This window comes from Aplidium turbinatum, chromosome 17 (assembly GCF_918807975.1).
Source record: "Aplidium turbinatum chromosome 17, kaAplTurb1.1, whole genome shotgun sequence".
Classification (NCBI taxonomy): domain Eukaryota; kingdom Metazoa; phylum Chordata; class Ascidiacea; order Aplousobranchia; family Polyclinidae; genus Aplidium; species Aplidium turbinatum.
Window position 1 is genome coordinate 1,872,759 of NC_137488.1, and position 137,543 is coordinate 2,010,301.

Sequence of the window (137,543 nt, forward strand, 5' to 3'; positions counted from 1 at the left end):
ACTGCCAGGATTAAGCTCTTCAAGAAGCTTTCCCAGTCCGAAGATACAAATTCAATCAATCAATCAATGAACATTGTTAACTTGATTGCCGTTGATATGAACCCTATGAACGCAAAAGAAAACTACTTATACCCTTGCTTACGCCATAGCGGAACGAACACGTAAGACAGAAGTAGGAAGTTCCGAGTGTTAGCATTTTTGCCTCATTCAGGGAAATCCCAACATAGCCTACTTCTTACCTACGGTAGGCTTCAGTAATGTTTAAACGCCACACTTATTTCAATTCTGGACTGCTCTATAAAATAAGAAGCAGCAGTTACTGACAAAATACTTACAACACAGTGTTAGCTTGCATCTTCGCAATGACATTGTTGCTGTGATGGCTTGTTTGTTTAAAACAAATACGAATGCCTGATGAAAACCACAAATAAACAGATTCAGATTGAGGTAGCAGGACACTAAAATTTGCTGATTGGTTGGCGTATCAACAGTAAGCAGACCCACTATAACATTAATAGCTAAAAAAAGAAGGACTTTCGCCATGATATAATAAAAGTAACATTGATATAATACGGTACTACGACAGTTTATTGAACGACAGTTCTTCGAACGACTATTGATCGAAGGACAGGTAATCGAAACTACAGTTTATCGAACGACAATTAATCAAACGACGATTAATCGAAACGACTGTTTATCGAAACGACTGTTTATCGAAACGACTGTTTATCGAAACGACTGTTTATCGAAACGACTGTTTATCGAAACGACTGTTTATCGAAACGACTGTTTATCGAAACGACTGTTTATCGAAACGACTGTTCATCGAACGACTAACCCTAACCCTAACCTTAGATAAAATTTGTTTCGGGAGATTCGTCGTCCGATAAACTGTTGTTTCGATAAACAGTCGGTCGATGAACTGTCGTTTCGATGAATTGTCGTTAGATAATTGTCTTTTGATAAACTGTTTTTCGATAAACTGTCGTTCGATTAACTGTCGTTCGATAAATTGTCTTTCGATAAATTGTCGCGTCACGATATAACACAATAAACTCTATGTTTCTATTGTTTCCGGGCAGTTATCATTTTGTTTGTTTCTAACATTCAGTGATTTCGCTTCGATAGAATCCATTGTTCAGTCATGTATTTCATCGTGGTGCTACTTTCTGATAACCATTACTGAATGGTCGATTGTCAGCAGCCAACAGCTAGCAACGTAGTTGATGTTCATTGCCGAAACTATTTTAATAACTTTTCGAAATGAAGCAGGCAGTGGTATATCTTCCTGCATCTTTCCAGTGGAGAAACGAAACTAGGTGTAACTTTCAAAGGAAAACCTTGATATTTCTCGATGCATCAGCTTTCAGTCTGACATATCCTCTTCCGTTTGCTGGGACGTTGCATGCGCAATCTTGAACCAATGCAAAGGAAGCATTTGGTAATACGTTTGTTGTACGTTTCAATCTTGATCATTTAATGTCAAATAACTGGAGTTGCAATCAAACGACAAATTAATTATTGTCGAGTTATTTTCGGCATGTGACTGCTGTAAGAGTCCAAAGTAAACAACAATGACGCAGCAAAGACTAAGTAGGCTGTCAAATATTTTTGGCTATCAAATAAGTAAATACAACGGCGGCCTGTAGTAACAACATTAAGATTGGCAGTTTTACATCCCGTGGCCCGTGGGCCAGTTGTGAAAGCTGAAACCATTGGAGAATTCTTCTACACCCCCAAAAAAACTTTTTTTTCCTCGGAAAAGATATTGCAAAGCAGACTACACCGTCAAAGAAAAAAGTCAAAATGGGTTTCTACTTTATTTTGCCGTTTTAAAACTTTTAGATATGGCCCGAAAATCAATTTACAAACGATTTGTACAACTCCAACAAAAGCTTAGCTTACCATAGTTTGTGGCTTGGTCTAATACAGGGTCACCAAACTACGGCCCGCGGGCCGGAACTGGCCCGCGAACTGATTTCATCTGGCCACCACGTGCTGCGGAATAACAGCTGCACTACAACTGCTAAGGAAAAAAGTTACCAAACTTTTTGTAAAGGACTGACGTTGCTGTTTATCATTAGGCCACCACAAATGGGGACAACCTAGGCCAAATTTGGAAAGATGTAATGTTTTTTCAAGAGCACGATGCTCTGTAGGCCTAGTATATCACAGCAGGGGATAACTTTTCCAGCAACCTTTCGATTCTCATCACAACTTTGATATTCCAGCGCTGACTTTATTATTTATTGTGCTCAATTCAAGTCAATGGAGATTCTAAATAGTTATGTTATGGTTTTAAATAATAATGTTATGGTTTTATTTATTGTCGCTAAGGTCTTTTAGCGACAAGGCTCATTTTTAATTTGTATCAGGTTTACGATGTTATCACATTATTACCCGACTCATTCTCACTGCGCTAGGCAGGATAGAACACAATCGGTACCGTTTTTAAAGTCTTCGGTTTGACCCGACCTGGAATCGATCTCAGATCTATCAGCACCAGAGCCGAAGGCGAAACCACTCGGCCACTGAGCTGGTCGTCTACTGGATCTCTTTTACTTCAATTACTTATTCTGTGAATGATTACATCTGTGTTCGTTAGTTTACATTGTTGTTACATTACAGAGGTTTGCCCGTTGCCTTTTTTGCTTTGCTGAAACTTCGGTGCTTTGGTGACTACTGAGCTCTAGTGTACAACCATACAATGGTTTATGTGGTAGGCACTTTAACAAGCAGACTTCTAATAAACCACGAACCAATCAGAAGCTACGCTGTTCATGACGTTATCAAGGTTGCGTTTGGGAAAAATAAACGAAAAACGCAAAGTCTAGCTAAATTAAATCAATGCTTTGCCATCGGTTGACTTGGCGCATTGGGTTAGGGCGGTGGTAGTCATTACATTAACGTGGGTTTGATTCCCACCTCTGCTATAGCTCTTGTTTGGTCTGTAATTACCAAACAAAGTTCAAAGTAATAATTACATGTAATTCTCTGGCTGAATGCTGGAATGGTTACAGTTGGACAGATAACGTAGCATCTCATTGGTTCGTGGTTGGATTGGACAGAAGTCCATGGATTGGATATCTGCATGTTAAAGTGCCTTCCGGTTTATGTTCAATGCCACCGGATAATTCTTTTCAATCGCCAAAAAAGTGCAAAAAGTATGCCTCGTGTGCCTGTCTCTGAACACCTGTGCAGTGCCGGTCTTTGGGGTATGCAAACCGTGCGATCGCACAGGGCCCGCAATTTACTCAGAAAATGCAGTAATTTTGTCATTTCCAATGGAAAAATTCAACAAATGAATTAGCAACAAGAAAACATAAAGACTCAACGGGTGCAACCTATTTTGTCCCCTGAACATTTCGTACCCTGAAAAGATCGAGAAAAAAAAACAACAGGGCCGAAGTCGCTGATCGGAATTGCCGCAAACATTTCAAATTTCTCTAGATCCTTTCAGGCGACGAAATAGGTCGAAGTTTGATTTTGTTACTCCGATTTCAGGGTACGAAATCGAGGTACGAATTTTTCAGAGGACGAAATAGGTTGCATCCAGACTCAACATAGAGAGCATGCTGAAGAAAGCATGATCTTTCAACCCTTTTGCTATGCCACCGGACAGCACCATTTTACAGTAATATTCATACCCAAATTTTTGTTGAACATGCTCTCAAAATGCCCCAAATTTAAAGTAATATTTTCAAAATTTTCTGAGAGCCCCCCCAGACCCCCCGCCACTGGGTGTCGCCTTCGGCGATCACGTCGTCAGGCTTCGCATGCCGACCGTCAAACCAGAGGTCAAACCACTCCCCTTTCAAAATACCTAGCTACGCTACTGAATTGAATCATTGTCATTGGGGCCCGCAAAGCATATTTCGCACAGGGCCCGAAATACCCTAAGACCGGCACTGACCTGTGTATTTGAATATGCAATTAGATTTATTGTTATGCGGTGGTGGCTGACTAGATGAATGCTTGTGGCCTTTTGCTCGCATTCAAATTGTTGCTATGATTTAACCTATCAAACTATGATAGACTATTACGCACGGAATTACGCAGCAAGGACGTAGCCACGGGCTTGGGGTAGCGATAACCCTTCAAACATTAAATCTGGACCCCCAAAATGTCTTTTTGCCTCCGTCAGTGTCACGCAGAGTATTTTTTTAAGAGTTTTAGGTAACTTACTCTGTTGAAATAAATAAATTTACTTGTCTTGACCAGACTTGCGTGAATGGTTCAAATATTTTGCAAGTGTCTGATTTAAACTTTGAATCAGGGGCTTTTTTTAAACCGAGGATAAAACTTCCAACAATCAATTAACAACAAAAACTAGTCACACTAATCCAAACAAAATATCAATTGACAGTGGAATATTTAGCTTCAAAATTAGCTCCATATTGCAAGTTAGCAAAGTAGCTCCATATCGCACAAGTTCGCCCCGTTAGCTCAAGATCACGCGGCGCTGGTTCGACTCTCGGGGTATGCGCTTGAGCAACACATTTCAGGACTGCTCTCCAACCAGCGGCACCTAGTGAATGGTATAATTCCCCGGCAACAACACTTCAACAATCGGAAACTTCACTCTGTCAATCTCCGTAACCGTCCCAGCATCAAGAGCCTCTACAAGTATGTGAAACTACCAGGAATAACCAATCAAGGCTTTGTCAGTCCGAGGATAAAGATTCAAAACCAAACCAAGTTTGCATTCTTGTGAGAGGTTTTGAACTGCTTTCATTTTTGGAGTTGGAATTTCATATTTTTGCTAAACTTTTGGAGTGGAAGTGGATTCGGAGTTTGGTTCTACAACTTTGCATTTTTGTTAAATCGAATATTTCTCGTATAGTTCTGTTTGTAGAAGAAAAAAATGTAATACCGTAATAAAAACTGTCCCCACGATTTTTGATCTGGCAGTAAAATGCTTATAAGTGTGCGCCACTGAAAATTAAGGTAGTGGTGCAATCCTGGTTTGACTCCAGACTTAAGCTGGTTGTTGACAAACACCGCTTACCAAGATTGTATTGTTGCTGAAGGAAAGGCGCCCGAGAGAATGAACTGACCCCCTTGGTTGGTTGGTTTTGAATTATTATCCTCGGACTGACAAAGCCTTGATAGGTTATTCCTGGTAGTTTCGCATACTTGCAGAGGCTCTATACTTGCACAATGAAACTTTTCCGATTGTTGAAGTGTTGCTGCCGCAGAATTGTTGGAATTATTCCATTCACTAGGTTCCGCTGAATGGAGAGTAGTCCTGAATGCGTTGCTCAAGCGCACACCCCGAGAGTCGAACCAGCGTCGCGTGATCTTGAGCCCGGCGCGAAACCACTGAGCTAACGGGGCAGATGGTGGCTGTTTCTCGTTAGTGCTAAAGGTTTAGCTTTAGCACAATGAGAATCTCTATGCTTGGATTCAAGTATGGACCTTTATTTTTTACTAACGTTGACAAAGATTTTGCACATTTGAGCCATTTCGTTTAGTACCGGTACGCATTGGCTTGTGTCATGTTAACTCAGAATGAGATTTTGGAATAGACTGAATTCGGAATCTAAAATGATGACATTTTTCGGAGTCGGATTGGAGTCTGGTTTCAAGGAGTAGAAGTGGAGCCGGAGTGTCAAAAATCACACTCCGCTCAATATTGGTGCCTGTAGGTTAACGTACATACGCTATGTAAGAAATAGGCCGTGGTTTGTTTTTATCCCACTTTTCTTTTTTGAACATTAGGTTGTACATTGTTCATCCATCTTATAAATTTTTCTTTGCAGTATTAAAACGGCTTACTTACTATTTTCAAAATCTGAGAATAGTTTACTCTTTGCTAAAACGACGAATATGAATTTCTTCTTTACATTGAGAGTTTGCGGCTATAACCTAACGCTTTCTTGTCCTATTTGTAAGAGCCATCACTAAACATAGGGACCCACTATAGGATTTCGGAGGGGCAAGATGGTGCCCATATCAAACACACAACTTTTATACATATGGAAGCTACGTTTTGGATGCACGCCAAAATTCTTCCATGGTCTCTCAGTAGGGCATGCCACCGTCTACAACAATATTGATATACCGGTTAGGGTCAAGACTTTATGAGTAAAGGGTCTACCTCTGAATCAGCAGGCATGAGTTCCATATCGTGTAGGAACAAACGACTTTTTAAAAGTGGTGCAATCTTATTTTTGCTTCGCAATCAGTAAAAGAGTAAAATTATGGCCAACTCTGTGGAAAATTGTGGTGTTGGTCTATTGTTATTGTTGTATAGTCGTTTTCAGGCCTATTATTACGACGGTCCTGCTTGCCCCACATCCCCCTGAGTGACAGAGCAAGCGGAGACTCGGATAACCAAGGCAGCTCTTCTGGCGACATCCTTGTTCCAACTGCCTGGTAAGCACAGAAGTTTCCGAGATCACCTTCAGTAAGTCAACACATCGACACACAGCAAACATTGTTTATTGTACACGATTAAGACACTAAGGGCTAGGCTGTTAGTAAGGATTAATGGACAGTCAGCACATTGACATGCATGGATATGATGGGTAGTTAACTGATAACCAAATATGGAACTCGGCACTTGTTACGCTACACCGCGCCATGCAATCATGACGAGTTTGGTTCGCTGAGGTGAAAAGCAAGGTTCGACCCGATTACAAAATACAGTGCAACAAATTATAGCAATGAAACATCTTCCGTCAGCAAAAGTGCAACAAATCTTGAATTTTACAGTGGTTCAACACCGCCTCATGTCGGTAGCAATGAGGGTGAAAACAAGTGGATAATATCAGCTGGGCATTGAAGGGCTCTCGTGATGTTGCATAGTCTTGATAGTTCAAAAACTTGGACAAACCATTAAATGACGGGGTGCCAAGCTGAGAAGACAACAACCACCGCGCTTAATAAAATATCGCCATAAAATGTCTAAGTGCAATGAAGATTAAGCAACTAAGACTAATTTTCGCATAAGAATAATGTAAAGTGCAATAAGCAAAAGGTCGTAGTCATCTTCACACAAGTCGCTTGAAGATTTCCTCACTCTGTAGTACAACCTTGTTGAAAATACAAAATACAACGAACCCAGTTTATGCCGTCGCCACGATCATAGGTTTCGTTTTAAAATACCTGGGAATACTGAATCTAAACGTGAACGTGCAACGAAGGTTCAGTCGATGGTAGTAATTCAAGAATGAAGATGGAAGCAGAAGGGCGTAATTCATGCGGACGACCGCAAAAGAGGTGGTGCGATAATAACCGCTGAAAGGGAAACCTTGTGGCGGTCAATGATGAAAATAAAAGTGTGTGGAAGTCGACGTCTAACTCTCGCAATACAGAATACAAAAGACGATAATTGATTGCTAGGAACATAATATGTTACGAATCAATAGCATAGATAGACACCTTGATAAAATGAACAGTAACAGAAGTAATTAAAAAGCAATTTATCTACACAATGTACATTGATTGGATGGCTAGCAAAGACTAATCAATGCATAAACACTAAACAGCAATCACAAAGTAATGCAGATGTATAATATACATTAAAAATCATCGAAGACAAGGAAAGAACTTGACTTTCTTTGCGAGGGTACTGCTGCACTCAGCCATTTGTACCACGACTTGGGTGGTTCTCCTCTCTTCATCCACCACCTCTGCTTCCTCGCTCATCACTGACTGGTTTATCTGAAACAATCGCTCAGCTTGAAAACCGTGCACGCAGAGGAACATCAATACCTGTCAAAGCCGCGGCTGTTGCTTCAAGCCAAATAGTGCGCATCTCTAGCATGACTTGCTTGCGTGAAAGTGTGAAAAGCAGCAGTCGGTGCCTGCCAGACGATCTGCCCATTCCTACAATGCGAAACGTTTCAATGAATCAGTGGCGTAGCTAGGGAATGTGCCGCCCGGGGCGGATTCAGATTTTGCCGCCCCTTCAAGAAAAAGCATGTGAAAATGAAATGCGTTTTCTTATCAGCACTGCAATACGCAACGTGGTATTTTCAATTTGCGGTGTAAAGTCAGACGAACGTACCATTATCAGTAGCGTAGCCAGGAATTGTAAAAGGGAGAGGTTTTATTCCTTGTCTAGGTCTTCGGCGGGCGAAGCCCGACGGCGTACTCGCCGAAGGACACTAATCGGTGGGGGGTCTGGGGGGCCTCCCCCAGAAAATTTTGAAAAATTACTTTGAATTTGGTGCATTCTGAGAGCATTTTCAACAAAAATGTGGGTATGAATATTCCTGTAAAATGGTGCTGTCCGGTGGCATAGCAAAAGAATAAGATCATGTTTTCTTTGGCATTTTTCGAAAATAAAGCTGAAGTCTTTATGTTTTCTTGTTGCTAATTCCTGACTGAGATATTTGAATGTTTGGTATTGGCAAAACTAGCTCTTTTAATGCAGATTCGTTTAAAATTAGGCAAACTTTTTTTTTAGAGACATAGGTTGATTGCTTTTTTTTGCGAAGTTATTACAGTTTTATTATTTATCAATTTTCTCCTTAGTTGATCCAAAAAACGATCTTATTACTTTTATGTTTTAAAGTTAACCCGAAGTTTGAAAAATGTAACGTCATAGACGTCATACATCTTAATGAGTGTCAGACAAAAAGCTTTGAGACAAAGAAGTTACTTTATTTCTGATATATTCAAGTTTTGTATAACGAATCACTGGAATCGGGTATAGGCTGTAAAAGGTTAGTGCAATTTTTCACAGCTGTAGATATTGCGGTGTTTCCATCGACTGCACGAATTAGCTGGATACCATGGATACTGAACAGTTGTAGAGCGGTCACACCCTGCTATATGAATTATGAAAGGTCATTCGAATTATAAAGCATAATATGACACACAAGTTCTTACTCATTTTAAAAGATAAAGCACCAGAATTGCTTTAACATGTCGAATTAGTAGAATCATGCTTACAGCTAACAGCTATGAAAAATTCATCGACACAAGCAATAAGAATGCAAAAAATCATTGATACTGATGAAACTAAAGGGAAAAAGGAAGTCGACGAACCTTTTCACACATCTTGTTAATGACATCCTCAACAGTTGGGACCAATTTTCTATACAGATTAAGCAAAGCCAAACCGTTTAATCGGTTTTCAGAGGTTGAATTTCTTAAATAAGGTTAAGTCTTCGAAGAGCAGAAAAAGATCTTTCATTGGTGCAAGTGGTAGGCTAACTGGAAGAGTAGCCAGAATGCGGAGTAAAATATTAATGTTTGGAAACGTTGACTGCGGGCAAAATGGCAATGCACTTACAGCACTTTTTGGCAAGCTGGTTCGGGAAGAATTGAAAAGACATCGATACCACATATACGCAGTTCAGATATAATAGCAAGGGCGTTTATACACGGCAGATCTGCTTCGTAAAATTCAAAGAGTGATTCAGTTTTCTCCATTTAGTTTTTCTCAAAAGGGGGGGTTGAAACCCCCAACCCTCCCCCCCTTTGGCTACGCCACTGACCACTATAATTTAGTAAAATACTGAATGCAAAAGCACAAAAACTGCTGCAGAATTAAAATAATCAATTTGTAACCTTTTACAAGGCTACCCAAATTTGAAGAGCATGTTTCCGCCTCTGCTTAATAAAGGCTAGTAGGAATTTTGTAACGTATTAAAAATATAACAGCAGAAAAATTCATGAAAATTTGAAACGTTTTTAGATATTTAAGATGTCTTGACAGGGCCGGATTTAGCAGTAGGCAGAGTCAGGGGCGCCGGAACGATTTTTGACTGGGGGGGCAAGATTACGAAAAAAGGGCACTTTTGTTTACTAAAAAGGCAATTTTTTTTTCAAGTTTTAAGATAAAATATAGCGATAATGATAATCCGGTGTACAAAGAAGGGCACCATGCTATGTTATAGTGATGTAACCTACTGTCAAGCCTTAAAGCAGCCTGCGGCCATGGCCGCTAAGTAGTGCTTGATTGAACCGCCGGTGCTACCTCCTCAATCGGCCAAGTTTGGCCGCCGGTCTCTTCTAGCCAATTATTTAATTTCGCAATAGAATGATCGTGGATTAACTGTCGAACATTATGTAGTATCAAAGAGTGATGCAAAATTAGGTCAGCGCGTCATAATCGCCACTGTTGCATTGTGCGGGGAATATTTGTTATTGATGGAATATATCCATCATCCATCTGCGATCGCCAGCGCTGTAAGTCTTGTTTGTAATTCCCGACGTTTATTTTAACAAAGTCTTAATCCGAAGTGCTAATTTACATCGACTGGCAATATTGTCGTTTTTATGTCGATTCGATGTTGTCGGACATTGAACCGTTGTTAAAAAGGAGAACTTCACCCTCGATTTTAAACAATTAGTTCATTATACAATGACATTCATTGATGTATTCAAATAAACAGTGCAAATAACTTTTTTGTAAGGAATTGAAAATATAAATCATAGCGCACCATCGAAAAATTTTTTAGGGGGGGCGGCACTTTTCGTATCTACCTAGGGCAGCGCTTAGGCTAAAGCCGGCCCTGTGTTTTGAACGTTGCCATTCTGTTTGCTTTTATTTTTCGTGTACTTTTGCATTATCAAAAAAAAACGTCCTGTCTGAAAGTGCCGCCCCCCAGACGTGCCGCCCGGGGCGGTCCGCCCCCCCTGCCCCCCCCCCTAGCTACGCCACTGCAATGAATGCACGAAGCTGCAAGAGGCTGATATACCATGCCTCGTCTGCGTTGGCAGTTAATTGGTCATTAGTTTCCTTGGCGCTGTTGTAACTACTACTCGAACAGGTTTGCAAGAGCATGGGATTTGAACAAAGCTAATACCCAGCGTCCAGAGCGGAATCAGTATCATTCCCACAACGTGTTTACTACCTGTTTGTTTGCCAACAGCATTTTTCTAACTGTACATTAAACGAAATCCGATACCACGTTGTGATTCCACCACAACTTACCATTGTCATCATGCTCAACATGTCTTCAGAATTGGCCTTTTCTTGCAAGGTCTTCACCAGCGCCGTCACATACCACGAACCGTCTTTTGTGTCTCGATACGCTTTCGTCCCTAAACATATTATTTTGATTATTATAAACACGAACAACTTAGCCCGAGTTGAAACAATGGTCGGCCAAATGATTATCAATGGCACTTCTTGCGTCATCTCTGTTCAAAGTCAAGAGACTTTCCTGCTTTCAATGAGAGTTGGAACACGTCACATACCTGCAGCTGTGGCGAATGAAACTAGCATGTCTGCTTTATCATGAGGGATCATGGATTCCGCAGACTCGCTGTCTGGCCCAGCATCAGACTGAGTTGATGATAAAAGTGCAGCTGCATGAAAACGCAAGTATTGGTTTGGAAATATTGAAACTAGCAGCGTTTTCAAAGCAGTACGCTTAGCTCCAAATTTACTAGGAATGCAACATCGCTATTGTTACAATGTGAATATTTCTTATCGAACTCACGCTTATGTACAATTAACTAAATTGCCAGTATATAAGTAAAAACTTTCACTGTCTCTTTCACTTTAATACAATCGTCAAGATATGTTTAATCAAAAATAATGTAGAGCTCATTCAAACTTGTGTAGCAGAGAGCAACAATTTACCTTACCTGCAGAACTCGGCTGTTCCGGGATGGAATCAGAACTGATCGTCGGATAATTGTGCTTTTCTGAGAACATTTCGATGTTAAGTAAAGAATAATTGACTAAGCCGTCTAAGAGATACCTCAGCAACCATGAGTCTCAATCATGGGCAGGACAAAGTAGTGGATTGCCAGCTCAGCCAAGCTTAGCTGGCAATTAGCTGAGTCGACCAGACAAAGCGCATCGTGTCAATTCAATGGAGTCATGTTGTAACCAAAGTCAATTCAACAACGATATGTAAACCGGAACTAGCCATAACCTTGAAATGTACTTGTTTATATATAAATAAAAAACTACAGACAGTGGCACACCGTTTCATGAGAACATGTAAATCATGCTATCTGACCAGACGTCCCATGGAAACATATAACATTGCGACAGGCAGTTTCTAATTGACCTGGTACGTCCTACACAGTCAGTGACGTAGTGTGATTGCGTAACATACTAAAGTAACCACAAATCATATCAACTTTACATTTTTTGAGTTAAGAGTGGTACATTTGTAAAGTGAACTACGGGCTCTTAAAAGTAATTCAATCATTTGAGTGGCCAGGTAAACGGCACTGTTCTGTTGTCGGACCTCACTCAGGTTTCGTGGCTACGAAAATAAACAATCAGCGTTAATTAACTAAACTATCTCCTTCACCTTTTCTGCAGAATTGAAAGAAGAAGAGTTTTGGTTTCCCGTTCAAGTTTGGGCAGTTGCGTGCAGTGAAGTTAGAAATGACGTCTTCTGCGGGGATCCTCTGCTTCTCGACGTCGATGAAGTAATCTCGATTGTTCTCTAAATAAAAAAAAAATACCTTCACTTCTGGTCTCTCATTGTTTGTACATATTGTTTAAATTCAAACTAGCAAACTTTTAAAATGAAAATAAATTGTTCTATCGGTCTTTTCCACCCGCCGCATCATTCAGCGCTACATCCGCATGCGTGAGATTTCTAATGTAGTTGGAGGACTCAGTTGATAGACAACACCAGCCGACTAAACAAAAATTGTTTGATGCTTGGAATGTTAGACCTATTTTGGGGTATATTTGCAGCACTGATTGCAACAATCTTTTTTTTTCTATCCGGTCTAGTTTTTGGGACACGATATACTCCCTGTGACACTGTACTTTGCCTGGTTTTCGTATACCTAATCAAGACTAGAATGCGTTTAAACTTGTTCCAGACATGTTGTTGACAAAACGTCAACATAAATGCATATCGATGAAAATGAAAAAACAATTCAAAGCAGTCAAAGACATTATAAGCGCAAGCATAGGCGTAGGGGAAGGTTAGTTTTTGGGGGGTGCAAAAACATTCTTGACAAAATATAATTAAATGAGACCACATGTTTTTTGCGACAAAGCATAGACCGACACCATCTGATTAAAAATTTCACATTGCTCTCAATAGTCTGGTAAATACTTTAAATGTAATTTTTCAACTACCAGTATCACCCAAATAATGTAAAAGCACCATAACAATACAAACAACTCAATACACAAAAAGCATTTCACATCAATAAGATCTTCTTCTTTTGTGTGAGACAGGATTGTTCAGATTTCAGGGCAGGTGATGGAAAGCCAGGTGAGTGTAGCTTCGTCCAACCCTGCTATACCATGCATTCCACTTGGTGCCGTGTAAATGGGGCATTCACGAAATACATGGTCAGCAGTTTGTTCTCCGTGCCGCACTCGCAGGCCAATGAGTAAGCCACACCAGACTCCTGTTCGAATTCTATTGAGCTTGACCTTTTAACTATTGAGATAATAGGCTGACATGTACTTCAAAATACAAATTGTCATAATGATCTAAAATCTTAACCAGTTAAAATTATTTCTAAAACAACTAAAATTTTATAAACTAAACTTGCAGTCTACATTTTCAGCTGAGCAATTGAGCATGTTGTGATTGTAAGTTATACGTTTAAAGCATTATTTCAACATTGGAGCCCATTGGATTGGGATATACTTTTCATAAAATTTGTAAACATCTGAATATTTTCTGCTCAAATTTTTCGAACTCTCAACAAATAACACAGTTATTTCTTCTCTCACAACTCACATTATGCTCAATTTCAGTAGATTTCTTTAATTTTACATGTATTAAATTCAACATAAAAACATAAGTTTGATAGAGCAAAATCATAAATAAGTTCAATCTCAATGAAATTTTTGAAACATGCTGAAAGTTCTTGCCCAAATTTTTATTAAACTTGCCCGAATTTTCAACTAATTGAAAAGTCTGGGGGTCCACTCAGCCACCCACGGTACACCCTTTGCGTGAAACTATCAGTTTTTTAAGGTCTATTTCAGCGCGGTTTAAGACTTAATATCGCGGTCCAAATGACGCGAAAACGAATGACGCCATGCTTAGGCCGCAAGACCTGAATGATGCAAGACTTGCTTATTTCTTACTAAGATTAATTCTTATTTTTTTAATAGTTTTGTTATGACTGTTTTGAGACTATCAATACAAGCCAAGTAAACCATGCGCACAGCTTGGTTTAGTGCAGGAAGAAGTAGATCTGCTAGAAGGTAGAAGTGGGTCTGCTACTATTCAGCTAGTTCGATTCGGCTATTTCCCTTTTCGGCTACAGCCCGATTCGGCTAGTTCACTATTTGGCTATAGTCTTCATCGGTTAGTTCCCTATTTGGCAATTTTTTGAAAATCCAACGATAATCCTTCTGTAATCCACTTCTGTAAATCCAACGACGTCTTCTGTTTATTTAGAGAATTTTGTATTTACAAGAAAAACAAATTGAAATGAAATTTAGCGAAAAATGTTTGAACTATTAAATTGAACTGTTTGCTCACATAAAATCGACAACGCCGCCTTCTGTTTATTTAGAGAATGTTGTATTTTATTTCACAATATCGTTTCTTTTATAGTTGAAATTATCGAAGCTTTAGATGAGTGGGGTTTAGACCTAACCACTCAGATCTTAGATCATATTTATGACACCGGAAACATCCCTAGTGATATGGTACGTTCCATATTCATAACTTTACCAAAAAAAACCGGAGCAACAGAATGCTCACTCCACAGAACAATTAGCCTTGTGAATAATTGAACAAAGATCTTACTCCGAATCATGATGAGATTGAGACCAAAACTAAAATCGGAAATTTCAAAAGCACAGTTTGGATTTGTTCCAGACAAAAGGGACCACAAAAGGAATTTTTACATTAAAAAAGATAACAGAGAGATGTATGTCCGATTCTTCTGTGTATTTAGAGAATTTTGTATTTTATTCTACAATATCGTTTCTTTTGCATTCTTGCATTTTATCCAGTGTTTACCTTTGAGTGCCTTCCCAGACGGAAAATGACGAATTTTGTTGTCTGGGTTCGTTCAAAATAAGTGTTTTACATCAAAACAACATTTTTTATTATTAACAATAGAGGTTAATGAGATAAATAGAAGTGTTTTGTTAGTTGTTCGAGTGTGTTATTGTTCAAAATACATGTAAAAAATTACATACGAGTTATTAATTACGGAGATAGCATAAATTTGATGCTCTAAAACAAAGTCATATATTATCATTATATAGTACAGTCAAACTGGCAAATGCGCGGACAGTTTTTTTACGATAATGCGCGGTCCATCAATTTAGAGTATTAACCGGCGTAAGTATTAACCGGCGATTCAATTCGATAATATCAAACCTCCATCTTTACACTCTGACTACAAAAAAAATTAGGCCTATGTCACGTGAAAGTTACGAGTAATTAAGTATTGATTTCAACGACCTAATTTTCGTGCAAAATCAACTTTACGACCGGTTTTGCGAACTTTGATCTTCTGCTTTGCAAGGCCACTTGATTGTTACTTTAGTCCAACGTAGAGTGGTTTCACTTTAACCTGAATAAAAAAATGTCTACTTTCTGGCTTTCTTTCCCAATTAAAATCATTAATCAGCGCATTCTAAAAGGTTTCCAAGAATTTCGTTATTGCGCGGTGACACACATTTCTGTGGTAAACAACTTTACCTTGCTTCCCACTTTTTTCTCTGCTATTCTCTTTTAAATACCGGCGCGCGTAGTCTTGCTCCTCGGTCGACAGTATTAATTACGCAATTCGTTATTACGCAACCAAACGCAACATGGCTCACCCAGACAGTAAAATCCGCCATTTTTACATTGATTTAACGTCTGCAGACGTTGAATCATTGTAAAAATAACGGATTTTACCGTCTGGGAAGGCACTCAAAGGTAAACACTGGATAAAATGCAAGAATGCAAAAGAAACGATAAATTGTGGAATAAAATACAAAATCTCTAAATAAACAGATAGCGTCGTTGGATTTAGAATTTTGTAATAGTTGAGGATTCTAATATATTCTAAGTTCACATGCAGACCGCGACGCAGGATACATGTCAATTTTATCTGAGCAAACATTAACAGTTCAAAAATGAATTTAATTCGCTTTTTAGTTTTAAGATCTCAATGGTTAGGTCTAAACCCCACTCATCTAAAGCTTCGATAATGCAACTATAAAAGAAACGATATTGTGAAATAAAATACAACATTCTCTAAATAAACAGAAGGCATCGTTGTCAATTTTATGTGAGCAAACAGTTCAATTTAATAGTTCAAACATTTTTCGCTAAATTTCATTTCAATTTGTTTTTCTTGTAAATACAAAATTCTCTAAATTAACAGAAGACGTCGTTGGATTTACAGAAGTGGATTACAGAAGGATTATCGTTGAATTTTCAAAAAATTGCTGAATACGAACTAACCGATAAAGACTGTAGCCAAATAGGGAACTAGCCCAATCGGACTAGCCGAATCGGGCTGTAGCCGAATAGGGTAATAGCCGAATCGGACTAGCCGAAACGGGCCATTCCGAATAGACGTAGTATATCTAAGGTTTGTTTTTGTTGGATGAGTGAGATTTGCACAAACCAAGTACCACTCAATCACATGGCAAAGTTTACATATACAAGTATCCTAAACATCAGCTTACAAATATTAAAAACAGGCCACTTTCTCGTACAAATTCTCTGTTTGTCACGGTAGTAGATTTTTAAAACCGTTTACCGAATTTAGGAAAATCAAGAATCCCTGGCCAAATTGCGCATTATGTCTTCACATTTGTCTGTTATAACTTTTTTTTAATTCATTTTGTGTCTTTTTAACATCTAAGTATTTTAACAAGTATCAGCAACAACAAGACGCTGGGGCTGCCATAGCGCGTTTAAGTTTTTAGGATTGCATAAAAGTTGTTAGTGTTGAGACCGCAAAGTTCTGGCAGCCTTATAATGAAGACTTAAAGAAGACAACTAGTTATCAGACCAAGTAAAACTTTGCATACAAGCAGAGCATGAGTTTGTTCTTGTAGCAAAAGAAAGAAGATAACACGTGCTTATCAAACTATAGGTGGCAGCAATTAAAAAACTTCTACCTGTGTTGAAGTTCAGCACACAAAACCTGACACAATACACAACAAGCCTGATTGTTGTCAGAAGCACTTCCTGCATTTCAATTTTTTATTGGTTGACAATTTCTTTACCTTATTCGGTCAATACCAGATGTTGTCAATAGAAAGTGTTTGTCTCGTCATAGAACTACCACCACACAACGACGCTCTCACCTCGTTCCCCATGCGAGCCAATGAAGACGAGACTGACAGAGCACTCTTTGTTTCTCGAAGTATTAGAAAATGCGTCCAAGATGGCCAAAATTTCCTGAAAAGTAAAAATGCAAAACTTAAACAGCTTCCGGTATCGTCTTTGCAATAGCAAGATTGTTTTGGCCGGTGTCCGATATGCGTATTTGTAATCAGCAGGTCGCTGCAGCATATGAGGATTATTAACCAATCAGAAGGCGACCAATCACAGCTGATTGCAGCAATGCGACTCATGCACGTTAGAAAGTAAAAATACCGGTCAAAATACCTCATCTGCTGCAGCAACCAAAGTGAGTCCCATACTTGATCCAAGCATCAGGGGATGAGAAGATAAGCTTCCCATTGTACTAAGCCATCGGTACTAATGAGATGGCCTGTTCCTTTCTCTCGGCCGCCCTACCTTCAGCAACTACACCCACCAAATTTATTACACCCTGGGTAGAGGTGACCGGTGTTTTTCAACAACCGGCTGAAGCCGGGAGTCGAACCAGGATTGCATAACTGGAAAACAAGCGCCTCATCTGCTGCACCATCCCACCACCACATGCAGTGACCTACAGATTCCAAATACGAGTCCTGGTGGAGATGTTTTAACCGTTGTCGTCATTTGAACATGAAACAAACAAAGGCATCGATTCTATAACCGGACATCCATCGCCTGCATTACAATTCCTGCGGGACTCCAAAGAAAAAGTAAGTTTGCTTGTAATAGTGCATCCATTATACGTTATTTGTAAATGCTGACTACGGACTGAAGCGACGACGCAAGCGAATAAACAATTGTTTTTATCAGCGCGGAAACCAAGAGATATCTTACCGCCTTTTTCTTGTTTTTATGAGACTCAATATCAAATCCAAGCTTTCGCAAAACTGTTTCCAGGTTTGTGGAATCCTTCTCCGCGCCTTCTCGTGTGGGAGCGCATTCTCGTGTGGGAGCGCCGCTGAAAGTGATATTGTTGATGATGAGCGCACGTCCAGAGTCCCGCGGTTTGATCGGGTACACCTGCATAACAAACGATGGACGTGATGTCCAGCGATGAACGCAATTTGAAGAAACCAAATGTAAAAAATTTTACATCTTATTGCGGCAGACATTCCACGCAATATAGGAAAATCAGTAAAAATGTTTCGCATATAAACAGGCCGCTCTCTGTCGAGACATGGCCTGGGAATACTGTGGCCTCTGTTTACGTTGCTTGGAATCAAAACTCGGTTAAATATTCTTGCCGTGTGCGGAAACTAAACACCAGTTTCCAAGTGGATTGTTTTACCCAGTGTGCGAGTAATCACATCAAGCAATGACAAGCAGCAAAAGAATTGACGAGCACACAAATTCTTAGGAGCTGCTTACTCGACAGGACAATCAGCTATCTTAAATTGCTACTGAAGATCATGACCAACTCACACTCTTGTCCTTCAGATGGCGCTGGTACTCCTGCTCAGAAGTGCGTTGAACTTCAACGTCATTAAGCCAAAAGTTTCGCTCACTGATGAAACCCAGTGATGAAGTAGAAACATTTACTCCTGCAGGAAAGAAATGGAAAGTGGAATTGGTGTCTTGTCTGTGCAAGCAAAATATAAAAACCCACTTTCTTTCGCCCCCAAACCAGAGATGGTACAAAAAATACAAGTTGTTTAAAATTAGAGATCTTAAAGCACAACTTAACAGTTTCCATTGTTATTGCAACTGTTTATAAATTTCAACAAAAGATCATTTTCAATAATCCAACGCTACATCAAAAGCGATCATAGCAATCTTCCTAAAGACGAGACCTTCAATGTTGAATGAACTTGGCTCAACTTTCTCCGCGCGCTTCTTAGCCAAAGCTTCATTAGAATCCACATACACTGCAAAGAAATAACAATTTCTTGGAAGCACTGTTTCAAAAATATTGTAGATAACAGACCAAATGACCTCAATGCCAGTTTTCGTGCAGCACATAGGCTAATCCTTCCATGGCTGTATACAAAATATATTCGTTCTCCAGTCCCCACACCATTCGACAGTGAACATTGTGCAGCAGTTGTCATCGACTGCAAGCCTGATTACTGCGCTTAGGGGTGGTTAAAAACTTTTTTTTAAGTCGTTGTTTTTTTAATCGTTTTTTTTTATACTATTGTATTTCTAATCGTTTTATACATATTTTCAAGTAACAACTGTGGTAAAGATATTTATTATAACTTTTATTTACAGGCTGCTTCGATGAGGATAAAACATCTTATTTGGTAGTAGGAGACCATGGGCTACCGTCTGCAATTCATGTCATATACATTTACATTCAAATAATACTACGAGAAGCCGTCCTGGCAGCAGCTCATAACGAATACTGCTGTTTCAACACAAATGAACATGGCTTCTCAAACACAATCGCCTTTGGCAGGCAGCAGAAGCGATTATTAAGAATGGTACGCCTGTCGTCCGCAGGCAGGCCACGTCATAAAGCAAGTTAGTACAATTGCACACCCGAGAGAGCAATCGAGCCTCCGAACAAACTGTTTTCATAAATCATAACAAAGAACTGCAAAAAAAACTGTAAAATTATAGCTGCTGAATAACTTAGTCTAATTGGTTTCTTTCAAGTCTAATTAGTGAATCTGCAGTCTAGTTGAGTGATACAGGTTAACTTATTAATGTCAACCTTATCTATAAAAAAGTAGATATTACCACACATAATTGGCAAATTCAAGCTTTTTTAACTTAAATTGATCGTTTGGCCCCCAAAAAAAAACATTTTTTATTTTATTTTACGAGCGCAAAATAGCGGCTCACATCCCTAGGCCTAATCATGATATAATGGCTTCAATGTATGTACAAATGAACGAAACCACATCAGCATATGTCCGATTATGAGAACTCATAAGTTAGTGAACATCTTACTTGATGAGCTTATGGGCGTGTTGGTGTTGTTGTAGGTCACATTCCCTCCAAAGTTGGCTTGCGGCATATTGCAGCCGGAAAGACTGAGGTTCATAGCGTTGCCGTAATTGACTGTTTGTGGTACACCACCACCCACCATAACCTTGGCATGCTCTGCGACAATTCAAACACAAAATAAAGTGAAATCAAGTTATCAGTTATGAAAAGAATAAACTGACAAATCTCAACGAGCGGATCACGAAATAAGTGAGTCCATTGAAGTATCATCCAGCTTGCAAATCAGTATTTTTTTTACATTGATTTAACGTCTACAGACAAAAGGATTGGTTTAAATGTCTGGGTGATTGTCAGCTGTGTCGGAAAGGCGGGCGTCAGTGCCTGTACAATCGAAACCAGATGTAACACACCACGATCAACCACAACAAAATGCATTTTGATCAAAAAAAGATTAACTGGTGTTTCCATGTCTCGCGACAGACAGCCACCTATTCCAAACGATTATATATTCTCACGTGATACACTATTCTCATTGTGGTGAGAACCTATTCTAATGAGACTAAAGCAGTACCTGTGTTTACTGTGTGAGCGCATTAAATGTGTGCTACCACTAGACTAGGATTATTATAACATTTTCACAACCTCATATTCCTGTATCATAATTCGATAAACTTTTGTCTCAAAACAAAGCAAATAACTTTTATTTTAACCCACTTTTAAAAAAAACATTACCCCCGAATCAAATATTCACTTTGCTGTATGTTGCATTTATGTAAGTAGGTTGCAATGGCGAAAAGAAACACACTTGAGCAAAAATGAACCAGGGATAATGAACATAAACAAAGGCCACAAGATGAAATAGCGTAGATGCATAAATTGCATATAATATCGCAAAAAAAATTACTAAACTTTGCACAATCTTAACATGAATTCACAATTCATAGTTTGTTGCTGAGAATAAACTGAAATTGCAAATTGTCTTTGTTTTGGTAGGGAGTACACAACTACTACATAACGTTTATCGCACGTTCTGCAAATTGATTGCTTCTAGGGATCTTAAGAGCAGATGGCTCCTGCTTCCAATGGTTTTCCAATGACTTTGAAGATTTTTGTATTGGTTAAATATTTTAGCCAAATTCTTAGTTATCTTCATGGTACATCTGATTAATCAGCCGATAATCTTCGCCGCAATGATACGAAATAAATGTGCAGTTTTTTTCCAAAACCTTTTTTCTTGAAAAAATGAGAATAAAAAGAAAGTGAGGCAGTAACATGCCACGGGAGGCTTGGAGGAGCAATCGACTCCAAAACGTTTATTTTGTCTCCCCAAAAAAACGTGTTTTGAAACTGCAACGATTTAATATCATTGTAGTTCATGTTAAATGACGTTTGTTCTCCTAAAATTTTCTTTCTAGCTATGTCACTGATTACTAAGGCAAAAATGATTCTTGAATCACGCCTTGCACGACTTATGTTAGTGACATTTCCTGGTACCATTGTTCCTCGTTTTCTGCGTGTCTGTTGGAACTTTGTTAAGTTGTTGGTCTTAATATCCTTGTTGTTTTTTCACATCCGATATCACTTTTCAGATATGACATATTTCAGTATTTAAGTATATATAGCTTAAAGTAATTTTTTGAAACAAACATGAAGGTGAAATGGCTAATTCAGGACATTTGCCAGGAAGTGGAATTGCAATCCTGTAACATTGGTCTGGCCTTACTTGTAGAATGTCATGTGATACGCGTTGTGTGTGACTCAATAAAGATCACACAATGTGTAACTATGACGTAACAGTTTCCGTACTTAAAGATCAACCATTGCCTTTACTGTAGCACTGTGAATAAATGACGATCGAAGTTTTGATTTGGAGGTGACCTTTTTTGAAATTTGAGAAAAAAATATGTTCCTTTTAATCGTTTTTATACAAAATTTCATCCATTGATGATACAGGAAATGTTTAGTGTGAATAAAGATACCAAATGTTATAACTCTAGTCAGTAGTCTAGTGTGTACGCATTGCTTCGTAATCTGCAAACTTTTTGCAATACAAAAGTATATCGTGGCTCAAAAGGATTGAGACCAATCATACTATCACTGTGTTGCAATGTTCGTAAAGCAACAATGGAGGATTGTTGATGAGAAATCCTATTGTATGTCTTGAAACAAACACCACAGACCAACAACAACTCCAACTCTTCGAAACAAAAGTGCTTGTAAAGTTACACTGAATACATTTGCATGGTTGAGAACAGATATAATAAAGTTGTGAGGAAAGACACAGCAGCCTACGCAATGTTGGGTTTGAGAAGAATGATGCAGAAGATTGTGTTGGGTGGAAACATGAACAAATTCAAATAGTCAGTTATTCGAATTTATTTCACAATACTTAAATCGAATTTAACTTAAATTCCTATTTGGATTACTTTACAAAATGACTATCTATTTATCTATGCGCTTTAAGGTCTCTTGTTCCCCGTATTGCGAGGGGTGGACGCCAACGAATGTCTACTTTGTCTGATGGTATTTCTCTCTTTCACCCGGTCCTGAGGGTCTACCGAAACAAACTTTTTCAGTCGCAGATCTTTCAGAATGTTGTCGAGCCAACGCTTCACAAGACGTACTTGAGGGTTATTCAAGTCAAAGGACTGGATTTTCTTCGGCCACGCGACTTCTATCATGCGTTACAAGTGTCCGTACCAACGCAGCCTTCTGCATCTTATGACATCTTTAAGCTCGTGGATGCCAAACCTGGATCTCAGCTCTTTCATCGTCACTCGGTCAAAAAGGCACTTGGAACAGATCCATCATACCATGGTATTGTCATTGTATGATTTCTAAGAGTGTATATGATTCTAGTGTCAGAAAATAAGCACAAAGTCAGTTCGTTACTTACGATGTTCACCAATGCACGAATCGCACTGTGTGACTACAATGTAACAAAGCAATGTGGCTTTATATTTGGTGGCAATTAGTTTCGCATTAGCAAATGGGTTTTAAAAATAAATCCACTCACTGTTCATTCGGTTGTTGCTTTCCATTTGTGTTCTATTTGTGGAAAAAGAACCATTGCTTAAATTGGAAGGAACTTGGTTGGACGCACGATAGCTGGAAATGAAAGTAACAGAATGAACCATGCTGCACACAGCCGTGTAGCTGTACAACCCCACAGAGTTTAACATCAGTGCAATTTAGAAAAATGTATCTGACGTTTTTAACTTTCATGAAGCAGTGATCAGAAATCCAAGCGCACAACACGGAGCCACGAGACGGGTGTGAAACTTCAAACAAACAAAACAAAAAAACTCCTCAACCACACTGCCACGTCTGGTTTCGTGGAGAGTCAAGAACGCAGCCAAACCGCAACGACTGGGAAGTAATCGTTGCAAGGGTAGAGGTTGCTACTGGCCTGCGATTTAGGCCGAAGAGCACGCCTAGCAACCACTAAGATCTAATCGTATGAGATACAACAAGCATCACCCATACTTTAACAAGTTTTAATAAAATGTAAGGTAGTTTTGGCCATTCTATAGTAAAATAATATTATATTAACCCTTTGAAGGTTGGGGGGGGCTGTCAATTCAACTTTTTTGTATCAACAGTTGTATCTCTAAAACCACTTAGGCTGCGACTACGAGATTTCTTGACTTTTCCTAACTTTTATTCACCTCTATTGAGCTGAAATTTTGAGCGAATAAAGGTTATAAATTGAGAGATATAAGGCATTTCTCAGCACATCCTCTGAAATATTTCATATTCTATTGTACAAAATTTTCCCACCAGCTAGATGAAAGTAATTAATTTGGCCCTCCTAACTGTTTTACAGCGTGAAGAGAATTGGCTGTATGTAAAATTATGTAAAAAAATTTTAATCACAACATTGCAATGCATGTTCTTCATTACTCTACCAAAAAATAATGTGCAAACTCACGCTACAATTACAGTCATAAGTCACCTCAACATTTCAACGTATACGAGCAGTTCTAAAATTCACATAGTTTTAATTTTCGGATATGCTCAGCGTGAATAATTTTACAAAGTGAATCCCAATGGCCAAATTTTGAAACCGTGCCTTAAAAAATAACAGAGATATCACTTCTAAAGCATAAGAAGAATCGACAGCCCACCCCCCAAACTGAGCAAGACTCCAGGAGCCCAACCTTCTAAGGGTAAATACAGATAGTCTATTATTCACCTAAAAATTTAACAACCTGTTTTACCCTTTCTGGAATTATCAAAAAGTTTTTATTCAAATAGAAAATTTCAATACAATATTATTTTATAAGAAATAGAGTTCAGTATTTTTTATTAAAAATGGATGGAAAATCAGCAGAGTCCTATTTATGGCATATGCATTTCGCTCTACTAGTGTAGAGCATCATTAGTGCCTTATTCAAATAGAATCAATCAATACAATTCTATTTGAATAAGGCACTAATGATGCTCTACACTGGTAGAGTGAAATGCATATGCCATAAATCAAAACTTTTGCAAATAAGATGGCCAATAGGCCAATAGGGTGGCTCGTTTTTGAACTTTTTTTTTAAATTCACTCGGGGTAGTGGGGAAATGGTGCCAATGAGTGAGAAAACGCTTATGACAAAATTTGAGATTCGTAAAAAATTGTCTTCAGCCTCTTAATGGGGCCCAAAAATCGAAAAATGGGGCCAAAAACGCATTTTTTTTCAAAAATATTTTTAGTTTGGGTAGATACAATATTGTTTAAATATATCTATTTAGCCTAAGAAAAAAAATTGGAGTCATTTGAACTATTCCTTTAGCTTCCTTACAGCTTCTGAAAATTTCCATTTTGCTGAAAATTTCGCATTTTTGTGGGTGGTTACATGATACATAATTGCGTTAGACATTTTGCCAGCTATAAAACGTCATTGTACTTCTCTTTATAGAACTGCCCTGAGCTGTTGCGTCATTTTTTAATGAAATTGGGTTAATTTGGTAGGAAAAAGTGCAGTCTTTTATTTGAATTTACGTCCCTGACGAAGTTTGTAGTTATGTAACCACAAACAAAAATGCGAAATTTTCAGAAGCTGTGAGGAAGCTGAAGGAATAGTTTAAATGACTTTAAATTTTTTAGGTTAATTAGATATATCTAAACAATATTGTATCTACCCTAACTAAAAATATTTTTGAAAAAAAATGCGTTTTTGACCCCATTTTTCGATTTTTGGGCCCCATGAGGAGGCTGAAGACAATTTGTTACGAATCTCAAATTTTGTCATGATTGTTTTCTCACTCATTGGCACCATTTTCCCACTACCCCGAGAGAATTAAAAAAAAAGTTCAAAAACGAGCCACCCTAATGTACAACATGTACGGTGAAACAAATTAATAAAGTCAATATAATCTTGAAAACAAAAACACTTGTTTCAAATAACTTAAATTTACTCTTAAAATTTCTCTCTGAACTTTCGGCCGTCGGCATATTGTTATAATGCTAACAGGCGGCATAGGTGCAATGGCACTTTCATATATGTTGCATGAAAATTAGCATAGGTATACTTTCTGTATGGTTATTATTGGTTTGAACATTTCAATACACTACTCAGACATAACCTATTATGATTGTTGGCAGTTGCTATGTCTGCCAAGCCAACACACGGAAACAACGTAAAACTAGGAAAAGCTGTTTGGTTTGTGTCCAACCTGTTTGCGACGAACATTCACATGCAAATGCAACACCTGTTATTTATGAAAATGATTAAAAAGCTTTCTAAATTATCTTTGATACTGTAAATAAGGTGTTTTGTATTCTTTTGCAACAAGAAAAATTATTTCTCCAAAATAAAAATTCTGTCTTTATTTTTTGCCCCGAAACAAGTTCGAAAACCAATGCACTAGTAGTGAACAATCTTATTTGAATTCTTAGATGAAAACAATCGAAAGAAACCGACTTTAATCTCCTTGTATTTTAAAGCTTGTTTGTACATTGTAATTTATAACTTACTTTGTACACAACAAATTTATTTAAAGTATTTTCAGTCTGTTTCTACTTCCGTACGTTGCTGGTTATACTACTAAGTTATATTCATGATGTGAGTTGAATATGTTTTTCATTGTATTACCTTGGAAAGACGCAATGGACATATTTTTGTATTGCCCAATTCTAAATCGTCAATGAGTTCCAACGCAACAAGATTAGCCTACAATAGTTTGAAATTAATGTTGAATGTTGAACAATAATTCAAAGAACTACATCAGTGATTTACAAAAGCTGGAAAGTTATCAAAAGTTTCTAAACAATTTGTCATTGTCCAAAGCAATAGAATTCACTAATGAGTTTTACTGCACGCTTTTATGATAAACTGTTTCCTCATTGTTTGAACAACTCTCATTAAAACCAAACAATTCATCACCAAACTCAATAATGCCAGCTTAGCAAACAAGGGTGCCTCAATATTAAGCCTCAAACGAGCCTGACTTGTAAAGCATGAAAGTATCCAAAGTGTTTGTTCATTCTGTGCAAACCACAACACTAATCCCACAGCCTTCGTAAAGCTTCACTTAATGACTTGCAAGTTAAATAAAAAACTTTCCAAAATATTTTTCATTCGAAACTTCTATGAACCAGCTAACTGTCGCAAACATTAAAATCATGGTCGAAATGTTTAATATACAGTAGATTTAAAAGGTTCATCGCAAAAGTTTACTATATTTTGGATGATGACTTTTTGTAGGTGCGCCTCTCCAAAGCTGCGTTGAGACTGTCTGGTTTTTAAAGGGTTGAGGAGCAACGCATATCTAGATAGATACAGCACTACCATATACGAAAACAAACATTACATTATACAACAAATTTTCAAATTTTTTTGTCTATCTTTATATTTTTATTGTTTATATATTTACCTTTAATTTATTTTTACAATTTGCAGTTTTTCTTCATAATGGAAATAAAAATAGCAACTATTGCTTAAACTAAACTGTCACAAGTTTAAATGCTATGTTTGTGATTATTTCAAGATATTGAGACTTTTGTTGGGTCTACAAGGTAGACTACATAGGCCTACTCGTGTTTTCTTTGCTTGTGGAGTAACGGTGCTGATGGAGGGCACTGGGCTTACTAAAAGATCTAATGGGCTCCCACAAAAAAACTGATGCCAAGAAAATACAATGTCATCAAGGAGCCACTTGCAAGCCCGGAGAAAGTTTTATTACCGACTTTTTATATAGGATTACGTTCAGTAAACCAATTTGTTAAAGTTTTGGATTTTCAAGAAATCAAAATAATGCTTCCAAAATTCTGGGAAGCCAAACTTATGAAAAGAATATTTTGTTAGCCCCCAAATACCTGCCATGTTGATGTCAAGCTTTCTGGAGGGAAAAATGTTTGAATAGAAGGAAAGGCATGGCAAGCTTTTCGAGGTGTGGTTGATGATTATTTTTAGAAAACGATAAAGATCCAAATTACAAAGATATAGTGATAACCAGTGTTGTACGTTGACGAGGTCAATTTGACGGCGTCAACTTTTTGTTAACGCTGAGGCTAGCGCCGTCAGTTTATTTTTTAGTTGACGGAAGTGATACCGCCGTCAACTATTTTGCCGATTTTAAGCGTCAAGCGCTATGCGTCATTTTTTGTTTTCATGGAAAATCTTGTTTCACAATCAGAGTTTCACCTATGGTTTCACAATGTATTCTGGCCAGCGCGACTCATCCGAATTACCCACTTTCGCGTTGATTGGAATGGCTCCCTGGAATACAAGCGGAAGAAGTTCGCCAAATGGTGATCACTCATATCGTGAGCAGTATCGAGAACGAGGGATCAGAGAGAGAAAGCGAAAAATCAATGAATGTCATCGCGGAGGTTAAAAAACTTTATTTCAAGAGCTATCAATTTATTTCATTGACGGGTACAACACTGGTAATAACACTGATCACAAGTTCCCAGAGGATGGGATACCGCGTGTCTAAACTTGATTTTCTATTTTTTCAACAAAAAAATAATAATAATAATAATAATAAACTTTTTAGGAACTTTAGCGAGAAACATAGTGAGAGATTTCAACACAATGTCAAGCCGCTTTTAAGTCAAGCCAATGTCAAGACGATATCAGAGATGCTGGGGCAGTGCCAGGGATGGAGGAACCACGTGGGCCTGGGCCCACCTACTTTATTTTCTGGGTGAGCCTGGCCCACGTACTTTTGAAAGCCAAATTTCTTTGATAAGGTAGCGAAAACGGAAAAATGAGAGAGGGAGTTCCAAAAAAAGGTCTTCACTTATTTGATACACAGTAGTTTGATTATCTTTGATAGCTCAATGATGAAATCCAATCTTCAAACTTTTCTGTTGAGCCCACTATTGATGGACAGCACGTGTGGGTGTGGTTGCGTGTGACTGGTGGAGCAATCTATCAATCAATATAATTATTCTCTGTGCTCTCTATGGTTAGAACAGTGATATCATTACATATGCACGTGAGCTACTGTATAATGCTGCATATTATTACTCCCAGGTGGTATTATAACTGTGTGTGTATTGTTGCCTGTTTATTTGTGTATACATTGCCACATTTTGTACAGCGCTATAGAGCATTGTGTTCTTTCTTGCATAACGCAGTGAAGATAAATCGGGTAATAATCTGGTGACATATCACCCTCTTCCAACCTGCCTTGAGCCAGCATGGAAGCAGTACGCTCATAAAATCACATGGAACCCTGTCAAGTAACCCATGTTGATGCGCAATCTGCTGCAAGCGGAGATAGTGAATGATTATTATAGAGCAATTCAACAATTTTGTAATTTTTTTGACCAAATCCAGCCCAAAAACGGAAAATCTTGCCTGTTGGTAAGAAAGGCAATTATGAAAACGCAATGTGTAAACCAGGGGTCGGCTTTACATGGTCTTGGTGGGCCGTAGCCTATTAATACCAGTTTTGATAGATTCAGAGGCATGATTTCAAGGCGTTGACGTAGCCTAATGCCTTCAGAATATCGGCTAGTAATATCCTTGACGGGAATCAGCAAAACAAATTCTTAAACATCAAAATCTTAGTTTAATGCACGCACAAATACTGCCAGCTCAGCATCTGTAGGCTTATCTGTCGTGTCTTTGCTCTCATCTAGTGCCATTGCGAAGAACTGTAGATATACAATAACTTTTTGCTAGATGTTACGTTCTCCAATATTAGGCTACGGTTCTTGTTGAAAGACTTAGGCCTATATCTGAAAAGTAGTTTGTTTTTTTTTCCTCTGGACATATGTTTTCAATAACATCCATCTTACACCTTTTCCCAAATTCTCCATCACTATACGATTTCTTGTCTTTTGCTATTCATTGTAGCTATTCCTTGTAGCTAGCAAAATAATTTTCTGATTCATTGGTTTTCCTTTCCTTTGTAATAGAGAAATTTGCTGTTTTAAAGCTATTTTTGAGTAGATTAACTTTGCCGTTCCTTGTTTGACCCATTAACTTGAAAAAAATAATACGTTTTGTATCATAATGGCGCTTTATGTTGAGTTCTTTGTTTATACAAACAGAAACGCAGCAAATCAAAGACGTGGGCCTACTAAAATGATTAATGAAAAGTACTTGTTCTTCCATTCGATTATAATGTAATAAACCACTGGCCTGGCCACACATTATTATAATTTGTAAAGGAGCGGCGGGCCGGATGATTTTTGTTGGCGGGCCGTAGGTTTGCCGACTCCTGGTGTAAACTATAGCAAATATTAAGAATGCAACAATGTTATGGGGGGGTCTGGGGAGCGAAACCCCCCAGAAGTCGGATTGACTTTGACTGCTGCGCCTCTGGGCCCACCTACTTTTAAAATGGTTCCTCCATCCCTGGGAAGTGCAATCATGAGCGGTTACACGTGGTGTTTGATAAGAAAAGATGCTTTTGGTCAAGAAAAGCTACTACAACAAAAGCCTATATTTTTAAAGTTTTAAAGTGTATTTTGTTTGTTTTAGAACTTGTGATAACAAATTGCTGATTAATCGTGATTCTCGTGTTCAAATAGATCTAACAGAAGATCACTAAAAGTTAAATCTATTATTTAAGCAACACACAAGTATAGACATACAAACAATACAGATAGTCACAAATAGCAAAAAGTGTGATTACATCAAAAAGCATCAATGATAGAAAACACTAACATGATTTTCAAACTCAGAGCCCTAAAATCATTAAGGAGCATCAAAAAAAATGACTTAAACAAAAATAATGTTACGTAGTGTTATTGTCAGGGCTGGATTTCAGCCGGAACGGTCCGGAGCGCCGCTCCGGAAGCTCAAGCAAAAAGTTGGCTTGTCCATAACGGCGTTCCGAAAGCTCGAATATTTTATACTCTTATTATGCTTTGCCCTGTTCAATAAAAGTATATCTATAATTCTTGATGAGTCGACCACGTTAAATCGCGTATCCACTTTGACAGTAGATCTTCGTACCAGTCTTGACGGAAGCGAACCTGTGAGTGTATTTGTAGATCTTGTAGAGCTCGCTAGTCTTACGGCGAATGGCATCTTTGATTCCCTGAAGAGCTGCCTAAAATCGTATGGCATGTCATCAACATTTTTATCTTCTTGTTTGATTGGTGTTGTATGTGATGGCACGGCTGTGATGTTAGGTCGCAAAAATGGTGTGGCAAAATTGCTTCATGATGAATTTCCAGACATTGTGGTGTGGTATTGTGCAAATCATAGATTGGAACTATCGGTTCGTGATGTTGTAAAGTCAGTCAGTAGCCTAATGTGAATAGATTTTGATTTTTTATGGACAAGCGCTATTGCCTTTACCACGCTTCTCCTAACTATAGCAGGGAATTGGGTGAATGTGCAGTGCGCTGTTGAAGTGCAGTTGTTGAAAATCGGAGGGGTACTGGACACACGTTGGGTAGCCTCCAGTTTCCGCACAGTTAATGCCGTCTGGAATGATTTTCCAGAACTTGTCGAACATTGCAAAAAGGAAGCTAGTAGCGACACAAGAGATTTTCGAGAACGTGCGAAATATCGAGGACTCTTGCCGAAGATAACATCCACGGATTTCTTGTTGCACTTGGCTTTGATGTGCGAATCCTCGCAAGAATTATCCGAAGTAGCCTAAGCCTCGAAATGCAAAACAGATTTTTGTACTATCTGGTGCTGTAGGCTAAGGAAATTTCCTTGTAGGCTAAACCCCAGAGGGTTCGCAAACCCCAGGTTAAGAACCCTTGCTGCAAGTTATCTGCTGTTCCATGAGAAATTAAAGCATCCACCAACCTTGCAAAACAAAGCTGTGTTTGGGGATGTGAGCATTTTTTTATGCTCATTTTTTTTTCAAATAAAACATTTTTTTACCATTATATAATATTATACATTAGATTATTTTTTCATGTTTTAGATCAGGGGTCACCAACTGGCGGCCCACCACGCTGTTATGTGCGGCCCGCGCAAGGTATCAGCGCACAAATATAACCAAAAATACTTTTCCTGAGGAGTTAAAGAGCATGAAGGCAAAAAATAATTTCCGGGAAGCATTTTCGCTTTGCATACGATTCCACCGGCCGACCAATCAGATTGCCATTCTAGGTGGGGGTCGCTTAAAGTTATTCCAATGCGATGTCCAGCCACGCTGTCCTAGTGGTTGATTAAAACGCCTGTTTTCGAATCTCGAAAATGTCTGTGAGCATAGCGTTGCTTATTTTAAGTTTGTAAATGTCCTGTGAACACTATTGTGCGTTTCACCGTTATTGGGTTTCACGAGCAGTGTTCCTTTTTGCAAGTTTTTGTTGGCAAACTATGTCAGTGTGCCAACTCAATTTATAATAAATTGGAAAATTATTATATGATGATGATTATGTGGCTGATCTGATACAGACGTTGGCGATCATGGTCTTCCAAACTTCTCTGTCATTTGCCATTCGTATAAAATCGCTCGTTTTAACTGTTGTGTTTGTGGCCCATTGATTCAAGCTGTTTAAATAAGTTAATCTTTGTCGACCTCTGCTTCTTTTTCCCTGTATCATCCCCAATAGAGCTAATTTTTTCAAATCTCCATGTCTGTGAATATGACCTACAAATTTATCAAATATATAAATTTAAAAACTTTTTTCTGGTATTATGAAAATATTTAGCTTTGTACTGAAGAATGTTGTTAATCAACAATTCTTGCCATGCTGATAGTTCAGTTCAGTTTATTGTTTTACTGGCGATAAAAAAAACAAAAAGTACATACAAATTGAGTGTCTATCAGCACAACAGGATGGCAACGATACACCTGTAAGGTCATCTATGTCAGCTGCCACCCTAGCCTGTTGCAGGTAACACAGTAATAAAAAAACAAACAAACAAAAAACAAATAATCACACTTAAAAAATAAAACAGAAAACGGAAATATGAACACCAATACAGAAAAAAACAAAAAATATCAACATTAAAGCAAATATAAATAAAATATGATAAGCACCGCAAGTAACTTTTGCCTAATAATCAAGGAAAGGCGGTTTTATAGACTCTCACAAAAAGGATGAAAAACCAACTCATTTTTTTTTAGAGGAAACAGTGTTCATGAGTTACGATAGAAACGTTTTTTCGATGATTTCCACAAGCGTTTGTTTCATGGTGCCTGGTTTCTTTCTCCCTGTTATTGGAGCCTGTTTTTCGGTGATATGTTTGCAGGTCACTATTGTTGCCTGTATTGCGATGTGTCAAACATTTCCTTGTTTACTGAAACTGTTAATTGCAAGATATCTTTTGTGAAGCGAAGTGACAACACCACTCTTGCTTGGCGATGAATATTCTGATGAAACCGCTCGCCTCGCTATGTGCGCAAAACAAGTGGCCTCGTTTATTAGGCAATGTTAAAGAAGTCAAAAGTGTTGTTAAAGGAGCTTGGCCTGGCGGTAACGTTGTTCGACTAATTTTGTTGCTGCGGTATTCCAAGATAAATACTAACAATAATTATGTAACGCTGGATACTAGGTACGAAATGCGTTATTTTCTAGCATAAGAGTCGACCTACCTAAAATTTTATTAGTGCGGCCCGCCACAGCTCTCCTAAGTGGCCGCGTGCAAAAAAGGTTGGTGACCCCTGTTTTAGATCATTGGTAAACTCGCTATCTGATGTTGTACCTTGATCTATGCGATGTGTTGAAACAAATGGGTTTATTTTGTCGTAAATGTAAACAAATGATTTTGTCCCCTGAAGAGCCATGTAGTGATTTTTATTTATTTTTTCTATTAGCCTATAACAAAAACTTTCATATTAGTCTTAACAATAAGCAGGCGCCGTAAAAACATAAATCTGTGACCTTAAATCTACTACAGTGCTACTTCTACTACATTTTCCAGCAAGAAACTTTACAAGTTTAACCACAAAATTATTAAACTTAACTTAATTTTTCAACAATGTGTGGAACAACGTCACTGATTCACGATATTAAAGTGAATTATAAAAAAGTTTTCAAATAGTTTGTTCATTGTACAAAGCAGCGGAATTAGCATCAACCTTCACTACAATTATTTAAAATAAACTGTTTACTCGTTGTTAGCACGAATCTCAACCCAGACATGTGCAACCGGCGGCTCGCAGTGCAACGCGCGATGTTGTTTTGCGCGCCCTCGTGGTACTCAGAATATTGTAGTGAAATTGTATTCTGTATACTGAGAGCAATGTAATACTGAGAGTCTCTAGATTAAATGCGTACAGTAACTCGAGTTGCAAAAAATTAATTACGCACTTAACGGGTTAAAACCGAACAATTTATTACCAAACTTATTCTGCAGTTTTACCGTAAAAGTTCAAGTTGTAAACCACAAAAATTTTCAATAAATTCCTTCATGGATTTAGCAATAAATCTTAATCCAGTCATTTCTAATAAGCTGTTTATTTATTTTATGTTTCTCGCCAGCCGATTGTATAGCAAGAATTGATAGCGATGAACACCGTGTTTCGTCCGTGTGGCTGGGCTCGTCAGTATCGCACAACTAATTTAGCGCGTGAAAGCCAACAAAACATGCAAGCGTCAGGGGAGGACATTGTGAAGAAGGGGCGTTCTTCCTGGCTATCAGCACGAGACTGAGCACTCACTTGTACAGCAAGCAATCGCAATTTACTAACCATAACGGTGTAGCATCCACGCTAGCCATTTAGACCATCCAATCAACCATTATGTTTCTAATTAAAGACCACATTCATGACTGCAGTATTTGTTCCAACATCAAATTTACATTAGATTTTTTTAAAATCATTCGCAACTGTCAATCAGAGTTTGAAACTAAAATTCATGAGGCACTCCAAATAAAACAGCACTACCCCAGGTTCAACAAACAATTATTTGCTGGAGGGGCATCTTTTTTGTTGAATTTGTATTGAATTACGTTTGTTTTATGTTGCTTAGTGGTTTTGTCCTTGATTGCCTTTATGTTGTTCCGCTCACTATTTTGTCTCGTGACCAAACTCCTGCATTTATGACAGATTGTTACCATCCTTTGTGTTTGTTCGTCAGTAGTTGCTTGTACGCAGTTTAGTGCAGTTTTATTTAATTTTAATCATTTATTACATTTCACGAATTTTGTTTTGTTTAGATGAATTAGGGTATTTTCCTAATGAGGGCAGAAAGTTTTGCCGAACACGTTTGAAGTTATGTAGGCCTAGTCATTTTATTTTATGTATTATAGCAGAGCTTACTGGTATTGAGCAGGTGTTTTCAAATAACACGGTGCGATGTATAGGTAGAGACTATTTGGTTACGAATGTGCTAATGATTCGAGTCGTCTTTCTGCTGAAGAAAAATTCAAATGGCAATTTTTTCTTGTTCTTTCTGATCAGGCCATATCTTTTGTTTCTTCGCTCTTTTACCAACTCATGGAGTGGTACAAGTTATTTTAATTTCTCTATAACTCTAGCAGCCTGAAGAAACGTCTCAGAGAAAATGGTTGGGTTGGTAGGTTTTGAATCTTTATCCTCGGACTGACAAATCCTTGAATGGTTATTCCTGGTAGTTTCTCATGCTTGTAGACAGAGGCTCTTGAAGCAGGGCCGGTTGCCGAGATTGGCAAAGTGAAATTTTCCGATTGTTGAAGTGCTATTGCCAGGAAATTATTCTATTCACTTGGTGCCGCTGAATGGAGAGCAGTCCTGAGGTGTGTTGCTCAAGCGCACACCCCGAGAGTCAAACTTGCAACGCGTGGTCTTGAGATGGGCGCGTAACCACTGAGCCAACAGGGCAGACAACGGAACAGGACTATTCCTGCAAAAATTTTAAAAGAAAAATGGGAGACGTTGATGCCAACGAACTAATAATGGAATTGAATCGTTTTATTTATGTCATCGAGAAAGAGAGAGGACTTGCCACGGCAAGCAATTTTTTAACGTACAAGAACAGCCTTCAGGATATATATCCGAATCTTTGCACTTGCATCAGAGTTCTTCTGACCGACCACACCAGTTACTGTCGCCAGTGCTGAAAGGACCTTCAGCAGAATGAAACTGATAACAATTTGCGCAGAACAAGGCTCGAAAGAAGCGTTTTGCGTAATTATGAAATACATGTAGGCATAGGCGTCGAAATAGGGTGGGCCGGGTGGGCGACGCCCACCCTGCCGTGAAACGAGGGTGGGCAAAATATGTTTTGCCCACCCTGTTTTCATGACATTTATGAAGTGTTTGTTACAATTATTTCCGTTTTTCTTAAACGCTGAATTATCCAACCAACTGCAGCGCAACTTCTTGTTTTATGCTATGTCTCTCGCTAAGTATCCGACGGAACAAAGCAATTCCGCAACTGCCCTGCGTGGAAAAAAAGGGGTACTCACTGCATTGTTGTTGTTACGGCAACTGCCACAGCTGGCAATTCCTGGTGAGAGAAAGCCACGTTTGATCTTTTCTCCGAATGGTCTCACTTTGGTTACGTCACAATCAAACTTCAGTTCCCGGTCAGCGTAAGGGAATGTGAATATGACATCATAATGAACATGACAATAAAATAACCGATACAAGCTAAAGACTTGTGGAAATTTCATCATGCTTGTGGTAAAAATGTGGTAATGAAAAATTTGTGGTAATTCAATGGTAATATGGAAATTTTGTGTGGAAATATTGCCAAAATGTGGAAATTATAAATTTTGAAAATTTGACTTAAAATACTATCAATAAATAAGAGCATTTATACTGTTGTCTTCCGAAATCGAACAGATATGCAAAAACTACTTATAATAGCATGCGACTAGCATGTTCGGCTGTTTATCAGTTTGATTTTGGAATGCGTCTTGACTTTGAACGTAGGGTGACCAATGACCATGTGATCATAGTCAAGATGTCTTTAAGATTCTAGCTGCGGTGTCAAATACAGTAGGTTTCGGACGTTTTAATACTTGTTAATAACCGGTAACTGTTAATGAACTGAGTACCGGTAGCTGTTTTAGACCTTCTAGCCTAGGCTATAAAGACCAGTATACCGTATACTGTCAGTGTCACTACAGGCCTCGAAACAACTTTTTTTTTCCGGCGGCCAAACGTGTCCGATTGAAGCAAGGTGTTCGGCGGCCAATCACAAGCACATGGCGGCCATCGGAACTCCGACACGCATCAACAAACAGTCTTCGAAATTAGCACATTTTTACTTCGGCAGAAACGTTGCCGAGGCCAAACGACAAAAGTTGAAATTGCCTCGGCAATTGCTGTAAACGTTTATTACGAAACAATTCTACCAAAACATGTAAAACGAGAAGCGAAAATGTTACTGTTACAGCAATTCACGTTAAATAACTCACGGGGGGAAAAGTAAGTTAATTTTGGGTTGATTCAACGTTCGAGTCAGCACAAATCGATTTAATTTTCCCGGCCGGTTATATTGCGTAACAACAATGCCCAATAAGAAATTTACGTTTGTTTTACATCAACTCGACATCTAGCAACGTTGAATTATCATAAAATAACGTTAATTGCTCAACCAGGCACTGGTAACAAATTAATAGCTCCCTGCGAGAAGATTGCCTCGATTTACATACGTATACACTAACATAATTTTACTGCGAACAACACAAAGTCTGTTTGATATAGAACTAGCTGTCAGAATCGGAATCATCAGATGCTATATCGGAACACGACGTTGTCGCATCACCACTGGATTCAGACACATCACGAGGCTCATCGCTTGGATGTAAAATTACACCGTCTTCGCCGTTCGCAATAAAGCGTCCACGTTTTGCGGCTTTCGGGCTTTGATACCAATCCACATGCCTCTTTCTTTTTCGTAGAGCTCCATCAGGGTGTTGACTAAGGAACAAATCTATGGCTGTGCCATAACGACTGGGAGGAATGTCTAACCCTAACCTTACAAGCGCTCCTGTAGCCTTGGCATTTTTTATTGCCGACGCTAATTTCGAAAACTGAATATATCACATCAATAAAGTGTATTGTGATGTCACTTGCATTCTGCTTATGTCAGACATCAGCTGCTTGGTCAACCAATAATGTTAACAATTCAAGCATAGACAGGGTGTATTGTGATTTATCGGGTACTTTGACTGCTTTCTAATCAATCCTTTGTGATTATAAGTGGCAAAGTACTTAATTCACAAGGCCGCTTGAGTACAATTTTCTCGGAACTTCATGGCGGACAAATACGGCCGACGGAAGGGCGAGACCGGCGAACAAAATGTCGATTTTTGTAGGTTAATCGCGGCCATGGCCGCCTTCAGTTTCGAGGCCTGCACTATATAGTGTAAATATAGCCAAATAATAGCGTTGCCAGATAAGGAAGTCTGCCTTAATTTGAGAAAAGTTTAAGGCTGTTAAAAACAAAAACTGGTATAATTTTTTTTTCGGTCCAGTTGTGCTGAAGAGTTCTAATGAACGAAAACATGTTCCACAACATAAATTAAATTTATTCATTCATTCATAGCTTGTCACGCCAGTGTCGGAGCCAGGTAAGAGCATTGTTTGTGATGTTTTTGAGGTCGTTGTCATCACATGAAGGGCTAAGGGGGCATTGGTGAGGATGTGCTTCATCGTCTGATTGTCTAGGCCGCAATCACACGTTGGGTCAGGAGTCATCTTCCATCGGAAAAGATTGCTTTTATTTCTCCCGACTCCGCAGCGGGCTCTGTTTAGGCAGCACCACTCTCTTCTCTCAAGGGTGGGAGTTTGTTGTAGACTTTCGGAAGGACTTGGGATGGCAGGATGTTGTGTCCTATCGGGATCATGTTGAGAGCCTTCACGTGGCGATCCCCGTTAATCCTTTACAGGAGACTAATCTCAACACTACACTCTAGTTACTGCCAGAGAGAGCATATTTAGGGTGGTAAAAGGATAGACCTTCGGCCCTACGATGAAAATAACACTGGTCAACAGCAAATTTTAATCGAGCTCGTGATTGATTGATTCTAGAAGCATTTTGTGCGCTGATTTCAAAAATGTCTTTACTTTTTTCCTAGCACATCATGTTTTCTAGATATTCCAATTTTAAAATTTTGAAAACATGCCACATTTACACGCAAGTAAAGCAGTTTTTTTATTCGCAAATTAAGTGTGACGTCATAATAAAACAATGATATAAACAATAAAACAATGATACGTCATAATCAAGCAAAGGGACAAAATAACTTATCCAAACTTGGAATCTGCTCGCCGGCCGGTTCCTCATGATGAAACCATGTCGCCACCTTTACCTCCACATGGAGGCCTAGATTCCATTGAAAATGATGGTGATGACGTCGCTTCATTAAGCGAACTCTCATCAACAAGTTCTGAGTATCAAGAAGAAGAAAAAGGCAGGCCACAGTTATTTTCCCAGGAGCACCTCAATGATTTGATTAGAGACCTTGGCCTTTCAAAGCAAAAGTCAGAAATCCTTGCGTCAAGATTAAAAGAGCGAAATCTGGTTGAGGAAGGTGTTGCAGTGAGCCATTACGGAAAACGAAACAAAGACCTCGCTGCTTTGTTTAAAGTTGATGGCCCCTGTGCTTTTGTCATGATATTGAAGAACTTTTTCACAAATTGGGAGAAGTTCACAATCCTCATGAGTGGCGAGTTTTCATTGATTTCTCGAAAAGAAGCGTGAAAGCTGTTCTTTTACATAACGGAAATGAAAAGTCATCCATTCTCATAGCACACTCGGTGCACCTAAAGGAATCTTATGAAAACATCGAAATTCTTCTCAATGCTATTAATTACAGGGATTATGAGTGGAGTATTTGTGGAGACTTGAAAATGATTGGAATCTTAATGGGGATGCAAGGGGGATTTACAAAGTACTGTTGTTTCTTGTGTCTGTGGGATAGTCGCGCTACTACTGAGCACTACCAGAAAAAGGATTGGCCAACAAGAAGCTCCTACAATCCTGGATGAGAAAGTGTCCAAAATGTCCCGCTAGTTAATCCTGACAAACTTCTTTTGCCGCCATTACATTTCAAACTCGGCTTGATGAAGAATTTTGTGAAAGCAATGGGCAAATCAAATTCAAACGGTTTTCTGTACCTCTGTAAGAAATTTCCAAAACTAAGTCATGCATAGCTTAAAGAAGGAATATTTGTTGGTCCACAGATTCGAGAAGTTTTAAAAGATACTGACTTTGAAAAATCACTCACTTCATCAGAATGTCGAGCATGGCAATCCTTTAAATGGTTATGCTTTGACTTTTTGGGAAATTTCAAGGCTGCTTCCTTCAGAAAAGGTCTTGAAAGGTTGCTCTCAACTTACAATGACGTGGGCTGCCGCATGTCCCTCAAGATTCATTTTCTTCATTCCCACCTGGACTTTTTCCCTGAGAACCTTGGTGCAGTAAGTGATGAACAAGGTGAAAGGTTTCACCAAGATATCCAAAGCATGAAAGCACGCTATCAAGGGTTCTGGAACGAAAGGATGATGGGTGATTACTGCTTGATGCTGCATCGCGATGATCCAACATGTACACCTATGCCCAGCGGTTTTAATGCAGCAATGTCTAAGTGTCATTGCAACATTTTAAACACTATCTTTGGTATCATGCTGAACGTTTTTCTTGTGTTTTTGTAATATAATACAGGGAGCTTAAAAACCTGACACTTCAGTATTGTGCTAGCTCAAGTATTTAGTACCTCAGACAAGGTTTAAGAGGCATTTTTTGCACTCTAGTGTCTAGTGTGCGTACGTATGCAACTAAATAGTGTTGAATCTGTGAAAGCAATGCACAAATCTGAAACACTCTGCTCTCTGAAGCTAATCTAAATTTGAAAATTGTAGCGACAAAATCGGTATTTGAACGCAATATTGACGTTTCTGGTCAAAAATTTTCAGACCAATAACTTTAAAACCTGATGTGCTAGAGCGAAACTAGCGCCAGATTTGAAATCAGCAGCAAATTGTGGTCTAAGAAAAGTTACTCCCATTCTCGATTAAAAATTTTTTTCAAATTTTGTTAACCTGTGTAATTAGCTTCAATACGGAAGGTTTGTCAGCCACGAAAGCAGTTCTTATAGCTAACTTACAACCAGACATCCTGTGCTTGCAAGAAACACACAGAGAAAAAAAATTAAATTTATTGAAATACCATTATGAGTGTTAGCCTGGTCAAATGTTTTAAGGTTCAGACTTTTAGGGAAAAAAAGCTATTGATTTGTTTTCTTAGTGATTGCCTTCTGTATTAGGTTGATCGCCCATTTGAGGAAGTGTCATAGTACCAGATCGCCTTTTCCGGTTAGTTTTTTCCCACTTTTGATCATAGATATGGTTTTTCTAGTTTTCCCATCCCTTGTCACCTATTTCTGCCGCATTGATTGCTCAACTTTTTGCTTAATGCTAGGTTAGCATGATGATGTAATAGAAGCGTTTGTTCTAGATTTCACCGTAATAGCATTTCTGTATCCTCCTGATTAGTAAAATTTATTTGAGTTTTCAACTGTTTGCCGTTATTTCCTCAAGCCTGGTCAAATTATAGTATTCGATAGTTGCGGTTTTGCTAAAACAATGAAGAAAAGAAAGAAAAAAAGTAAAGAACATGGAGGTCATGAACATTTCATCTAATTAATACTGTATGTAATTTTTCGTTCGTTTTGGTCCACTAGTGCTGAATCTATTTATATTGTAGGCTAATTTTGTTTCAAATAATTTTTGTTTTGGTCCAGTTGTGCTGAAGAGTTCTAATGAACGAAAACATGTTCCACAACATAAATTAAATTTATTGAAATACCATTATGAGTGTTAGCCTGGTCAAATGTTTTAAGGTTCAGACTTTTAGGGAAAAAAAGCTATTGATTTGTTTTCTTAGTGATTACTTTCTGTATTAGGTTGATCGCCCATTTGAGGAAGTGTCATAGTACCAGATCGCCTTTTCCGGTTAGTTTTTTCCCACTTTTGATCATAGATATGGTTTTTCTAGTTTTCCCATCCCTTGTCACCTATTTCTGCCGCATTGATTGCTCAACTTTTTGCTTAATGCTAGGTTAGCATGATGATGTAATAGAAGCGTTTGTTCTAGATTTCACCGTAATAGCATTTCTGTATCCTCCTGATTAGTAAAATTTATTTGAGTTTTCAACTGTTTGCCGTTATTTCCTCAAGCCTGGTCAAATTATAGTATTCGATAGTTGCGGTTTTGCTAAAACAATGAAGAAAAAAAAATAAAAAGTAAAGAACATGGAAGTCATGAACATTTCATCTAATCAATACTGTATGTAATTTTTCGTTCGTTTTGGTCCACTAGTGCTGAATCTATTTATATTGTAGGCTAATTTTGTTTCAAATAATTTTTGTTTTGGTCCAGTTGTGCTGAAGAGTTCTAATGAACGAAAACATGTTCCACAACATAAATTAAATTTATTGAAATACCATTATGAGTGTTAGCCTGGTCAAATGTTTTAAGGTTCAGACTTTTAGGGAAAAAAAGCTATTGATTTGTTTTCAACAGGTCTATTAAAGCTTAATTGCTGCAGCGACGCTAAACGCAGTCTTTATGAGAAAGACTAACCACACTCTTCGAAATTACTGTCGGCAATTGCCGAGGTGATTGTAAGAACCACAAGATTACAAGAAAAAACTAATTTTCTTAGACTACACCAGACTAGGATGTCTGACGAGAATCTTTTATAGAAATATCACCCTATTTGCACTGATTTAACTCCAGCAGACGTCAATTTATTGTAAGCATCTACACCTTGTTGCGCCTCGCTTTCCGTTATCTCCTCCAGCTGATACAGCATCATTCTGATGATACCGACTCTGACTAGTTCATCAAACAGACTTTGTGTTGCTCGCAGTGTCCCAATTGTGCCGAAATTATGTTGGCTTATAAGCTTACGTAAATCGAGACAATCTTCTCGCAGGGAGCTCTTGATATGTTACCTGTACCTGGTTGAGCAATTAACGTTATTTCACATGTTTTAGTACAATCTTTTCCTACTAAATGTTCACAGCAATTGCCAAGGCAATTTCAACTTTTGCCGTTTGGCCTCGGCAACGTTTTTGCAGAAGTAAAAATATGCTAATTTCGAAGACTGAACCATTGCGAATTTGCAAACATACACATTCAATGAAATCTGTTTGAAAACTCTCGCCCACCCAGAATTCCTCTCTTCTAAGAAAAAATTGACGCCTATGCATGTAGGCTACACACACTGTCACTGTAGACCTATGTATATACAGTGGTGGGCGCAGCTAGCGTAAAAGTTAGCTTTCAGCAAAGCAGTCAGCGGATTTCCAATAAATTTACTTTCGCTAACGAGTCCGCTAAAATTTCTAAATATTAGCGAAAATGCTAATCCGCTAATGGTTACATAATACATAATTGCGTTAGACATTTTGCCAACTATAAAACGTCAATGTGTTTCTCTTTTTGTAGACTTGCCCTGAGCTGTTGCGTCACTTTTTAATGAAATTGTGTTAATTTGGTAGGAAAAAGTTACGTCTTTTATTTAAATTAACGTCCCTGACGAAGTTTGTAGTTATGTAACCACAAACAAAAATGCAAAATTTTCAGCAAAATCGAAATTTTCAGAAGCTGTGAGAAAGCTGAAGGAATAGTTCAAATGACTTCAATTTTTTTTCTTAGGTTAATTAGATATATCTAAACAACGTAAAAAACAATGAAAACTATTAATACTACAAAAAGTGCTCAATGCCAAGCAAAAAGGCAAAGCAGAGCGAATTAAATCAAATGTAGTTATTACTATCTGAAGCCTTTACAAATTGTTTCACCTAACTGATCATCAGAAGGTCTTATTCAAATAGAATCTTTGAAAAAATAGGCCTTCCAACGTAAACGTTTAATAAAATTTTCAATCTTACCTAACATCGTTTTCAAATATCGATCTTTACTTGGAATAGCAATGTTTTTTAAAGAATAACCGTAGTTAATCTTTTCCAAATTCATAATAACTGGATAGTAGCATCAAACGAAAGTGCTCAACTAGATCAGTGCTAGGAGCAATATTAAAACAATGAAAACTGTTAATACTACAAAAAGTGCTCAATGCCAAGCAAAAAGGCAAAGCAGAGCGAATTAAATCAAATGTAGTTATTACTATCTGAAGCCTTTACAAATTGTTTCACCTAACGGATCATCAGAAGGTCTTATTCTATTTGAATAAGACCTTCTGATGATCCGTTAGGTGAAACAATTTGTAAAGGCTTCAGATAGTAATAACTACATTTGATCTAAACAATGTATGTATCTAACAATATTGTATCTACCCAAACTAAAAATATATTTGAAAAAATTTCGTTTTTGACCACATTTTTCGATTTTTGGGCCTAGTGAGGAAGCTGAAGACAATTTGTTACGAATCTCAAATTTTGTCATGATTGTTTTCTCACTCATTGGCACCATTTCCCCACTACCCGAGAGAATTAAAAAAAAAGTTCAAAAACGAGCCATCCTACTGGCCACGTCCACCGGATGCCGAACCATCGCATTCCTAAACAACTGCTCTACAGAGAACTGACTAATGGCAAACGTCATGTAGGTGGTCAAAGAAAACGCTTTAAGGACACTTTAAAAGCTTCCATGAAAGAATTCGCCATCGACGTAGATTCGTAGGAAAACTTAGCCGCAGAACGACCAACATGGCGCAGTCTCAGCTGAGAAACACCGTACGCTATCTGCTGTCAGAAAACGAGAACATCGCAAGGCCCGAGCCTCAAACAACCCTGGCCCTAGCCAACCATCCTTCCAATGTCCATCCTGCAGCAGAATCTTCACCGCACAGATAGGCCTCATCAGCCATCTCCGCACTCATGTAGCCTACACTGACCAAAGCCCACATTAAAAAAAAGCTTAATCTCAGTCTCATTGGCCATCTTCGGAAACGAAGGGCGAACAGCCGAACATCATCACACTGGTAGAGCGAAATGCATATGCCATAAATAGGGCTATGCTGATTCTCCATGCATTTTTAATAAAAATACTCAACTCTGAACTGATACTTGATGGAGAACCACTGGCCAGCTGCTTCGCAGTCAGGAGATCCCCTATCCTTAATGGAACTCAATAAATTTACAAAAAATACTATCAATACTACAAAAAGTTATCAATGCCAAGCAGAGAAAATTATACCAAATTTAGTTACATCCACTTAAAAACCTTAACAGCCTGTTTCAATTTTGTTAGAATCCTTTAAAGGTTTTTCTTCAACAGTAAAAAACATGGCTGATGATTTTTCTACCATCGCCCTTCCTGGTGTCCAGGTGGAGCACTCTCTGGAGCAGATTATTAAAAGTATATTTGCCACTGCTCAACCAAGTAACCAACTTCATAGGATCGCTAACTTGTTAGTAAAATTTTCTGTTTTAATGTGGTGTCAATCAAGAGACTTTTGTACATGACAGATGGCCTGCACAACACTTCTGTATGCTTGCAGTTGTTGAAACATCTGAACATCAAGAAAATGAAAATTGTAAATGAGGTGGTGCTAGAAATGTCTTTTTTACTCATCCAGACCAACTCCTGCTTGCCATTTGTTCAGATAAAGATGACGCAGTGAGTAGAGACTCTGCTAATAAAATTAGGAAGCTAAAAGATCAGTCGGCTACATTTCAAAAACTGAAGATGGTGCTTTTCTCAAAGTGGAAGCCTGGAAGGGGATGATGAGAGGTCTCACATTTATGAAATCACCTCATACCAACAGATAATGAAGTAAATAAAGATACAGACTACATAGTAAGGATGTGCCGATTAATCGGCATCGGAATCGGCAAATCGGCATCGGAAAAAATTGCCGATTCTTTCCGATTCTTTATCAAAGTTTCCTAATCAAAAGTAGCGCGAGCGCGTGGAAATACCGATCAAAGAACGGCTTCTTTGAACAACCGCATTAGCGTCAACTAGCATTCGGAGAGCGGTAGTCTAAAACTCTAAATTATGACGATTGTCCGCCATTTTGTAAACTCTTGTTTAGTAGACGCGAGATCAAAATACTTTCTTTCTTTGAAATGACGAAAAACGTTCAAAGAGAAAATCAGACCAGATAAAATATAAAAGTTGAATGATTACACAACGGTTAGAAGTTAAAGGAGAAATGGATTATTACGTAATAGTTATTAGCTTGCAGTATGCGATGCGCTAAAAGCAAGTTAAGAGAAAAAGCGAGGGAGTATAAACTGCAAAGAAAATGAGAACAACTGTCTGAAAGATTCAAAACGCTTTTGAAAAAAAACAAAGGGCGTCAATGGAAAACAACGTGTGAAGTTGCAAGTTATATCTTTTCAGACGCTGAATTGCAGTGAATTAATCTTGTCACTTAGTAAACACGTGAAAAAAGATTACCTCGTTTGCGCAATATCACTCGATTGTTTGTTCAACGCATGAAACGGACTATGTTACAGCCAAATGCTGTCCCGGCTCTAGTCGGCATTCGGCAAAATTAGGGAGTTTTCTTTGATCTATAGAATATACCTTAATGCAGACATTTTTAGCGCAGCAAGAAGAGAAATGATTTGGTGGAAAGCAAACAATACTATGTTTCCTGAGCTGAGCAAAATTGCAAATAAATTGCTTTCGTCACCACCATCGTCGATCGAAAGCGAACGAATTTTTAGCACAGGTGGCAATATTTTTACGCCTCAACGGAACAGACTTACTACAGCAACTGGAGAAAAGTTGATGGTATTGCATTTTAATTTACGTGCCTTTAATTTTGAATATTAAAAAGCGGAAATGTTCTTTGAAATTATTGTTTAATCGTTGTAAAATTCGTAGTCACTGAAAGTTGCTTAATGTTAATTTACTAAGCAGAGAGAAGTGAACTCCAAGTATAGGCCTATTACGCTTAATGCGTTCAACAAACAATCGTGTGATTGCGCAAACGTAATCAAACCAGCTACCTGGTAATCTTCACGTGTTTGCTAAGCAACAAGATTGGCTGCAACTCTGCATTCGAAAACAATACTAATTTCTTCACAAGATGTTTTTCTTTTTTCGCCTATTGATGCACTTTGAATGCAAGGCTGGTGTGTCACTTTTTTAAAGGTTTTTGTATATTCAATACCGCTGCGTTCATTTTCTTTTACTCTAGTCTTTTTCTCTTCTTGTTTCTGGCACCTTCTTGAATTCTGCGAAAAAAATACTGCAAACCGCACAAGATAATATTTTGCACACTGCATTAAGCTACGTTTATTTTGCACTCTGTGAGCAATGGCGATTTTTTGTGAGCAATGGCGATTCTATTTGAATAAGTTTCAGGGAATGCTGGAGTAGCAGAGTGTTGTATAGGTTCCTGTACCTTTCACTAATAATATCGTATTAAATAACCCAAAAATAATATCAAACTGCAACATGAATTCTGAGGACAGCAAGGCAAAAATGGATCAGATACTGACAGGCATGGAAGAGATTTTGAAAAGACAAGAAAGGTATGAACAAAAATACAATAATGACCTAACCATTGCTGCACCCCCTGCTGTTGCTGTGTCTTCATCTTTTGCAGATGGGCTGCAGCAGGCTCAACAAGTGGAGCTGTCAGAGCTATCCAAACAGGTCTATGCTCTCCAAGAACAAGTTTGGCACCTCCAACAGTCTGCATACAGGACGGATCGCAAGCTGGATGACTTGGAGCAGTATGGGCGAAGCAATTGCCTCATACTGCATGGATGCAATGATACACCAAACAAGGGAAGTAACATTGATTATTCTGAATATGTAGTAAAAAAGTTAAATAAAATTATTAAACCAACAAACTGTCTTACAGTGAGAGACATAGATGCATGCCACCTCTTGCCATCAAAAAATAAAAATAAACCATTAATTATTAAATTTGTTAGAAGGATGACAAGGGATGAATTTTTTTATTGCAAAAGTAAATTAAAAACTGATGATGGTCCTAAACTGTCAATCACAGAGTCCTTGACCAATCGACGTCTGTCATTACTTCGTCAAGCGAGAGATGCTTTTGGTTTCAAGGACGTCTGGACATCCAAAGGAACAGTGTGGTGCTTCTGGGATAATAAAAGGCAAGTGATAGATGATTTTTCAGACATTCCTAAAATCTTTAACCATAAGTCATCTTAAACTATTTTGTTAATAACATTTTGCTGATTTTCAACTATTTTGAAGCTAAACAAACCATATGACATATTATTATAAATGACTGTAAAACCAAACTCAGGAACCTTTTACTTGGTGCATTCCCTAGAACCTTTGAAAAGCTTAGCTTTTGAACCAACCCTACTTCATACCTTTTTATTTTTTCAAATTTTCATACATGAATACAAAACCAAAATGTAACTATTGCATAAAAACAATCAGAAAAAATCAAAAGTTTATTAACTGCTTAACTTGTCCCATTGAAGCTCATGTCAAATGTTGTAAAAAAAGCGCAAATTACCAGGACACAAAAAAATGGACATGTACATTGTGCAGTGACTGGAATCCCCCTTTTGTACATCTATCCAATACAGAATTAGCTACACTGGTTGGAAGCCACAGTGTATCAAATCTTACCTTCAAGCCTGACTATCTGAATGATATGTTTGCTAGTATATCTCACACAAACAACAATGACATAGATGACCTTTTTATGCCTAACATATCGGAAACATATTTAGACTCAACAACTGTCAACAAACTAAAAATGGACTGCTCACTGGGGCCAGTCTTCTCTTCATTATGTATCAATGCTCGGTCCATAGTCAATGTAAATAATTTCACCAAACTTGAGGCCCTGCTGATGTCTATACCCATTAGTCCTGATCTAATTTCTGTTGTCGAAACATGGATTCAGCCTAATTCAAAAGGTCCTTACTTAAACCTACCAGGCTATACATTCATATCAAATGCTCGGATAAACAGTCGCGGTGGAGGGGTAGGAATATATTTAAAAAGTGACATTATGTATAGTTGTATACCAAGCGTGATGACATAACCATTATGAAAAAAAAAGTATTCGAATCTCTATTTGTTGATATTTTTATTGGTGGCAAACAAGTGACCTGTGGTAGCATTTATCGAGCACCTGCATTGGATGCTAAGTCAAATTTGAAATTTCTTGATTTTCTTAGTGAGTGCATTAACAACGGTACTACAACAGTTTATCGAACGACAGTTCATCGAACGACAGTTTATCGAACGACAGTTTATCGAAACGACAGTTTATCGAACGACAATTCATCGAACGACAGTTTATCGAAACGACAGTTTATCGAAACGACAGTTTATCGAACGACAGTTTATCGAACGACAATTTATCGAACGACACAGGGCCGTAGCCAGACCGCAGAGCAAGGGGGGCCAACTTTTTTTAAGAGGGGCCGAAAAAATTTAAATGGGCAAAATCATTATAAATGTAGCTGTTGCTCTTGAATGTTTGGATTTTGCCAGGGGGGGGCGGATTTGTTTTTAAGGGGGGCGAGGCTTCCCTGGCTCCCTGCTGGCTAGGGGCCTGGAACAACAGTTAATCGAAAAACTAACCCTAACCCCTACCCCTTAACCCCCAACCCCTAACTCCTAACCACTAACTCCTAACCCCTAACCTTAACCCCCAACCCCTAACCCTATCCTTAACCCCTACCCCTAACCCTTAAACTCCAACTCCCAACCACTAACCCCTAATTCTAACCTTAACTCTTAACCTCTAGCCCCTAACTCCTAGCCTCTAGCCCCTTCGATGAATTGTCGTTCGATGAACTGTCGTTTCGATAAACTGTCGTTTCGATGAATTGTCGTTCAATAAACTGTCTTTCGATAAACTGTCGTTCGATGAACTGTCGTTCGATAAATTGTCTTTCGATAAATTGTCTTTCGATAAACTGTCGGGTCACGATTAACAACATATAGGCTGTGGGCCAACCTCGATTTTTCGCTTTAAAAATGCAATTGAGTTGCACCCCCCCTGTAGACAATACTTTCTTGATATCGTTCAATAGAGTAATTTTTACTGAGTCCAAAACAAAAAAGTTCAAGCAAAAACCTGTGTTCACTAAAAAGATATTAGGCTTGGAAGATATTAAAAATGACGCGGATGAACACACTTACAGGCACTACTTTTATTTGACGCTTCATGATTCGGCGCAAGCGATTGGTTGGCAACACCTCGATTACACCCACTTGTCGTGCATTTGGTGCGCACATAACCTAGCAACGCATCGGTGCGCACATAACCTAGCAACGATCAAAGCGAAGTCAGAACTGCAGTAGTGTTTTTCTTGATCAAACTTAATTTATTTTGCATTCTTCATGATTTAGGCTACCGTTTTGAACTTTATGTTCGATAGATTAATACACATAAAAAAATCTATGATTATGAAGTTACAGTTAAGTATGAAGTAAAACTTATGATGAAAGTTATGAAGTAAAACCAACCAACCAGTGATCACCATTCTTATTGCTTATGAGAGGCTACCAGAAGGTGAGTAAAATGACTAGTTGACTATCAAGTTCCTACTACCTAAATGTTATTTTAAAGTATGAAGCTAATGAAACATAGTGGGAGGGGGTCTGGGATGCTTGCCCCCCATAAAAGTTTACCTTGCTTTGATGACATTTCGTACACTTTAAGGCCTAATAGTGTAAATTTTGTATTAAGACACACACTTTATATTTTACCAATTTTATCAAAATTGGACTTCTGTAGAAGTTAATTGTGTCACAAATTTTGATTTCAAATTAAAGCTTTGTTTTAAACATGCTATCTTTATCATGGCCACAAAGAGATTTTAATGATTGATTTGTTGAAGGTTGTATAGTGCTGTGTTGGCTTTTAATAGAATTTTGAAAATTTGCTGATGTCCAAACTTCTCTTAGTGTAGGCCTACATGGCACATTTCACCTCATACATTGAAATAGTCCAAATTAATTGTCAACTAGTTGAGTGAGCAATGTGTTTGTAAATTACTACTATACCGTTCCTATTATACAACCTACTTTACATTAGTTTGTTTTAGGATGGACCCTCGGCCCCAGAACCTCATACGAGGATGATCTCATTCCTTTAATGCATATCTTGATCATATATGTACTGCATAAAAACAAAGTGTGCCTGATACAATTGCCATCACCGAACACTGTTTTGGCTTGTCCATTGTACTTTGTAGACAAAATAAAGTAATATTCCTTTACAGAGGTTTATAGGCTATGTCTCTCAGTCACATTTTGCTATGAGCATAAAAACTGCATTTATGTGTATCTTCATTGATCACAATTTGATTTGTTTTGCAGATATGTTTGTGGTCTTATCGGACTCGTGGTGATTATTCTGCTGTTGAAATTTGAAGTCTTGCACTTTCTACTTCATCAATGCAAAGTCCATGATAAAGAGTTTGAACTACATAGTCAATAGTCATTGTACTGTCATGGACATATACTATATCAGAATTAATGCACTATATCCACCTACTCTAGTATGATACAATATTCCAAAAGTATACATGTAAACTTTTGCTTATAGCCTATTTCATTGGTATATTAAAAGAAATTATATAATACCCTTCAATTGTTCTGAAGTTATGGGTTTTTATGGTTACTCTTTGACTATGCATTTTATTATAATCACTCTTAAAATGAATTATTCTGAAGTCAGGTGTTTTTATGATTACTTTGGCTGTGCATTTCATTACAATCACCCTTAAAAGGAATTTATTGGTAAGAACACACATATTGCATATCATGTTATACTATGTGTTCTTAGGCATTAAGAATTGTTTTGACAAAAGTGTAATATTAACTGACATTATTCCATACGTGTGTCACACAAACATGTTAATATAGAAAATTGTAATTTCCATCATTAGACAGATTATTGGAAGAGCATTTGTTTGCTGAAAATGATTTATTGTTGTGAATAACTGCCATTGCACTTGCAGGCCTATAGATTTGTTGATAAACCACCATAGATTGTCAATGGTGGTTTATTATTGTCAACATTGTCATTACAAAAAATTAATTGTCTGTTAGTGCTATTTTATTTGCTTCTACCAAATTTGTAGCATCTGCTTTTTTCATTATTTGTGCATAGCCTATAAACAATTATACAGAAAACTGCCAACATGCAAAAATTCTATCTTTTTGATTCGCTGGTAACAAATAAAATTGAATGAATTCAGTTTTTTTGTATTAGCCTAATAATATTTTATAAAAGGAGAAAATAAAGAGCTATTAAACTATAGCCTATCAATCAGAGAATTTAGTCCATCACAAGTGATACGGTAGTGATCTTTGAGGTCTCATACGCCTGTAGCCTACCGTATATTTATCACAAATATGCATTGCTCAGTGGTTTACAATGCAGGCATTTTCAGTGCTCTTTATGCTGAGTGCAAAGTAGGAAAGCACATTTTCTAAGGTTTTTGATGACCCTAAGGGGTAGGCTTTTTGCCATTTTCACTGACTTAGATGTAGGCACTACAGTATATGAACAAGGCCACATATATATAGTAGTGGGCTTGTGGTATAGTTTTGACGTTTAAATGAAGAAACCAATCCTATTAAAAAGCGAACAAAGAATTCAAAGTTATTTTATAAAGGTCATGAAACAAGGAAGGTTGTTGAACAAAGATACCAAGGTCAGGAGCAAAACGGTTGGAATGCAAGGTTAATCTAATCGAAAAATATATAGCCCAGAAATAGACAGTTTGGTGTTGAAATACAATCACTTTAAGTCTCATTTTCGCACTGATATCGCGGAGAGCCACAGTTAATTAGAAATGATCCATCTGTTTAGAGAAGAAGACAAATAGAAAGATAGGTTTATTTTCTTCTTTTTTATGTTGTGTTTAAGTATTCTACATTGCAACAGGCAAGAAAAATGCGAAACTACTGCTACCAAACCAACTTTCATGCAGTCCTGACTTAGCTTTGATCGTTGCTAGGTTATGTGCGCACCGATGCGTTAAATGCACGACAAGTGGGTGTAATCGAGGTGTTGCCAGCCAATCGCTTGCGCCGAATCATGAAGCGTCACATAGAAGTAGTGCCTGTAAGTGTATTCATCCGCGTCCTTTTTAATATCTTCCAAGCCTAATATCTTTTTAGCGAACACAGGGTTTTGCTTGAACTTTTTTGTTTTGGACTCAGTAAAAATTACTCTATCGAACGATATCAAGAAAGTATTGTCTACAGGGGGGGTGCAACTCAACTAACGAATTTTCAGACTCGGCCCACAGCCTAATAGGTACATCAAAACAATGCTACATAATGGGAGATTTTAATTATAATTTATTGGATTATGAAAACATCAATGTAGGCAATTTTACAGACTTAATGTTTTCAAATTCTTTTTACCCACTAATTAATAAACCTACTAGAATTACTGACACCAGTGCAACAGTCTTAGATCAAATATGGTCCAATGTGCAAACAGGTAATGAAAGTCGGTGTGGAATTCTAATTAATGCAATCTCAAACCACTTTCCAGTTATGCATTGTACAAACATTGGAAAACCCTCAGTTACATGTCATCAATATACCAGATCATTTAATCTCTCAAACATACAAAATTTCTCAAATGCTCTGGAAAATGTGGACATCACTTGTTGCTTAAATCAAACTGATGCTGATGAAGCTTATGAGTCATTCTTAGGAGAATATACTAGTCAATTTAATAAGCATTTTCCTTTACAAAAAACACCTTTAAAAAAGAATAAAGGTTTGATAAAGAATTACTACATCTATTACGAAGAAAAGAGCGTTTGTTTAAAAAGTACATATCCATTATCCAATAAAACTATTCACTCCAAACAGAACTACACCTCTGCAAGAAACTTATACTTTCATACAGTTCAACAAAAAAAGAAGGAATTTTATAAATCTAAATTTGAAAAGCAAAAATTTAATATGAAAGCTACTTGGCAAACAATCAACAATCTATTAGGTAAATCCCAGTCTAAGACTAACCATGGCATCAAAATAAATGATAGTACAGTCACTGACAGATTAACTATTGCAAATCACTTCAATGATCACTTTTCCTGTGCTGCCCATTCCCTTGCAAAAAAAATTTCCAAATCAAATACAATATTTTCAGCATATCTTGATTCTCCATGCTCTGAGACAATTTATATTTATCAAACTACTTTAAATGAAATAAACAACTAAGGATGGTATTTCATAGCTAGTTTTTGCTATGCCAGCAAAAACTAGCAGTAGCATCGATGAAATACCATCCATAGTTGTAAAGTCAACCCCAGACACTATACTGCATGCTTTAACTCATATATTTAACTTATCTTTAACAAGTGGAAAATTTATAAATTCATTTAAGTTGGGGAAGGTGATACCTATCTTTAAAAAGAGTAGCTGCAAAGATTCAAACAACTACAGACCAGTCAGCCTACTACCTGTTTTTTCAAAGATATTAGAAAGAATCATGTACAACAGATTATACTCATTTTTAATTAGACACAATTTTTTCTATAACAATCAATTTGGTTTCAGAAAAAATCATTCCACAAGCCATGCTGCTTCAATGCTAATAGAAAGTATCACCAGTATACTCAATGACAACCATCTTGCATTAGGAATCTTTCTTGATTTATCTAAAGCATTTGACACCATTGACCATAAAATATTGCTAGCTAAATTATATCATTTCGGAATAAGAGGCGTGGCCTATGATTGGTTCATGAGTTACCTGAGTAATAGAAAACAAAGAGTTGTTTTCAATGGCAATGTTTTTAATGTTAACAACATATCTTTGGGTGTCCCACAGGGGTCTATCTTAGGCCCTCTTTTATTTCTGATTTATGTAAATGACTTTCGTAAATGCCTTCAACACGGAACTGCAATTATGTTTGCAGATGACACCACCATTATATATAAAAATAAAACCATTTCTACTGTATATGATCTGGCAAACCAAGAGCTTGTATGCATAGATCAATGGCTATCAACAAATCGATTGCCTCTAAATGTCACCAAAACCAAACATATATTATTTTCAAGTCAAGGTAACAAGTCACTATCATGCAACCCACCCTTGAATATTCGAAAAAACTACATAGAACAAGTTGCCTTAATAAAGTTTCTGGGAATAATTGCAAACGAGCATTTGTCATGGAAATCTCATATGGAAGTCTTGCTTCAAAAAATAAGATCAACACTCTGCGTGACAAAAAAAATTAAACCTTTCCTAAACAAACAAGCACTTCTCTCCATTTACCATTCTCTAGTTGATAGTCAGATATTATATTGTATCTCAACATGGTGTCATGGAAACAAAACTACATTGCAAAAGCTACAACGTACATGCGATAACTTTCTTCGTACTGTATTTGACATTGACCGCAGAGAAAGCATAAAAGGTGTAATGGAACTCAATAATTTAAAATCCATTTACCACATGAAAAATACAGAGATTGCAACTTTCATGTTTAAATATTCAAAAAAGCTACTTCCCACAACATTCAATGATATAATTATGTGTAAACAATCAAGTAGCCTAACAACAAGAAGTAACTCTCCACATATTCCTATATATTGCAGAATTGACACCTGCAAACAATCAATACGGTACATGGGGCCAACAGTTTGGAACAAGCTTCCAACTACCATAAGAAATGAATGTAAAACTGTAAAAGGCTTTAAATCAAAAATGAACAAGCTAAATCTTCCTTGAAATAATCCTATCTAAGTATTACATACACCAAACATACTAATATTTCTTTGCCCGGCAATGATAGGCCAATGTGTGTAGATTTATTAGCAAAATAGTAAGGTTGTAGGTACTCCTACTGGCTTTCTTGTTCTTGTGTTTATTGTCCACAGAAGTTCTACAGACTCTGCAGAAGTTTTTCCATCCTCTTCGACCAATCGCCATCTTTCGGTGAAGCGGTGGCCATGTGCTCCAACCAGTTGTTTTCTTTTATATAATAATGTCTTGGACTGGATCGTCATGCTATTATCTGTTTGTCTGCAATTTTTTTCTACGTAATATGCCGAATTGGATTTTTTTTTAACTTTTATTTTGGTTTAACGTGTAAAGCATACGGTAGGCCTAACCCAAATTTCTCATATTACTGTGACATGCCACTACTACATCCCCGCCAGCGATGCCTGTCATTTTTGCATTAATTCAACGTTTGCTAACGTTGGATCGGTGTGGAGGTGACGAGTTTAGCTGGCTGGGGTCTAAAATTATCGCTTTATCAACGCAACTTTGTAACAAAGCACGCTTGATATCTTCAAGACATAAGTACTTTCCTGGGTATAATTGGATTTCCGCAAAATGATGATGTTGTTTTTGCTGGCATCCAGGCCGGATAGCGACTGTCAAAACAGCGACTGTCATAATGGCGACTTCATAATAGCGACGTAATGAAGTGAGCGACATTCCAAACAGCGATTGTATAAATGCCGACTGCATTAAAACAGCGACTGTTATGATAGCGACTTAGCTATAGCGAGAAGTTTTTGGATTTATATCATGCCAGTCAGCAGGTTTTGACTTGGAGGCCAAATTGGGTGGTTCTGTATGGCAGTTTTGACTTGGAGGCCAAATTGGATGGTTCTGTATGGCACCAGCTTGACAATGATTGCCTAGTCTAGGGTAGTTTTAGTTTACAAGTTTACAGTTAGAATTAGTAGGCTAAGGTATTGGAAGTACAGATGCTCAGCTTCTTGGTCAAAAACGTCATGAGTCAGAATCGACCAAATATAGGGTGAAGTTAGAAATAAACGTGGCTTGATTTTTATTGCAAGACTTTTGGTTGTTTTAAAGTCCCTTTTGGTTTCAATCTTTTTCTAGACCCTGAATTTTATTGCAAGGCTTGACGACTTTCTGTTGTTTGGCTTGACTAGCCTATTTCTTTTTAAATCATGTGACTTCTATGGATAGTCCAAATAAAATGTTGTTTTAAAGTCCCTTTTAGTTTCAATCTTTCACTACGCAGTGTTTGCCTATTTGTGCGTGCATACGTGTGTAGAGAGGTGTGGGGGATGGAAGGTATGTGTGGAGGGGGTGAAGGAATGCATGTGCGCGTAAGCCTTGGATTTAATAAAAGAAGTGAGGTCGCTGTTGTGGCAGTCGCTGTTTTTGATGAATCGCTGTCGTGTAGTCGCTCTATTGACAGTCGCTGTTTTAAATGAATCGCTGTCGTGTGGTTGCTCTTTTGACAGTCGCTGTTCTGACAGTCGCTATTTGGAACCCGAGCCGTTTTTGCTAGTTTGTTTTATTTGTTTTTGTCATTGTTTTCATGTCGTCAAGTTATAGCCTATCTATTTTGTGATTCGTGCAAGACATGGTGCGTTGCGCTTGAAATGGCTTTGCCCGTGGTAGGATTTCTTTGTGGGGTTTTCTTTGCCTGCCTTGCTCTTATTTGCTATGAGCTAAACGCATCAAGACGTGTTCCCTTTACGACCATCAGCACTCTTGATAACGCACCATGGCCGATCTTCATAGCAACTGTCCATACAAATCTTAAATATATCAGCTAAAGCTATGTGGGCTAATAAAGCAATAGCCTAAATTTATGTTTTTTATTTTATTTATTTGTAACATTTTATTTTTTTATTTTCTCTTTACATCTTAAATTTTTCTGAAGGTGTTGCGACCGTGCCAAATTTTTTTCAACTCAATAACTTACTTTGGTCACAAGCACGTTTTAACGTTCGCGTTTTGTCGCTTCTACCTTTTTCTCGACCTTTGCTATGTTGACGTGTATTGTTTTTGATATGATGGTCAGAAATAAAAACAACTGAACTAAACTTTTCTCTTTTTACTGATTTCCGCAACAAATAAAACGCGTGTCTATCACCACTTTGTAGCGCGCAAGAAGCGAAGAACTACCATAAAAAATCACGCTGTCTAGAGCAGGCGACAAAGTGAACGCTTTTAGACATTTCAAAGGCAGTAACTTGTAACAAAATCGCAACCACTTGTAGAGCGCCGACTAAAAGTAGCTTTAATCATTTAACCAAAGAATCGGCATCGGAATCGGCAGATATTTAAGAATCGGCATCGGAATCGGCATCGGCAAAAATTCTGTAATCGGCACATCCCTATACATAAGTGATAGAAAAGACTTGTGACATGCCTTCCAAGAATATCAAGAAAGTAATTTTTCCAAAGCTAAACATTTGCACAATGGGACACTGAACTGAAAACAGTCTCTAATTTTGATAATCCTCAGTGATGAAGAAGTGTATAAGGCATCCTTGAAAAACCTCTACGCGTTCCAAGGTAGCCAAAACACTCGTCAGTGGAAAGTGGAATTAATGTAGATCATGACTAAAGCTTGCATAAAGGTGGCCGGTTACACCGTTACAAGGCAAGAGGTGGTTACTCGAGGCAGCAGCAGCAGAAGGATTATGTTTACATGTAAAATCAAGAAGCATTTCAGCATCAATTAACAATAAAAATTATTGATCCTAACTGCTAAGGCATTGCAATGTTTGAATAAAATTTCTTAATGTATGTAAACACTAACCCATGTTTACTACACAAGATGTATACATTTTATAGTCAAAATTAGCTAAAACTTGACATGAAAAGTCGGTAGGAAACTAGGGAAGATGAGCTCATTTTAATGCACAATTTGGTCTGGAATCCTGAATGTTTAGTTTACCATAGCAACAATGCGCTAAGCGATCATGACAAAATTGAAAAATTTGTATCTTATCATTGCCTCCGAATACACAACGACTACGCACCAGCGCATGCAATCATGCATTGCGCATATATGATACTATATTTGGGATAATTTCGACTTTTATTTTTGAGGGTTACAAGTTGTTAATGTTACATTTCAATCTACTTGCAATATTTGAGAATAAATATTTCAATAAAAGGTTAAGTTGTTACAAAATACAAACACTTCACTTAAACTTTATTTACCACACACTAATGGTAAGAAAACAATAATTGAAACATTGGCGATGGTCTAAAGTTGTAGCTTCAAATTATTACCTTGATGGGCCATCAGTAAATGGCATGGAATCACTGGCGGTTCCGCTGGTGGGCTCTTCATCTCCACCACCAGCATGACGACGCAGCAAATTCAATGCGTGTTTCTTTGGGTCCGTTGCCATCACGATTGGAAAGGCATACTGAAATTAAAATACAACGATGTAGTGTATACTTGAAATGTGTATTCCATGAAAACTTATTTCAAGTTACCCCACTTGGCTTGCAACAACACAATTATCTTCTGTGGAGAAAGAAAAGGAAATACGCCTGAACCTTGCTTGTTGAAATGTCAGAACAATGATGGAAAAATAGCCCAAAATGGAGCTCAAATTTGTTTTCTTAGTAATTGCTTCTGTTTCAGGTAGATCGCCTATTTGAGGAAGTGTCTTACAGTAGTACCAGATAGCCTTTTCCAGTTAACTTATCTTACTATTGATTACACATATATGGTTTTTTAGTTTTACCATTCTTTGTCACCTATTTTCTGCAGAATTGATTGCATAACTTTTGCATAATGCAGGTTTATCATGATGATGTAATAAAAGCGTTTGTTCTAGATTTCACCCATATAGCATTTCAATCCTACTTGCTTAGATATTCTACTGGTCGTTATTGCATGTACAAACCAGGTCATTTTAGTATTTAAAAGTTGCATTTTCTGCATTTGGCCTATCTACTTTTTTACCAAAACTATGAAGAAAAGAAAATGGAGGTTACAAATATTTATTGACTTTTATCTACCGATATTTAAACTGTAATTTTTTGTTTGTTTCGGGCCAGTTGTACTGCTAACAATTTATAATGTAATTTTTTTGTTTCGATTCAGTTGTGCTGATGAGTCCTATTGGACGAAAACCACGGTTCTGCAACATATGATAATTATAAGTTTTATTAAAATACTGTTGTGAACGTTAGTCTAGCCAAATGATTGAAGGTTTAGACTTTAGAAAAAAAACTATTGATTTGTTTTCTTAGTGATTGCTTCTGCATTAGGTAGATCACGTTTGAGGAAGTGTCTTAGTACCAGCTTGCCTTTTCCAGTTAGCTTTTCCACCAACATTGTAAATGGATATTATTTATGACACTGACCCTACTTGAAATCAAATGTACCTTTTGCAAAACTGGTAAAATGGTATTGAGAACACTATCTTCAACCAGTCCATGTACAACAGATGTCTTGGAGGATGCAAGTTCTTTGATAGAACGAATGTTACCTACACAAAACAAGTCATTAAAATATGGAGTGATTGGTGAAATAGATTCTTATTAGTTACCGGTACTTTGAAGAGCTTCATGTTACCATATTTATGGATAGACACTAGACAGTAAACTTAACAAATGCAACAATAAAGTGTTAGCCAGATGGAAGCAAGTACTTCATTTCATAATTATTATGATGCATTAATATAGTATATCAAAAGAATAAGCTTTTTTCTTTTATTTTGCTACTGTATGTATAATTGTATATGAAGAGCCTAATTCCAAAACCACTTAGGCGCCACTTTTACCAAAATTGAGTTTAGAGTGTCATTAGGTAGAGTATTACCATAGATATCTTACATATAGATATGCAACTCAGCAATCGTGGAATTATCGTCACGCTCGACTGACTTTATGGACACAATCAACAATCAAGGTTGCCAGCTTGGCTAGCGTATCTATGGTAGGCTATTATTGTACGGTTTGGGCTTGGCGAGTGGTGGCTTTTGAGCTCCTTTGGAATATTTTGTTTGGCGTATATTTCAAGTTTTCACAGAATAGCCTACTATGAAAAATCAAGACAATAATCTTTCTTCACGTAGGTTATGCAACTTTCTGTTTCATGATTGTTGGAACTATCATTTAAGCTTATTTCCAGTGACTCATTAAAGCTTGTTGTAGGCAGTTTACAAACCTGAGATAGAGGGGCGCCGGAACGATTTTAGGGTGAGATATACGGTAGTGATAATGCTGGGCAACTCGTTCGTTTTCCCGCTATTATAGCCATGAAAGTCGAAATGTGAGACAGATGAATAATTGCAATAGCTTGAACAAGAAACGAAAGGTAAATTTCACATTCATAGCATCACAATCTGCTGCAAAGTATAAAATGTGTCCACGGGATAATTTGTGTGGGCCTACTCTAGGCTATAGGCCCTATAATTTGGCTAAAAGCAAATAGCAGAAGTTGTTAGCCTATATTGTAAAATTTGCAGTAGCTTACATAACCTTAAAAGGGCACCATTGCCCCCCATCCAGAGAAAATTTGAGGACAGGGGGCATCTTCCCCCCTGCTGAGACAGCTTCATTAGCATCACGGATCAAACCGCCAAACCAAGACAATTTTAATGTTTGGTACACACCATAACTAGGCTACCAAATGCTATAGCACAGCTTTCGGTAGCCAGCAGTAAACTTTCATTTTGGTAACACTCAGTAGATTAATTGAATAAAACTTCAGCTTGTCCTGGAACTACAGCTCCAAAAAAGGTCTTTACCTACTTATCAATGGTTGACAGGCTTGTTGTTAGGCATTGTCGAAAATTTTCAAGCATTTTCAGGGGTTGTCAGGCATTGTAGATTAGCTACTTTCAGGCATTGTCTAAGATTTCCAGGCATTGTCGATCATTATCAGTGGTTGACTGGTTTGTTAGGCATTATAGAACATTTTCAGGCATTATCGAACATTTTCAGGGGTTGTCGAGCATTTTCAGGGGTTGTCAGGCATTGTAGAGTAGCTACTTTCAGGCATTGTTGGGAATTTCCAGGCATTGTCGATCAATATCAGTGTTTGACAGGTTTGGTAGTCATTATGGAACATTTTCAGGCTTTGTCGAACATTTCCAGGCATTGTCGATCATTATCAGTGGTTGACTGGTTTGTTAGGCATTATAGAACATTTTCAGGCATTATCGAACATTTTCAGGGGTTGTCAGGCATTGTAGAGTAGCTACTTTCAGGCATTGTTGGTAATTTCAAGGCATTGTCTAAGATTTCCAGGCATTGTCGATCATTATCAATGGTTGACAGGCTTGTTGTTAGGCATTGTCGGAAATTTTCAAGCATTGTCGAACATTTTTAGGTGTCAGGGGTTCTCAGGCATTGTAAAGTACTTTAGATTCTTTCTGGCAGGCATTGTCGGCAGTGGCGTAGCTAGGGAATGTGCTGCCCGGGGTGGATTCAGATTTTGCCGCCCCTTCAAGAAAAAGCATGTGAAAACAGTCCCGGATTTAGGGGGGGGCAGAGGGTGCAGGTACCCCGGACCCTCCGATTTTTAAAGGGCCCCCCTACGTAAAAAATATGTGATTATTTTTCTTTTAGCTTTTGTGGTTTCTGCAAAATGCTGTGCAGTGCTGGATTGATGAGGATTTCCAGGCATTGTCGAACATATTCAGTGGTTGATAGGTTTGTTAGGCATTGTCAAACGTTTTCTTGGGTTGTCGATCATTACCAGGTTTTGACAGGTTTGTCAGGCATTGTTGATACTTACATAGGCGTCGATTTTTTCTTAGAAGAGAGGAATTCTGGGTGGGCGAGAGTTTTCAAACAGATTTCGTTGAATGTGTATGTTTGCAAATTCGCAATGGTTCAGTCTTCGAAATGAGCATATTTTTACTTCGGCAAAAACGTTGCCGAGGCCAAACGGCAAAATTTGAAATTGCCTCGGCAATTACTGTGAATATTTATTAGGAAAAGATTGTACTAAAACATGTAAAACGAGAAGCGAAAAATATACTAGAGTAGTCTATTACGAACGCATTGTTTGATTTGTTGTAATGTAATAATACCAAAAGTAGTGATAAAGCGAGCAACGCGATACGCACGCTGTTACGATAATTCACGTTAAAAAACTCACCGGGAAGGGAAAGTAAGTTAATTTTGGGTTGATTCAACGTTCGAGTCAGCACAAATCGATTTAATTTTTCCGGCGGGTTATATTGCGTAACAACAATGCCCAATAAGAAAGTTACGTTTGTTTTACATTAATTCGACATCTAGCGATGTTGAATTATCATAAAATAACGTTAATTACTCAACCAGGTACAGGTAACATATTAATAGCTTCCTGCGAGAAGATCGCCTCGATTTACGTAAGCTTATAAGCCAACATAATTTCGGCACAATTGGGACACTGCGAGCAACCCAAAGTTTGTTTGATGAACTAGTCAGAATCGGTATCATCAGATGCTATATCAGCTGGACGAGATAACGGAAAGCGAGGCGCAACAAGGAGTAGATGTGGTCACAGCGGTAAACCATAATCTCTTCTTGGGAAAATTTTAACATAAAGTTCCCGAATCCGTTCGTCTGTATATAATGACCGAAGAAACACACACTTGAACTTCTTTTCAAACAGTGTATTTCTGTAAAATTAGCCCACGGCTACCGAAAACGAGGGGGTGCAACGCCTTACACCACTGAAAAACTGTCACTACAGAACAGATTACTTGGATAAAAGACGGAACCTTTGTCCAGCTAGCAAGCACTAAGCCAACAGTTAAAAGTGCGGCCAACTTTCAAACAATCATTTTACGAATGACCAGAATAGATAGCAATATCTCAAATTCACGTATGCAGTACTGTGACGCAATAATGAAAGACAATTATGAAGTCATTCCAACAGGTGTTTAAAGCTGATGTAATATTTCCTGTTTAAACAAGCCCAAACAGGCCCAAACAGGTTTGACACAATTCTTATGAACGCTGGTGCAATTTTGGCTCATGTTTTAGGAATTTCCATGACGTAATATTCAGTAGACTTGAACGGATTTTATATGACGTTTGATTTGGTGAAAATTGTCGGGAACATAGCGGCCCCTAGTTATGACAGTCTGACATGGCATAACTAAAAAAGAATTGACGACAATTGTGAGCCAATGAATAAAAACACACGATACACAAATTGTTTGAATCACTCACGTTTAAGTTAATACGTAAATACAAAGGGCATGCAAAGAATGAACAACAATACGGAATAATACACGACGATACATGAAATTGGTACCATAGGTACACGCTAAAATGACGCTATATACAATAGTTGCGATAATAACCGACTGTTCCGGGCTCAGACAAGGGTCGGCCACCGCAGACAAAACCAGGCTCAAACCCTAACACTTAGGTGTTCTTTACGGGGGCGAGGCACGAAATATCCCTCAACACGTAGTCTACTTTTACTTTCCCCGTACTCTCATCATAGTTGCAGACGGCAACTTTGGCTCTACGAACCACAGGCTTCCCTTTCCTAATTTGTGGAACTACCTCATGCACCCTCCCAAGTTGATACTTCCCACGTTTACCAATGTCTTGGAGAGAACCTACCACTACAAGTTGACCAGGCTCCAAATTCTCGGCCATTTTTAGCCATTTTTTCCGGCCCTGAAGACCTGGCAAGTAAAAATCGATCCATTTACTCCAAAACTGCTGAGAAAGTGACAAATTAAACCGATAATCCCTTCTTAATTGGTCACGATCATGTGGTTGCCCAACAGCACAGTATGGGTCTAAGTATGGGGTCAAAAGTGAGGCAGGGGTGATGACAGTAAAATCCCTAGGGTCGTCACTCAAAGGTACCAAAGGGCGTTCGTTCACGATCCGAACGGCACTGCCTGTGTACGTAAGCAGTTCAATAAAATTGGGCTTACGAATTGAAGAGTCCAAAATGTGAAAAAATGCAATTTTAAATTGTTTTACCATTGCTTCCCAGGCGCCACCTTGCGCCGGAGCATATGGAGGTATAAATACCCAGTTTATCTCTCTCTGTCTCAGGGCGTTGTGAAATTCAGCTGATTCTATCAACTCGGGTAACTTCTTAGATGCTGCCTGAAAGGTACTTCCATTATCGGAATAGATAGCATTAACCTGCCCACGTAAATCTGTAAACCTTGTAAAGGCAAGTAAAAAATCACTCAGCGACAATGACATAACCAGCTCAACATGAATAGCGCGAGATGCCATACATGTGAATAAGAGTCCCCAAGCTTTTTTGTGACTCCTACCTTCAACAAAGGTCAATGGTCCAAGATAGTCCAAGCCGCAATCAAAAAAGGGTTTCCTATGGGCAGTTGTGCGAGACAAAGGTAAATCAGACATGAGCTGCCTTATAGGCCGAGCTTTCTCAATCGCACATACACCACAATCATTAAGATACCTCTTCACGGAAGCATTACCATTAGCGATCCAAAACTTCTGTCGCGTAGACAACAAAGTGTGCTGTACTCCACAGTGCGCATTTCGATTATGATGCGACAGTACAACAAGCCTAGTGAAGGGGTGTTTCGAAGGCAAAACAATCGGATGCTTTGCTTCTAGAGAAATCTCGGGAGAATTACTTAAGCGCCCTTCAATGCGGATTACACCAGCATCATCTACACAAGGTCTGTACTTTTTAAGTGAACGCAATCCTTTCAAGCGTTCCTTCTCACGTTGCGAAGCGCCAACACTACCCCGCTTTATCACTTCCTCAAGTGCATCCGGCGATCGTTTGGTCATTAAATGTAACACATCGCCATACACGCTTTTCTGAACAAACTTCACAGTTAAGTCTAAGGCTCTATCAAGATAAGAGGCGTCCAGTTTTGGCTTCATAAAGCTACGCTTTTTCGTTTTACAGCACAAAAATTCAACAAAAGCAACCAAATAAGCAATTCTCTTTTTCATAACATACAAAGAAGGTGCGGCCTCGATCAATCTGTGAAGGCCACCCTGTCCAACGTCAAGCGACCCCTCTTCGTCACGAAGATATAGGCTATGGACAGGTACTGGAGTGGGGTTTTCTACAGATGGAATTTCTTCACACTGATAGAGAAGACTAGAACCATTTAACCACAACTCTCGAAACTCTTTCTTTGTAATAAGATTTGGCCTTGTGCCAACATCAGCTGGGTTCATATCGGTAGGGCAAAAACGCCAATCCTGGGCTCCAGACAACAATAAAATATGCTCAACTCGACGCGTAATAAACTTATTCAAACGTAAATCAGGGTTCTTAACCCACTGCAACACAGTCCGAGAATCACACCAAAAATACTTACTGCAGTCGGGCATCTTCAATGCCTCGTAGGCCTGCTTCACGAGTCTTGCTGTATTCAAAGCGGCAACAAGCTCTTTCCTAGCTATCGGCCAAGAAAACTGATTTTTTACAACAATGGTAGATTTACCCAGAACGAAAGACACACTCGGAACTCAGTTAACCAGTCTACGTAAGTAAACAACAGAAGAGAAAGCTTGATTCGAAGCATCACTAAACCCATGCAATTGATATGAGACAATATCATCCGGACTGCACACACCAGAGTTTGCAAAATACCATCTCGGTAACGAAAAATCTTTAAGCAGGTCCAAAGAGCGAAGCCACGACTCCCACTCTTTAACAAAGCTATCAGGGACCTCGGTGTCCCAATCAAACTTGTCTATCGCCAATTGCTGAAGTATAAGGCGTGCTTTTAGAAAAAATGGCGCTCCAAAGCCTAGCGGATCAAAATTTTGTCCAAGCTGACTGAGCATACTTCGGCGCGTGTGTTTAGCTAAGGGCTTTAAGGAACATGCGATACGCATCTCGTCAGACTCGGTTTGCCACACACAACCCAATGTCTTCGCTGATGGCAAAGTCATATTTTCAGTCTGAAAGTCAATGTCACGAATCAAAGGTGAAAGCATCTCATTATCCAAATTTGACAAGACAATCATAGCCTCCTTGTTAGCACTCCACTTACCAAGTTTAAACCCACGGCTATCAAACAAAGCAATTGATTCATGAGTGATTTGCTGAGCTTCCTCTAAGCTATCAGCCGAAAATATAAAATCATCCATGTACATATTATTTGCAATATTGCAGAGAGCCAATTCACCAGCACTGCTGGGATTCTGCTCGATCATTTTCTTTATAGCCAAGCAAGCGATATACGGGCTACTCTTTATTCCCCAAGGGTGTACACAAAAACGAAATGGTACCATCCTACCATTTTCAGCAGCTCTCGCTTCGGCCTCAGCTCTCGCGGCAGCCTCAGCTCGTATGGCTTCAGCTCTTGCGATGGCCTCAGCAGCTCTTGCTTCGGCCTCAGCTCTCGCGGCAGCCTCAGCTCGTATGGCCTCAGCTCTTGCGATGGCCTCAGCAGCTCTTGCTTCGGCCTCAGCTTGGATCTTTAGCTCCTCTCGTCTTAACTGTAGGTTAATTTGTGCAACTATCCGTGACGAGCTCTCAGACATCCTAGTGCTTACATTTGAGGCGCTATCCTCAGGATGTATGTCAGCATCCAACCTATCTGAGAACTCACTTTCTTTTTGTTCGAAGTTATTTTTTAACGAGTTAAATTCGGGATCTACCCTATCACGAAGTTCTGCTAAGATTGCAGAGTTAAAAATTTTACTCAAGAGAGCATGGAAATGCCGTAATTCCTCTTCTAAAGTAGATAACTTAGATCGAAAAATTAACAGTTCCTGCTTATCACTCAAAGAACCTAGGGCTACAGAAAGTTTCCCAATTTGAGTCAAAATATCCCGTCTAAGATGCCGGGCTTCTCGAACTGATTTAGCCTCATCGTTAATGGGCCCCTCCCCAGAATGGCCTGCCCGACCGCAAAGAACATCATCAGGCTTAAACTCAGTCGAGTCGACGGCGGTCGAGTCCCTGTCACCACCGAGTGTAGACATATTAAATGTTAGGGCTAAATTTAACAATTAAAAAATTAAGTTACACAAACACACAAAATTACAGTAGTTATAAAAAACTTAACTGCAAAGACCGTAAAAATACAAAAAAGAATTTAAATGCACGATACCGTAGCTGTACGAGTATGTGAAGTCCAAACGTCCACAAAACTTGCTTGGATTCTTCCACTTGAATCTTCAAGCACAGATGGATTGCCTTTAATCTTCTTTCTTGCCAATAAATGTCAAAGTTATTTTTCTTCTGTACCAAACTGAGAAGAAATGTCTTTACTTTTTAGCTTAAAGTTCTTCAGTTGCCTACCGAGAAGAAATGTCTTTAATTTTCTTTGCTTCTAAGTGCTTCTTAGCCTACCAACTACAAACTTCGTCTTTTATTTTTTATGGTCACAGCGGTAAACCATAATCTCTTCTTGGGAAAATTTTAACATAAAGTTCCCGAATCCGTTCGTCTGTATATAATGACCGAAGAAACACACACTTGAACTTCTTTTCAAACAGTGTATTTCTGTAAAATTAGCCCACGGCTACCGAAAACGAGGGGGTGCAACGCCTTACACCACTGAAAAACTGTCACTACAGAACAGATTACTTGGATAAAAGACGGAACCTTTGTCCAGCTAGCAAGCACTAAGCCAACAGTTAAAAGTGCGGCCAACTTTCAAACAATCATTTTACGAATGACCAGAATAGATAGCAATATCTCAAATTCACGTATGCAGTACTGTGACGCAATAATGAAAGACAATTATGAAGTCATTCCAACAGGTGTTTAAAGCTGATGTAATATTTCCTGTTTAAACAGGCCCAAACAGGCCCAAACAGGTTTGACACAATTCTTATGAACGCTGGTGCAATTTTGGCTCATGTTTTAGGAATTTCCATGACGTAATATTCAGTAGACTTGAACGGTTTTTATATGACGTTTGATTTGGTGAAAATTGTCGGGAACAAGATGTTTACAATAATTTGACGTCTACTGGAGTTAAATCAATACAAATAGCAGGCCTTGATACAACTTTTTTTTCCAGCGGCCAAACGTGTCCGACTGAAGCAAGCTGTTCGGCGGCCAATCACAAGCACATGGCGGCCATCGGAACTTCGACACGCATCAACATACAGTCTTCGAAATTAGCACATTTTTACTTCGGCAGAAGCGAAAAATATACTAGAGTAGTCTATCACGACCGCACTGTTTGATTTGTTGTGATGTAATAATGCCAAAAGTAGCGATAAAGCGAGCTACAAGATACGCACGTGGCACGCTGTTGCAGGAATTCACGTTAAACAACTCACGGGGAAAAGTAAGTTAATTTTGGGTTGATTCAACGTTCGAGTCAGCACAAATCGATTTAATTTTTCCGCTCGGTTATATTGCGTAACAACAATGCTCAATAAGAAAGTTACGTTTGTTTTACATTAATTCGACATCTAGCAACGTTGAATTATCATAAAATAACGTCAATTGCTCAACCAGGTACAGGTAGCAAATTACTAGCTCCCTGCGAGAAGATTGCCTCGATTTACGTATACACTAACATAATTTCGGCACAATTGGGATACTGCGAACAACACAAAGTCTGTTTGATAAAGAACTAGCTGTCAGAATCGGAATCATCAGATGCTGTATCGGAGCACGAGGTTGTCGCGTCATCACTGGAATCAGACACATCAAGAGGCTCATCGCTTGGCTGTAAATCTATACCATCTTTGCCGTTCGCAATGAAGCGTCCACGTTTTGCGGCTTTCGGGCTTTGATACCACTCCACAGGCCTCTTTCTTTTTCATAAAGATCCATCAGGGTGTTGACTAGGAAACAAATCTATGCTGTGCCATAACGACTGGGAGGAATGTTTAACCCTAACGTTACAAGCGCTCGTGTGGCCTCGGCATTTTTATTGCCGACGCTAATTTCGAAGACTGAATTTATCGCATTAATAAGGTGTATTGTGGTGTCACTTGCATCCAGCTTATCGTGAGACATCAGCTGCTTGATCACTCAATAAGGTTAACAATTCAAGCATATACAAGGTGTATTGTGATTTATCGAGTGCTTTAACTCTTTTCTAGTCCTTTGTGATTATAAGTGGCAAAGTACTACTACTTTAATTTACAAGGCCGCTTGTGTAAAATTTTCTCGGAACTTCATGGCGGACAAATGCGGCCGACGGAAGGGCGAGACCCGGCGGACAAAATGTCGGTTTTTGTAGGTTAATTGCGGCGATGGCCGCCTTTAGTTTCGAGGCCTGAATTATAGGGTGATATTTTTATAAAAGATTCTCCCAGCTGGGCACATGTCTAAGCGCCGGCGAAATAGGAAGTAACCCAAATAAAACATCCAGCAATAGTAAGATTGAATCAACATTCTAGTCTGGTGTAGTCTAAGAAAACTACTTTTTTCTTGTAATCTTGTTGTCCTTACAATCACCTCGGCAATTGCCGACGCTAATTTCGAAAAGTGTGGTTAGTCTTTCTCGCAAAGACTGCGTTTAGCGTCGCTGCAGCAATTAAGCTTTAATAGGTTGGATGTTTTCTTTCTTGCATCTTGCGATCTTATGAGCGCTGCTAAACTAAACAAAATTCTTTTTCCCTTGCGACCTAAAAAGCGCGTGACTCGTGACCTGTTATCTTTAAAGTGGCGCCTTCGGATTTGCCGCATTTGTAAAAGCGATTGTTTTTAGTACGTCTTTAGTTTGTGTCGGTTATTTTATGGTCATGTTCATTATGATGTCATATTCACATTCCCTTACGCTGACCGGGAACTGAAGTTTGATTGTGACGTAACGAAAGTAAGACCGTTCGGAGAAAAGATCAAATTGCCGACGCAAATTTGGAGAAAAGATTAAACGTGGCTTTCTCTCACCAGGAATTGCCAACTGTGGCAGTTGCCGTAGCAACAACAATGCAGTGCGTACCGCCGTTTTTCCACGCAGCGTTGTTACGGAATTGCTTTGTTCTGTCGGATACCTAGCGAGAGACATAGCGAAAAACAAGAAGTTGCGCTGCAGTTGGTTGGATAGTCCAGCGTTTAAGAAAAACGAAAATAGTTGTAACGAATACTTCATAAGTGGCATGAAAACAGGGTGGGCGAAACATATTTTGCCCACCCTCGTTTCACGGCAGGGTGGGCGTCGCCCACCCTGTCGCCCACCCTGCCCACCCTATTTCGACGCCTATGGATACTTATGATAGCCAGGTCATTTAAACGCTGCTGTGTTTGTGTATACCGTAAATACGTTTACAACCTACGCAAAATAGAAAGGGATCATTCTGCTGTGCATGCAGAGCTGGGAATAAAAATGCATGAAAATGTTCGACAATGCCTGACAAACGTGTCAAAAACCAATAATGATCGACAATGCCTGGAAATCCTAGACAATGCTAGGAAATGCCCAACAATGCCTGAAAGTAGCTTAATCTAGAATGCCTGACTACCCCTGAAAATGCTAGACAACCCCTGAAAATGTTCGACAATGCCTGGCAAACCCGTCAACCACTAATAATGATCAACAATGCCTGGAAATCCTAGACAATGCCTGGAAATTCTCAACAATGCCTGAAAGTAGCTACTCTACAATGAATGAAAACCCCTCAAAATGCTCGACAATCCCTGAAAATGTTCGACAATGCCTGAAAATGTTCCATAATGACTACCACACCTGTCAAACACTGATATTGATCGACAATGCCTGGAAATCCTAGATAATGCCTAGAAATTCCCAACAATGCCTGAAAGTAGCTACTCTACAATGCCTGACAACCCCTGAAAATCCTCGACAATCCCTGAAAATGTTCGAAAATGCTTGAAAATGTTCCATAATGACTACCAAACCTGTCAAACACTGATATTGATCGACAATGCCTGGAAATCCTAGACAATGCCTAGAAATTCCCAACAATGCCTGAAAGTAGCTGCTCTACAATGCCTGACAACCCCTGAAAATGCTCGACAACCCCTGAATATGTTCGATAATGCCTGAAAATGTTCGAAAATGCCTCACAAGCCTGTCAACCACTGATAATGATCGACAATGCCTGGAAATCCTACACAATGCCTAGAAATTCCCAACAATGCCTGAAAGTAGTTAGCCTACTCTACAATACCTGAAACCCCTGAAAATGTTCGACAACCCCTGAAAATGCTCCACAACCCCCCAAAAAGCCGACAATGCCTACAATGCTTGACAATGTGTACGGTATTTAAAGGTACCCTCTGTGACTGTGATTTGTTTTCAATCGCCAGAATCTCCATAAAGCAGTCCATGCGGAACGAGAATGTGACGTCATCACAAGCAATCCATACGTCAACTTGAAAACGAAGAAAGTTTTATTTAAACAAAAACCAAAAAAATATATTAAAAATAAAGTTGTTTTGCTTTGGCAAGTTTGAAGTCAATGCATACAGCCATAGCTACGCTGTTAGCCTTCAAACATTGTTACGCACCACTGAGTTGCATATCTAAATGTAAGATATCTATGGTATTACCATAGGTACCTACTATCAAATTTTTTCTTTCCAAAATCTTTTCTATCTGCTTCAAATTCGACACCAAAAATCGCGTTTGTTTCCAAAAGCACTTACGCGACATCACACTTTGTTTCCAAAACCATTTGTATCCACATTAAACCAATCATATTAAGCCATTGTGTCACGTGACATATCGCTGATTGTTAAACCGTTTTTGTCATCATTTCGTGATCTTCTTCTTCGTTTGAACCTTGTTCTTCGCCACTTCAAGGGTCGAGGGGCTCTGCCTTTTACCACCCTTGGGCAGTGGCGGCGACGCGGTCTAGATGTTTGGGCAGGTGTCGAGCAGCCATTGAATTGATTCGTCATCCAATTCACGCAGACCACGCACACCATTTGGCGCATGGTAGATGGCGCAGTTACAGATGGTGTGGTCTACGGTTTGTTCCTCCATGCCACACTCACAGATCGCGGATGGAGCCATCCCCCATTTGTGCATGTTGAAGCGAAATAGTCCGACGCCAGTACGCAGGCGGTTGAGCCGCACCCAGGCCTTCCTTGGCAAATGCATTCCGGTTGGATGGTGGCTGGTATCGGAGATGAAACTTTGGAGTCTTGAGGAGTTCTTCTTCCACTCCGAGCTCCATTGGTGATCCGCCCACGTAGCCGCACTGATGGATTGGTCTTCAGCACTTTTCATCAGGAGTTGTGCGGCACGTACAAATGGGTGTCTCGATTTCAGTCGCAGGGGTTTCTCGTTTACAGACTCGTAGAGACTTGAGTAGAGCAAGTGGTTGGGGTTCGTAGCGCGACGAGAGAGAGACAGGATGGCTTCTTCGCGACGAAGCTCAGCTGGTTGGATGCCTGCAAGGACAGGGAGATTTTCCGATGGTGTAGGTCGCAGGCATCCTGTCACGATACGCAAGGCGTCGTTTATGGCAGTGTCGATTTGATGGCAGTGGGCACTGCGGCTCCAGACAGGTGCACAGTATTCTGCTGGAGCGTGAACTAGCGCGATGGTGGCAATGCGCAGGGTATCAACTCCGGCTCCCCAGCCAGAGCCGGCCAGACGCCTTAGCAAAGCTGTGCGTGTTGAGATCTTTTTGCGTAGTGACTCCAAATGTTGACGGTAAGTGAGCGACCTGTCCAGGACTACCCCTAGATATTTAGGGTTTGGGCAGAAGGGCAGGGTTTTTCCATTGGTGCTGATCTTGAGCTCGCGCTTTGCTTCCCGGTTGTTTAAGTGGAAGGCTGTCGTCACTGTTTTGGTTTCGCTGAGCTTCAGTCTCCATCTCTGGAGGTATGCCGAAAGTGTCGACATGTCCTGGTTTAGAGTCCCTTCTAATGTTTGCCATTGATTCGACAAGTGTAGAATGGCCAGATCATCGGCATAGGCGTACTTTGCGGATACCGTGATTGGCAAGTCGTGGGTGTAGATGTTAAACAGAAGGGGGGCCAGGACAGATCCCTGAGGGACGCCATTCTTAAGGCGTCGTAACCTGCTTGGTTTACCACTTCCGGTGGTGAGAGTAAAGCTTCTGTTGTAAACGAGCTCCATGATCATGCGGACCATGTGCCTGTCCGGGAGCAGGCGGAGCAGTTTGCAGGTGAGGCCTTGGTGCCATACGGTGTCGTATGCAGCTGTGAGGTCAAGAAACACAGCACCAGCCTTCTTGTTTGCCTCAAAGCAGTCTTCGATGTCTTGAGTCAAGAGAGTGACTTGGTCCACAGTAGATCTTCCACGTCGAAAACCAGCTTGCTCCCGGGGCAAGAGTGGGTCTATAATTGGTTCGACTCGAGTGTAGATAAGACGTTCGAAGATTTTAAAAGGGATGCAGAGAAGAGATATAGGTCGATAGCTCTTCGGATCCTCTTGTGGCTTATGAGGCTTAGGGATCGCGACTACTTTGGCTCGTCTCCAAATTTTGGGGATCTTGAGTTGGCATAAGCAGGAAGACAGGAATTTTCGCAGCCAAGACTTCATGGCGGTGCCAGCATAGAGTACAAGTTCGGGGCAGATGTTATCGGGACCAGGGGCCTTACGGGTCTTAGTAGATTGTAGGGCAGCGGTGAACTCATCTGACGTAAACTCTTCAGAGATGCTTTCCTCGTCTGGTGTTGGGATTTTCCAGAGATCAGACGTTTCCCTCTTTACAAGTTTGGAGAACTTGCGATCGCCTATTTTGTAGGTCCCATATTTTGTGATAAGCAGCAGTGTTACCATTTGGCAAATTTCACTGCCAAATTCGAGAAATTTGGCAGAATTTTACGTTGTTTGGCAGTAAAATTTTGAGTTGGCAGAATTTTGGCAAATGTTTTTGGTGAGTTGGCAGTCAGTTTGGCAAAATTTGAAATGTGTTTGGCAGTTTGAAGCATCTACTACCTGGCAACACTGATAAGCAGTGTTGTAGGCTTGCAGCCTACTGTTGCAGTTACTAACGGTGCTTAGTAGCCTACTTGAGCTTCATAGCTGTGTTTTTGCTTTGTTTAAAATGGATTTGGATTGCGGTGATAAATTAGTGGTGGTCAGCTTGGAAAAATGGTTTCAAAAATTGGTTTCTTTCATTCTGGCAAGCAATTTTTATTCTCCAGTTTATTTCCAAAACCACTTATATCCACATTTCTAATTTTATAAAAAGGCGATTTTAAGTCCTCCAATATTTCTTAGATCTGGACAAACGTCATGTCTCAATTCAGTAGGTACTTATACATCGCCAGAAATCAATAGCGCATTGCATTTACCAAGCGAAACTGTCATAAACGTTTTTTGTGGTTTTCTCGAAATCACCGAAAGTGGTGTAAGTGGTTTTGGAAATAAGCTCTTCATATTTTAAAACAAACAGCCCCAGTCATTAAAAAAGTGGATATTGCAGTTTGCAGAGTCAAACTTTGTGATTATTGCATATCCAGGTAACTTTAGCTTGGATATTCTTTTGTAGAAAAAAGTTTCACTGAACACTAGTGTGAGAGCAATGTTTTAGACCAAAAAACTGCTTCTCAATTGCGGAGGCTACTCCAAGAGCTTAATCAAAATCAACATGTCTTTGAATCTTCTAACCAAAACAGGAAAAAAAAAAAGTAAAATGTCTAAAGGTAACAATGAAATTAATAAGGTCCCGCTCAATTAAGGATGAATCTGAATAACTTTTGAATGAATAACTTTTGAAACTAAATAACTTTAGGATATTCTGTCATTTGCAGTAAATTAATCAACAAAATTGGCACCTTGTTGTTTCTCAAATAACTTGCCAAACAAAACTCACCATTCCACAATTTATCTGCAGTATCTTGACACAATCCAAACTCTTGGATGGCTGCTTGAAACGATTCCTGAGACATCTTCAAATACTTAGATATGCTAGTTAATTAAAACAGCTACAAACAATGTCTTTTACTGAATTTAGTATAAAAGAGGTAGTAACACAATTAAAAGACTTAATGCATCAACTTTATTAATTATAAATAAAAATAAGAATTCATTCAGAAAATGTAGAATGAAATAATAATGATTCTAGTTGGTGGACATCATCCTGACAACATAAAGGAGGCTACAATTTAAGGGTCTGCTACTATTCGATGAGTCCGATTCGGTGAGAGCCTTTTCGGTGAGAGCCTTTTTCGGTGAGAGCCCTATTCGGTAATTTTTTTGAAAATTTTCGGGTACCGTAGCCTAATTAGCATTGCCGCTTTTACATCGTTTTAACGTTGCTAAATGATAAAATAAGACCCTAACCCGCAACCCTAGCCCTTAACCCGTATCCAATAATTTTAAAAAAAAATCACCGAATAGTAGGGTGTGGCTGGTGCCGTTATGCTATTCAAATCAGCTCTTCTTTTAGCATACTCTGTGGATGGGTGATACAAACTCACCTGCAAAATTTCAGCTGATTTCGACAACATGTAGGTGTAGCACATAGGATTTAAAGATTGCGCAATCACGCGGCACCGAAAATAGTCAAAAATTGCTTGTTTTTTAACATTTTTCAATAATACAAGCATATTTTCAACTATAAAATGTATATTGGCCTATGTCAAATAGGGTGGTCCTTAGTTGTGAACTAAAAAAAATTATTTTGGAAAATTGTTGGTCTGACCCTGCCAAAACGTTCCTTTTGGCTAAAAAACACCATGTGTAAAATTTCATTGATATTCATTAATGTTTAGAGGTGGCTCAATGGATCCGAAATTCCGCCCAGATGAGGTACCGGTATACAACACATAAGCAGTAAGCACTTCTATAGTTGCTCTCTGCCCAACGCTCGCATACCTGGATCCCCCCCTTTTATTGTGTTTCTTCACAGTGGATATTAGCTGCTCAATGCTCATCGGCAGGAGTGTCACGATGACAAATATCACTTGTTGTTGCCCAGTAAGGTCTGCTTCAGGATGTTAGAGAACTTTTTACGGTGGTCAGCAACAACTCTCAATGCAAACTGCAGTTGCTCCTCGTCCTTTGTGAGAGGGCCAGAGAAATCCTTAACTAAGGCAACGCCACGTTCAACGTGGTCATTGGTGACAGCCAATGTGCTAATGAACCTTTTTGCAGCAATGAAGCTAGGCTGATCCTTCCACTGATCTGCCGGATATTCAAGGAAACCAACCAAAAGACCCAAGTTCTTGAAAAGAAGTGTTGAATTCCTCATCGTAAAGTCGATTACAGTCTTCTCTTGAATGAGTCGATAGTTGATAGTTGCACGCTTAAATGGCTCTTCTTCCGCTTCTTTCTCTTTCTTAGCCACAACCATCTTGCCCAAGCCATTGTCCAAAACGTCATCAAACAACGCCAAGCCAACCAACTGCTCAGAAAGGAACCACAGTTGGGTTGCAATCTTTTTCACTGTAGCGTTGGATATGTCAGCATTAATCGTTTGATACTTCTGCAATTGCTTCAGCAGCTTTAGGTCCTTTCTTGGGGCCTGCCCTTTACAACAATGCTCGCAGTTGCCCATGCTTCAACGTAGATGGGTCATTCCATTATAATTCAACAAGTGAAGGCAACCCGCCCCTCTTGGAATTTTTTTGTTTCTAAATATGTTGATGTGCATGAAATTCTGAATGCAACAAAAAAAAAGTTATGAAAATTGATCAACCGGTTCACTAGATATGCCATTTTGAAATTTGTTGATCACTTGGTGGTGCTGATGAGCTCTCAAACATAAAAATGTCATTTGTTGCGCCTCCTGATGATAGAGAGATGATCAAACATTCGATTTCACTATTTTTAAGGATGAGGATTCCAAAAATGCAAGTGTTTTCTGTGTATTACTATCACAAAAAAAGTTATAGCACCTTCTATTGTTTTTAGGTGGTCGCAAAAAGACGCCCAAAAAGCCTTGTGGGAATCTACGTAGACTGAAAATTTTTTTTTTGTAAGATAATCAAAGATGTATTTTATTACAAAAAAGAAAAAAATTAGAGGTGTTTTTTGTTATTTTTTTTTTAATTTAATTTTAAAGTAAAGTATGGTTTTCACAGAATTTGTCCATTTCCAAGCCTTACATTGTTGCTCTTGTGTCATGTAATAATAGGCACACCAATGACATCATAATGGTTATTATTTCTTAACAATCAGCCTGTTAGTTGAGGTTCAAAATGGCTGCTCTTTTAAACCTGACTGCTTCCCTATTGTGTTTTCTGTCTGAGAACACCCTGTGTAGGTTAGTTAGTGGGTGTTGTGAGTAGAAGGTATTGAGATGGAGGACTGCACTGTTGGAAAAAAAAGTAGTAGTACTTGTCATTTGAAATGGTATAGCCGTAAGGACAGCTACATAGCTTTGTCTGACCTTTCTGAAACTGTAACAAAGTTAGTTCTATGGAGATCTGGGATTGAACTTGAAAAAGAGGAACTGCCAATGTCAACAATTTGCAATCATCATTTTGCTTACTTTCTGAAAAAATATTCGAATCATTAAATATTGATTTCAAATGACAAGTATAATACTACCGTATTTTACGGACCATAGGGCGCACTTTAAATTATTTTTTTTCCTCATAAATTGATTGTGCGCCTTATGGTCCGATGCGCCTTATGTATGGATCAAGTGCGGTAGTGCTTTATTGCCTACACTCAAAACCAGTACCGATATACTGTTGTATATGGTCCGGTGCGCCTTATGGTCCGGTGTGCCTTATAGTCCGGTGCGCCTTATAGTCCGGTGCGCCTTATGTATGAACAAAAAACTAATCAAAGCGATTTATTGACAGTGCGCCTTATAGTCCGGTGCGCCTTATGGTCCGTAAAATACGGTACTACTTTTTTCCAACAGTGCAGTCCTCCATCTCAATACCTTCTACTTACAACAGAGTCATTCCATTATAATTCAACAAATTTTGAAGAAATTTTACACCACCATCTCTTAGATTTTCTTCATTTTTACATAGCTGGTACATATTTTAAAATGATTTTCAAAACTGTTGGAATTTTTTTGATACCTTGTGTTGTTTTCAAGTTATCGCAATTTAAAGTTTTACATTTTTGCCACTAGTGGCACCATTGTGCGTGGGAATATTTTGGGAAAATGCTCTAAAGTCACCATTTCTTGTCCAATTATGATGAGCAGAGTGTCTATTCCTATGTTCTCAGGGGTGAGGAATTTAATTATGCTATTAAAATATCAAAAAAACAATTGCTTGATATGAAAATCCCCATGTTATTTTTAAAAATTTCCTCAAACTTTAAGGTCCCCCCACTCCCCCATGATTGCATAATTTTTTTTCTGATTGGCTCCATTTTGTAAAGTGATTGTTTAGTTACCAAGAAATGAAAAATCTTTCACTGCATATTTCTCTAAGTGTTTTTATCACTTTAACCCTTTGTCCTGTGGGGGGGGGGGTCGGGTGGGACTTGGCGCTTTTCAAAGCAATATCACTAAAGAACTACGCAATCTACACCTTTGAAATTTTTTGACTTTTCCTAAATATTATTCAAGTATTTATTCCACTTTAAATGGCATTGCTATTGTCTATAGTTTTAGAGATATGACATGAATTTCATAACATACTCGGAAATTTTAGCCTGCTACTAGCTAGTCCTTTTGTTTTCTAATTATACGGATTAATAGGATTACTGAGCGCCGTCGTGCGTGGAACTGCGACGCAAGATATCTCGTGAGTTGGCTTTGTTATAAAGCATTCGACCGTAATGATTCCGCCTTTTGTTTGCAAACTCGAGTTTTGAGTTGCTTTGATTAATCTTTTAATTACATCTGGGTTTCTTTGAAATTATATCAGAGAGTAAGTATACGATAAACCATGCTGAAAAAGATGTAATTTTACATAGTTTTCTATGGCCAATACATTTTGTTTCTAACTTATAGCAAGAAGCCGTACGAAAATTTCTTGACAAAACTCAGTCTATCTCACAAAACAAACAAACTGATGTGGGAAGTTTTTTGTTGATTTCTTGTCGGAAAGCAACAAGGAGTGAGTTTTTGACCCGCCAATAAACTTCTACATGTACCGGTACACTTATATTCACATAAATATTTATGGATGTTGTTAAAACGTTTTTATAAAAACGAGAGATTGAAGGATACTGAAAAGAACTTGTCTATCTAAACTGCTCTGCTTTTGTGGAAAAACACGCGCAGCGAAATTGTTGTGCTTTGACAAACATTGCACATACTGTATTGTCAGCAATGAATCTTTACTTAAATGGTAATTTTGCAGTTGCTTGAGAGATTACAAAATTATTTTTTCTCTACGAGGATTGAAAAGTTTTGATATATCTCAGCAGAAACACTATTAGCACCAACTCAATAATTTCAAACTTTGTTTTCAAATGTTGATCTTCAAAAGCTTATTTTCACAAAAGCTTACCTCAAAAAGGTGTAGGCATATATCATTTTCTCAATAAATTTGGATGTTTATGTCATTTGGAGCAAAGTTGTTTGCTTGGTTGAAAGAATCTGAAATCAATGCCTTGTTTTTGTAACGTATCGCAACGTAACCTATCAGTCAGCCGCTTTTGAGCCTTTTTGTTTTCGAATACATTTCCGTGACAAAAGATTGGCTTTTGTAATAACGCCATCAACCGCGAAGTTGCATTCTCTGACTGCATCTAAAACGCGATACCATACTCAGCAATTTTTCTAAAAAATTGTTGTACGAAATACAAATCTGACAAAATAAGGGAAATATGTTGAATTGAATTATTTTTTATACGGATTGTTTTCCTTGTCTCCTAAAAGTAACTAAAAAAAAATAAAAACGATTTTTATCGTTTGACATAAAAATATGATATTGAGGTTCACCTTGGTTTGCATGATGAAAAATGAAAATCATAACAAACAATTGCTCGAAGTGATTTTCACAGCTATTTGATCCTTTGCGATGATATCAATTGTAGTTTCTATTACATGAAAACTGTTCAAACTATTTTTTTTTAAAACTGTGGTTGATTCAAGAATATAATACTTTGTAAATATAACTTACTTCATTTTTGTGTTTTTACTTCGACTTTTTCACAAGCAATACTTTACACAAAACAACTTCAGTGTGAGCCTACCCAATAATGTCGATAAGTTATTTGCAACGTGAGTCGATTGACCAGAGTAGCCTCAGTGGACCAGAAAGCTGTGGCCAAAACTTGATTACTTTTATCACAAGGTTTGCACATAGGGAACAGCAATCACTTTGTTTCAAATCAGCAAATCACTTTTTGTCATTGGTTCAACGTCTGAACTAATATACAACAAAATTGGTTTTCTGGGTCTTTGGTTCGGAAAAGCATCATTATGATGTATTGTTACGTGATCTATCAGCCAGCAGTAGTTTATGCGCCTTTTGTTTTTGGTTATGTATTACAAAAGATGGCTTCTGCAGTAATGCCGTCAACCGCAAACTGCATCTAAAATGTTATTTCAAAATTTGAAGAGAAAGAAATCTTCTAATGAGTAAGAAATAGCTTGACACAAAATGCATGTCCAACAAATTAGAAAAACATGTAGAAAACCTTATCTTGCAAATCTAGTTGACAACATAAAAAAGCCGTTTCAATCGCTTAGACACAAACGTGCATTTTCAAAATATCAAAAACCTTCAATTTTGCCGAAGAAAAAAGTCAAAATTTTAGTGATTTTTTTGTATGATAATAACAATCAGCCTAAAAAAGATTTTTTTTGCAAGATTTGATATCTTGCTAAATGTATCTATTTTTCCTATCGTTATGCCACGACTTTCAGTTTGTCACGCAGAACGAGAGTTCCCTTTGGCAATGTACAAACGACCTTTTCTATAGCCTACCAATACGATTTGACTAAACGATTATTGTCACTTCACTTTATCAAAATTATTGCAAAATTGTTTCATTCAAAGTGATCATTGTTGGTAGGTATGGAAACAAATCAGTTTTGTAATGCATCGTGACATAGTTTATCAGTCAGGAGTTTTAGACACTTTTTGTTTTTGAAGAGCATGAAGGTCCAAGTTGGAACGAGCTCCTATCGAAGCAAGTAACTACCTTTGGATAGGTTGTGGTTCAAACACCATGTGACACCAATAAGCTACCTTACTTTTCTGTATCAACCGCTAGCTAGAAAGCAAATCAGATACTTTTTACATCGATTCAACGTCTCTAGACGTTGAAACAATGTTAAAAACAAATAAATAGCTCCCTGGGATGTGCTGTAAACTGCAAAGTGTTTCTTGATCATGTATAACCAAATTGGACAGTATGAGTGTGAAAAGAAAACTGAACTGAACACAATTGTTACAAATAAAATGTTTACTAAAGCTCATTGCTTGATTTAGTTTTAATATCAAGCGATGACAGTACATTTGAAAATGTGTAGACTATAACATATGGCTCAAAAATGACTTGAAACAGTTTATTTTGCCGTGATTTTGTCTCATTCTCTGCAAATGTTGAGACAAAGCGAAAGATTTGTGCAATGCCTCGGGCAAAACAACAAGCAAACGCAAGTCAGACGCCAATTACGATTTCATTGAAGCGTGGACGACGTCCACGCGTAAGAGATTAAAATCCAACACAATAGAATTATCCCGTCACACTCAATTATAAAGTAATTAAGAAACGATTTCTCAAGTCAAATAAAAAAAATATGACCAACCATCAAATTATTTGATTTTTCAAGTTACGCTGTTGAACAAATTGCAAAAGATTTTCGATGCTATGTTGTCAGATAAATTATCTGCATCATGTGAAAATTTGATTGATCTATTTTGCGTAGTTTTTGAGTTACACGAGCTGAAAGTGATAGTGTTGAACCGACCCCCCCCTCCGCAAGTCAACTGGCCAAAATACGTCACAGGAAATAGGGTTAACTGTTGGCATTCCTATTGCAACTTGCTAATAATTATATTTAAGCTATTGTGAAGTCTTGGACAACAATTATGACTTCACAAAGACATAAAAATGATGTGGTCAACCTCAATTTAACATAAAGTAAACAATATCACACCAAATCAGAAAAATCAATTCAATAATATATAGAGCTTTCACTACACAAGTGTGGCTTCTTCAGAATAATCAAATCTTATTCAAATAGAATTATATTTGAATATTTTCAATAGTTTCTATTTGAATAAGATCACCGAAACGGGCCTTTCCGACAATTTAAAAAACTTAAAAAAAACAGTTTGATTTAAATTGAATTTTTATGTTTTTTTGCTGCTTCCAGCTGTATTTAGCTCCACATTTTTAGCTGTACTGTCAGTATGCTGTCATAATGACCACCAACTAAAACCATTAATATTTCAATAGCTAAGGTAGTTTTTCTAAATGAAGATTGTTTTGAATGTTTTTTTAATGGTGAATAATAAAGTTCAATTGTTCAACTTATTCATTAAGTTCGAAAAAGGGGATATGGCCAGTGGGCACATTTTCCAAATGAAATTACATGTAATCTTTATTGCTGAATTACTGGCCCCATTCACTTAGTCAAATTATATTTTTGTAGAGTTATTCACTAGCCTAGTTTAGGGGAATGACTGATTGTAAGCACCGTATTATGTTTTTACTACTAACAAGTAGGTTTGGTAGCTGTACAGTAGGGTGGAGTGAAAACAATTTTTTTCCTGAAATTCAAAAAAGTGTAGTTCTTAAAACCCGACAAATGATCCAAAACCACCATAAAAATTGATTTTAGGGGGTTGCCACTTTCATTGTCCTGGCAACCGGCCACAAGATGGCCAAAGAGGCCCCAATTTCTGAAAATAGCCATAACTCCTGAACCGATCATTCTAGAAATACATGGTTGGTCTTAAAAGATGCAGAACTATCAAGTTTCTATATGTCCTAAAAGAAGTTTTTGGTCTAAAGTCAACAAGAAAAAAGTTATGTGAAAAAATGTACATTTCTCCCAGAACGAGCAAAAGCATAAAGCAAAGATACATTTAGGAGCAAAATGAGTGGAGCGTTTAGTTAATCAACGCTAAAATATGAGAGCCAACAGATTATCAAATAGACTCATATCTTCATGAGACATTTTGGATAAAGACTGTATCCAATTATCCATCATCAGTGTTAAAAATAAGCTAAATTATTGCATTGACACAATAGAGTCATTGAGGATCAATACAAAATACACATCACAGACCTGTTTACACAAAGTGCTTCTTGGTATCAAATCGTTTCATCAGCCTCCTCGATTTTATTCTTTGAAGAATCATACCATCTCTTCGATCATGTCCTATTACAGCAGAGGAAGCTTCCGAAATTAATTTCACATGCCTTACTACGGCTTGATTGTGGCAGGGTTGTATAAATGTTAAGGTTTCATCCTCAGTTCTTCAATAAGCGAGTCAGTGAGATTTCGGATTGCTGGAGGTTCTTCGATGTCAACTGCATTGAGGTTAACAAGTCTGTGGTAAGACTTGGCATTGACGTTGAGACGGGGTAATAGAAATCGCCTTATTGATCCACATCTGGCATCAGTGTTGGCATCGTCCTTGTCATCGTCACGTTCAACATACCCTCCTTTAAAATTATTATTACTTATTACAAAAGGTATTTTACCCCTTAATGCCTGGACTTTGTTGACTGCTAACCTGCGGATATTTTCATCCTCATCGGAAAGCATCCCAAGAAGAATATTCTCAGGGTGTGCAAAGAATGCATTTCTTTGCACAACTTTCAATGAAATATCTCGAATTTGTTGGTTGGGAAATTGAAGAATTCTCTGCACAAGATTGAAGAAATTTTTGGATCCATCAGTGATTTTGTTTTTTAATTTTATTTGAAACCAAGTAGGAAAATAGATATGAACACAGAACTCAGCCAGGAGTATTAAATTTTTGGATGGTCTCCTTGTTGAGGTATAATATGGGAGGATGCGGCAAGCAAGAGTGAGCCACCTTGCATGAGCAATTGGACCTATCTCCAACAATTTTAGATCCGTGTGTACCGTACCAAGAATGATTGCCATACATATTCTGTAGCCATAGTATTGATCATGGCTTAAATCATCAATAATTTCATTTGGAAGTGTTGGGAAATTTTGGTTTGGTATCCGCTTGAAGTTTTCCACTGGCCAGTCTGAAGCAACCCCACCAAACATTTTGCCAATATAGGTCCTGAAAATGTAGTTGGACTCTGAGTTGTCCCATCCAGACTAAGAAAGACATGTCTCAGGGGCAATTCGTTGCAGTGTAAAAGACATATGGCCCATTGTAGTGGCCTGTTCACTAGTTCTTCCAAAGCTTTGATGCACCCATTTTTTGCACCAGTCATAGATGCAGTGCCATCTGTCCCAGCAATAACTAACGCTTCCTCTAAGTCAGTATTTTTGATTGTGTTGTATATTTATATATCTTGTGCTATAGTGCGACCTTTACCATTCTCAGGGGATATATGTGTGAGGTAAAACTCTCCAGGCTCGCCAACTATAGCATAATGCTCTTGTAACTGTGTCGATCTATACAATTTTTCATTTTCCCCCATAAGCATAACCAGAGTGGCATCCATTCTTCCATCAAAATACAAACTATCGACCAAATCAAAGTACTTCTTCTCTTCTTCCTGCACTATACATCTATATTTATTTCGCTCCCTTCTCAACTTGCTTCTGTCAATCACGTAGGATTCATCTGCATCAGTTATTACACCAGCATCTTTTATCATGCCTCTAGAGTCTAGATCAAAAGAACTAGCTCATTTACATACATTAAAAATGCATTTGGGTCATTCCGTGTCAAAACACCAAGGGCCTCCCACCCGACCCTCTCAGATTTTGCTAAAATTTTATCGGAATGTTGGTAGACATAATTAAGCAACATATGTAAAATTTTAGCTCTTCATCACTTTTCGTTTAAAATTTATACCCCCCCAAACTTTTGCACCCCCGCGAATTAGTCGTTTTCATCTCATTTTATAGCGTTTTTGAAGGATCATTATCTTCAGATTGAAATGAGCTACAGTGCTGAAACTGGGAAGTTTGGTAGACATTTTCCCACTGATTTCAGACATGTATTTGATAGAAATGTAGTGTGTTGCAAATTTGAGTTACATTTCTTTGAAAATAGCCCTTTCTACACATGCGAACGTATTTTTTGCAAACTTTGGAGTCCTGTATCTCCCGCAACAAGTATGACAGTGCAACAAAACTACTGTTGGTTTTCACTCATATATGTAAGATTACTCTGACAAAATTTGAGGCTTCTAACTGCAGTGACTTTGCAGTAATGAATTCGAACAAACCAGACATTTTGCGAAAATGGTAAAATTGCGCCATCCTGTGAGGACCATTTCATAATGTGGGCAACATTTCAGAAATTTGAAAATTTCACAAGAGTATGTCTTTGCCCCAAGCTTCAACATATCAAACTTTCAAGAATGTGTCTCAACTATAAAGTTGTTTTTTGAGGTCATGAAAGTCTATCATTTTGAAGAATTTGCTTGCAAATTTTCCCTAGCAACGACCATAGCAATGGCACTCTGCTTGCTGTAAACCCCCACTATTGTTACATTTTTGTAAGTTATATTGAAAATTTAACAACTTGCACCTGCTAATTCTCATCAAAATGAACAACATGCATGTACTGATTGTTTTCCTATACCCCGAACATAACCTGGAGGCCTGCACACTATGTTATGCGGGATCAAAACTGGCATTCCAGTTTGTGTTGTATGAGGTACAGTAATGTAAACATTAAACTCAAGCATTGCAACATCGCATTAATAAAAAACAACTGTATATGCATATGCAAAAAGTAATCCCTTGAATACTAGTTATATGCATTAAACTCAGACCTGACTCAGACCCCTCATTATATTGTCGGGTCTGCTACTATTCGGTGAGTCCGATTCGGTGAGTCTGATTCGGTGAGTTCCTAACCTCTAACCCCTAACCCTAACCCTAAAACGGCAATGATAATTAGGTTATGGTACCCAATAATTAAAAAAAAAAATTGAAAAAATCCCCCGTTAAGGGATCGGACTCACCGAAACGGGCCATTCCGTATATTGTCAGCCTAATAAAATACGGACTGGCTATTCTTACTACATTATTTTAACCTTCATGCGTCAATCCATTCTTACTCTTGCATAGTCTCTGAATTGCAGCTCAGGCAATAGCCTACAGGAAACACCACATTCCCATAGGGTAACTTAAAGTCAGTTTGTTCTGTATAACATGGAACAATAAATAAAAGTCTATCGGTTTCTGTGATCAATCATGGCGTTTTTCAATCTTCTAGCTGGTAAAAAATTATTAAGATCTAAATAATGAAGTGATTCGGCTTTGATCTTAGTTGCTCAGCTTGTAGCATCGACTACTTTGATCTTGAACTACAGGGGCATCCACAATGCATAATATTTCTTGAAACGGTATCCAGCATTCATTTCTTGCATGTTGGGGCCATGTTAACGTGGGTCTGCTGCTATTCGGCTAGTTCCCTATTCGGCTACAGTCTTTTTCGGCTAGTCCGATTCGGCTACTATTGTTCAAAATACATTAATACATGTATGTAAAAACTTACATACGAGTTATTAGTTACGGAGATTAGCATAAATTTGATGGTCTAAAACAAAGTCATATATTGTCATATATACTGTATATTTCAAAGAATAAAGTCATATTTTTCAATTTTTTAGGTAAAAAAAATGGCCCTAGTAATAAGTAATAGCACAACGTCACTATCAAAGCAGTTGTAGTTACTAGGTTAGGCCAGTCCGTGGTGCACTCCCAGGTCCAGCGTCAATGCAGGTAAACAATGGTTGCGATTATTACAATTCAAGTACTTGACACTCCTTGGCACAAAATTTTCTCAAATGATCAAAATATAGTCATCATAACACACAGTATTACCTGATTTGTTACCGCACAAGTGTGGATGCGAGGTTGCAAGCCTTGCATTTCTCATCACGTCGGGAACAACGCCAGTATTTCTTAAGCCTGTCTGCACTAATTGAGCTAGTTGAAACATGTAGCGATCATGTAGAAAAACCTCACCTTTGCGTTGCGTACTAATCGATTCCTCTGCCATGATAAAGTAACATCAACTGAGAGTCTAACGAAGGAAATAACCGAAGAAATTCCAGGTCATGTAACGCCGAAACCCAGGTTTATTCTAAACTGCCACTAAGGTTTTAACTTCATCTTTTATGTCAAACGCTATTTGGCAACTGTCTTTTTTTCGTTGTTTTTTCGTTGACACGTTTTCGCTGAGACTTTATCTCATTAACCTCTATTGTTAATCATGAAACGCTGTTGGAGCAAATCGGTAGTACAATTGTTGGGGCGCCGCGCCAGTCAGCAAAACAGTTTTTTTGCATTTCAAAAAATTGCCGAATCGGACTAGCCAAAACAGACTTTAGCCGAATAGGGAACTAGCCCAATCAGACTAGCCGAATCGGACTAGCCGAAACGGGCCATTCCGTGTTAACGTGTTGTTTTGGTTAAGATGCATGAATTTAATGTATACATCATGTTGTTATTCACATCGCTCAGTAATAATTCCGACGTACCACCCTTGATCATATGTAAATTGCTACATACTGTCCAGGTTGGAATTGGATATTTTTTTTAGTTGATCTTATGCCAGAAGAGCATGCTGCTGCATTTTCAACTTCTCAAAGTAAAACTTTGGTATCAGCAGTGTCAGAAGAAAGTCTCTTCATTTCCATGACAGACTCAGAAACAGGAATAAACACATATTATGTGAACGAGTTCCAGGGATGGTTCTACATTTAGAATAATGCTCTTCTAGATCAAAGTGCTGGGAATTGCTTGCGGTTTCACTTGCACTGACATAAATGTATTTTTGTTGTATCTTAATTAAATTTATGCATCTTAACCAAAACAACACGTTAACATGGCCCCAACATGCAAGAAATGAATGCTGGATACCGTTTCAAGAAATATTATGCATCGTGGATGCCCCTGTAGTTCAAGATCAAAGTGGTCAATACTACAAGCTGAGCAACTAAGATCAAAGCCAAATCATTTCATTATTTAGATCTTAATAATTTTTTACCAGCTAGAAGATTGAAAAACGCCATGATTGATCACAGAAACCGCTAGACTTTTATTTATTGTTCTACGTTATACAGAACAAACTGACTTTAAGTTACCCTATGGGAATGTGGTGTTTCCTGTAGGCTATTGCCTGAGCTGCAATTCAGAGACTATGCAAGAGTAAGAATGGGTTGACGCATGAAGGTTGAAGGTTAAAATAATGTAGTAAGAATAGCCAATCCGTATTTTATTAGGCTGACAATAATAATGAGGGGTCTGAGTCAGGTCTGAGTTTAATGCATAACTAGTATTCAAGGGATTACTTTTTGCATATGTATATACAGTTGTTTTTTATTAACGTGATGTTGCAATGCTTGAGTTTAATGTTTACATTACTGTACCTCATACAACACAAACTGGAATGCCAGTTTTGATCCCGCATAACATAGTGTGCAGGCCTCCAGGTTATGTTCGGGGTATAGGAAAACAATCAGTACATGCATGTTGTTCATTTTGATGAGAATTAGCAGGTGCAAGTTGTTAAATTTTCAATATAACTTACAAAAATGTAACAATAGTGGGGGTTTACAGCAAGCAGAGTGCCGTTGCTATAGTCGTTGCTAGGGAAAATTTGCAAGCAAATTCTTCAAAATGATGGACTTTCATGACCTCAAAAAACAACTTTATAGTTGAGACACATTCTTGAAAGTTTGATATGTTGAAGCTTGGGGCAAAGACATATTCTTGTGAAATTTTCAAATTTCTGAAATGTTGCCCACATTATGAAATGGTCCTCACAAGATGGCGCAATTTTACCATTTTCGCAAAATGTCTGGTTTGTTCGAATTCATTACTGCAAAGTCACTGCAGTTAGAAGCCTCAAATTTTATCAGAGTAATCTTACATATATGAGTGAAAACCAACAGTAGTTTTGTTGCACTGTCATACTTGTTGCGGGAGATACAGGACTCCAAAGTTTGCAAAAAATACGTTCGCATGTGTAGAAAGGGCTATTTTCAAAGAAATGTAACTCAAATTTGCAACACACTACATTTCTATCAAATACATGTCTGAAATCAGTGGGAAAATATCTACCAAACTTCCCAGTTTCAGCACTGTAGCTCATTTCAATCTGAAGATATGATCCTTCAAAAACGCTATAAAATGAGATGAAAACAACTAATTTGCGGGGGTGCAAAAGTTTGGGGGGGTATAAATTTTAAACGAAAAGTGATGAAGAGCTAAAATTTTACATATGTTGCTTAATTATGTCTACCAACATTCCGATAAAGTTTGAGCAAAATCTGAGAGGGTCGGGTGGGAACTTTTTTGAAATTTTGGTGTTTTGACACGGAATGACCCATTTTATTTTTGATTGCACTTGCTCTAAAAAGTAAAATATAGATTTTTTTCAGATAACTTTTTTTCTAGTGGATTTAGACCAAAAACTTCTTTTAGGACTTATAGAAACTTGATAGTTCTGCATCTTTTGAGACCAACCACGTGTTTCTAGAATGATCGGTTCAGGAGTTATGGCTATTTTCAGAAATTGGGACCTCTCAGACCACCTAGTGGCCGGTTGCCAGGACAATAAAAGTGGCAACCCCCAAAATCAAATTTTATGGTGGTTTTGGACCATTTGTCGGGTTTTAAGAACTACACTTTTTTGATTTAGGAATTTCACTCCTCCCTACTGTACAGTCACAATCAATATGCGTAGCTCGGGCGACAGGCTGCATTTATGTTCTTAAACAGATGAGCTATTCTATTGTATAATTCTGTTTTGGTTTTTTGACGATCACTGAACGATAGTAACCTTTAGTTAAGCAATCTTTTATTGTGAAATCTGATTTGAGAAAATTTTGTGTACGTGACATTCTGAAAACTTCTTTCACTTTATTACAAGAAGAATGAGTTCTTGTGATGTAATATTACCCTAGTCTCTGGAAGCTTCTGGTCCAAGCAAACCCGCTACAAATAGCCGTGTGATTTGATTACAATTATTATTTGAGCTGTGTTGAGAGTTATGTTTAGAACTTTGTGTAGCATAGGAATTAGAAGTTGTAATGAAAAGTATGTTCATTCATAGCTTGTCACGCCAGTGTCGGAGCCAGGTAAGAGTATTGTTTGTGATGTTTTTGAGGTCGTTGTCATCACATGAAGGGCTAAGGGGGCAGTTGGTGAGGATGTGCTTCATCGTCTGATTGTTTAGGCCGCAATCACACGTTGGGTCAGGAGTCATCTTCCATCGGAAAAGATTGCTTTTATTTCTCCCGACTCCGCAGCGGGCTCTGTTTAGGCAGCACCACTCTCTTCTCTCAAGGGTGGGAGTTTGTTGTAGACTTTCGGAAGGACTTGGGATGGCAGGATGTTGTGTCCTATCGGGCTCAGAGGTCCACATTTCTAGTCGTGCAGCTGTCGCGCTTGTGTGTTCCAATGGGCCGACTTTGATGAAGCTTTTGCGTGACTTGAGTCTTGCTGGAATAAGTTTGTGTTCATAGAGAGGGTGGCGTTGGTCGGATATTTGTTTTACTCTTTCCTTTTTTGTAGCGACTTCTCTTCGGATATGAGGTGGAGCTATAGTTGCTAAGTTATAGAGGTCGGCGATTGGTGTTGGACGGAGTGTGCCAGTTATGATTCTACATGCTTGGTTTAATTCGGAGTCAATTACTTTGGTGTGGCTTGACCTAGCCCATACTGGAGCGCAGTATTCAGTGGTCGAATAACAGAGAGCCAGTGCTGTTTGCTTCAGTGTGTGCTCATCTGCTCCCCAGTTTGAGTTTCCCAGCTTTTGCAAATGGTTATTGCGAGCAGATAATTTTTTCTTAAGCTTCAGTAGGTGTGTCTTATAGGATAGGGTCCTGTCTAGTGTTATGCCAAGGTATACAGGAAAGGGGGTATATTGTAAAGCAGTGTTTTCCCAATTGATGATAATTTTTTGGCTAGCCTTATGATTGTTCAAGTGAAAGCATGTTACTTGGGTTTTGGAAGGGTTTGCAGTTAGGCTCCAGTACTTGTAATATGTGGAATACTCGGAGAGTGCTCCTGTTAAGGTCTTTTCTATCACCGAGAAGTTTTTTGATTGGGTAGCTAGGCAGAGGTCGTCGGCATAAATGAAACGACGTACGTTGGGGGGTTTTGGTTGATCATTGGTGTATATGTTAAATAAGATAGGTGCAAGGACAGAGCCTTGCGGCAGGCCATTACATTGGGTTCTCCATCGGCTTTTTCGACCATTCATCTCAACAAAAAATCGTCTATTTGTAAGAAGTGATTGAATAGCTTGGTTGATTGTGGGGTTCTTGATGACTTGATCTAGTTTAAGAAGCAAGGCCCTATGGTTGATGGTATCATAAGCGGCAGATAGGTCTACGAAGACGGTTCCAGTGGCGAGTTTCTGTTCGAATCCATCTTCTATATATTGAGTTAGGTTTAATACTTGACCGCAACAAGAGCGCCCTGGTCGAAAACCTGCCTGGTCATGTGTAAGTTGGTCATCTACTTGCGTTGAAATCCTATTTAGTATGAGGCGTTTGTATACTTTCATGAGGATGCATAAAAGTGATATTGGTCTATAGTTCTTTGGGGAAGAGGGATCTTTTTGGGGTTTCAAAAGAGCTACTACCTTTGCTTTTCTCCAGATCTTTGGGATTGTTGCACCGGCCAGACAATTGTTGAAGAATTTTAAGAGCCAGGATTTTGCTTTCGTACCAAAATGGAGGATCTGTTCAGTAGTGATTCCATCTAGGCCTGTTGCTTTACCACTTTTCAAGTGTTTGAAGGCTCGGAATGGCCCGTTTCGGCGAGTCCGATTCGGCTAATCCGATTCGGCTAGTCCGATTCGGCGAGTTCCCTATTCGGCGAGAGCCTTTTTCAACAAGTGCCCTATTCGGCGAGTTTTTGAAATTTTATTTTAGAAAGGGAATTATCGGGTACCGTAGCCTAACTGTTTTCACATCGTTTTAATGTCGCTGAACGTGCAGAAAGGAATTAAAATAAAATGTTTGAACTATTAAATTAAAATTCGTCATGTCAGTTCAGTTGTTTTTATTTCTGACCATCATATCAAAAACAATACACGTCAACATAGCAAAGGTAGAAGCGACAAAACGCGAACGCTAAAACGTGCTTGAATTCGTCATGTCAGTTCAGTTGTTTTTAAGGTAGAAGCGACAAAACGCGAACGTTAAAACGTGCTTGTGACCGAAGTAAGTTATTAAGTTGAAAGAAATTTGGCACGGTCGCAACACCTTCAGAAAAATTTAAGATGTGAAGGGAAAATAAAAAAAATAAAATGTTACAAAAAAAAAATCATGTTTATATCTATAAGTTAGTACTTTTGAATAGTTAAAATGATTAGTTTGGATCAACAAATGTGTAGCCTACAGCTTGGATTGAAAGGAAATTATCGGGTACCGTAGCCTAGTTATCCCTACCAGCAAAAATTTGTTCCAAGAACCCAGTTAGCCTAACAGTTCATTTTTACATTGTAGTAACAGAATGAAAAGGCTAACCAAATGTGTGGCCTATCGTTTTAACGTCGCTAAACGTTGAAATCGTGTAGAAAAGAGAACTTTGATGACTAGGATACGTTGCAAGCCTTAAAGCAGCCGGTGGCCATGGTCGCTAAGTAGTGCTTGAATGACCGCATGTGCTACCTCCAACGTCGGCCAAGTTTGGCCGCTTCTTCTTCTAGCTTCTTCTTCGCAAGTTTCTTCTAGCCAATTATTTAATTTCGCAATAGAATGATCGTGGATTGAATGTCGAAAATATGTAGTATCAAAGAGTGATGCAGAATTAGGTCAGCGCATCATAGTCACTACTGTTGTATTGAATATATCCAGCTGCAATCACCAGCGCTGTAAGTCTTGTTTGCAATTCCCGATGTTAATTTTGATGAAGTGTTAATCCGAAGTGCTAATTTACATCGGCTAGCAATATTGTCGTTTTTATATCGATTCAATGTTGTCGGATATTGAATCGTTGTTAAAAAGGAGAACTAGGTTAGTTGACATCCGTGGGTAAAACACGTGTCTTCATAGTTGAGAACGCTGTGGGTTAGTGACTTCACACCCTCAATGGTGACATCATAATGGAATAAATGGTCAGGTTTTATGAAAGGCGGTATGCAGTTGAAACAATTTACTGAGCTGCGAGCAGTTAAAACAATTTAGGGTCGTTAGATGGTCCCGCAATACCGGATTACAATCTCGATAAAGCATTTATTGCGTGGTACAACAATTCTATTGCAGGACGTCGCCCAGACTTCAACAACGCTAAGTGATCATTTTAACATTGTTGCAAATTTAATGCTATTTACTTGTGCTATCGTTATTATATTTTGGCCTCCAAGCACGCAGATTTGGCAGCCGAGAAGGAGCGACAAGAAGGCCTGCGTTGAAACTGAGAAACATTCACAGAAGCCCTTCGATACGTTGCATTTTTAAGATAATGTATTCAGACGTTGAATCAATGTACAAATGAACTGTTAGGCTAAATGGGTTCTCGGAACAAATCGAAGAGCTTCTGTGAATGTTTCCCAGTTTCAACGTATCCTAGTCAGCAAAGTTCTCTTTTCTACACGATTTCAACCTTTAGCGACGTTAAATCGATGTAAAAACGGCAATTTCTGCTGGTTGGGATAACTAGGCTACGGTACCCGATAATTTCCTTTCAATCCAAGCTGTAGGCTACACATTTGTTGATCCAAACAACTAATCATTTTAACTATTCAAAAGTACTAACTTATAGACATTAAACATGATTTTTTTTTGTAACATTTTCTTTTTTTTATTTTCCGTTCATTTCTTAAATTTTTCTGAAGGTGTTGCGACCGTGCCAAATATCTTTCAACTCAATAACTTACTTCGGTCACAAGCACGTTTTAACGTTTGCGTTTTGTCGCTTCTACCTTAGCTATGTTGACGTGTATTGTTTTTCATATGGTCAGAAATAAAAACAACTCAACTGAACTGACATAACGAATTTTAATTTAATAGTTCAAACATTTTATTTTTATTCCTTTCTGCACGATTTCAACGTTTAACGATGTAAAAACGGCAATTATAATTAGGCTACGGTACCCGATAATTCCGTTTCAAAAATAAAATTTCAAAAACTTGCCGAATAGGGCACTCGCCGAAAAAGGCTCTCGCCGAATAGGGAACTCGCCGAATCGGATTAGCCGAATCGGACTCGCCGAATCAGACTCGCCGAATAGTAGCAGACCCTTGAAGGCTACCTGAAGGTCTGCTGGTGTGAAAAGTTGATCGTTGGTTTCCCTTTCTAGTAAAGTATCGTTTTTGTACCTGGTGGGTTTGTGGTATCGGTGCTTGGCTTTGGCCTTTCCATTAAGGAGCAGTTGGTGGGCGACTTGGTTTGGTGTGACTGCTGCGAGGTTATTTTGCAGTTGGTTATCAGAATTTAATTTTTTTATGGTAGCCCATGCTTTCTTGCTATTGTGGCGAAGGTCAGTTGACTCTATCATTTTTCTCCAGTGCGTTTTTCTTTCTTCATCGAGTTTGTTGAGGACTGTTTCGCCAAGGTTCTGAGCTTCTTGGCTGAAAGGATCCTGGTTGTATTGGTTCAGGTATTCTTCATACACTTCTTTGCTTTCGGTTGTGAGACCAGGTATGTATTCTTTGCGGCTTCCTCTTGGTATGGTCTGTTTTGAGACCTTCCAAACCAGTTTTTGAAAAACAGCGTATGATTGGGATGTGGGGGGTATATTGTCGATTTCTGCGTCTAGTACTTGTGTAAAGTTGTCCCAGTTAGCTTTGCGGAAATTAAACCGTGGCAGTGGTTTGGAGATTCGGGGCTGAATTACTGGGTTTATGTTGATGCATACTGGGAGGTGTTGGGACTTTGGTATGGGCTCGAGGATTGTTCTTTTAAAGGAGTTGATGTATTTTGAGCTAACAAAAGCAAGGTCGGGATTATAGCCTTTCTTTCATCGGGCACTGTGGAAGGTTGGTTTGTCTTTCGGCGAGTAGAGCAATGAGAGATTATTGTTGGAGGCCCACAGTTCGACCAGTTCTCCATCTTTATTGCTGCTGCTGTATCCCCAGGCAATGTTGTTGCTGTTAAAGTCCCCTATTATGAGGCACGGTTTGCTGTTGCCGATCCAGGTGTTATTTGGCAAGGAAAAAGATTCTGTGGGGGGTTTATATATTGAGAAGATTTCCAATGAATTAGTTTTTATGTGCAAAATTTCTAAAGCACCCGTTGTTAGGTTGGCCGATCCGAGAATCGCTGACTTCTCCCTGCAGAATATGGCACTACCATGGGTTCGGCTGGGAGATTGAATGGCTACTGGGAGCTGGGAGATTGAATGGCTACATTCCTGGGATGCTAGGAGGGATTTTGTCTCTGTGTGTTTCTTGCAAGCACAGGATGTCTGGTTGTAAGTTAGCTATAAGAACTGCTTTCGTGGCTGACAAACCTTCCGTATTGAAGCTAATTATTTTCATTGTAGGGCCGAGGGTCTATCCTTTTACCACCCTAAATATGCTCTCTCTGGCAGTAACTGGAGTGTAGTGTTGAGATTAGTCTCCTGTAAAGGATTAATGGAGATCGCCACGTGAAGGCTCTCAACATGATCCCCAAAAAGTAAAAGTATGTTAAAGATGATTGTAGAGTTCTAGCCGATATTGAATAGATTGTAAAAGTGGAAGTTATTGCCAATTGTAAAGTAAAGTAGCTGTTGCAAGTAGTGGTGTGTATTTATTTTGAAATCGACAAACACATTTGCTGTTCAGAATTTGATTTCTTTATGTGCTAGAAAGGAATATTCATCGATTATCTCACAAGTAGAACTATTCGACCATTCATGTCAGATAAATTTGAGAATGGAGAAATTTATGGAATCCTATTGTGTGTAGGCCTACCATATTTTCATTGCCTAAAAAGAGGACACGTTTCGCCAGCGAGTAAAATACAAGTAGAATGTTACGTATGAAGAACTTTTTACATTTTTTTGGATAATTATATAGACATATGCAGCATAAGTTAAGCTACAGCAAAAAAACAGACAAATTTGTTTTTCGTGAGCCGATTTGTTAGATTTGTGTAACAAAATAAAAATGTGATGTGATAAAGTAATAAAAATGTGAGGCAGGCAGTAGGCTATCTGTAGGTAGCCATGCCTTAACTTTTTTCAGAAAAAAGGGTCAGTTTTAACGAAACATAAAATTACTTGCACTAAATATAATAATTGAAGTTGTATACAGCTGTTAATGAGATGCTAAGGACAGACTCAACTAAAAGGCTAGTTCATTCCTTGCACCATGGTGGCTGCATCACAGATAAAATTTATTCTACATTTGCACCCACATAAGTTGTAGCCTAAGTATCCAACTATCCATGCCACGATTTATTTTGAAATAGGTTATATGTTATGCATAGTGCAGATTGGATTATTTTTTCGATTTGCTTCACTTGACAAATTAGCCAAACTATTAAGTTGGTAATCAGCAACATCTACAAGCGCTGAATCAATATAAAATAGATCTGGATAAAACAATAATTTATTGTAAAAGTATGAGAACCTTAAAATGTAAATATGTCAAACTCTTTTGCAAGTTTTTGGGTTTTTTAATTTTTTATTTCTTTGTGATTTACTCATTTTTTTGACTTTTTCAATTTTTTTTTAGTTTGTCCCAATTTTTCTTTTTCATAAATTTGTTAATCAGATCTCCTCAAATGAAGCAATTTCCTTACATGTGGATTTGCAGTTCGCTCGCACTCATCACTGACCGCCATTTGGCTACCTACCGTACGACAATCGCAAAGCAATGTAGTTTGTTTCAATAACCGTCTAAGATTGTTTAGATTTTTGAACAACAGATCAAATAACTTAGTACCCCAATGTTTTTTCGAAAATTCTACAAATTAACATGTTGCATTCGTAGCCTACTGAAATGGTTGGAAATTGCAAAAAAGTCACATAACAATGAAATCCTGTTGAAAATATGAGCAAGAAAACTGAAAATGTAAAAAAGAGGACATTTGAGCATTTTTTGGTGTCCTCAGAGGACAATTGAGCATTTTTTGGTGTCCTCAGAGGACAATTCATTTTTCTTCAAAAAAGAGGACAAATCCTCTTAAAAGAGGACATATGGTAGCCCTAATTGTGTGACAATGGGTATCCCTGCCGAAATTACCTTATGACGCCCTTGCTTAATCCTATTGGGAATGCAGAAGGACGGTACAACTCTTCACATATTTATACTCGGTCGCGTATTGAACAGACATTTGGGGTGCTGAAAATGGGGTTTCGATGCTTATCCATCCCGTTTCGAACACAACTGGAAAATTCTTTAACCATTATTGTAGCTGTTCCCGGACAGTAAAACCAGCCTGACAAACTGCACGGCAACGCATCATCAGTGAGAAGTTTTCATGACTGCTCTAAACGCACTCGCTTTGTTGAAAGATTAAACAATACAAATAGCAGAACGAATAAAGAAATTATAATCTATTGAATTCACAGGCCCAGTTCACAATTGTATGTTTGCAAAAGTGATGTTACAAGCAGTATTACAAAACTGCGTGTCAGCGTCTGGTTATTCAACAACACAAAATAGGCATTTCAAAATTTACACCACCAGCAATAACACTAGTAAGCTATTATTGTCAGCGTCTGAAATAAGTATAGTCATTCAACAATAAAGCCAACTGTCAGACCGAAACTCTACTTGCAACCTGGTTAAGATAACAGGCACACCTGTTTCACATTAAAAACTATCAAAAAAGTCTCGTGCCGTTGCACCAGACGGTCTATTTAAAAAAAAATGCTGTAACAAACCTCCTACTTTCAATACCTCCAGTATTAGAACTGAAGATGCACTGAAAAAGTGCAAAATATATTTTCTGTAACATCTACTGACAACTGATCCCTGTTACCGTAGCAATTGAGGTTTTAGCTTTCTAGATATGGAACAGGGGTCGTTTCAGAATAAGACTAGGTCAGAAAGCGAAAGACTCTGACGCAGCTCAGCATCAGCCTAGAGCAGTTAGCTCCAGTATTAGCCAAACACTTTTTCCTTCAACAGAGGCTAAAACCACCTCCGCAAGTGGCTTATATCTTTTGGCTTTTAAGCCGAGTATAAGCCTTGCTAAAGCGTAAGTCTGCTTTCTGAATCGCAAAATCGACGCTTAACACCGACTTTTGTCCATACAGACTTAAGCCGCCTTAAGTCTGGTTTCTGAATTCCGCTCTGAATGGTCGATTGTCAGAAGCCAACAGCTACTAGGACAACGTAGTTGATGTTCACTGCCGAAACTACTTTAATAACTTTTCGAAATGAAGCAGGTCAATGCATGAGAGCAGTGGTATATCTTCCTGCATCTTTCCAGTGGAGAAACGAAACTAGGCGTTCGATGCTTCAGCTTTCAGTTTGACATATCCTCTTCCGTTTGCTGGGACGTTGCATGCGCAATCTTCAACTAATGCAAAGGAAGCATTTGGTAATACGTTTGTTGTACGTTTCAATCTTGATCATTTAATGTCAAATAACTGGAGTTGCGATCAAACGATAAATTAATTATTGTCAAGTTATTTTTGGCATGTGACTGCTGTGAAGAGTCCAAAGTAAACAGCAATGACGCAGCAAAGACTAAGTAGGCTGTCAAATATTTTTGCAATCAAATTTGGAGGAATGTCTTTTGTAAAGTTAAAGATTGGCAATTTTACATCCCGTGGACCGTGGGCTAGTTGTGAAAGCTGAAACCATTGGAGAGTTCTTTTACACCCACAAAAAAATTTTTTTCTCTGAAAAGAGATTGCAAAGCAGACTACACCAGAGTCAAAGAAAAAAGTTAAAGTGGATTTGTATTTTGCAGTTTTAAAACTTTAATACATGGCTCGAAAATCAATTCACAAACGACTTGTACAACTCCAGCAAAAGCTTACCATAGTTTGTGGCTTGGTCTAATGGATCTCTTTTACTTCAATTAATTATTCTGTGAGTGATTACATTTGTGTTCATTAGTTTACATTGTTGTTACATTACAGAGGTGTGCCCGTTGCGTTTTTTTGCTTTGTTGAAACTTCGGTGCTTTGGTGACTACTGAGCTCTAGTGCAGTGCTCTTCAACTTTTTTGTCCGTGGTACACCTTTTTTCAATTTTTTAATAACTTTGTATACCCCACAAATAGCAATGTTTAATTGTGCACAGGAAGTAGAAAAAACTAATAATTAATTAATTGTTTGTTAAAGTGATTATAGTAGTCTTGAACTGGGCACAAGAAACTACGCATGCAAAAGTGCAAAAAACGTCAAAATTGAAGTTGATTTAACGGCTAGCTTGTTGTTGCATTGTTTCGGCAAGTTGGACCATGGGTTGGACATAACGTGGTGTTAGTTCTTTCTCTATTCCTCCCCACATTAAAGAATCAATGTCAAGTATCGAGTTTCGTTTGTTTGACTTGATCTCAACAAGACTGGAAAATCCTTCTTCACACAAATCAGTGGTAGGCATCTGCACCAAGACATCAATGGCTTTTTGCGCGAGATTTTTGTATTCGGGAAATTCAAGAAGAGATACCCAACATTCTGTGTAATCCACTTTTCGGAATGAGTATTTTTGATTTAAATCAGCCCGTAGTTCCAATAATTCCTCATCCTCAGTTCGTTCGTCATTAAATGGTTGGATAATCCACGAGTTTGCTTCCAGACATTGTTTGTTATCTTCAGGAAAATACGTAGTAAAATTGTCGGCAACTAATTTCAGGTAACCAACAATAAAGGCAGACAAGTTATGTTCAGTAGAAACCTCCTCAAACTCCCAGCTAGACTCTTTCATGTATTGACTTAATACAGGAAAGTCATTGAAGTTCCTCGACAAAGTATTCTCTTTCCATAGTGCAATTTTCATCTTCAGCGCATTGATCTTGCTAGTTGACCGAAATATATCACCCCCTCTCCCTTGAAGACTGATGTTCACGTGTTTCAAACGATCCCAAATCGACGCCAAGTAGGCTATGCCAATTTTGCAATCCAGAATATGTCACGAAACTTGGAAGCCCTTGGGTCTCCGTGTTCAGTGTAAAATGCCCCAAATTGTTCGCGAAGTTCAAAGACAAGGGAAAGAACTTTCCCTCGCGATAGCCACCGTACCTCTGTTGTGACTTCCACTATTACAGATTTAAGCTGTATACCCTTCGTATACCCTTCTCCAGCTGTATACCCTAGTTTTGATCTGGTATACACTTGGGTATACAGTATACCCGGTTGAAGAGCACTGCTCTAGTGTACAACCATACAATGGTTTATGTTCAATGCCATCGGATAATTCTTTTCAATCGCTAAAGTATGCCTCGTGTGCCTGTCTCTGAACACCTGTATATTTGAATATGTAATTACAGTAGATTTATTGTTATGGGGTGGTGGCTGACTAAATGACTGCCTGTGGCCTTTTGCTAGCATTCAAATTGTTACTATGATTTAACCTATTAAACTATGATAGACTATTAGGCCTACGCATGGAATTACGCAGCAGGGACGTAGCCACGGTGCTTGGGGTAGCGATAACCGATAACCCTTCATCTTCAAACATTAAATCTGGACCCCCAAAATGTTTTATTATTTGTATTACTACGTTTTAATGCCATTGTAATAATGTTGACGTTTGCCCGCCCCAATAGTTGCTTTTTACCCCCCCCCCCCTAAAATAAGCTTTCTAGCTAGCCTCCGTCAGTGTCACGCAGAGTATTTTTTTAAGAGTTTTAGGTAGAGAGAGAGAGAGAGAAACCTTTTATTTCGTCTGTTGCGACAATAGTACGGTACAATTATAAACAATACGAATAAAATAGTACCATAGCTATCTAAATACCACAACAGACAGGAAGCAGCGAAAGACTATATCAGTCATCGAGTCAGCTGCTTCCCAGTTCTTAATGTGACAAATGTCAAGCATCGGCAAATTACGTTGAAACAAGATAGGCTGATGTTCAGTAATATTAATGAAAGAAAAAAAAAATCATGTGCTGCTGCGATCCTTAAGTGAAGTCCTGTGGTTTTATTCACATATAAACTTTATTCCGGGTGATTAAAAATAGGAAAAACTTTTGAAATCAATAAACTCTTGTAGCAAGGGCGTTTAAACTTTAGTGCAACCAAGAAAAGTTCAAGCCAATAAATAGTTCAAGGCTACGAGTAAAAACGTTTTCAGTAACAGTATCAGAGAAAAAAGCGCGGGAAAAAGTTAGCAGCAAAGATTTTGCTCTCCAGGTCTAAATATATAAATTGGACTAAAGAAAAACTTAGGCCTGGAGAATAGCTAGATTTTGACAAATTAAGAAAGAAATTTAATTGCGGTCATTTCAGTCCAAAAATTTTCAAAATTGATTAAAAACTCGCAGAGACAGAACAATTCGAAGAAATCTTGATTTAGGCCAGCTAGAAGCTATTCATTGAATTTGACAGCCATTTTGTCATTTGCATTTCTCAGTTGGATCGCTCATAGATAATTGAATTTTGAAGACAAAGTGAAGAAAAGTCACAAGATATCTTTTTGGACTTCTTTATATTCCACCTAACCGTAGTCAACCTTCATTTCCACCCCCTGTCCAGGCTTGGTACAGTAACCATTGACTCAGAAAAAGGTTCTTATGACTATTAAATCAAATTTCTAAAGAAGGATTGAATTTGGACTGTGTTACAACTCCGCTTTTGATTTAATTTTCTTTTGTTGGCCAATTGTTTGTAGTTCTGCACTAACTTTTTGTTGTAAATTTCTACTTAAAAAAAATTAACTTAATGCGTACGGTGCAAGGCTAATCTTCAACTTTCTTGTAAAACATTTTTATTATGGCGTAATAATAGTGCTTTTATTTCCAAGTTTTGCTCACACCACTTCGACTTGATTTGTTATATGTTTTATTTAGTCTTAATTAATTACAAGTTCTTCTGTTGAATTGTTTCTCTTGTCATCCATAAGTAATTTCTCAGTTCTGTTATTTTGACTATAAGATATAAAGGCACGTGTTGGTGGTTTATTTACTTATTTGTTTAGTAGTAAAATCCTTGCAAAATTAAATATTTCAGAACGCAATAATAGTGTTTATTTTTCAAAGTTTTTCGTCTATCAACTGAAAGTCACTCCGTAGCCTAACCAGTCATATTGTAATTATTCATTGCACATGTATATGTCAGTCATTTTTATTGTGTTTGTTGTAATGTCCACTACTAACATCAATTTCGATTCCAAAAACTATCTCTCTACATCAGATACTAAAAAATTCTTTCAAGAAAGTAAAAAAACAAAGCTCTCTTTGTTCCACTTCAATACCCGCAGTCTAAGTAAAAACAAAGACAAACTCGAAGAATTTTTGGCCGAAATTAATCACCAACCAGATACTATTGCAATTTCTGAAACTAAAATAAAACCCAATTGTGTTGATAACTTTAACCTCATCGAATACAAATTTTTACACAAAAACTCTCCTACAAATGCTGGTGGCGTTGCACTTTACATTAAAAATAACATTGCATATTCTATACGTAATGATATTAGCTTAAATGTACCAAATTGTGAAGACCTCTGGATCGAGATAAAAAGTAATTCTCAAGACAGCGCAGTCGTGGGTGTCATCTACAGGCATCCTGGACCAAACATTGATAGTTTTCAAAACAGGATAATATCAACTATTGCGGAAATTGAGAAGACGAAATCACAGTATATCATTTGCGGAGACATCAACATCAACCTTATGCATGAAAATAAAACCCCTAAAGTAAAAGAATATTTGGACTCACTTGTGGCCATAGGTTGTAATTCCGTGATAAGCCATCCGACTAGATTTTCTAAAATTAGTGAACCATCTTTATTGGACCATATTTACACAAACATTGAAAAACAACACAAAACCAGCGGTATCTGTTTATATGATGTTTCTGATCATTTACCAGTGTTCTTGAGCGTAACTAATTTGAATTTCCTTAAAACCAAAGTTCCGAAATTGACACGGTGTATGCGGCATTTTGACAATGAAAACTTTTTATCTGAAATGCATGTTGCTATGAACTCCCTTGATTTCACAAAAAACAACGTCAACACACAATTATGTGAATTCATAGATGCGTTCCAAAAAACACTCAATAAACACGCACCTGTAAGGAAATTATCCCGTAAAGAAGTCAAATTGCAAAACAAACCCTGGATCACAAAAGGAATTCTTAAATCCATAAAGACAAAGAACAGACTATATCGAGCGTGCTATAAGCACAAAGATGACATGAAAGTAAAGAAATATAAAGCTTACAATAACCGCTTGGTGCATATAAAAAGAATAGCTAAAAGACAACACTACACTTATTTATTTGAAGCAAACAAAGCTGATGCATCGAAAACATGGAAAGTAATTAACGAATTGATCACTAGCAAATCCAAGTCAACGTCATCGCTTCCCACCAATATGGAAATAAATAACATTTTCCACAAAACTGAATCAACCCACTTTGCAAACCTATTGAATGAGCACTTCACCAATATTGGTACTAATATGGCAAGTAAAATAAAACCAACTGGCGTATCCTCTTCAGATTTTTTAACAACAACATGCCAATCCAGTTTTTTACTTGAAGACATCAATCCCAGTGAGGTTTCAAACATCATAATGACATTGAAAACAAAAACTTCTCCTGGAATACACGATATCCCGACAAAATTCATCAAACTTGCAAACTGTATTATTTCACCCATTCTTGCTCGATTATACAACAACTGCTTTGCTCAAGAGACCTATCCAGATCCACTGAAGCTGTCTAAAATCATCCCAATACCAAAGGTATCCAATCCCACCGCTTTAACCGATCTCAGGCCAATATCTCTTTTGCCCACTTTCTCTAAAATTCTTGAAAAGCTGTTGTACGAACGAATGATTAAATTTCTGGATAAAAATAATATGTTAACTCCCTGTCAACATGGTTTTAGGACAAACGATTCGACAGAACTCAGTATAACTCACATATATGATCATTTACTAAAAAACTTAAATAACAATAACTATACGTGCTCCATTTTTCTTGACCTGAGTAAAGCATTTGACACTGTTGATCATGAAATTTTATTGAACAAATTATATTATATTGTTATGGTTTACGTGGAAAAATATGGAACTTGATGAAGTCTTATTTAACCAACAGACAACAATACACCAAACTTAACTCATTATCATCAAACTTTTCGACGGTCAAATGCGGCATCCCCCAAGGGTCAGTCCTTGGTCCTTTGTTATTTTTATTATATGTGAACGATCTACCTACTGCGTCCTCTTTCATGACTACTCTTTTTGCGGATGACACCAGCCTAAACATGACACACCATAATTTGACTTGCCTAGAACAACAAGCCAATGAAGAAATAAAAAAGATTGATGTATGGATGAGAACCAATAAATTATCGATTAATTACACTAAAACTAATTTTATGATCATTTGTAGAAATCCTCCTGTTGCAAAATCGTTCTCTCTCACCTTAAACGGCCAAAGCATTAACAAAACTGATCAAGTAAAATATCTTGGAGTAACGATGGACCACAGATTGAACTGGAACGCCCATATCTCTGACCTTTGCACAAAATTGAGTAAAGTATGTGGCATTGCTTACAAAATCAGATACTATGTCCCATTATCCACATTACGATTAATTTACTTTTCATTATTTAAATCAAATCTTCAATATTCGATAATTAATTGGGGTAGGGCCAACAAAACGTTAGTACACAAGGTGGAAGTGATTCAGAACAAATTTATTAGAGCGTGTTTGTTTGGTGAAAGGAAAACTTCGACGACCTACATGTACAGCAAATTTCAGGTATTAAAAGTGAGTGACCTTGCAAAGCTGGCATATGCACAGTTCATGTTCAAGTACGAAAATAATTTTTTGCCAGCATGTTTCTCTGGCTACTTTGTTAAATTAGACGACATACATCAACATGATACAAGACATAAGGCTAAAACCAGATTTTTTCTTCCCAGGTTTGAAACAAACTTTGGCAAAAAAACACTCCATTTCTTGTGTGTGCAAGTGTGGAGTGAAATTTCTCACGATATAAAAGATTTACCGTTCCATTGCTTTAAAAAAAATCTCAAAAACCAACTGTTACATGAATATACATGCGTACCTTAAGTGCTCAATTCAAAGGATAACTTACCTTTACAGTAGGCCTATATCATCATATCGTACTTATTAATCTTTGTTCTCTACAGTTATTAGTATCAAATTGCCCTGTTTTTGTATGCTTCACATAAAAATTGTTGCAATTCGGTGGTGGTATCCACGTTTTTCTTCGTTATTTCAGGAAAACTTTCGCAAGTGCTGTAGCCTATTATAGCACACAATCACTAATTATTGGTGGTTGGTCAATTCTTGGTCGTTGGTTTGAATCTTCATCCTCGGCTTACTCAGTCTGAGAATGCAGATTCAAACCAACAGTAGTTGTTTTTCAATCTCAGTGGCGAACCCTTTTTATTCAATGAAGTAGTGTGCCTGCCTCTGCACACTAGTGTGTATGAATGTGTAGTTAGATTTACTGTGATGGGGTGGTGGCTGACTAGATGACTGCTTATGGTCTTTCGCTACCATCCTGATTGCGCCATAATCTAACCAACAGTTGTACAATGCATTGTTTTGACAATTACATTTTACTCTGATTATTTGTTAATATATGGCGCTGTTAAAACAAAATAAATTGACTTGACTTGACTATTACAATACAAAAATAATCACAATTTTAAAAAAAGGTATAGCCTAGGCCTATTGTTCTGTCATAAAAGAAATGGCTGAGTGACTGTCAGTGGTACCTGTTAGGCTGCATGAAACTAGCGCTATGTGACCATATAATTTGACAAACAAATTGAATAGAATGTAAATGAGAAATAATTGAGTGTAACCGAATAACACAATATGTCAATAATGTTTTCTTCAGACGAAATTTAACAAAAATCAAATCCAGACGACGTATCATTACAAAGTTTGAGCCCAAAATAACAATTTATGACAATTTTTGTCACTTTTCCACTGACATAAAGCAACAAAATTTAAATTCAATTAAAAAAATCAAACACTTCGCATTGAAATAAAAGCAAGAAAAAAAAAGCATTTTTGTCGATTTAGGCTAAGTGCGATTGATCCAAACTTGTCTGGCAGCCCTGCTTAAAAACTGACTAGGCTTGATTGCTGGCCAACGTTCGATTTTTATGTCAAAAACTAAGTAAATTATCATTAAAAACTCTTGCGCTGGTTTAATTAAATTGATTTATACCAATACAACACACACTAATCCAGAAAAGTTTAAAAAACAACTGAATTTAGAACAAAAATTTTAGGACAAACTTTGAACCGATTTGACAATGGGCAGCAAACAAGATGTTACACAATAGAATGTAAAACAATTAATCCACATGGCTTACTAATGGTTGTTTGATAAATTTTCTACCGTACTGTACTTCAATTGCTTCACTGGATAATAATTTACTTTCCTCATCCCTATTCTTTCAAAGCTGAGGCTGGCGAGTCAATTGCTTGTTTGTTACATGCGGCAACCGCAGACTTGGATTCTTGATATGGGTTTCTTTGAATTGTTCTGTCTTTACGAATTCTTTATCGATTTCGAAAATTTTTGGACTGAAAAAGCCTACTCTGTTGAAATAAATAAATTTACTTGACTTGACCAGACTTGCGTAAATGGTTCAAATATTTTGCAAGTTTCATGCAAAACTGTCTGAACTTTCAATCAGGAGCTTTTTTTAAACCGAGGATAGAAATTCCAACAATCACTTAATTCTTTCATATCTGGGCTTTTTGAGACGATGATTTTCTGGGCAGGGGCACAAAGTGCCTTAAAGTTTAACCGCTTATAACTTCTTTCAGTTATGAACTAGAATCTTTTACCGCTGGAAAAACAATCGCAAGGCCTTTGAACGTTGAATGATATTAACATGTTTGTAATACATATTATTAAAGTTTGTTAATAAACGTGTTTATGAACGCGGGTCAAATTTGAAAGCTGCCTGATTTTTATAATAAAAAAACAAATCTTTCGTTTTTCCCACTCTCGTGTCATTTGCCTTTTTTTAAACCTCTTTTTCGCTGTGATGGTCAGAAATAAAAACAAAACTCAACTGAACTGTGAAGACGTATTGTCGCCTGATTAGTTACGCTTGGCCGGCCAACAAACAAACTATGTCAATTCGGTGATTACGAGGACGTTTGACAGCAATAGATTTATTTTTGATTTGATTCCTTTTGATGCATGTTGTATTCCCATAATCATAACAAAATTGCTCGATTATTGATTTCACAACGCCTTATCGTACCCTAGATTCTTGCAAGTATATTCACTTGTATTTATCTCGTAGAGCGTCGATACAATATAATATAACACCTGTCATGCTACATACATAACGTGTTTTGTCAGCACCACGGTGTAATGAATTCTAGGTCATTGATTTTCGTTATGAGTTTATAGCGTCCCTACAATGAAGAATGAGAGGTACTTCAATCGGTCCCATCATTGCTAAAAATCATTTTTCGATTGGCTCTTTGATTTTCATAGTTCCCGTTATTAGCGATTAATTAGCACAGGGCTAAAATAGCCAGTGTCGAATATCGTGACGTCACACGCGTGCCAAAGGGGGGGTTGTAACCCCCAAACCCCCCCCCCCTTTGGCTACGCCACTGAGATGCTGTATCGGAGGATGGGGTAAGACACATCAAAAGACGCATCGCTTGGCTGTAAATCTACACTGTCTTCGCCGTTCGCAATGAAGCGTCCACGTTATAATTTGCAAACTCTTTCACAGTTCAGAAGAACTTTGCCAGCACAGAATTGCACCTTTTGTTGTTACCCAACCAGAGATCTCTCGCCAACCACAATTTACAAAGCTCACTCTAAACTATTACTTACATACGTTCGACGTCTGTTGATGTTGTGTATGTCTTGTAAAAGCGGCGCGATCATTTCGGTTACAGCTGCACAAGCTAACGCAAGGCAAGGCACGAAAGGAGATGCTCATGATAATTTGACGTCTAATGGCGTTGAATCAATGCAAATAGGGTGATGTTTCTATAAAAGATTTAATTCTGCAAGTTGGGCACGTACTATGCGCCGGCGCGTAACACCAGTGAATAAAGAAACAACAGGAGAAAATTTCTGCTCCTAAAAAGAGCAAACTGCAAAAATATTTCTGACAAGGTGTCATAAACCACGTTGTATTTCAAAAAGTATCTGAGATACAAATTTTTGAGGAGCATCTCCAATATGCGTATGAACTTTGTGACAAAGTCATGAAATTTCAGCTTTTTAAAATAGTTTTATCGTATGGTTTTCAGCGTTTAAAATATCGAAAGGCATGAGATGCCCTAGCCCAGGCATGAAAGTGTTAACAACAAAAACTAGTCACACTAATCTAAACAAAATATCAATTGACTGTGGAGTATTTAGTTTCAAAATTAGCTCCATATTGCAAGTTAGCAAAGTTGCTCCATATTGCGTAAGTCCGCCCCGTTAGCTCAGTGGTTATACGCGCCCGGCTCAAGCTCACGCGGCGCTGGTTCGACTCTCGGGATGTGCGCTTGAGCAACGCATTTCAGGACTGCTCTCCATTCAGCGACACCTACTGAATGGAATAATTCCCCTGCAACAACGCTTCAACAATCGGAAACTTCACTCTGTCAATCTCGGTAACCGGCCCTGCATCAAGAGCCTCTACAAGTATGCGAAACTACCAGGAATAACCAATCAAGGCTTTGTCAGTCCGAGGATAAAGATTCAAAACCAAACCAAGTTTGCATTCTTGAGAGAGGTTTTGAACTACTTTCATTTTTGGATTTAGAGTTTCATTTTTTGCTAAACTTTTGGAGTGGAAGTGGATTCGGAGTTTGGTTTTACAACTTTGCATTTTTGTTAAATCAAATATTTCTCGTATAGTTCTGTTCGATCAACGAGATATAACACAATGAGTTGAAACTCACTCTTCTCTTAGTGTTTCTCTTTTATCTCTCTCGTTTCTCTACGTGGTTCGTTTCATGGTTCACTGCATGCACATGGAAGGCTACAGACTGCCACCGTACGGGTGTACGGCGTGCTAAGAATGCACTAAAGCAAGGCTAAAGTGACGGCAAATACCACGAAGCAATTGGACTGTTCCGACCATAGTATTATTGTTAGGTGGTTTAAAAGTTTATTTTCGTTACCGTACCGCTTGTCTTTTCAGATTATTGTGTGAAATTTTGAAGTAGGTTAATCAGGATGTTACAGGTCAATAAGCAGGGTAAATACATAGGCTCTTGCTAACAACAATATTAAATTAGTATAAGGTAGCAAAGGTCTACGAAATACGATACAAAACGACTGACTGTAGGCTATATGGTTATCAAAGTTTATCTTATCCAGCTATAAACAACCAACAGGGCTAGAAGAAGTTTAGCTTTTTATAACAGTGCAATGGAAAACAGTTCTGATAATTTAACCGTCGAGTATCTTGTGGAAATAACCGAAGATGAAGAATTTCAAAGTATTCCCATTTCAACGAGCGCGTCTACAGTGCAACGTGAATTTGGGTAAGAAAGCGTTTCAAAGGACCTCGCACCTCTAATTAAATTGTGCAGTTGTGTGTTGAAAGCTGAATAAAATTGTTTGGATATATTATCCGGTATTTTTGCAGATGTCACTTATGTCCGAAAACTTACAAAACCAACGGGGGATTGCGTTTTCATGTCAAGTCAAAGCTCGCTGGAAACACATGTAATAACACCAGAAAAGGTATGGTACTACAGTTCCGCATATTACCTGCCTGTAGACCGGCAAGACAACTTTATAGCCTGAATCGTCCATCCAGTGATCTCGTGGGATTGCTGTTGACTGAGCCAATCCCAATCTCTCCGTCTTATCTTCAAGTACGAAACTTGTCTTTATTCAGTCTGTATTTATTGGTCGATATCCAAAAACTTCATATAAAGTCGCCAAATAGATAACGCAATTGTCTATACCAGCCAGTAAATGAGACATGAGACATAAAACGGGGCAAGATGCATATTTTAACTTTGCCTACATTACCGTAAAAAATAGCACGAATTTACGATTTGTATACCATTAAATACTCTTGCCAGCATCTATGTTCAATACACAAACATTAACGTTTTGAAATTTACATTTCAGAGACGAAAATAGCAAAGTTTCACAACAACAACAAACGACTAATACGGTGCTTACACCTGATGAAATACACATAATAGAATATATTGGGGGATACGTGTTACGAAAATTGAAGCGCAGTGCCACAGATGAACAACAAGGCATTTTGTCTAAACTAGAAAGTGACACCAGTTGCACAGCGGGTTCATCTATGATTGACACACTACAAAACGACGAATACGGAACATTACTGAAGCCAAGTCCTACTCTGATGAAATTTTGCTGAGGCTGGAAGTGGATTTTCGAAAACGTTTTAGCTTTTGTAATACAATGCAGACTGTGTTTAAGGAGATTGATATAAACAGTTTGTATTTATTAACCAACGACTGGGACATTGTGTCATATATTGTAAACCACATTTGCAAGCTATATTTTAAAATTCGTACCTATCAAAAAACGAAGATTTTAAAGCTCAAAGTCATTGGTGATGTTCAGAAAAACAACATCAGCCTGCGTAAAGCGTTACAGTAAAGACACTAATGTACGGAATATTGCTCGTTGTTTTACAATAAAATGTAAATGAAAGTACTTTATGTTGTAGTGCTACGCCTTCCCATTGCTTTAGACTACGGTTTTTTTCATGGAACGTTGGCATTTTCAAACCAGTGAGCCTAGTTTTATGTATGTAGACCAGACTTCAAACGACCTCCAATCAGTCTAATGTTTTGCAAGGGCACTTCTATGGGGAAATGGCACATTTTAAGCCTTGTGGAGGAAGATTCCTAGAAACTTGTTTTTGTTTGAACCACTCTACTGCACATGATACAACAATTTACGCATACCAGAGACAAAAATTACACATTAGTGAGAACTTGAGAAGTGCCCAACACCTTCTTCTTCGCTCTACGCAAAGGCTCGTGTGAAACTGGACCTTTTTGCCATTCAACAACATGATTGACATTGCTGCCTTTGCTTTGCTTAATCTGTTTAGCACTGTAAATTGCACTTTGATAGTGTTCATATGCATTTACATCAGGAGCTTCGTTGCTTCCGCCAGCTCTCCTCATCATACCAAAATATGCCTCTAGGGGATCTTGGTTGATTCGCCGTGACAGCACATAAGTGCCAGGAGGGCTATTTTCGAGCAAAAACTTAATCAACTCGGCCATGGCTTTTGATGACATAACCAATCCTTCGAACGTTTGGTAAGATAGAAATTTCTTTTCTCGTACAGCAGCAGTGTCTCCTACAATGCTTTGCTTCCACTGGTTCAGTTCAGCTACAAAGGTTGAAGATAGCCAAGTTAGACGTGGATCGTCTGTTGTACGATATGGCGCCAACCTTTTATTGTATCCATATGCCACCCTGGTGTTCATTACATCGAACCACTGGTTCATCATGCCGGCGAACCAGGCACTTCGCTCCATTTCAGGACCACCTCGTTTTTGCATCAACTGGCTGACTGTTCCGGATAGAACTTGAGCTGCGTAGCAAACTCTCATTTTTGAGTAACTTTGTAAGTTAAAATGGGCGCTGGTCAGCTTGCAGCAACGCAGCTCGGTGCTTTCATAGAGATGTGGAACTTTTACGAAATGCTCCCACAATATTTGCTTGCTGCCATACTGCAATAACCTGGGGCCACCAGGCCTGCTGGATGCGATGTTGTTTCGCGTAGTTTTCAGCAAGTGTGGAGGATCAGAAATAAAAAAAATGCAATATTCTGGATTATATATGTTGCGACATTTATATGGAACTTCTAAATTCAAGTTGTTCATTTGTTGGAACATTTTTCTGTTGACGCTCATTCCGTCAGCTATCACACATATAACTGTGAAGCCACATTCTCGCTGCAATGCAGCTATTGCTTCCCAAACTGCACTTGTCTGTTCATGTGCTGATATCGCTTTCGTTGTCAGAAACATAAGTGGACGGGAGAAGCCACTTAAAATTGAACGCACATAAAATTGAAGGCAATGTGTGGCAGCTTGAGGAGTGTCAGAGTGCTGTGTTCGATGTTCTCCGATGTCCACAAAACCTACAATTCTATCCTGGGAGACACTATATGCCAGGTTCTCCTTCACTGAAAAGTAAACACAAAAATTATGATATGCTTCACTTGAGCCATTCGTTCAGCCTGTCATGTTACAATGCGCAAAAATAAAAAATTCTCTGATGCCTACGATGTTAGAGTGATCTCATGGTAATTTGGGGGTGCTGATTCCAAAAATGGCATCGGCTTAGCGATATTGGCTCTAGTTATCAAGATATTCAGTGTTTTTAAAATTATATTTCTTGTTAAAAGCGTAAATTAATTTAAATTTGTTATGAGTAGTCATTTTCTATGTTCACATATTACTATTCAAAAATTATTTTATAACCTTTCATCTCATCAATGGATAATGCTAAAAAACGCTCGTGCTCTTTCATCTTGAGACCTCTCTCCGCAATTTCTGTTAACACTTCCTTTGAAAGACCTGGGGTGGTTTTGTGGACACTCCTGTCATGTTAAAACAAATTAACCAGGTTGGTATTGGGTGACTAAACCTATGAAATGTTGCTAACTTATTGCAATACTTCGAAGTTGTTGGACACTAAATTAACTTACAAGACGTTCTATTTAACTGCGATGATTAATAAAAACAGACGTGATTTAACTGTTGCAGCAAAGAAAACAAAATTATATCGTGTATGCATTACCTGTAATCATGCAGCGTCCTTGAGCTTGGCAAGCGTAAAAATCGACTTCCCCTTAATTCTTCATATGCTGCCTTGCTTTTGCAAGCAATGCTAAGGCAAAATCTAAAACGCAACAGAAAGTTCAACCACAAGGCAACACAGTCATGCGAGTGTAATGCATAACAACAATCAGAGACGTAACGATGGGGAACGGGGAAGGGTTGGATCAGTCGACAAGCACTGAAATTCTTTTTTCTCAATTGTAAGCCATACTTTTTAAGATGTATCAGATGGGAATTGTACAGTTTTCGGAATTTGTGAAAAACGTCGATCAAATTTAGCATGCTGAAATTTCAGGTTAGCAAATGTTGAATAGAACAGGGCATCCTGTGTAAACCATGTTAGGCTTAGTACGATGCCTTAACCATAGAAACTATCACCTTATAATTTCTGGATGGTAACGTTCTCCACACTTTTGGGTTTTTTGCAATTTGCATTGTTCTCTCCACAAAATTGAATGGAAATCATCCACATTTTCTTCATTTGTTGCTAATATAAATAATGTAGAAGGAAATTAAACAGACACTTAAGCAATAAGCAAGCATATAGCAATAGTTTCAACCTTAACAACGACATTATCCCCAGTTGTAGAACTTATACGTAGCTATACAATGTCAACCTCTGGGGTTGTATTACATCAATGAAACAAAATCGTTATGGAATAATAATGACTACACAAAAATAAAAAGATAATCAATAATTTTATTCAGAATATTGATCATCTTTTCAAATTACCACATTTTAAAATGATTATATTAAAATTACCTGCTTCATACATTTCAATTTATTAGCCATTACTGTAAACCTCTACAGCTTCCATCACTAGGCCACAGCAATGATATGGTTTAAATAATATCAATATTATTAGCAATAACAAAACAATTAGCAATGAACAAACCTTTAGTCATAACACTGGTGAAATATGAGGACAGTTCTTCATCAACATGCACATGATTACGTGTGTTACTCAACATATCCTGCACTTGTTCTTCAAGCTCTGATATTCTATACCATTACCAGGTAAGTATTACATGATTAGAAGCAGATAAATTCTTAGAAATATGCAACACTAACAGGTACACCACTAAGTACAAATGCACTAAAATACTTAATGCCTTAACAGTGAAAGTGTTTTAGTGCACGTACCACTAATGTATCACTATCACTACATAATTCTTATAGGTATATATCATAATAATAATAGAATTTCTATAGCGCCAGACCTCGAAATTCGTTTTTGTTGACGGCGGACAAACGTGTCCGGTCTGAGCAGCTATCTCGGCGGACAAATTAAGTCTCACGGCGGACACACCAGTTTTAGCGTCGATTGTCGTGCTTTATTCACTTTATCTTGAAAATTCTTCGCCATTTGAGAACTATAGCTACGGTTTAGAAGGCTTTTTAAAATTTCAGCAAAGTCACTCTGAAAGGCTTTCAGACCAACGACGTGCGCTTGAAGAGTCAAAGCGCCGTGTCGCTGCTCAATACGCCGCATAACTGATTGACTTTCGCCGAACGAGGTCGCGCGGCTTCTTGCGTCACAATGCTTTGGCACGAGTCGGAAAAACTTCTACGCTAACGCTACTATTTTCTGCTGTGCAAAGTTTCACTAGTCCTTTATCTTTAAGTTTATTTTTGCGTGTCATGTGAGCGAAAGTGAATTTTCCCTGGGCCTTTTCTTTCTTACAGTAATACCAAAACTTCACAAATTTTGCTGTAATAGCTTACTGAACTCGTATAATCTAATTTTGTAACCAACCTTGCCGTATCAATATTACTAGGAGATCAAAGCCAAATATTGTGACGTAAAACTTGAACAAAGTTGCGCTGATTAGTGTAGAAGTACCGGTACTCCCATCGATTCTTAGCGAAGAATTCACCTGAGTTGTTACCCTGATTCAATGTCATCAATTGTTGAAGCAACGTAAAAATCGAACGTTTTCCTGCTTGTATGGAAGCTACCCAGATAACATAATCTATCATTTTTACATTGATTCAACGTCTGCGTCTACATAGAATTAATATAAGAATGATAGATTTTGTTGTCTTGGTGAGAAATACAGTATTCACATTTTCTAGATGCGCGCTAGAATACGCGGGAAATTATATTCTTGCAACAATTGTTAGTACTATGCAATGACGATTTGTATCGCTAGTTCCTGAGTTATTTCTCGGCGGACAAATATGACCGATCTAAATGGTACTTCCCGCGGACATCACATGCTGTGACGGCGGACATGACCGCCGTGTCCGCCGTGAATTTCGAGGCCTGGCGCCGTAACTATGGTGTAGCACCATGCTATGCCATCATACCATAGTAAATAATCAGAAGTAAGCACATGGCCATATAAGCTAAACCCACCGGAAGCCATTTTTATGGCTATTGACGTTAATTACTTTCCACTGAGGGCAGATTTTACCTAGAGCTCATAACTCTTTCTTTATTTATTATACCATAGTAAACATATATTACCGTTTATCTTTAACTTGTATAGTAGCTTTAATTCTCGAAGGCACTGCTGTTGCTACTCGCAAACGTTTTAGAGGAATCGCACTGACGTTTTCTTCGTATTTCTCTTTTTTCTTGCTCTTTGCTGCTTGTTTGAAATCTTCCCGCTCGCAATTTAAGCATTTTACATGATCGCATGTAAAAATACAGCAGGCAACAGACCTATGCAGAGTATAATGTACATAGAATGAATGTAATATTCACTCAAACGAGTTGAATTTGTTTAAAACTTGTCTATTGGATATTGTAAAAAAAATATGTTTAGTTAGGTGTCCTTTTAAGGCAGTAAGAATTTTGAAAACTGTCTTTTAGCTAAATATTTTACATAGCTTGTTTTCGTTGTAAATTAACTTGTTAGAATACTCAAATCAACATCAAACATGAACAATAAACATAGAAAAATTTATATCAACAACAAAACATTCTTTTAAACTCATCCGGTTCAGTGTTCCCTCTGAGGCGAGAGAAATGCAAAATTTTTTGGGCATTTTTGCACTGCTCAATATAAAGTGAGAAGCCATACAATGCTGGGCATGTTTAGGTTAAAAATTTAGGGCATTTTCTCAGCCACCATTTTGTAGAGGGGATCCTGATGCGGTTCTAGTTTAAAAATACCTTAGTGCCAGTCTGGTTGTTTTTGGGACAGCTTCTTTGCCTGTGGTAAATGCTTCAGCAGATTTTGTGGTAATGTGCGTGAATGTAGTGAAGCGTGACGGCCGACACGTAAAACGGAGCAAAAAGAGGAGTTTCCACTCATGGTGTTATATCTCGTTGGTTCGATCTGGCAGTAAAATGCTTATAAGTGTGCGCCACTGAAAATTAAGGTGGTGGTGCAATCCTGGTTTGACTCCCGGCTTAAGCTGTTGTTGACAAACACCGCTCACCAAGATTGTATAGTTGCTGAAGGAAAAGCGCCCGAGAGAAAGAACTGACCACCTTGGATGGCTGGTTTTGAATTTTTATCCTCGAACTGACAAAGCCTGAGAAGTTATTCCTGGTAGTTTCGCATACTTGCAGAGGCTCTTGACGCAGGGCCGGTTACCGAGATTTGCACAGTTAAGTTTTCCTATTGTTAATGTTGAAGCGTTGCTTCCAGAGAATTGTTGGAATTATTCTATTCACTGGGTTCCGCTGAATGGAAAGCAGTCCTGAATGCGTTTCTCAAGCGCATACTCCGAGAGTCGAACCAACGCCGCGTGATCTTGATCCACTGAGCTAACGGGGCGGATGGTGGCTGTTTTTCGTTAGTTCCTCTTCTTAGTGCCAAAGGTGTAGTACAATGAGAATCTCTATGCTTGGATTCAAGTATGGATCTGTAGCGGACGCTGCTTTTCAGCACATCCACCCATACATAGCCATCAGTGGGATGGCAACATTCCTGGGCGAAGTCGGCAAGGAATGATAGGACACGAGGTCGACTATGCTGTTGTATTGTCCACTAACTCAGACGATCAGTACCGGTACTTGCTCACAATGTAACGATCAATACTTGCTCACAATTATGATTTTTAATCTTCGATCCAGCAACACAAAAAAGTAAGGAAAAACACCCGAATGGTTAAAGCTCCACCACCAAAAACTGGATACAAAATATTGTCGCCTCTACATTACTAACAGCCTTGAGTCAGAAGTCATAGCTGCTGCACCAAAATCATAATATACAGACTCTGAACTAAACCGATTCAAACGTCATACTGGCAGCGGGAGAAAATAGAAGCCGTAGCAACAACAAAACTGATATACTGATTTAGAATTACCCAGACTGATTTTTGAGTTCTGATTTAAAATCGTGATTAAAGCTTCTTTAAGAAAGGTTCTAGTTTGGAATAGCGAGTTTTACATACGATCACATAACGCAACACGACTGCAAATCTACATAACGATGAACCAAGGTAGGAATTCGGCATAGCGCCTTACAAACGGTTCATTACTGAATTGAATTCCCGAGACGTGCAAATATGAGCTCAAAGACCAGAACTTCCTGGAACAAATCTAATGACGTATACGTGAGCGCATACGTGAGCTCTCTGGCGCTACAGACACTCCCGCAAGAAGGAAAACGGGGTAGCCGTTTTAGTCCAGTCGTTGAAGCGAAAAAAAGGGTCGAACCTTGACTTAATTGGTGTAAAGCTGAAACTTTGCACATTGTTTCTGTTGATTATGTAGCCTACATTGACCGAAAAAAAATCCCCGTGAAAATCTTTTGGTAAAAAAAAGTTATCCGCCTTTTTTGAAAATCCGCCATTTTTTTCTCAAATTGGCGGATAAACAAAATTTGAATATTTTTTCGTATCGTCATACTACGGCTTTTTTAAAATATGATATTATCATTGTCACAATTATTAAGCAAGTAGGTAGGCCTACTCAATAACATCTATATTTGACTTTAAACGAAGTGACATAAACAAAATATAGGCCTATAATAGCCTGCCGGTACGATAATGTATAATAGTTCCAAAAACGATAATTTTGTTCACTTATAGTCAGGTCAATATATATCAGGTCAAGACCCCAAAAATTTCCTACAGAAGGTTTTCCAAATGTTTTTTCTAGTATTTTTCATTAAGAATAATATATTAAAAATCAAGGAGAATCTGAGCACCGGAAAGTTGTCATTTTCAAGATGGCCGCCAAAATAGTATAATGACAATAATTCACTTAATATTCATGCTAGAGCTCTAATTCTGGCGTCTATCCCTAGGTTTAAGGTGGTATGGAATTCAATAAGACAATTCAAAATGAAATTAACTAATTAGTTTAATGGAAAGGCTTATATGAAAAAAAAACACTAGTGAAACACTGGCAGTACAAGAATCGCAGACCACTTATTAAGTTATTTACATTCAGTTACTTAATAAGTCCTGGTCATTATCTTCATCCAGTAATGACTGATTGTAGCCTACGTATTGTCACAGGCATCAAGTTGCCACTGTCCACATGCTGAGATACAGGGTAGATTATTCTGCCTACAGCTATACCTGGCAGTGCTACAGGCAGTTGTACAGTTGCAGTGGATAATCTATAAGAGGGAATCTGGGTCAGCATGCATTCATGTCACAAACTGACTGCCTTCCAGTTTCCAACCCCACCCGTAAGTTTCCATATAACTCTCCTGTCCTAGCCACACCATTATTTGGTAGTAAACCCTTAGACAGTGAAATTTTTTTGATGACTCAGTAGGTGGTAGGCGTTCTGGTGTCACAAATGATTGGGAAGAGACTACTTTTTTTCTTAGTACGCTGTAGTGCAATGACGAGAGGAAATCCGTCCGCGTGCCCCCAAAAGTCACAGCCATCGCTTGAAAATCTTTGTTCACAATGGATGCTGCTGTCTGCTTTGGAAGAAGGAAGTAATTTGCACAGTCTTTCAGAGTAGCATTACCCTTTACCAGCTTGTAAATGACAGATTTTCTTACCCACATCAATAATTCTTGATGTTGTGTCACATCCAGTGTAGGCATGTAGAAAAAGTGATTGGAACATAATTCTTCACCCATCACCATTTTCAGCTCGTTCATATTATACACTTTGTCAGCATTTTCCTTGTCGGAACGGAAATATAGATCTTTGTCTGCTTGTTGCGCATAATGAAGAAGCAGAACCAACAGATCTGTGTCTTCTCCAATCAACGTTGTCGAGTGTGACACTGCATTAAGAACAGTAGCCTTCACAATCGGAACATCAGCATCCCCTGGAGCATTGATCACTTCGCAGCCTTTAGACTACCCCGAAGTGTTTTACTGATCAAGTCGATCATTTTTTCGTTTGTGTATGTTCATGTACATTAACGTCATCCTCGCCACAACACCATTCACAATATTGCTCAGGGTTTGATTCTGAGAAAAAGGTACATAACCAACCAGTCAGGGCCGGATTTACCAATAGGCTAGACAGGCTGAAGCCTAGAGCCTCAACGTCCAGGGGCCTCGAAATTCGGTTTCGAAGTTTGTAACTCTTTTAAAATTTCGATAAGTCTCGATTTCGAGTAATGGGTAGTACCAAATTTAAGTCATAAGTAGAATAGACAACCGAAAACAGACATTGCCGTTAGCTACAGCGTGGGTCAGGTGTACGTCAGAAGGCGTACACCGATGCATAGCGCTCAAGTCCGTTTTCCCGCAGTGCAGGATAAAGATATGAAAAACAGAAACAAAAAGTTTAAACCCTACCTAAACTATAGATCTACACATAGGCTACACTGTTGGTGTTGGTTTGTGGAAAGAATTATCAAATAAAGAAATAGCCTAGCCTACTGGATAGAGAGAGGCCCTTCTGAAGTTCAGCACAGTTGTGGTACATTTTCTAGTTCCAAACGAGTGTACAAAAAGCAATCCAGGTTTAGCACAAAAACTCTGTTTTTTGCAACGAAAGTCAATGGTGAAACATATAGCAGAGAGTGGCTTGTATATTCCTCTGCAAAAGGACGCGTAGCCTATAGGCTATTGCTTTGTTTGTTAAAATTTTCCAAATGATGCATCTTCTTCGGCTTTATTAGCTTCTGATGGTTTTGATGACTGGCACAACTCTTATCTTATCCAAGTTCATGAAAACTCAGAAAAACACACAAATGCCATGTTAACCTACCTAACAAGGCAGCGAGGATATACGCTTACTTCAAAGCTGGAGGAGCAAATAAAAGCAGAACAGCAGTATTGGTGGCATGTAATGGAAAGAATCACCGCTGTAATTTGTAGTCTTGCAGCACGAGGTTTGCCTTTTAGAGGGGACAATGAACGATTTGGATCTTTCAAAAACGGCAATTATCTTGATCTTTTAGAACTAGTGGCAAAATTTGATCCATTTTTACTTGCTCATATCAATCGCTATAGAAGTTCAGGATCAGGAAATCCCTCTTATTTGTCAAAAACTATTTGCGAAGAGATGATTCAGCTCATGGCCAAAAAAGTTAAAGAGTCAATTGTAGGTGCCGTGAAAAAATCGTGATATTTCAGTTTTTCTGTGGATTGTACTCCCGATATTTCCCATACCGATCAGTTAAACTTTGATTATCAGATACGTGTCTCCTGTAAACGGTTTACCAAGTGAGAGATTTATAACTTTCCTTGAGCTGAAAGACTACTCTGGGGTAGGCATGGCAGATTTCGTGCATAAATATCTCACTACTGAGGTTCAGCTTGATTTTAATAAATACCGAGGGCAGTCTTATGACAATGCTGCAAACATGGCTGGTACCCAGTAAACATTGATTGTTGGGGCAACATTGGCAAGAAGTTGGCCGCAACATTGGCAAGATGCAGACGCCAACATTGGCAAGATGTTTTATGCACCATTTGGATGCATCTAGCCAGCGTTGGCGTCTGCATCTTGCCACCGTTGGCTTCTGCATCTTGCCAACATTGGATTATGCATCTTGCCAACGCTGGCTTCTGCATCTTGCCAACATTGGCTTCTGCATCTTGCCAACGGTGGCAAAATGTTTTATGCACCATTTGGATGCATCTGGCCAGCGTTGGCGTCTGCATCTTGCCAACGCTGGTTTATGCATCTTGCCAACGTTGGCTTCTGCATCTAGCCAACATTGGCTTCTGCATCTTGCCAACGTTGGAAAAATGTTTTATGCACCATTTGGATGCATCTGGCCAGCGTTGGCGTATGCATCTTGCCACCGTTGGCGTCTGCATCTAGCCAACGTTGACTTCTGCATCTAGCCAACGTTGGCTTCTGTATCTTGCCAACGTTGGCAAAATGTTTTATGCACCATTTTGCTTCATCTTGCCAACGTTGGCATCTGTATCTGGCCAACGTTGGCAAGATGGCTTGTGCACCATTTTGCTTCATCTGGCGCCTAAATTCTGGTTGACTTTTATGCACCATGATGCTGCTTCATCTGATCTATTGACTATTGTGATGCCCGCGCTTTGACCAAGGTTGGCCATGCGAAGCAAGCTGGTGCATAAAACATCTGAACCGCATTGGCATCTACATTTGCCAAACGTCTCTGTACTTAAACCTCGCTCATCACCAAAAGTTTATTGTTGAACCTAGCTAATCCTTGGGCGAAAGAACAGCAGCAACACGGATTTATAAGCAACACTTCTCCCTTTGTGACAAAGCAAAGTAACAGCCGAGCTTCGTATATTTTCACATTTATTAGAAACAAGCCACATCAAATCGTATTGATAGATGGAGATTCATTGCACATCAGCAGCTTTTTCTTGTGTATCTTTATCATTGTGAATTCCTGAGAATGAAACAAAAATATTTAATTCAAGAGGGCTGTTTGGCAACAGTGTAGGAATCATAGGCGTAGCCAGGGGGGCAAAAGGGGCCATGCCCCCCAAATTTTCAAACTTTGGATTCCGAAGTTGAGCCCTTTGTTGAAAATGCAATAAAGTCTGTAGAAATTTATATCGTTTTCCAAGACATCTGGCTATTAACACCCCCAAGGACTTGTTTTAGACACACAGAAAGACACCAATAAATTTTCCAAATCGTAAATCGCCCAAAATTTACGCGATTTACATTTCTTTGAACTAATTTGTGGAAGCAATTTCAGAATGGCTTACTCTGTTGGGCTTTTGTGTAGTTATTGAGTTTTTGTTTAGCTGTGTTTTTGGTGTTCTCTAATTTAGCCGCAGTTTTTGCCAGTTTGTGTGTAAGAGCTATCTTTAATAAGTTAATAGCTGTTTATCTGCTAATAAATTTCATACAAATATTACCCTAAAAGTGTTTTCAGAAAGCGCTATAATCCATTATTTGAGTGTAATTTTTCAAAAATTTTCCGGGGGAGCATGCCCCCGGACCCCCTTAGAATACGCGTGCCTTCGGCACGCTCTTACCCCGCTACCAGTTTTATTGCTTCAACCCACCAGGATACGCCACTGCACATCAAGCGGCGATGGCTTTAAATCAAACACTTTGTTGTTCTCTTCAATTCATCAAATATTTGGCCCCCCCCGCCAAAACATTTTTCTGGCTACGCCCCACAGTGTAGCATTTTGATCAGTTGTCGTTCAGGATACTACGAAGCAGTGGCATAGGCAGAAAAAAAATTTGGGGGGGGGGCCAAATATTTGATGAATTGAAGAGAACGACAAAGTGTTTAATTTAAGACATCTGCAGTGGCGTTTCCTGGTGGGTTAAGTAAGAGAAGCAATAAAGGTGATGGGGGGTTAGAGCGTGCCGAAGGCACGCGTTTACTAGGGGGGTCCGGGGGCATGCTCCCCCGGAAAATTTTTGCAAAATTACACTCAAGTAATGGATTATAGCGCTTTCTGGAAACACTTTCAGGGAATATTTGTACGAAATTTATAGACAGATAAACAGCTATTAACTTATTAAAGGTAGCTGTTACACACAAACGGGCAAGAATTGCGGCTAAAATTAGAGAACACAAAAAAACTTAGCTACACAAAAACTACAAAAAAAACCAACAGAGTAAGCGATCCTGAAGTTGCTTCCACAGATTAGTTAAAAGAAGCGTAAATCGCGTAAACTTTGCGCGATTTACGATTTGCAAAACTCATTGGTGTCTTTCTGTGTGTCTAAAACAAGTCCTGGAGGGTGTTAATAGCCAGATGTCTTGAAAAACAATATAAATTTATACAAATTATATTATATTTTCAACAAAGGGTTCAACTTCGGAATCCAAACTTTGAAAATTTGGGGGGGGGCCATGGCCCCTTTCGCCCCCCCCTGGCTACGCCTATGCTACGAAGTTAATTGACAATCTGCAATATCAATGTAATATCCCTCTCTCCAACGTGCGTGACAAAAAACTTATCATTCGATTCTGCGCCACGCAGAGCAATAATCAAGTTCCAATACATTCTAATTGCGTGTACAGATAGTTATTCAACAACTAAAGCAACACATTCGCAGTTGTCTTTCAAACATACAACAAGCTCACCAAAAGTTAGTTTTTGCCGTTTTCAGCCACCTTGCCTGTCTTTCCAATTTCGAAATCACTCTGAAACTCTTCATCAATTTGCTGCACGGCAGCAGCTTTGTCGTGCGCCATCACCATGTCTAATCATGAAAGTAAAAAAAGAAGTGTTAAATCAGTATATAAATGCCGACATAGCCTACTAACCACCATGTTCGTTGTTCACATCAATGCGAATACACCACTAAAACATTTTCATACATTACTCAATACTCTTCACAATTACATCATACATTAATCAAAAGAACAAAATGGCATAGTTATGACATAATCATTTAGTCGTAGTAAAAACATTTATCCGTACTCACCAAGAACAATCTTTTTCAGATTCTTTTTTAAACAATCAAACGAGTGCTTAGACTTCACGACGTTTTTTTTTCTTTCTTTTTTCTCGACATGACTTGAACTGTGTTGTGTTCGATAATAATAGTTGGAATAAGTCCACTGATACAATCGCTTGCAGTTTTGCCAACAACTTGACTTAAATTTGCCACCTGCAAAATGTAAATCGAATGTAATGACAGGGGTTTCATCCATCATATTAAAAAGCTTCAGCACTTGTTAAAGAAATTTTCGACTGTTACAAATGACAGCCAACGTTTAAAGTTTATTTTGGGATTCCAGTCGTCTGTTTTGTTGCGTATGTAGGTTGCAGTGTAGGCTACTGTAGGCTATGTTGTCGAAATGGGCGCAAAATAAAACATGTTATTATTATTATTATTCAGTTGACGGCAATGAAAGCTACATTTGCAAATACTCTACAACCATCACAGACCTATCCACACGACATAAAAATACAAACACATTCAAGCAGTCAGGCAAACACTGCCGGAGCAGCAAAATCAAAGATTGAGCAGAACCCTACACATGTTGTGGGACATCACAAGCTCTGCTACTTTGCTGATATCTTCTTAGCACTCATCTAGAAGCACTGGCACTAAATTTGTCACGAGAATATTTCATATGAAAGTTTTCCATTGGTCATTGAGTTTTATAACTTTCTCTAAATTGAGTTTTATAACTTTCTTTAAATTGTGTAAACGTAGCCTAGTGACAAAAACGACTTTACACAATTATTTCAGGTTCAATGAATAAAAGACATTCACTTACCAGGTTTTCATAAACATTGTCGTAAGTCATTCCTATAGTTTCATTTTGATCATTTCTAAAACTTCTTTCGGCCGTAATAGGCCTATCTCAATTGAATTCGACTTTTTATATTTTCGATGCAAGAAGCTAAAATTCCTCTTAGCGCTGTTTACATAAGCATTGTGCTTTCGGCTCTCCACGTAATTGTGTATTGAGCACAACCGCCATGCTTGAACAGTCGAAGTGAATCGAGTGACGTCATAATCCCTTTAGCAAAGGATTACGTCATGGCCTTTGTCTTCCTTCATAAAAAAACCAAGTTCTTCTGCTAAATTGCATCTCCTCACGTTGATATAACACATCGCCGCATTCTAAAGCTTTGTTGCCTTTTTTACTTCAACGCGTCATATTGCCCAGTCAAAGTTTAAGTAGTGACGTCATAATGAAGTTTTCACAACAATTATTGTGCCTGCAGTATTGTTCTATGCACCGCGAGAGGAGAAAAAACGATACGCCGGATCGTTGAAAGTAAAAGTAGCAATCGTTTTGTGAAATCTCGCTTCAAGAAATTGAGGAGAGATTTCGACGCAACATGACTGCTCCTGAAGCTGGCCTATTGTGCAAGCTTTGCTACATTTAAAGTAAAGACGCCCCTTTGTTGGCGACACGAGAATCTCACCCACGTGGTCAAAATCAGACAGTGAGCGAGACTGCTCTCAGAACAAAATCAACAAGTGATACTCCATCAATTGATTTTTTTTACATTGATTCAGCGTCTGCAGACAGGTCAGCAGCGCGGCGGCAGTGCAGCCGCAACTCAATGATTACATGATCACCACAATCATGCTGCTGTGTCGAGCGCTACCAAACATCAACAAGTGAATTCGATTAAGCTTACAAGTTGTTTTAAATTTTCTTGAACTGCACGCAAATTTTGAGGTTGGTCCTGAAAAAATGTTTTCAAAAATATTACAACACATTTTAGTATAGTTAAACTTGAAAATTAAAAAAGCTTTTGTTGAACACAAGAAAAAAATGAAGACCTGGCAACTTGAATTAGCAACCACGTTTTTAAGTTTATCGCTTGTTAGTTACCTTACCAACGTCTGCAGACGTTGAATCAATGTAGAAAGAACGGATTATGCTAGTTGGGTATTGGAGGCACCAAAGCCTAAACTTTCTGAAAGTGTTCTCTGAATCACAAGACATTTATTGCACTAAATTATCTGAAGCAATTGAATATGAACAAACAATTTTTATCATGGCGTTGTTGGTACAAGAATACGGTATGCTAAAGAAACTGTGTTTTTCCACTAAACCACATGAGTCATTTAATTAAAGAGTCATTTTATTGTTGGCTATTAATATTTTCAAAGAATAAATCCAGTGAAGCTGAAATGAAGTAGCCAACGTTGCAATTGTTTATTTTGTAGAAACGCGTAGGGCGAATGGAAACTTTAGACTGGTTCGGTATCAAGCACGTTATCGCGTTCGCGTTTTGTTGCTCCTACCTTTTTCTAGACCTCTGCTCCGTTTGGCATAAACAAACTTGGCAAACTGTTGGCTACACTTCTGACCAACGCTGGTCTTAAATATTCATAGTATAGGCTACTTGTACGGTATCAGAAAATAATAACAGCATTGATAGCCAATTATAAAAATGTAAAATTGTAGCAAAATCATGGTATACATTTGCATAATTTTGAAGAAAACACCGAAATTGTTATGAATTGGCACAACGCTGGCAATGCTTCTGACCGATGTTAGCCAACCACACAACTGTGTTTTGAAGCAATACCACATGAAAAGAGGTTTGTGTTAGTAATTTTAAAGATTAAAACAAATAAACCTGAAATAAAATCTTTGAGACCTTTTTGAACGCATGATAAGAAATAAGTTATTGAAATTGATGGCGTATTGTTGGCAACATGTTGGACATAATTGCCAATCTTGTGCCCTCACATCCAGCATATACCCGACATTGCAATTGTTTATTTTGTGGAAACGTGTAGGGCAAATGGAAACTTAAACTGTTTCAGTATCAAGCACGGAATCACGTTCGCGTTTCTGTTGCTCCTACCTTTTTCTAGACCTTTGCTCCGTTTGGCATAAACAAACTGAAATGAAACTACCTTGTTGGCAAACCGTTGGCTACACTTCTGACCAACGCTGGTTTTAAATATTCATAGTATACTTGTACGGTATTATAAAAACAATAACAGCATTGATAGCCTATTATAAAAATGTAAAATTGTAGCAAAATCATGGTATACATTTGCATAATTTTAAAGAAAACACCGAAATTGTTATGAATTGGCACAACGCTGGCAATGCTTCTGACCGATGTTAGCCAACCACACAACTGTGTTTTGAAGCAATACCACATGAAATGAAGTTTGTGTTAGTAATTTTAAAGATTAAAACAAATAAACCTGAAATAAAATCTTTGAGACCTTTTTGAACGCATGATAAGAAATAAGTTATTGAAACTGATGGCGTATTGTTGGCAACATGTTGGACATAATTGCCAATCTTGTGCCAACACATCCAGCATATAGCCGACGTTGCAATTGTTTATTTTGTGGAAACGTGTAGGGCTAATGGAAAGTTTAAACTGTTTGGGTATCAAGCACGTTATCGCGTTCGTGTTTTGTTGCTCCAGCGTTTTTCTAGACCTCTGCTCAGTTTGGCATAAACAAACTAAAATGAAACTACTTTGTTGGCAAACTGTTGGCTACCCTTCTGACCAACGCTGGTCTTAAGTATTCATAGTATACTTGTACGGTATCAGAAAATAATAACAGCATTGATAGCCTATTATTAAAATGTAAAATTGTAGCAAAATGATGGTATACATTTGCATAATTTTGAAGAAAACACAGAAATTGTTATGAATTGGCACAACGCTGGCAATGCTTCTGACCGATGTCAGCCAATCACACAACTGTGTTTTGAAGCAATACCACATGAAAAGAGGTTTGTGTTAGTATTTTTACAGTTTAAAACAAATAAACCTGAAACAAAATCTTTAAGACCTTTTTGAACGCATAATAAGAAGTATTGAAATTGTTGGCGTAATGTTGGCAATGTTGGCAAAATGTTGGACAAAATTGCCAGCCTTGTGCCAACATACCCAGCATATAGCCAACGCTGGCCCAGCAATCAATGTTTGCTGGGTAGGTACAACGGTATGCAGCAAAAAATCCTAGAAAGAAAAAAAAATTGCAAAATCTACTCCATGTGCAGGTCACTCCTTAAATTTGGTAGGCCGTTCAGCTGTTGATTGCTGTCTTGATGCAGTGAACTGTTTTGGCATTATCAATGAAATTTACACCTTTTTTCAGCTACCACAAAGAGGTGGGCAGTTCTAAAATCATTTTTGCAACCTCAATCAAAAGTGCCAAAACATTTGTCAGATACTAGGTGGGATGCACATGCAAAAGCCACGGAAGCTATTTTGGAAAGTTACAGTGCCATCACCAATGCTATCAGTTATTTACACGCCAATGTAAGTGCGAAAGGTGATTCCAGACTTCATGCTAAGAACCTTTTGCAAAAAATGGAAAAATTGGAATTTGTGTTTATGTTGCATTTTTGGTCCAGAGTGCTAGGTCGTTTTCACAGTGTTAGCAAAGCCCTTCAGAAATCTGAATTGTTAAGTACTTGTTCCGAATTGTACAGTTCACTTGTAGACTTTCTAAGCGAAATTAGAGATGAGTTTGACGAGTTTGATCAGCAAGCAAAAGCAACCTTGCCGAATATTAACTACAGAGCTGTCACTAGGAGACAAAGAAATGCACCTGACGCTTTAAGTGAACTCTCTTCAAAGGAAAGATTTAAAATGAATTCCTTTATCCCTATGCTCGACGCACTTGAAGCCAATTTAAGAAGACGAGCTAATGTGTACAGCGACGTTGCAGAAATGTTCCTCTTTCTTGCCAATCTGAAAGTAACTAAGGTAGAAATTGTACGAGGCGTAGAACTTTTAAAGGAAGCGTATCCAGAAGATGTTGACCCGAAACTTATTGATGAACTTCTACATTTTCATTTGTACGTGAGACAAACACAAAACCAAGGGCTCACCGGTACAGAACAGCAATCTATTTCCTTGTCTCATGGAGACCTTTATGAAATTATGTGCAAGGAAAAATTTAACACTGCCTTTCCTAATGTAGAAGCAATATTAAGACTGTTTCTAAGCTTAATGGTCACTAACTGCTCAGGAGAGAGATCTTTTTTAAGGCTCAAAAGCATCAAAAATAAACTGTGATTGACAATGTCTCAAGATAGGTTGTCCGCACTGAGCATTCTGTGCATTGAGAGTGAGAAACTTAAACAGATAAATTTTGATAAACTATTGCATGATTTTGCTTTGACAAAAGCTAGAAAAAAAAAATTAGTAGCCTAGTCTTACTCTATTTGATGGCTGTAACTAAAATGCGGGGTTCACACTGAGCTTGTCTCGCATTTAGCATATAGCGGGTGGGCGTGTTTTCATGTCTGGCGTGTTTCGGCTTTATGATTTGCGCTGACATGTTCACATTGGTTTCCATAGAAACAAGACGTTAAGCGTGTGGAAGCCATTGAGTAAGTAGGCTTGTTTAAATATCCGTTGACAAACTTTCAAAGTTAGGCTATAGCAAAACCCGACATTGCATTTATACCTGCTCTGACGCTTCGTCAACAAGAAAACTTTGTATACAGTTGTTCCAGACAATGGTTCACCTGTTCAAACGTCATATAAAAACCGTTCAAGTCTACTGAATATTACGTCATGGAAGTTGCTAGAAAATGTGCCAAAATTGCACCATCGTTCATAGACTTGTGTCAAACCTGTTTGGACTTGTTTGGGCCTGTTTCAGTTTGAAACCTGTTTAAACAGGAAATATTACATCAGCTTTAAACACCTGTTTGAATGACTTCATAATTGTCTTTCATTATTGCGTCACAGTACTGCATATGTGAGTTTGAGATATTGCTATCTATTCTGGTCATTCGTAAAATGATTGTTTGAAAGTTGGCCGCACATTTAACTGTTGGCTTAGTGCTTGCTAGCTGGACAAAGGTTCCGTCTTTTATCCAAGTAATCTGTTCTGTAGTGACAGTTTTCAGTGGTGTACGGCGTTGCACCCCCCTCGTTTTCGATAGCCTCGGGCTAATTTTACAGAAATACACTGTTTGAAAAGAAGTTCAAGTGTGTGTTTCTTCGGTCATTATATACAGACGAACGGATTTGGGAATCTTATGTTACAATTTTCCCACGAAGAGATTATGGTTTACCGCTGTGACCATAAAAAATAAAAGACGATTCTCTGTCTAGTGTTTGGCACAGAAGCACTTAGAAGCAAAAAAATAAAAGACGAAGTTTGTTAGTTGGTAGGCTAAGAAGCACTTAGAAGCAAAGAAATAATAAAAGAAGATCTTATTGGTTGGTAGTCTAAAGAAGCAAAGAAAATTAAAGACATTTCTTCTCGGTAGGCAACTGAAGAACTTTAAGCTAAAAAGTAAAAACATTTCTTCTCAGTTTGGTACAGAAGAAAAATAACTTTGACATTTATTGGCAAGAAAGAAGATTAAAGGCAATCCATCTGTGCTTGAAGATTCAAGTGGAAGAATCCAAGCAAGTTTTGTGGACGTTTGGACTTCACATACTCGTACAGCTACGGTATCGTGCATTTAAATTCTTTTTTGTATTTTTACGGTCTTTGCAGTTAAGTTTTTTATAACTACTGTAATTTTGTGTGTTTGTGTAACTTAATTTTTTAATTGTTAAATTTAGCCCTAACATTTAATATGTCTACACTCGGTGGTGACAGGGACTCGACCGCCGTCGACTCGACTGAGTTTAAGCCTGATGATGTTCTTTGCGGTCGGGCAGGCCATTCTGGGGAGGGACCCATTAACGATGAGGCTAAGTCAGTTCGAGAGGCCCGGCATCTTAGACGGGATATTTTGACTCAAATTGGGAAACTTTCTGTGGCCCTAGGTTCTTTGAGTGATAAGCAGGAACTGTTAATTTTTCGATCTAACTTATCTACTTTAGAAGAGGAATTACGGCATTTCCATGCTCTCTTGAGTAAAATTTTTAACTCTGCAATCTTAGCAGAACTTCGTGATAGGGTAGATCCCGAATTTAACTCGTTAAAAAATAACTTCGAACAAAAAGAAAGTGAGTTCTCAGATAGGTTGGATGCTGACATACATCCTGAGGATAGCGCCTCAAATGTAAGCACTAGGATGTCTGAGAGCTCGTCACGGATAGTGGCACAAATTAACCTACAGCTAAGACGAGAGGAGCTCCAGATACAAGCCGAAGCGAGAGCTGCTGAGGCTGCCATGAGAGCTGAGGCCATACGAACTGAGGCTGCCGCGAGAGCTGAGGCCATACGAGCTGAGGCTGCCGCGAGAGCTGAGGCCGAAGCGAGAGCTGCTGAGGCCGCCGCGAGAGCTGAGGCCGTACGAACTGAGGCTGCCGCGAAAGCCGAAGCGAGAGCTGCTGAGTTCGCACTCAAAGACGCTCAGTTGAGGGCCGAACAACGTAAGGAAGTGGCATTAGCTGAATATCGATCAGAGGTGGGCTCCCGGCGTAGCTCTAAGAAGGGATCTTCTAGGCATTCCAGAAGTGAACATCAATTGCAGTTTAATTTACCTAACCTTTTCCAGACGCCTGTTCAATCCGTAAGTGGACCTGTACAATCCACATGTTTTCCAGCTGTTTCAGGAGGTCTCAGGGCCGCGGCTAAGGGTCTTCCGAAGGCTGTAGAGCCAAGATCTACAAATTACAACCGAACTCCTCCCCCAGAGCGTACAGGTCACGGGGCCGCCATTAGCAGTAATGCTTTGCCCCCTTCACAGTTTTCTGCGCCGCTAGTTGCTGATCGCCCAGCTACACGTAATCTGGGTGGTTGTGAGAGGCGTATCGCGTCTCCTGATTTTAACGTGTGTGAGGATCGTGATCGGGCTGTGCATGTGACTGAGCCCACTCAGCCTGTAAGTTAGCGCGTTTGGTGGACTTGGACACCCGCTTCTCTTACGGATTGAAATTACGCGCTGACTGTCACTCTCTGCTGCACCACACGCAAAAGTTCCAAATTTCTTTTACTTCAGGGAAATGACAATAAGCGGTTTTCTAGATAACAAAAAAATGATTTTAAACACAGACAAATAACTAGGTGAGTTGAGGTTAGAATTAGTAGTTTTAAATTATTCACTAATTGTTGTAAGGTTGAGAAATTACCAAATTTAAGAACGGTGAAATCTGTCTGCCGGTAGCCTACTAACTACACACACAGATATATAGCGTGTACAAACAATGGCATAACAGTACACTAAAACATATAATAGGCCTACACATAAGATACATTACATACCAATTTTGGTTCATCCAAGTCATTAGCTGGCTTTGTCCAGCATAATTAACACAATGCTACATTTACAAACAAGCATACAACTGCTATTGATTCTCCTTATTCAAATAGAATAGAAAACATATGGTCAGATGGTGAATGCATGCCTGACAGCATCCCTAGTCCCAAACAAACCCATAACTAAATGTGCCCTGCAATCTCAACTAGCACCTACTCCTAGCTAAACACTAACAAAAGGATTGAAAAAACCAAAGCGAGGACCAATGCTTGAGATTACAGAGTTTCCCCAAAGAAACTGAATTAAATTAATTAAATGAAAGGGACAAAAACGCGAGAAATTCTACATCCTCCCCGCCAAAATTCGAAACAGTCGGAAGATCTAGTTTAAATTTTAATCATTATCAGTAGAATTAGTTTGTTGCATATCCCCATCAGATCTGATAAAAATGCAAAGCTTTGTGATCGGCCTCTTCAGCAATCCAGAAGCTGTTTGAACGTTGGCACTGCGAACGACCCCGCTCTTGTCTCGAAAGGTTTCGACTATTCGACCAAGGGGCCATTTACCTCGAGGGGTGAGGTCGTTCATTACCAAAACGATATCGCCTGCCGATGCATTCCTTCTTCGTTCGTGCCACTTCTGCCTGGTAATTATGGTGTGGGGATATTCTTGGACCCAACGGCGCCAAAACTCATCAGCAGCGAGCTGTACCGCTCTGTATCGTCGTCGCGCATAGCAATCACTACTGTCAGTCATCAAGGGTGGAAGTCCTACAGAGGGGTTGATTCTCAGCAAGTGGTTTGGAGTCAAAGGTGTGTCGGCACCTGGTTCCATCGGCACGTCAGTTAGAGGGCGAGAGTTGACCATCTGTTCCACTTCAAGAAAAAGAGTGTGCAGAGAATCGTCATCTAAAGACCGGTTCCTTACCAACGCAAATAGGATGCTTCTGACTGTACGGATCATCCTCTCCCAAACACCGCCCATATGACTTGCTCCAGGAGGGTTGAATGTCCAGTTGATGTGCTGCTGTCTCAAATTGTCTTGAATGTGATGCTGATTCCAACGATTAACAGCATCACGAAGTTCCTTCTCTGACCCAACAAAGTTCGTCCCGTTATCAGAATAAATGTGCGACACTGGTCCTCGACGTGAAACAAACCTTCGCAAAGCATTTATAAATGAAGATGTGGAGAGATCTGGAGCCACTTCCAGGTGTATGGCCCGCGTTGTCATACACGTAAACAGACAACCATAACGCTTAATCTCGCTCCTTTTCTGTTTAATAAGCAATGGACCAAAGTAATCTACTCCAACGTGAGTAAACGGAGGTAAGTCGCTCTGAAGCCGAGCAGGTGGAAGTTGGCTCATAAGCTGTTGACCCGGCCTGGCATTTTTTCTTGAACAAATTAAACAAGCAGCAATCACACGACGAATGGCCACCTTGGCGTTCAAGATCCAAAACTGCTGTCTCAAACGATTCAAAGTGGTGTTCACTCCGGCATGACCAACTTTCCCATGGAAATCATCGATCACAAGTTCGGTCAGTCGGCTTACCTCAGGCAAGATGACAGGGTGACGAGCATCATAGCTCATATTAGCATTGTCCAATCGCCCACCTACACGTAAGACATTAAAAACTGCAATCGGGTCAAGCTTATAAAGCGCATCAGATGCTCTGGGTTTTGGACCTCGACCCTGCGACAAATGGACAAGCCAATCCGAAAACTCCTTGCACTGTTCAAACTTCACAAGTTCTATTTCAGCCTCTTGGAGTTCCTGCACAGATACTGGGGAGGTAACGAAACATGTGTTGGCTGCAGTCACCTTTGACAGCAAAAACGACTTGAAACGCAGCAGCCAAGCAGTGCTCAACTTCAACTTATAGAATGAAGAAAAGTGGGCAATAAGGTCATCGGTAGCACTTGCAGCGTCGCTTGGTGCGACCATAGAAATTAGTGCTGGTCGATTAAGATCAAATTCTTGGTGAATTTCACTGGTAACTGGCTTGGCAGTGAATTGTTTAGGCCAATTCTCAGGAGCCTGCTTGAGGAAGTCAGGACCAGAAAACCACATACCTGACTTCTGCAATGCCTCGGCCGTCATGCCGCGAGAGGCTTGATCTGCAGGATTCATGAGGGACGGTACATGTCTCCAGTCGTACACACAAGTGTGCTTCTGTATTTTGGCCAAACGATTCCGGGAAAACACCGGAAACTTTTTGGAGTCTGCATGTAGACTTTGAAGGACAATCGATGAATCGGTCCAAAATACTGAAGGGCAATCATGCAGTTCAAGCTCTTGTCGAACTGTACGGGACATGTTGACAGCATCCACTGCTGCCTCCAACTCTAACCGTGGAATTGTAGTGTTGGCATCCGCTAAGAGCGATTTGCCCATGACTAAACTACAATGTACCCTGGAATTGGCTCCAATTGTTCGCAGATAACACACAGATCCACGTGCCTGCGTGGACGCATCTGCAAAGAAGTGAAGTTGGGCATCACAGAGACCATCACCTGCAAAACTCTTAAAACAACGAGGTATCGATACCTGATTTAGCAGGGGCAAAGTAGTCTGCCAAGCCTCCCACTTTGCAGTTTCAACGACTGGAAGCTTATCATCCCAACCTAAACCTTTTTGACAAACACTTCTGAAGATCAGCCTGGCCTCCAGAACGACAGGTGCAACAAATCCCAAGGGATCAAACAAAGAATTGGTCATGGACAACAATGTACGGCGTGTCAGTGAACTTTTGTGCATATCAACGTGGAACCCAAATTCATCACTACACACACTCCAGTTCAAACCAAGAACACGCTCCTCTATAGGCTCACCAAGGCTGTAGCTTTGTAGTACCTTTGCCCTTTCTTCCAAGGGCACACACTCGGTGACTGTCTTGCTTGTTGAGAGCCACTTCGTAAGTTTGAAACCACCCATTGCTAAGAGAGCACGCAAGTCTTTTACCAACTTTACACCAGCCGCCTCGTCACGTACTGAAACCAAACAATCATCAACATAAAAGTTTCTTTTCACCACTCTAGCTACTTGTGGGTCGAACAAGCTTCCAAACTGTTTCGCTGTCTGCAAAAGACAAAAGGTAGCACAACTAGGCGAAGATGTTGCTCCAAAGACATGCACCTTCATGCGGTGGGGTGTAGGAGAGCATGATAGGTCACCCTCCGGCCACCAAAGAAACCGGAAGGCATCTTGATCTTGAGGTGCAACCCGAACTTGGTTGAACATACCCTCAATATCAGCAACAACAGCAATATGTTCTTTCCGAAACCGCATCAGGACACCCAGTAATCTATTACCCAAGTCAGGGCCCTTCATAAACTGGTCATTTAGCGACTTTCCACAACACTTGGCAGCGCAATCATAAACAATTCTCACCTTGTCCGGTTTGTGAGGGTTTACCACAGGATGGTGTGGGATGTAGCTTGTACGATTGGACGTTTCCCTCTGATCCATGGGCACTTCCTCAGCATAACCCTTTTCTAAATTTATTTGCATTTGGGCAATGTATTTAGCACATAGATTAGGATCCCTTTGAAGTCGTTTCTTCAAGCTTTCCAAACGCCTTTGAGCCATGGGAAGACTGTCTGGTAGCTGAGCCGCATGATTTTTCCACAACAACGGAAGCTCGAAATGTCCATCCACATGCTTGATACAACGCAACATAGCATCATAGGCAACAGTATCTTCTCGAGAATACTTGCAACCGAATTCTAAAGCTTCCCTGTTGCTGCGCAGCCATTGCATAAGGTCGTCTATGTCTCCAGAGTCAAAGTCAGAAGAATGGGGGAACACCTCTCCTTCGCTCGTAATTAGCAAGTTTTCCAAAGGATCCCTAGCATCCGAACCTTTCATCCCACTCAAGAGAAAGCTGGAGTGGTAATCTAAAGTAACATTAGCGGTGTTCGATGTTGGACCTTTCAGCAACCAACCAAGGGGTGTTCTAATAGCATGAGGGCATTTGGCCGGGTCTGGGGCAACTCTAGTCTCTAAGGGAAACTGTGCCAAGTAGTTGTCATTACCAATCAACAACGTTACAGTTCCATTAGGAATTCGCGGTAAAGAAACTCCCTTCAAGTGGTCAAACTTGCTTAATTGCTGTGTGCTGACACCTTTTCCTGGCTCAGCCGGTATCCTATCAACTGTGATCACTTGAGGTAAGGTAATCGAATCCCCACCATCCAAAGGTGAAACATGCAACGAAAATGCCTGTGTCTTCATGGTTTGAGGTCTTTTCGTTGTCATGGTTTCAACAGTGGTTTCAAAGGGTAGTCCAGAATGATCGATTTTCAAGGCGGTAATCAGGCTTGGCTCACAGAAAGAGAGCATTGAACCTGGATCAAGCAGGGCATAGGTGTGCACCTCTATATTTCCGTTACGCACCTTGACAGGGACTATATCAAGCAATGAACAAGACATAGGATTGAAGATGGTAGAGTTGTTAGCAAAAAGAACGGAAGTGGAAGCAGTGCCATAATCTGCAACTGCATTAGGTGCATGCAGCAGAGTGTGGTGACGTACACTGGAGCATCCTAATTCTTGACAACTGTTCTCGCTTGGGCAATCATTTGCCACATGACCAGACCCTAAACAACGGTAGCACAAGCGCTTGCTGCGAACCAAGTCCCTACGATTTTTAGATGTTTTATTTTTGAACTCTACACAAACAAGAAGCTTATGAGATTTGCCACAGCAAGGACAACTATTGAAGTCACCTTTTCGCAGAGGCTTGGAATTGGTAGGGTTGACTGTAGCAAATGAACCGACATTTTGTCGCCGCAAGCTATCAGACTTTGAAGGAAAGATAGCCTTGCTAAATACTGAGTTGGCCTCCACAGACTGAGCAATGACAAAACTAGCGAAGTCAGCAAATCCAGCCAAATTACCTCTCTGTTGTTGGATTTGAAGAGCCTCGGATATCCATTTTCTTCTTAGCTCGACCGGTAATTTGTTAGCAATGGCAGCAATAAAATTAACTGAATTGATGGTCGAAGACCCAGATTCCTCCTCCAATGACGCCAGACATCGTTTCAAGAGCACAGCCAAATTTTCCAAACCTTCAGCATCATTTTGGTTGATGCGGGGAACATCAAGCAAACGGTTTTGACAACAGTGACTTATAACATGTGGTTGGCCATACCTCTCATAAAGCTCGCCCCAAACCAATTCATAGCCGCGCCGCTTGTCCACAATCCCAGCATGATGCTTTACCTTGTCATGGACATCCTTGGAGCAGTGCTGCAGCAGATACACTAGACGTAGGTCATCATCACACACCCTATCAGCAACATGGACTTTGTACCTGTTGACAAACGCCCAGTAATCCATGGGGTCGCCATAGAACTTTTCTATTGATGGTTTAGGCAGGTAACGTTCACCGACTTCTTGATAAGATTGTCGATTAGATGGGTAAAGGGGTTGAAGATGTGAACATGGCACTGCGGCATGAGGATTGGGATTGGCATCGCCTAACCGTGATCGATGTGGTGCTGAATGTATGTTTTTTGAAGCACCTATTCCGGTAACACCAACATCAAGCTCACGATCCCTTTTACCAATGTTGTGGGATTCCAAACCACCATCATGCCTTGCGGATCTTGAGCTTCGATGAGACATGGACTCCTGTTCCCAAACATCTTCTTCCATCTTTGCAAGCTCAAGTTGTCGCCTGGCTTCACGAGTCCGTTGCTCCGCCTCTTCTTGTACCCTCTCTTCCTCGTGCTGAAGTGCCAAAAGCGCCTTTTGCACTTTCACATGGCTTTCTTTGCGGCGCTGGCTTAGCACAGAGCTTGTAGTAGATGATTTGGATTTTACACTTTGAGTCTCTAACTTTAAATTTAGACTGGCAGCACCTTCAATTGCTTTATCACTATCAGAGACATTAGGTATAACAGGCATGGTCTGCTTATCCAAACCAGATTTTTGCAACCA

The 137,543-nt window shown here is 38.7% G+C and overlaps 1 protein-coding gene and 1 long non-coding RNA gene across 2 annotated transcripts; both read right to left on the reverse strand.

Moving 5' to 3' along the window:
* Window positions 1-7,030: 7,030 nt before the first annotated feature.
* Window positions 7,031-74,831, reverse strand: LOC145786547 (cell death protein 3-like). The gene is made up of 14 exons (XM_082598220.1): window positions 74,702-74,831; window positions 59,435-59,538; window positions 58,325-58,464; window positions 23,101-23,192; window positions 20,088-20,240; window positions 18,983-19,057; window positions 18,615-18,733; window positions 18,027-18,212; window positions 17,174-17,267; window positions 12,234-12,371; window positions 11,554-11,613; window positions 11,161-11,271; window positions 10,895-11,004; window positions 7,031-7,668 (listed from the first exon to the last, which is right to left on the reverse strand). Exons 1-14 carry the CDS (start codon window positions 74,775-74,777, stop codon window positions 7,534-7,536), a joined length of 1,593 nt encoding a protein of 530 aa, XP_082454346.1. The 5' UTR covers window positions 74,778-74,831; the 3' UTR covers window positions 7,031-7,533.
* A 46,507-nt stretch (window positions 74,832-121,338) lies between these two features.
* Window positions 121,339-123,587, reverse strand: LOC145786328 (uncharacterized). Its single transcript, XR_014291285.1, has 3 exons — window positions 123,452-123,587; window positions 123,108-123,226; window positions 121,339-121,439 (listed from the first exon to the last, which is right to left on the reverse strand). It is a non-coding gene; the product is annotated as an uncharacterized LOC145786328 (long non-coding RNA).
* Window positions 123,588-137,543: the final 13,956 nt, after the last annotated feature.

What these genes read in the sequence shown, in the direction of transcription:
- LOC145786547 (XM_082598220.1), bottom strand. Translation starts at nt 74,777, where the DNA reads ATGTCTCAGGAATCGTTTCAAGCAGCCATCCAAGAGTTTGGATTGTGT. An exon ending in AAGCAACAACCGAATGAACA is followed by an intron (nt 20,241 to 23,100) that starts GTGAGTGGATTT and finishes GAATTGTCGCAG; the next exon opens with AGCATGCCAAGGTTATGGTG. An exon ending in TTCATTCGCCACAGCTGCAG is followed by an intron (nt 11,005 to 11,160) that starts GTATGTGACGTG and finishes TAATATGTTTAG; the next exon opens with GGACGAAAGCGTATCGAGAC.